A 144179-nucleotide genomic window follows, 5' to 3' on the forward strand; every position below is an offset into this window, starting at 1 on the left:
CCTCAAAATGTTCTAAATCCTCCTCTGGTGCCTGTGACTGGCTGGGGCCAGTCGTGCTACCTTAGAGAGGTACCTCAAGCCTGGCCTGAAACCTGCATGGACCCGGATCCCCATTTCTCTTTTGGGGGCACTCCCTGAATCCCTACCATGCAGTGGGATTGACCAGAGTCCAAAAAGAACTCTAAGGCTTGCAATTATGGAGGCACCCTGGATCCTGCGGCCAGACCCCGGTTCCAGAGGAACAGCCTGTTAAATTGTTAAAATCAGTTTGGGATTTGAAGGAGGAGAATGGAGAAGGAAATAAATCACATCCTCTTCTTAGAAGATTCATTCTGACATCCCAGGGGGTACTGCAATAGTTCTAGGAACACTGAATAGAACCATGTCAGGAGGTCTCTACCAGCCAGGCTTCAACAATAGCCATGAAGAAACTCCTCCATTACCTTTCTAGTCGCAAGTGTGTCCCTTGCTAGGTAGATTATACATATACGCAACGTTATTATTTTTTCTCCTTCTATTAGGTACATCATTCTGGGGACCTGGGGACCTGTAGTTGGGGTCAGAGCCTTCCTGTCTCCTCTCCTGAAGGACCTCCTCCACCCCAAACTTCAATGTCTGCTCAAGGATTGTCTTTCTTAAAAAAAGCTTTTCTTGGTTTTCTCTGTAAAAAAAAAAAAAAAAATCCATCCTGACTTTTTCTTCTCTAATTCCTTTTGCATGTGTTGTCCATCCTACATAGTTAACATGTTACTATATAGCCCTCCTTTTTGTTTTCATCAAGTAGAAGCATTAGCAATAACAGAGAGCACAGACTTGGGTTCCAGACTTCCAAGATTAAAATTCCAGCTGTGCCACTCCCTAGCTGTGTTGCTTTGGCCAATTCACTCAATCTATGTCCCTTTGTTTCATCATCTGGAAAATGGGGATATAATAGTACTTTCCTCAAGGGGTTATTGTGAAGATTAAATGAATTCATACATTGTTCACATCACTAGCCAAAGACCACAAGAAACTCACCTGCAGTCAGATTTGGGTTTATTACTTGGCTCAGCAGTAATAAAGAAGGCAATAAATAAATAATGACAAACAAAGGGAGACACTCACCATGTGAAGCTCTGTGGCACCACACAGCATCTCCAGAAGAGGCTCTCAGGAGAGGCTTGTTAAAGGACCTGAGCTTGTGTTAAGTCATTTTGGAGAGGGTTTAAGAAAGTGAACAATTGCTCTGGATTGAATCCTGTCAGAAAGCAGGGAAAATTCCATGATTGGGTAGCTTGAATTTTTTTATCTAGAAGGTGCAGGAGCAAAGCTAAAGCTGTTAATTGGTGAAGAAGCAGCAGTCATTCCTGTTAGCTGGGAGACAGGAATGTCTGGTTATCTTTGTGATTTGCATTATCCTCTTGTTTTTATGGAGGAGTCTTGGTCTATCTCACCACATCACAGACACAGAGTGACCTCACTTGATGTTATTGCTCTCTGACATTTTTTATAGTTAGCAGATGACACCTTGGTGTCATGGTAGATAATATTTTCCTCGCTTTTGCCATGATGTACCAAGATGAGGTGTGTCTGGCTCAGAGTGCCAGACCAGTTACCAGCTACCAGAGCTACTCTTTTTTTCTTTCTTAAAATATAAGTTTTTAGTACAGAATATGGCACAACATAGCTAATGCTATATATCTCTCCATGTAGTCTGGGATGTATATGCCTGTCTCCCCAGACATGCTATCATGACTGGTAGACAGAGACACACTTCACCCACTCTCCATCTGCCACTGTGGTCACCCCCACGGGTACCACTTCCCAGGAGCCATCATCCCTCCCACAGGATGCAGCATGCCTTCGCTGTGGTCAAGCCACCAACTTTCTCATGGGCGTTTCTACGACTCATCCTTATTAAGTATCAAATCACACAGGGCATTAAGGTAGGCATTGTCTGATGATGATTAGACACACCTCATCTTGGTACATCATGGCAAAAGCGAGGAAAATATTATCTACCATGATAGGATTTTACCTATCTCTGTATTTCCCACACTATTTCCACATTATCTGACAAATCACTGTCTATAGGAGAGAATAAGATAGAATAGAATATGTAAATAAAGATGTTAACCTGCCACAGTCTGCAAAAGTACAGGATTTCCAAACACATCTCTCACATTTCATCTTTATGAAGGGATCAGGAGGTGGTGTGAGCATTACCTTTATAGCCATTTTCCTTTGACGTCGTTACTCTTCTCTCTTAGAAGAAATTCCTTCTTCAGAGGCTCCTATCATGCAGCTAATTCAATTTAAGATTCAGGTTGAGTGCTAAAGGAATATTTCAGTCACAGCTCTACATAGGACTCTGCTTGGCATCCACTGTTACTAGGGACCAAACACATCTAGTAAGACTCTTGGCTTGGGTTACTTTCCATGCTTGTTCCATAGTACTCATGTCTATTTGTGAAAATGGGTACGTTAATGCTCAGAGGGGAAAAAACCAGAATATAAAATTGTACTTACCTATAATGATAACATGTGAAAACAAGGCAACCACATAGATAAAATCCATTAAAGAACATGGAGAAATGGAAAATGTTCACTACTATTAGGTGTATCTGTCTATCTATGCAAAAAATAAGGAGAAAACTGAGTGATTATAAATCTGTAGGAATGGGCATGAATCTAAATATTCTGTTAACAGTGGAGTTTTCCCTGAGGCCCACTCCTCTCAAATCCAGTGCCCTATGTTCCCACAACTCCTTATGCACACGACTGTAGAAATACTGTATTCTATTTAAACTGATTTGCACAAGTTGAACTTAGTTCCATTTTTAGAGGAAAAAAATATTGTATTACAATTTTGTATTATAATGTATTATTTGCATGCCAACCTATGAACTCTTTGGGAGCAGGTCCCATCTCTTATTTATACTGAAACCTGTAGGGTGCGCACATACAGCTGAATGGGTGCTTAAGAGGCATTTGTTACTTAATGATTTAACTAGCTTCTCACATCACTCCACCTGCTGGCCTTAGCCTTGAAGTTCAGGAGCTGCTTTTAAGAGTTCCATAGCTTGATTTATGAGATACACTTGAAAACCTAGTCATACAGTGACAGCTTTGTGACAATAGATTTAAGAAAGGAACGGTGTCAATGACACTGGTAGTTGTCCTTTCCTATAATCTTTAAACATTTTTGCCCACGTGTCTCCTAACATTTTTTGGAAAAACAATGTATTTTTAAGTTGACATCAGAAAAATTTTATTTTAAATTTAAATAGTTGCAAAGTATATTAGAGTTTTAAATATAATTTTAAAATATTTATAGAAATTATAATAAATTATTATTATATTAGATAGTGTTGTACTGGATATATATAAATTTAAAATACTAAAAAATAATTCTTTTAATTATTTCTGAAGGAGTATAAATACCATATATCCACTGAATTCTAATAAATACCAGAACAATTTGATATCCTCCAACATACATAAGTATGTATATGTGTATTTTTTTAAAAAAATTGGTGACCCCAAGATCTGATAAAAATAATTTCTTCTGACTTCAATTATGTTCATAAATATTAATAGGATAATATCAATCAAAATAAAACAATTATATGTTTTGATAACTACTAAGTGGAAAATACAAGTTTTTATTAGAAATGCCTTTTTAATAAGTCGGGTAAAGTTATTTTTAGATTAGTTTATGTTTCCAAAAAAAAAAAAAGATTAGTTTATATTTCCATGGGTGAATATTATAAATTGCTATTGTAAGACAGTGTTCCTCATCAGGTTTATTCCTATTTTCATGTTTTATAGACAAAAATTAAGAAACACATATGCAAGTAGATGGGAATAGAAGGAGTTTCGTTATAACAATATCACTTTTTAAAATGTTCTTCTTCTGTTTTGAATACCTAACGTAACAGTGATCAATCTTTTTATTTCTTTTTTGATGATTAGCTGACAAAGCGATTCGTTGCACCTTTAATATTCTTGAAAACAAAGTATTGGAGACCATCTGACTTGCAAAAGCATTTATTTCTAGTCTTTGGTGTCATTTCCTTTCTTAGTCTCTGGAACTATACCAAAAAGGATTAACCTTAAGTTATTCAATACCTACTAATTACACCTGCCATTCTTTCCCTTGGAGACATTTATTTAACCCAGTCTAGTGGAGAGGTTAAGAAAATTAAAATTTTGTTCATTTCAAAACATCATTGTCATTTTTTAAAAAAGAAATACTCATTATGTGTTTCTAAAAGATTTTCTTCAGAACACTGTTTAAGATTTACCTTATGGAAACTATGGAAAATTTTCACTGTATAACCTAAATGCCAAATCCAATCCCTATTATCAAACAAATCAGCCAAACCAGAATAACATGTGCCAGAAAAATTGTCCTTGATTTTCCAGTTCAAATAAACTTTACTTATATGCATTTCTATGTCCCCCCCTCTTACTTCTGAATTCTAATTCTAAGAGAGAGATAGACAGACAGATAAAAGAGATAAAGACACAGACCTCTGTTGCTGTGAGAGTACAATACCTCTCCCTGCCTTCTTTATTCCTTAGGATGTTCTCTTTGCTTTGCTCTCAAAGACTCTTCTTCAAAAGCAATAAATTCTTCCACAAAGACCACAGGATGGAAGAGATAAAGGCATGCAGATAAAAATAGTCAAATATGTATATGTATAGCTGATTCACTTTGTTAAAAAGCAGAAACTAACACACCATTGTAAAGCAATTATACTCCAATAAAGATGTTAAAAATAAATAAATAAAAATAAAGGGGGAAAAAACCCAAAAAAAACTCTGTGGCTCCACTCAACAACATAGCTGTATTCAAAATATTTATGACATTGGCCCAAATCAATCATTTCTAGTACCATGCTTTGCTCTTAAGGTAAATATGCATAATATGTGAAAAGACTAGAATCCCCACCAGGATAGTTCTGCTTTAATAAAAGAGGCTGTGTGATACCATTATTTTGACTTGTCCCTTTGATTATATCCTAGAGGGTTTTTATTTTTATTTATTGTTTTAAATTTTATGTGGGATCCTAGTTCCCTGACCAGGGATCAAACCTGCATCCCCTGAACTGGAAGTGCAGAGTCTTAACCACTGGACCACCAGGGAAGTCCCTATCCTAGAGGTTTTTACATCCCCCGGGCAATGCACCATAGTAAATTTCAGGGTTGGTTATGGGCGTGTGGTTCTATATTGCAAAGTGGGCAGAGGGCAGTTTTAAAAGCAGGGGTGGTTAAAGAAGACTGGTACTATGCTTTTTAAAGCAGATCACTTTTAGATGGACTACATAAATGGAAGTCACACTGGAAGATGATTTCCAAGACTCCCCCTGGAAAGTCTCCATGAGCCCCTGCAATCACACCTCACCGTGGTGAGAAAGTACTGACCCTCTTAATATCCATTCTTCTCTTCGTTATTACTAACAGAATCCCAATTTCCCTTGGGGTGGCATTGTACACAGCTAAAATATTCACCTGGCTAAAGCACTTTGCATTATGACCCATTTTTGCTGATGAAATCTAAGCTGGGGTGGCTGGGGGTTGGCCCTGTCTTTGGAGCAATTGTTTTTCCGATAAAATGGGACCAACTCAGCTGGCATACCCCCTGGTCTTTCACTTTCCCCTCCTTTATCTTTTTGGAAAGCAGACACACCTTCTGGAGGTGTAGCAGCCATCTTATAACCAGCAGAACAAAGCCACGTGTCCATAAAGGGGAACAGATTAATGGAAGGAGCCTGGATCTGGGTTGACAACCTTGGGAGCTGCTCCAGACCCATGCTGCCTACATCTAGATTTCACTGCATGAGAAAAATAAGCCTTACTTGTCATCTTAAAGTAGGAATAATAACATAACGATTTAACTGTTGTGAGAAAGGCCTTCGTTATCATGTAAAGTGCTCTAGGCAGTGCCTGGCACGTCATATTTCTGTGATATGAGCAATGAAGAAGTCTGGAAAAGTTTTAGTTCTCTGTGCTGGGTGGAGGGGTGAAGGTGGGGAGGGAGCTATCTATTTAAAGATGACATTGCACAAGGTCCTGACGCTTGTGTAGAAATGAGACATCCAAAAATCCTGGAGGTGAGAGCTCTGGGGAGAGGGGCCGGCAGGAACGGGTCTTGAGGTGGGAAAAGTGGCCTCAGGTCCAGGCAACGACAAAAGGCCAGAGTGGCTGCAGCAGAGGAGCAGGGTGGGGTGGGGTGTGTGTCAGGACGTGAGGTCAGAGAGAGTGCCGGGGCCAGTCAGGTAAGGCCGGGAGGGCCTGGGCAAAGAGCTTGGATCTTTTTAAAATATAAGGGAAGCCAACTGAGAGTTGAGAAGAGAAGAGTGACATCATCTGACTTAAGTTTTCAAAAGATCAGTCCGGCTCATAGAGAACAGACTTGTGGTTGCCAAGGGGGAGGGGGCTGGGGGAGGGATGGATCGGGAGTTTGGGGTTAGCAGATGCAAACTATTATATATAGGATGGATAAACAACAAGGTCCTACTGCATAGCACAGGGAACTATATTCAATATCCTGTGATAAACCATAATGGAAACGAATATGAAAAGGAATATATATACATATGTATAACTGAATCACTTTGCTGTACAGCAGAAATTAACACAACATTGTAAATCAACTGTACTTCAACAAAATAAATTTAAAAAAAAGATGAGTCTGGCTGAGGTGTGACATATAGGGGCTGATATATAGGGGGCAAGGGCAGATTCAGGAAATCAGTTAGGGGGCTGCAACAGTAATCCAGGCAAAAATGAGAGTATTTTAGATGAAAGTGGTAGAAATGGAAGTGATAAATTGTGATCGCATTCAGCATGTGTTCTGAAGGCAGGGCCTGGAGGATCTGCAAACGGACTGACTACGTGGTGTGAGGGAAAGGGAGAAATCAAAGAGGACGCCCTAGGCTTTGGCCTGAGCCAATGGGTGGATGATGATCCTTTTAACCAAGATTGGGAACGTTTCAGTCACGATCCAGTTAGGGGAAAGAAATCATACCAGCTATTTTAACACAGGTAATTGAATACAAAAATTTAGTATTAAAAAAAAACAACCCTAAGGGACTTCCCTGGTGGTCCAGTGGTTAAGACTCTGAGCTCCCACTGCAGGGGGCGCAGGTTCGATCCCTGTTCCGGGAACTAAGATCCCCCATGCCGCATGGTGCGGCCAAAAACAAAAAAAAAAAAACCAAAACCAAAACAAACCCAACCCCTAGGCATTAAAGAGCTAAAACAGCAAAATGCACACTAAGGCATCACCGAATTATGCCTGCAGGAAGCAGCTGCCACTCCCGAGGCTGGGAGAACAAGAGAATAGGTTGGAATCGTTATCACTGAGAAGCCTGGAAAAGGGATCCCACGGAGCTGAAAGTAGGATGCGCGGAGTGTGCTGCTTTTTGCTGTTGTCTCTCAGCTTAGATGAAGAGCCCTGAAGAGCTAGGACCCAGGCCCCTGAGAAGGGGGTGCCGGCTGATGGCTGCTGTTGGTTTCTCTAATGAGATCCGGAAAAACCTCAAATTGGAATCACTGCAGGTGTTGCATGAACGGCCCCTGCCAGGTAAAAAAACAAAGCAACCGTGACGGGAACAGGAAGTCCAAAGAAGAGGAAGCAAACCAGAAATAGGAGGCAAACAGGAAGAGTCCCTTCTTCCTCCGGGCTTGACGGCTCCCTCTAGCGCCCCCTACTGGCAGAGCCGCACAAGCGCAGCTAGCGAAGCCGAAATGGGGTTTGTGGAGTCCCAGCCAAACATCACAAAATAAGAGAGAGAAGGGCGGGGTTCAAGCTGAGAGAGAGTTGAACAGCTGACACAGAGAACTTGATTTGGGGGTCCTATTTAGGTAGGAAGAATTCTATTTGATGGATCCATTACGATGCCCCATGGAGGTGTGAGGAGACAATGGTTGTATAATCAGGAGGGCAAGGAGAGGTTGAAGCTGAGATAGAAACTTGAGGGTCAACTACCACCACGCTTGATTTGTATCCATAAACAAAAGGAAGCAATGTAAGGCGTTAAAAAATAGGCCCTCAACATCTAATGCTTTCCGTGCTGAGCTGTACAAAGGCATGCCATATGTCAGTTCAGATAAGTTTTCTTTTTGCTTAAAAATTTGATAGTGTGGGATTTAGCAAAAATAGAACAATCTGGATAAAATATTTCCATCTGGCAAAATAAGTTTAGGGCTTGGTGCAATGGTGGGAACAACTTCTCAATGTCCTCTATTCCAAGATCCTTCTTTTGGTGAGGGTTATATATAAATGATTCCAGAAACATAGCTATCCACTCCATTTGTCTTGATTTAGAGGATGAAAATTTCCTTCCATGGCATTTTTGGGTAAAATATAGCATTACACAAAAATCGAAACATTCATAAATTTCTTGAACTGAACTAAAATGATATGGGATATATTAATGAGATGTTTTCTACTTACATCATCACCATTTGAAAGGACCTTAAAACACTTTGCAAAGGCTCCAAGTAATTAATCATTACAGGAAACCTAGACATTGATAGAAGCAGATATTATAATTCCCCATGATAATTACGGAAGGAGCAAGACATTATGCATCTTCCAGAGGCCCAAGGGTTACCGATTTTAGGATTTAATGATCACACTGGTCTGGTGTTGCAGTGGCCCACCATGAGTTTATAGCATGGAAGATTAAAGAGTGTCCTAGAAAGAACTCATCTACAAAAAGAGAGTTGGCACAAGGACTTCCCTGGTGGTCCAGTGGTTAAGACTCCCCGCTCCCAATGCAGGGGGCCCAGGTTCCATCCCTGGTCGGGGAACTAAGATCCGACATACTGCAACTAAGCCCACGCACCGCAACTACTGAGCCCACGTGCTCTAGAGCCCGTACGCCGCAACTAGAGAAGCCCGCGTGCCTCAACAGAGACCCAGCGCAGACAAAATAAATAAATAAATAAAGTAATTAATTAAAAAAAAAAAAAAGAGAGGGAGAGTTGGCACAGCTCTGCCCAGTATTACAGCCTCGGTCATAGTAGAGGATGGGAGACTGAAAAGTATAGTCTGCCACTAAGCTGTTCTCCACGGATTCATCTCTGAGTTCTAGACAGAGGTGTATGGCAAATAAAACTTAACACTTCCTCACTCCAAACTCTGTAAGACATTTGTCTTATCAACTGAGCATTTATTGCATTTTTTTTCTGCCCAGCGTTCCTTATTCCCCTATTCTGATAGTACTACTTTCTCTTCTTTGTGGAATTGCCTATCTTTCGTGAGAATTGAATGGTGCTCCCAGTCGCAATATCTTATCCTTCAACTGCAGTGATTGACCCAAGGAAAGGTGCCTGACCCAAACTGAACGATATTGTGTCCTTGGTGAGTTTTTATATATGGCTGTTGAAAGAGAGAAGCAGTGTCTTTCCTGCTAAGCTGGAATGATGTAAGCCCGGGTCAGTTGGAGACCATTTCTCATCAAACCCATCACACTTGACCAGGAAGGAAATCTCTTCACAGTAGGAGGGAATGAGGCCGACAGAGAGAGAAATGGAGGGCTTTGAAATGGTCAGAGATGGAGACCAAGGAAGAAGGGAGAGAGTAAGAGTGAGAGGGAGAGAAAGAGGGAGAGAAGCGGGAGTGGATGGGTGGAGAGAGATTGATTCTAATATTGTAAAGCCTGTGAACACTCTGAAACCATATTGTAGATTTTCTGGTTATATACGATCTCATACATTCCCATTTTCTAAAATTCAGAGAGCTGTTTAACAGAGGTTAACATAAAAGTAGAGGAAAGGGATTTTCCTGTAACACCAGAAGTATTTGGCCCTATGGGGCCTCTATAGGATGTGGCCAAGCTCTAGTACCTCAAGTGCTCCGACACATTAACAGCGTCCTCAGAGGGATGCACCCAGAAGAACTCTATGGGGAGAGACCCGTGCTTGAGAATTGGCAACTGTAGAAAGAGTGTTAGCAGCATCAAGAAGCAACACAAGTGGTTCGAAAGGGTGCAGGAAGCTTTGGAGGAAGTGAGCGGTATCGTGCCTTTGGCACACATGGCAGGACTCCTGACATTGACCAGTCACACTCATCCTCACAAGTTTATAATCACTGATGTCCCCAGCTATAGACACGTCACTAAGAGGAGGATGGGCAGGTTTCAAAAGAGAAGAGGACAAAATGATCAGACCCCCTGTGAAAGCTTAAGTGAGAAAACGTCTGAGGCCTCAGAGAAACAGATGGGAGCAGGAGCAGGTCATTTAAGGGCAACAGCGTTTGTGGTGGTCATAGCTGTGAATGTGACCCTGCTTTTACTCTCGGACTGAAAAGTTCTGGGAAGAATGAGTTACACAAAGCTTCACTTTCCCAACTGACAAAAATAATAATAATAATGATGATGATGTCCATGCCAAATTTGAGAGCAATGTGCCCATCTTGAATCATGTGGAGATATAAGACTCACTGAGCTACCGGAATTAACATGAGAACAATAAAGCTAGAAACAGGTGCTAAGCTTGTATCCTTGGGAGGCTTGTCAAACACTGAGCTGGGCCCAAGGTCAGGAGCAGAGTCAACATCTAGAGGGAACAGAACAGTCAGACCATGAGGAATGATCCGAGGACAGAGCTGGCTGGGGCTGGCAGAAGAAGTGAAGTCCCCACTTGTCCAGACAAATTTACTGTAGCAAGGTCACATTAGAGTCCCTCACATGGTGCAAGGGCAAGGGCCTCAACCCAGAATCTGAGTTGAAACAGGTTTACTTCCAAGCCAACTCGTAGAGGAAGAACTCTATAACTCTCTAAGAGTTAGAAGATGATTTCCTAATCTCGTCTTTCTAGTTCTCTAATGAAGCTATAAAGCAAGACTATTTTTCTATTTTTGATAATGAGGATAAAATGAGAGAGGGTGAAAGCACTTTGAAAAGCTGAATGCTTTTAAAAAATAAGAAATCTTTATAAATAAGTCACTAATTAGTGTAGTGGGGCAGCACCCTACTACTTGGGTGAACACTATCTCCCTCCCCTTTCTCCATCTCTTTCCTCTCTCCTCCTGGCCAAGGCACTTTCATTTCTTTGTCACATTATATAAGCAACACATATATAGTTGGCGCATTCACACACACAAGCGTAACACACACACACACACACACACATCATGGCTGACACTCATCTAATCCAGTCTGCACTGGTGTAGGAGTGGCTGCTTGTGGCTGATGTCTGTTCTGATGGACAATGTCCTTGCAGTGCCAGTGGTCAATTTTTAATGTCATCCTCATTTGTATGTATTGTGAGATATAGATATAGATAGATATAGATATAGATATAGATATATGGGGGGTTTTAATTGGAAAAGAGATGGACTATTACTATTAAACTTACTACTACCCCAACATATGCCCCACCCTCAACCTGAGACCTTTTGGTTTGGAGTTGAGGAACAATTTACTGCTCAATTTGTTCTAGAACATCCTAAACAGAAGAAGTATTAAAATAAATAGTGGGGCTGCAAACAGGATTGATATTACTGGTACTCTTTTACAATTTACTAATTGTTGACAGGCATTTAGGCCATTGACAGGAGAACTTTAAGAGAAGCTAGTGATTCGTGGGTAATCTCTCCTCCCCTGGCTGCCCTGATCTTTAAGTGGAAGTTGAAATTTCTTTAGAAATGTATTCTTTCACACTTGCAGAGATGTGTTCTCTTTGTGTTAGAATATGAACTTTTGTAAGATGTAAGGATGAGAATGTTGTATCTTTGCCAACATATAATGCTGATAAAGGATTCGATTTAAGGAGTTTAGTTAATTAAATCATTAACGCATGTGAGAAAACTCGTAATGACTCAAATATTTTGGATCAGGGAATTCAACAGCATTTTACGATGCTTTTAATTAGAGCAGACAATGTGAAAGATGTTTCCGTTTACAACTACCACCATAGTCAGTAAAATAAAATAGATCCTGGTAGTAAGAGCAAGTGTCCCCATGTTGTCATGAAAAAGATAATGGCTCCAAACAGCCAGTTAGTTGTGGAAGTGCTCTTTAAATAACTACCAGTTGTTATTTTCCTTCTGAAACCTTGTTACTCTGAAATGTAAACGAGTAATTAATGATCCAATGAAAGAGAGATTCTTGTCATTACAGAAATTCTCGTTGTAAATGAATTGGGCTTCAGCTAGTGACAGGGAAGATGTTAAGTTTTTAACAAAAATGTAGGGAACTTGATTTTACTTAGAAGAGAAACTGAGTTAATTCTGAATATACGCTGGCTTTGAAAAAAATGATAATAATAGAAGGAAAGATTTAATACCTTAAAACAGTCTGTCAGGGACTTCCCTGGTGGTACAGTGGTTAAGAATCCACCTGCCAATGCAGGGGACACGGGTTCGAGCCCTGGTCCGGGAAGATCCCACATGCCGCAGAGCAACTAAGTCTGTGTACCACAACTACTGAGCCTTCGCTCTAGAGCCCATGAGCCACAACTACTGAGCCCGCGTGCCACAACTACCGAAGCCCGTGCGCCTAGAGCCCATGCTCCACAAGAGAAGCCACCACAATGAGAAACCCGTGCACCACAATGAAGAGTAGCCCCCACTCGCCATAACTAGAGAAAGCCCGCGTGCAGCAATGAAGACCCAACACAGTGAAAAATAAATAAAAAACAAAACAAACAAACAAAAAAAACAGTCTGTCAGCCTGAAAGAAGGAAAAGGAGCCGATCACAGAAATTACATAAATTGACTTAAGAAAAAATAAAAAACCTCACAGACCTAAAATGAGAGATGGAATCAGTAATTGAAAACCTCCCAACAAAGAACAAACCAGGATGAGATGGCTTCATTGGTGAATTCTACCAAACATTTTGAAAAGAATTAATCGCAATCCCTCCAAACTCCTCCAAAAAATGGAAGAGGAGAGTTCTTTCCTAACTGATTCTATGAGGCCAGTATTACCCTAATACCAAAACCAGAAAGAGGTATCACAAGAAAAGAAATTATAGACCAATATCCCTTATGAATACAGATGAAAAATTTCTCAAGAAAATACTAGCAAACTGAACCCAATATCACATTAAAAGGATTATACACGGGGACCAAGTTGGATTCACTGCACCATGAATACAACGGTGGTTCAAAATAGAAAATCAATCAATGTCATAGGCCACATTAATAGAATAGAGTAATAAAACATGTGATCTTCTCAATTAACACAGAAAAAGCATTTGACAAAATCAAACACATTTTCATGATAAAAACATTCAGAAAGCTAGAAGTAGAAGGGGACCTCCTCAAGATGATAAAGAGTGTTTATGAAAAACTCACACCTAACATCATAGTAAATGGTGAAAAACGGAAAGCTTTTCCCCTAAGATCAGGAAGAAGACAAGGATGCCTGCACTCATCACTGCTGTTCAACATTGTAGCGGAAGTTCTAGCTAGAGCAATTAGACAAGAAAAAGAAATAATAGGAAAGGAAGAAAGAAACTATCTCTATTCACATATGATATGATCCTATATTAAAAGATCCCAAATAATCCACAAGGAAGCTACTAGAACAGTAACAATAAACAAATTTAGCATAGTTGCAACTTACAAAATTAACACATCAAAATCAGTTTTGTTTATATACACCTGCAACTAACAAACTGAAAAGAGAATTTAAAAAGCAATTTCATTCATAATAGCATCTAAAAGAATAATATACTCAGGAATAAATTTAACTGAAATTTATTTCATTTAAATTATTTTATTTAAATTTATTTCATTTAAATTTATTTCAGTTTTCACTTATAACCTGAAAACTCCAAAACACTGCTGAATGTAATTAAAGAAAATCTAAATAAATGGAAAGACATCCCATGTTCATGGGTAGGAGGACTTAATATTGTTAAGACGTCAATACTACCCAAAGCAATCTGCCGTTTCAGCTTAATCCCTATCAAAATTCCAACAGAGAAAATAACAAACAAACAAATAAATGTACCTAGTAATTTCTGTTAGTGATAAATGCCATCAAGATAACAGAACCAGGCAATGTGATGGGACTGACTGGAGAAAAGGGTAATTTAAAGTGAATGGTCAGGAAGGGCCTCTGGAGGGTGGTATGGAAGTCAGAGTGATGGGAAGGGGTAAGCCCCACAAATATAAGTGCAGATTCTCAAAGCTGATTTCATTACAACTCTTAGGAAAAACATGGCTTCCATATTGATACAACGTACATAACTGAAAATCACAGTGGATAACAGAAATAAAGATCTAAGACTTTAATTATTAATTCTCTGAGCTTCTTACATTTTCAGTTAATGGGAAGGAGATTGTGTAACTAATTCAAAATAGTAGATAATCTAACAGGCTTTGGAGAGCAGTTAAAATATACACACATGCTCATGTATAAAAAGCACCTGCCATGTTCACATACAAGCACCTTCCCTTTGGCTTGGACTCCATGGTGAGCTGCCAAAGCACCAGATGAACGATGGCAATGATTCAATGGTTATGAATATTCTCCAAAATAAAATTCATATAATGGCCACCAGAGTGGTCTAAAATCTGGAAAGCCTGAGGGTCATGCTTAGTCACAGGGCAGCTAGTCTTTAATTAATTAATTTATTTATTTATGGCTGCATTGGATCTTTGTTGCCGCAGGCGGGCTTTCTTTAGTTGCGGCGAGCAGGGGCTACTCTTCGTTGCGGTGCGCGGGCTTCTCACTGTGGTGGCTTCTCTTGTTGCAGAGTGCAGGCTCTAGGCGCACAGCCTTCAGTAGTTGTGGCATGTGGGCTCAGTAGTTGTAGCTCAAAGGCTCTAGAGTGCAGGCTCAGTAGTTGTGGCGCACGGGCTTAGCTGCTCTGCGGCATGTGGGATCTTCCCACACCAGGGCTCGAAACCGTGTCTCCTGCATTGGCAGGCGGATTCTTAACCACTGCGCCACCAGGGAAGCCCCAGCTGTGCCAGTTTTGAGAATATGGTACTGACAGGCAAAAGTGATGGACATGCCAAGGGGATGAAATTCATTTATACATGCTTGGTCAAAATATTAGAGAGAATTGATCCATTTTAGCAAACACTGCTTCCAAACTGGACGTGCCCCGCTTGGAACCTTGGCACTATGTGTTGTTGAAACAGGCTTTGACCTGAAGTGGCACTGAGTGTAGATAGCTCCGGAATGCAGAAGTCATGCAAACCAGAGCTCTGGGAAGCCCCACCTGCACACAGAAAGCCAGGTATTGTGTACCTACTTCATACTTCATCTCCCAGCGCTGGTTTCATGGCCCAGGACACAATGCTGTCAGGGACAGAGAAATGCTTTGTGCTTCCTTTGGGGCTCAAGTTACCTAGGAAATGGGCAAAATAATTTACTCACGGACATTCTCTCCAGAAATTAAAAAGGAATAATTTCCAAACAGGATTTAAAAGATGGGAGATGTGTTAGGACAGAGAACAGTGGGATTTTACGACAAGCTCTGCAGGTTTCTTTGAAGAAAGATGTTTAATGTGCTATGTATGGTTCATCACCTTCAAATTACCCCTTGTCACAGGCAGGGAAAACAGTTCACATGCATACCCTACTCCAGTCACGGAGACGAAGTGCTGTTCAGAGAAAGTTTCAGATGAGAATCTATGTGCGCTGCTTACATTGAGCTAAATGCTGCTTCCAGAAAGATCTCATATAACAATCTAAGTTTTCAAAATATGTATATTGATGATGATGATTTCTGTAGGACAGGAGTGTGCCTGAGACCAGGAGTAGAAATGAAGATCTGAATATAAGATGCCTAAATACTTGAAAGTTAGAAGTGCTACCTTGATCTACATACCTTCATTAGACCCAGGAGGCCAGGCTCAAATTTAGAATTCTCGGACTCGTGGAATTTTGCTCTAGAAAGTGATGGCACAGGAGAGCTGGCCCCTGGCCCTACTCACCTCCCTTCTCTTCCATCACCAGTTCTGTCCAGAACCAGAGGTGCCTTTCATCCTTGTGTCACTGCCCAGCTTGCTTATTTTCAGCTCCACTTGTATATCAATTTCTCTGCCTAGAAGAGAAGCCAAGGATACTTCATATTTACCACCCAGGAACCTCAAGGAAGAGCAAGGCATCCAAGTAATTGAGTTGAAACAGATTTCCAATAAGGCTAACATTTGACTCTGTTTGATCTAGAGGAAATTTTCCTGTGTTCTGTTTTCTTGCCTTCAATGCAAAAAAAGGATCAGATCACTGTTACTGTCAAATTGTTTTATTATTCATCCCAAATGTGAAAAGGCTTAGATTATTGTGAGAGGTAATAAAATATGGCAGGGACAGAAGATAACGATAGTTCTTAGTGTTAATTATCTTCTGTGTAACTGAACTTTAAATAAACTTATTGGGATTAAAAACAGTTACTTCGGGACTTCCCTGGTGGCGCAGTGGTTAAAAATCCGCCTGCCAGTGCAGGGGACACAGGTTCGAACCCTGGTCCGGGAAGATCCCACATGCCACAGAGCAACTAAGCCCGTGCGCCACAACTACTGAGCCTGTGCTCTAGAGTCTGTGAGCCACAACTACTGAGCCCGTGTGCCACAACTACTGAATCCCGTGTGCCTAGAGCCCGTGCTCTGCAACAAGAGAAGCCACCGCAGTGAGAAGCCTGCGCACTGCAGCGAAGAGTAGCCCCCACTCGCCACAACTAGAGAAAGCCCGTGTGCAGCAACGAAGACCCAACACAGCCAAAAATAAATAAATAAATAAATAAAATTTTAAAAACCCAATTACTTCCCACCCACTTCTTGCTTCATTTACCCCAGCACTATAAAAACCTCAGTGTGATTTTTAATATTCAATGCAGTAGCTTGATATTGTCTCCCTATAGCAAAAATTAAAAGCAAGCTTAAATGAAATATTTTTCTGACATATTTAGAACCAAAACATAATGCATAATTTTGTTTATACAAAGTTTGTGGCAAATCACACATAAGATAATGAAAAGAAAAGAACTAGAATGAAGATTGTACAAATAAAGAGAAAAGATAAATATGAGAGACAGAATCTGACAGACAAATGTAATTCTGGCTTTCCAAATGTGGAGAATTTGGAAAAGATTTCATGCAAGACTTTTAAGGTTGACATTAATCTCTGGGGAAATTTTAGAAAAAATTATTAAATTAACATATTGTGACTCACTAGAAAAAGAAATGTTGTTTCCTGGACTCTTATATGAATCCACTAAACAAGGTGCTCTAAAATAACTGTTTTTGTTGTTGTTGTTGTTTTTGCCATTAGAGTCAGGATAGATTAAAGATGTATCAAGGCGGGCTTCCCTGGTGGCGCAGCGGTTGAGAATCTGACTGCTAATGCAGGGGACACGGGTTCGAGCCCTGGTCTGGGAAGATCCCACATGCCGCGGAGCAACTGGGCCCGTGAGCCACAACTGCTGAGCCTGCGCGTCTGGAGCCTGTGCCCCGCAACGGGAGGGGCCGCGATAGTGAGAGGCCCGCGCACCACGATGAAGAGTGGCCCCCGCTTGCCGCAACTAGAGAAAGCCCTCGCACGAAACGAAGACCCAACACAGCTAAAGATAAATAAATAAATAAATAAATAAAGTAGCTATTAAAAAAAAAAAAAAAGATGTATCAAGGCTATCGTGTGACTTGATATCAAGAAACCATTTGTTAAAAAGTCTTGTGTTTTCCCTGAGGGTAAGAAATTGATAGGTAAGTGGAAGGAAGGATACACCCAGAGTATATCACTTAGATATACCCAGAGTTACAGAAACCTACCAGCAGAGACTTGGTTTAATGGCTCCTTATCAACCTGTAAGAAGTCTCTAGCAAAGCTTCTCCAGACACCTGTCTTGGTCTTATGCCTTTTACCATTTTTATTTTAGACGAAAGACACAGCAAAGTCAAGACATTTGCACATGCGTTCCTGTTTGAATGAATATCTGCTGGGGTAAGTGCTATATTCCATTCAGAATCATCTTAACAAAGAGATCAAAACCAATAAAAGCATATTCAATAGGAATAAAGATTTAGTCCTGCATTTAATATATAAAATCAAGGATACAAATACAAAATGAAGGAGATTTGTCTTGGCAGCGATACATTTTAAGACATCTGGGGACTTCCCTGGTGGCACAGTGGTTAAGAATCCACCTGCCAATTCACGGGACATGAGTTCGAGCCCTGGTCCGGGAAGATCCCACATGCCATGGGGCAACTAAGCCCTCGAGCCACAACTACTGAGCCTGTGAGCCACAACTACTGAAGCCCACGCGCCTAGAGCCCATGCTCCACAACAAGAGAAGCCACCACAATGAGAAGCCCGCGCACCGCAACGAAGAGTAGCCCCCGCTTGCTGCAACTAGAGAAAGCCCCCGTGCAGCAACGAAGACCCAATGCAGCCAAAAGTAAATAATAAATTTATTTTAAAAAATTAAAAGAAATCTGACACTTGTTGACCACAATTTTAAAATGAGTTTAAATTTTATGAGGCAGTTTTTCTCCCTCTCTCCCCACAAAAAGGTAACATTATTTTGGTCTGTGTCCAAGGGACAGAAAGTAAGATTACAGATCAGTATAATCTTAAGCACAATATAAACTGCAAACTCCCTGAATGCTCCCTGTAAGCACCGGAGCTTACAGTTCAACAGGCGTGAGGATGGGGTGGAATCCTTTATCCTAAATACAGCTGTGCTTTTTATTGTATAATTTTCGAATTAAAGTCATCGTGACCAGGTAGGACTTCATCAGTGGTTCTCTTAAGAACTCAATTTCAAGGTCTCTTTATTATTTTTTTTTTCGTTTTTACTGTCACTGTGTCTTTGTGATTTCCACAATTTTACAATGAACTGCTCTAATGTAGTTTACTGAGCATTATGTATAACATCTATAGTCTTAGTCGATATGTTTTGGTAAATTCACAATAAAATGCACTTAAAAGCTTGATTGCTATATAATATAAATATATGATATATAAAAATATAATTTAAATATAAAATAATATTAAAAATTCTAGAATTATGTAAGAGGGAGTGAAAAAGGATAATCTGTATCAGAAACCAAGATTAAGCATACTTCACTCTATTCGTTTTCTCTGGGTTTCCTAACAACCATGGCAAAAGGAAAATCCATAGATTGTATAGATGCTATTATCATTTTAATGAGCACATTAATTTTTCAGGATAGACTGACATTTTAATTTTTGGCACTGAACTCAAAAGAGGAATAAATCACATTAATTTTATTTTAAAGTTTTAAACAATATAAAGGATCATGTGTTTTTATTAGCATGTAATTGACATATATATATATATTAGTTTCAGGTGTACAGCATAATGATTTGATATCAGTAACTATTGTGGAATGATCATCACAGTAAGTCTTGTTAACATCCACCACCATCCATAGTTGCGAAATATTTTTCTTATGTTGAGAACTTTTAAGACCTATTGTCTCAGCAACTTTCAAATACATGATACAGTGTTATTAACTACAGTTACCCTGCTGTACGTTACGTCCCCAGGACTGACTGACTTTGTAGTTGGAAGTGTGTACATTTTGACTCCCTTTACCCATTTCAGCCCACTGGCTACCTCTACCTCTGCAACCCCCAATCTGTTCTTTGTATCTATGAGTTTGTTGTTCTTCGTTTTCTTGGATTCCACATAAAAGTGAGATCATACGGTGTTTGTCTCTCTGTCTAACTTATTTCACTTGCCATAATGCCTTCAAGGTCTATCCATGTTTTCCCAAATGGTAGGATTTTTTACAAATGGCGATGTCTTTTTGAAATGAACTTCACTCACTGTAATCAGCCTGGGCCACTTTATTAGCTGTTGGTGCATGAGGAAGCTCTCTACATTTAGCAGTGCTAAATTCTGGATACAATTCCCTTTGCTGCTTTATATTCTGTCCCCGAAGAGCATTTATCCTCTTTACCATTATTTTTGGTCTAACGATCCATTTTAATTTGGGGATCTTCTTGGAAATTTTATTTTAGAAGGCTGAAGAGGTATTCCATTTAAAAGTTTTATTGTTTTTGTGGTGTGCCTAAAGAATAAGAAACTTATATCAGGGAAAATAAACCTCTCTTTTTTGCTCCCTTACTTCTGGGCACTTTGGGATTTAAAGGCCGCTTTGATCTTCCTGCCATGACCATCACCATCATTTTTATGTTAGCTCTGTGTTTCCCTCTCTGTTTAGGAAGGCATGTTGCCTGGGTATAAGAACTTAATCTTTTTGGTTTTATCCTGAAACCTTCCCTTTTTCGTCCAGATTCATTTTCCTAACTGGCTGGGGAAAGCCACAGGCTCTGTCCTTGAGAAACACAGGGCCATATGCTGTTCATCCGCTCACAGGAAGGGGGAGTGAGCGCCACCCTCGGGGGCTGGGATTCTGGCACCAAGCAGTAGCCAAGAGAAGGCCACCTGCTATGCGAGGAAAAGCTCTGTCTCCATAAAGACTTCAGGGGAAGATCCTGGTAACTGCCTAGTTGGGAGTTGTCCTTGGAGTGAGGGTCATCGGAAATTCTCACTTGCATCTGAAACTGATCAGTATTCTTTCTGCAGTGTCACCTCCCACCATCAAATGAGGCCACAAGTTCACGCATGACCCTGTTTCCTGAAATGTAATCGCTACTGATCTGTTAAGTGATGCTTTTGCAACCATGAAAGAGAGCGATGAAATACACAAATGATTGCTTATTCATTTCACATGCTCTTCGCGCCCTAAATATTGAAACCTTGTTTATTGAATGCCTAGCATAGACTAGTTTCCTGCTACATGGTTGTTTCCTTGGTCACTTTATCCCCGCAGCTGTTGCAATATATCAAGAAAGGCCAACCTGACATGGTTTGAGCAACTTTTCTCATTTCTCTCTCTGGAATATCAGAGCCCTGGCAGTTGGAAGCAACAGAAAGAAGCTAAGCAATCTCGAGTACAAAATACCTCCCAAGGATGGCTTCATTTAAATTTTCCCCTAAGAAAGTCCATTTTGATTGCTGATAATGTTATAATATGTTACAGTTGAAAGAATCAACGAAGTGTCCTTTTCCTTCTGGAGTCTAAAGTATATTGAGATTTTTCAAGTCAGAGCACACTGTGGGATCTTAAAAGTAAGTCATTGCCCTTGCACTGGCTTACTTAATCAGACTGCCTACTCCTAGACTGTAGTCTTCAATTGAGTGGGAAATGAAACTTGGCACCTTCGACAAAAAGAACACCATCAATATACTCATTTGTGTGCCAGGCACTGAAATCAATATTTGCTTGCTAGATTCAGTCCACTGAAAATTATACCTATTTATCCTCTGTTTTCTTATTTCTCCTTCAATTTGATATAAGCTTTTGGAAGAATTAAAATAGCTAGTTTTCTTGCAGTTTCTACTATGTCATCACTAAGAGAGGCTGAACCCCGTGCACAGAGCAGAACCACAGCGTGGTAGGTCAATCCAAACAGCGTGTCAGTCCTTAATCTCCGAGAAAGTCATATGTACTTGCTTTGGTTACAATGTCATCTTCTTGACCCTTCTGGGAAAATTTTAGTTAAGCAATGAACGGTTTATCTAGGATACCTACCATACTATCCAATCTCTAAGAGGATTGCTCAAAAGGAAGGACAAAAGTAAGTCTTCATCTGTTTAATCCCCCAGTTCCAAGCATATAGTGACTTGAAAAGAAACATTTGTGCTTATGCACGCATGTGCACACACACACACACACACACATTCTTCAAGGCTTTGTGGCTGGCTGATTGGAGGCTTAGCTCTGCTGCTACAAACAACCTCCTTGCTAATCACTGTCTCCGTGGTATCCATGTGCAAAAGGTTTTGTTTGCAACTGGGAAGAAGGAAGAGTTTAGTGAACAGCAAATCTCAGGGAGGGGGAGAGGAAAGAGGACGATGCAGGAGCCAAGATCCATGGCACCTGCTGGCCTCTCCCTTTGCACTGAGCTTCAGAAACTATAATCAGGAAGGATGAGCCACAAAGGGAAGCCAACTGTTTTTATGGGAGATTTTTGGAAATTTTCAGAAAACAGTTACAGAGATTGAGGGAGCTGTTTTTTATATAGTTTATTGAAGACTGTGGGCATACACAGAGATGCTTGGGGGTCTATGTAACATAAAGTATGGCACTGAGATGGCATTTCTCCCTACACAGAAGCCAGAAGAGGTCTGGCACCCCAAGGACTGGCCATTTGGCAAGCACCGTGAGATCATTTTCTTGGCCTCTTATAATTGAAACCATGCAGAGGGGCTGTGGTGAGTGGAGAGAGAAAGAGAGAGAGAAGCGATTGATTTTGTATAAGGAACTGGCTCACACAATTATGGAGGCTGACAAGTCCCGAGACCTGCAGTTGGCAAGCTGGAGGCCCAGGAGAGCCGATGGTGTAAGTTCCATTCTGAACGTTGGCAGGCTTGAGACCCAGGAAAGGCCAGCGTTTCAGTTCTAGTTGGAAGGCAGGAAAAAAAACCCTGATGTTCAGATGTCCCAGCTTGAAGGCAGTCAGGCAGGAGAACTTCACTCTTACTCGTGGAGGGTCAGCCCTTTTGTTCTCTTCAGGCCTTCAACTGATTGGATGAGGCCCACCCACATTAGGGAGGGCAGTCTGCTTTACTGTCTACCCATTCAAATGTTAATCTTATCAAAAAACAGGATCACAGACACACCCAGAATAATGTTTGAGCAAATGTCTGAATGCCTTGTGGCCCAGTCACGTTGACACATAAAATTAACCATCACACTGCATATAGAAAGTTGGGGGTCAAGAGGTCTTTTTATGTCTTTAACAGTGTCAGTCTCTTTTCCTCTAGGCTGGCAGGGTTTTTGCCAATACAGATCTCTCAAAATGTGGGTTCTCTATGAAAGTAATTTCAGTAAACTTGCATGTGGCAAAAGGCACAGCCATATACCTTTCAAGATATGCCTCTTTCTAGCCTTAATTATGGGTACGTTTGAGAAATCAGGCTTCTGTGGAACCATGCCCATAATCTTTCTAACAGCCCTTCTGTCCAGCTGAAGGGACCTATAGATGCCATCTTAATCCTTTCAGATGTCTTAACCAAGAGTGTTTCAGGCAGACCCTTGATGTCTTTTTACTCCAAGGCTGTGCCATATTAGTAGGAAGAACTAGTAGACTTTGTCTTTGCCCTGAGGCTCTGTTATAATGACCCCAAGCCTTGACTTTGTGAGAAATTTCTCATTTTGTAACTCTGCCCCACAATTTCTAGACTCCCTAAAATTCTTCTCCGTTCTATTTGCAACTAACCAGTTCTTCCCTGAACATTTTCCTCTTACCTATGGTACTTTACCATGTGCGCCTAGGAGCAACCAAGTCCTGTTCCGATATTCTTCCTTCAAACTTCCTCACCCAAGACTAAAAGTTCCATAGGTACGTTTTCTTTTTTCCAAATTTCCACCAAGTACAGTTGTATCAAATGCTTTCCCACAATGTAATGGGCATTACCATTTATTCAGCCTCCTGGAACCGTTTCCTCGATTTCTGCCACTCACTACCAAAACTCATTCCACAAAATTTTAGGTTCATGTTATGGCAACACCCCAATTTTGGTATGAGTTGGCAATTACCACAATAAGGATGCATTAAAAAAAAATCTCAAAACTCACTGGCTGAAAAAACAATAATTTGTTTTTATAGTTCCAGGTCTGCGGGTTGGCTGCAACTCTGCTGATCTTGGCGGGACTCCAGGCTCCAGGTTCCAAGGGTTCATGTCGGCTCCATGCAGCTCTCATCAGTCTCAGACTAACAGCTACCCAGGGCGTGTGGTCTGTTTTATTGTCTCATTCTCAGACCCAGGCTGAGGGCAGGAGGGTACTTGGGGCATATTCTGCTCATGGCGGGTCAACCAGAGTGCAGGAATGCCAGCCCAAAGACACAACCATATTTTAACCCTCTGTTTGAGCCATGTTCACTAACATCTCATTGAGCAAAGCAAGTCATATGGCAAAACTCAAAGTTAAGGAACAGAGAAGTGCACTCTGCCAACCTGGAAGCCAGGGTGAGTTTGCCAATGGATAATATTACTACAGGTAACTGGAAAGTTGGGACTAATAATTCAATCTACCTCAGTGCTAAAGAGATTTTCTCTGTGTGTGTGAGTCTCTCTCTTTGTGTCTGCCTGTCTTTCTCTGTCTCTCTCTGTCTTTGGAAATATTATGAACTTACAGGTCCTAGACTACTGAATTTCAGTTTCCAGGGTTCCTGAGACATCCCTGTCATTTTGCTTTGTTTAAAGTGTGATTATTCTAGACCAACTTAACTTTCATCAATGCATCACCTGTGGTTTCTCTTCTGCCATATATGTACCTTTTGCAATATATGCGAACCAAAGCCAACACGTTTAATTCTATAACATTAGAAAATAACTTGTCTTCCTTTTTTAATGATTTTTTTTTTTTTTTTTGGCCACACCGTGCAGCATGTGGAATCTTAGTTCCCTGACCAGGGTTTGAACCCGTGCCCCCTGCATTGGGAGCGTGTAGTCTTAACCACTGGACCACCAGGGAAGTCCCAATTTTTCTTTTTTATTGAAGTATACTTGATTTACAATGTTGTGCTAGTTTCTGGTGGACAGCAAAGTGATTCAGTTATATATATATTCTTTTCCATTATGGTTCCAATATAGTTCTCAGTGCTATACAGTAGGACCTTGTTGTTTACCTATTTTATATACAATACTTTGTATCTGTTAATCCCAAACTCCTAATTTATCCTTTCCCACCTTCCCCCATTGGTAACCATAAGTTTGTCTTCTGTGTTTGTGAGTCTATTTCTGTTTTGTTCATTTGTATCTTATTTAGATTCCACATATAAGTGATATCATATGATATTTGTCTTTCTCTTTCTGACTTACTTCATTTAATATGATAATCTCTAGGTTCATCCATGTTGCTGCAAATGGCATTATTCTTTTTTTATGGCTAATATTCCATGGTATATATGTACCACATCTCCTTTATCCATTCATGTGTCAGTGGACATTTAGGTTGCTTTCATGACTTGGCTATTGTAAATAGTGCCACAATGAACACTGGGGTGCATGTATCTTTTCAAATTATAGTTTTCTCCTGATATATGCCCAGGAGTGGGATTGATGGATCATACAGTAATTCTATTTTTAGTTTTTTAAGGAACCTCCATACTGTTCTCCATAGTGGCTGCACCAATATACATTCCCACCAACAGAGTAGGAGGGTTCCCTTTTTTCCACACCCTCTCTAGCATTCATTATTTGTAGACTTTTTGTTGCTGGCCATTCTGACCGGTGTGAGGTGATACCTCATTGTAGTTTTGATTTGCATTTCTCTAATAATTAGCGATATTGAGCACTTTTCATGTGCCTATTTTAGCCACCAAAATTCTAAACAAGTTACAAGTCGCCTTTTTCACCCTGCCAGCACCCATGTTCGTTCCCCAGCCATCGTGTTCCACAGCCTTTCCCAGATGGATCCACAAGTTTCTCTCCAAGAGTCTCAGACCATCCTAACTTCTGAGTCATCTGGGTCCATCCCGTGGGATTTGGAATGATGTCACTCTCACAGACTGGGAACACTGTGGCTCCATTCCACCTGTTAGGATCCTGAGAACCAGGCTTCTGTGTCCCCAGCAATTGATTCCTCTTAGTCACAGCTGTGCCTGCCTCTGCTTCTCTCCATCCAAGATGGCGTAGACTGGGGGGACCGGGACAGAGGGTACTAACTGAAAGGGACACAAGGGAACCTTCTAGGGTGACAGATATGTCCTGGCGTCACAGGCATATCCTATGTAAAAGTCATTAAGCTGGACACTTAAGATACGTTTTACTACATGTAATTTATTCCTTAATAAAGCACTGGAAAAAAAAAAAGGAAAATGAAACAAACCGAAAATCTGCATTATTAATTTCATGAAAAGTAAAAACTTGTATTAAAAAAGAAAATGTAATCATAGGACACTCCCTGTAATCTGGACCTAGCTTGGCTGTGAACAATAATTACACAGTTTTAATAATGGATAAATACATGATATATGGATTCAACCAAAAATCTATATTGGCAGGATGGGCAGAAGGGCAGTGTTTGTGTGTAGCAGAGGATTGGGGGTGAGCAAAGAGAGCTAAATCCTATTATTTTGTAGTAGGAAGTCAATAGATAATGTCTAAAATCAAATAAACAAATAAACAAGAAAAAACAAAACAGAACACAATGGCCTGGACTTGGAGGCTCCCTTACCCACCTGCTCACATTCTACTTGGTTCTATGCAGGTGCCCTTCTAGGCATCCTTTTCCTCCTTGGCTGGCTTAGTACCTCATCTTGATATATGAATTTTTTGACTGGGGCCCCGCTGGCCAGGCTCATTTCCCACCACTTTTCCTCACCAGAGCGGAGGTCCCCTAACCAGCTGCCAGGGATATTTTGCCACAAGCAGACGGACCTAAAAGGATCAAAACTGATATGTATCTGTATCTCAAATATTGGACCCAACAGATTTCCTGACTGTTCTTGAAATTCCCCACACCCACTTCACCCCTGCCCTCTGGGTGGCCAGCCTTCCAGCTCTGCCAGTTTCTCTTTGACAGATCTTGTTTTTCAAGTCCAGTAGGTCCCAAATGGTTGACTCACTGCTTAACAAAGTCATTATTTACCCCGTGAAGGCCATAGTTCTGCTTTCAGCACTTCCTGTCATTTTTTAGAAATGTATTGAATGTCTTAGGCTGTTCTAGCAAAGGATTTTGGATTTTCTAAACATAAGGGGTTTGAAGTCCCTTCTCCCTGGAAAATAGCTAACTGTGGCCCTAGAGCATTCAGGAATAATTTTATAAATGTAGCCTGTGTTATTGGGGTGAATAGTGCTAACTAACATCACTATGGGAATGAAGACAGGCACAGTGGTAAGTGTGGACCCCCGTGGAGGGGAATGATGACAGGAAGGGGAGGAAAACACAGTATTCCTTGGGTGCGATTCAAATGTTATTTTGTGTCCAGAGGGCAAGTGTAGCAGGTGGAATGTTAATAAACCTCAGAACTCCTGTGGTTTCCATTCTTTGATGAGTGGGATGAGAACAAAAACATTAGCCAATTATATTTTCCCTACTGAGTTCAGCACAGCAATGAATCTAGGTAGTGTGGGGCCTGCGGTTCGTATCATGTGGGACGTCTCCTTAAGAAAACACTTACAAAATTAATGGGGCTTCCCTGGTGGCGCAGTGGTTAAGAATCCGCCTGCCAATGTAGGGAACACGGGTTTGAGCCCTGGTCCGGGAAGATTCCACATGCTGCAGAGCAAGTAAGCCTGTGCGCCACAACTACTGAGCCCGGGCACCTAGAGCCCATGCTCCGCAGCAAGAGAAGCCGCCGCAATGAGAAGCCCGCGCACCGCAACAAAAAGTAGCCCCTGCTCGCCCCAACTAGAGAAAGCCCAGCAACAAAGACCCAATGCAGCCAAAATAAATAAATTAATTAATTAAATGAATTAAAAAATTTTTAAACAGCAAAATTAGTTTGAAAGCAGACAAATTCACTGAGCTGTCACAAAATCACACAGAGGCCACATGAGTTATCAGTGCTTGAACTAGTGGTTGGAAACATGCATTTTCAACCAATTTATTTTGGGCCCATTTACCTTGCTCCAAAGATAAAATTAAAATTCATAAAAACATGACCAGAGGCACACACCAAGACACATCTGAAACAAGACGATGCCGAAAGAAGCAAAATACTCTGTGATGAATCTCCCCCAAATTAGCAGGAAGCCCCTAGAAAATTCCAAAATTTGAACAAAGCTACTAAAGCATAAATTATTTGAGGAAAACCGCATAAAAGTTATAAAGGAGTAAAAAATGAATGATTGAAAATATTTCTTTTTCCCAATTAATCATTTTGGGTTTTATTATTTATTTTGGTTTTTTTTTTTTTTCTTTGAGTAAATTCTGTTCTCTGTCCAGTGTTCATTGAGGAGAAAGGGAAGAAATGGCAGAAGCAGGATGGAGAGTTCGAGAAAGGGACGGAGATAGGGGCTGGGGGAGAGACAGAGAGAGACGAGGAAACGCAAAAGGCCGAAGAAAGATGTATACAATTTGGAAAGTGAAGCAAAATTTATGAGAAATTCCACACACATACCAACGTGCACACACAAACTTATTTGATAATAGAAGCCAGGTCTCATGGGGCTACAGATGCATTTTATTTTTTTTAATAAATGTATTTATTTATTTATTTTTGGCTGCTTTGGGTCTTCGTTGCTGCACACAGGCTTCAGTAGTTGTGGCGCACGGGCTTAGTTGCTCTGAGGCATGTATGATCTTCCCAGACCAGGGATCGAACCAGTGTCCCCTGCATTGACAGGCAGATTCTTAACCACTGTGCCACCAGGGAAGTCCCACAGATGGATTTTTCTTTCCATTTTTCACCTGGAATTTAATGGAAACAGCTGTCTGGCCTGTTGGCAGATGCCCTCCTGGCACCTGTCCCACGAAGTTCCTGGGCATGAATTGTTCTCACACAACACAGGCCCAGGGCAGTCGGGGGGCAGCTGCTGACCCCAGTGTGTCCGGCCGTGAAATTGAACAACCAGGAAACTGAACAACCAGAAGCTCGCTGCTGCCCCAGGAGAGCTAGGATTTACTCCTGAAGGTGTCTTCTTGCCCTGCTTTATACACAGCAACTTCCACTGTTAGAAGGATGCTTGCAGAGCACAAATGACAGTGGCAGGACCACGTTTCTATCTCCTAGCGTTTTACAAATAGACTCAGAACTGGCAAAGGGGACTCTGTAAAACATGTGGGGTGGCTGTCCGGATCCCTCTTATCACTGCTGGCCTGGAGGGGGTTCTGCCCTGCAATTTGGAGCTGGAAGGCCTGTTGTGAGTCTGTTGCAGTGATGCAGGTGGGAGACCAGGAGAGCCTCAGCTGCAGCAGTGGCTCTGGGGATATTTCAAGCACATGAAGCGTGAAAAACTAGCAGAGCTTGTGGCAGCAACCAGGTGACAAATTGAAAAAGCTGTTTAAATATTTAGCTTCTCAGATACCTATTGCTGGATGACAAGCCACAGAGAATGGTTTGAAGATGAAGGAACTTGCTGACTTGATACAGATGCTATAAAGAAAGCCCATTTTACAGAAACAGACTCACAGACATAGAAAACAAACTTATGGTTACCAAAGGGGGAAGGCGGGGAGGGATACATTAGGAGTTTGGGATTAGCAGGTACAAACCACTATATATAAAATAGATAAACAGCAAGGTCCTATTGTATAGTACAGGGACTATATTCAATATCCTGTAATAAACCATAATGGAGAAGAATATGAAAGAGAATACATATACATTATATGTATAACTGAATCACTTTTTCTATGCCAGAAATGAACACAACATTGTAAATTGAGTATACTTCAAAAAAAAAAAAAAGAGAAAAGAAAGCCTGTTTTTTGTTTTTGTTCTTTTAATAAATTTATTTATTTATTTATTTATGGCTGTGTTGGGTCTTTGTTGCTGCGCGCGGGCTTTCTCTAGTTGCCGCGAGCGGGGGCTACTCTTCGTTGCGGTGCCTTCTCGTTGCGGAGCCTTCTCGTTGCGGAGCACCGGCTCTAGGCACATGGGCTTCAGTAGTTGTGGCACACGGGCTCTAGAGCGCAGGCTCAGTAGTTGTGGTGCAGGGGCTTAGTTGCTCCACAGCATGTGGGATCTTAGTTCTCTGACCAGGGCTCGAACCCATGTCCCCTAGCATTGGAAGGTGGATTCTTAACCACTGCGCCACAAGGGAAGTCCAAGAAAGCCTGTTTTAAAACACCCACTAAATAATGAGCCATTCCATAGATCAAGAGTCCTTATAGTCTTTAAGATTTTGTTGTTACAATTTTTTAAAAAATGACGCCACCCTTTTCTGAGGATGAAGTTGAAAGGGACGTAGGGAGATTTTGAAAGTTTCATACAGTTAAAAAAGAGAAGACCAAAAAATTCAACGTATGATGAGTTCAAAGCAAAGGCATTTAGATTAGAGTCAAGAAATAAGGGAATTCTCCCCTGCATTTATTTAGCAACACAGGAAATAAGCTGGTTAACTGAAATTTGCAGTTATTGAAACATTTATTAACTTATTATAAAACTTATTAAAACATTTCTCATCACTTCAGGCAAAATATTTTTAAAACCCAGCCTTTGAATAGTTAGATGAGGTATAGTAATCATAATTAATTATTATTTATTATAATATTTAATTAATGCTATTAATTAATTAATTAATTTTGATTACTACTGAGCCAGGACCATGGGGGTGGCAATCAGCTGGTCCTGTGGCCGTGACACTGGGGTGCCCCAGGGCCAGCAAAGAGCGGGCAGTGGTTTACTGCTTAGGTATATGTGCCTAATTGTGAAGTTTTATTTACCTTTTCTTATGTGGTCTTGTAGAAACCACAATAGCAAAAACTAAGTATTATCTTCGCTTTGAGTCAAATAACATGATCATGAAATAGTCTCTGTGCCAGCACACTAGCTAATTAAATTGAAGGAAACTTGTGTATTAGGTAAACGGGCAAAGAGGGACTCACTTCAATCAAAACATGGCGGTCTCTTCTGTTGAGGGAAATGCATGGGCCTTTCAAAAAAATTCTTGGGGGTGATTATTTTATTGCTCAGATGTCTCCCCCGCCTCCTTCCCTTTATTTATAATAAATAAATAATATTTATTTATTTCATTGTTTTCTTTTGGGCTTCAGAGAGAGAACAGGTCTCCTGAAGACTGAGGCCTAGACCCTACGTGGTGCTCCTCTATCCTCTCTCTGAAATTAAGCCACTTCTCTTTCTATCCCGCTCACTTGAGCCACAAGAAGGAGGCCAATATTGCGTGAGTCTCATCCCGAGATGGAGGAAGTAAGGCATCACCACCTGAGGGGCTTCGCCATGGATGTGGTATTAACTGGCAAAATTGGGAACAGAATTCAGTCAGACATTTGAAAGAACATTTGCAAAAGAAGGTTATAAAAACAATTTCTCTGTATATCTTGTGGAAATGATTTCTTTAAAAATTGCATTGGCCATCTGTATTTAGATGAATTGGTCTGAATGTAACAGTTATATTATAAATGGCAATACTTAGTATGCTAATATTATATGGATCATGGAAAAAAATTTTCTCTGAGATAATAAATAAATATAAAAACAGTTTCTCTTTTTCCACCAAGAGCTCTATCCCCTGGGTCTATATTCCTCTGGGACACCAACAGGAGCAGGACCCAATTCACTAGCTCCACTAGGTATGAGTTCCTCGTCCTCCCGTTGGCCAGACCTTGCCTTCCCCAGCAGGAGGTGGATTCTCGGCCTGTCTCACTGGCCTGTCTCGCTCTCTCGCTGTTCTGACTTCACCCACATCATCAGCCTTTTCATCCCCAGCAGGCTTCCCACTGCCGTCCCTCGACAGTCGGAACATCCACTGGTCACACGAATGTGAGTGTTCTGGTTCCTTCATAATCACTTCTCAGATGAATTAATAAATTGGCTTTCTGCCTTTCCGATCAATCTTTTGAGCTTAGTTAATATATACCTGCTTCTAAGAGACAAGTGGCGAAATTAAATATCCAAGCCTGCGGGCGGAAGGCAGGGCCCGGCAGAGCTGCCGAGGTGTGGAGGGCCTCCGTGTGAGGTCTATGGGGAAACACCAGGCGGTCCTCGAGACAATGCTTCAAGGACAGATGCAGGAGGGCAGTTTAAATTTTTCTGCATGCTTATGCTTTCTGTTTACAAGTGCACGCCGTTCCATCTGCAGTGCAAATTCCCCACAGGCAGTAATCAGCCCTAATGGATCTTGTAGATCTTTGCACAATGCTGAGTGCAAAATATGAGCTTAAATTCTCACTGAGGGGGAATCAGTGTTCACTGGAGACCAAATTTTGTGTTTCTAGTTGTTCTGACCCAAGAAATGCAATGTGCATGTGGCCTGGTAGATGCAGACAACAACAAAGAGGGGCTTCGGTCTGTGGCTTTGGTGGCTTTGGTCCTCCATCAATGCCAGCCTTTATGGAGCACTTCCTGGGTGCTCAGCTCAGAGTTCATCTCAGCTAAGTGGCAGAAGATAGAGCAGGCAGAGCTGGGAGGCTGGTGATGGGCTGATAAGGGGAGCTGAGCTTAGAAGGCAGTAACCACTGCCCAGTTCTGTAGCATCCAGACAAAAGCATCACACGGTCAAGTGTAATACAGGAAGAAAGATACCCACGGCTTTTTTTTGTTGTTGTTCTCTCAGTTTGGGAATTCCACTTACGTGTGTATTTTTAAAAAGTTGAATAACATGTGATTACCACGCACACATTAAACAATAGGAAACGTCTAACCACAATCGCTGCGCTCACCTGTCTCCTGTGAATATCCTCCCTCGTCAGGACAAAGATACCTGGTCGTTCTTCTAATGGCAGCGCGGCATTCAGGGGGGTTGGGGTCCTTGGCTGTAGGCACAGTGGACTCTCCTGTCCGGAGCTCTGCTTCCCCTTCCTTTATCATTGATCATGCTGCCTGAATGTAGGAATATCACAGGGTTAGAGGCCCACGTGTGCTGATAGGCATCCAAGGCTTTGGCTGTAGGTTTTGTTACCCCCAAACCTGGGTTCGCCTCTTGGTGGGTGTCAAGCCAAAACACACATCCAAGCCAAAGATCGGGAGAATGAAGGATTGATTACTTGCAGCAAGGAAAGAGAACACGGGGGATCTTATCTAAGGCAGTGTCTCCCCCCAACAGCCAAATTGGGGAAGTTTTAAGCTAAGGGTCCATGCATATTCATGAAGGGGCTGAGGCCTAGACAGAGTCCAAGCTTTAGCTGATTGAAGTCACCAGGGTCAGAAAAGGTCAAGATCATCACCCCTTAGGTTCCAGTTGATCCAGTGGTTGAGCTTCAGGCTAATCTTTACCATTGAAACAGGACTGCGTGTCTTTACACCTGCTATATTATCTTTGCTACTGTTACTGCTCTTGTCTGGTAATAGTCTTTTGTTCCGACATTCTTTTGTTTCCTTAAGGTCATTAATTACCAAGACCTGTTCAAGGGCAAGCATTGTGGCCAGGCTTAGATCACAAAATGGCTTAGGCCCAAAATGGCTTCTCTTATGTCAAGAAAGCCATGTCGGGTTCCTTTTCTCCAGGGACCCCCTACCCTGTCTGCTCAGAGTTATGAGTTCAAGGGTGGCCTGCCGGCCCAGAAGCCTGGGTCATGGTGTGCTGTTTCCAGCTGACAGGGGCAACCGTATGCCCTCGGTGACTGCAGATCAATGAATTCATGGTTCACGGACCTTGTTATCCTCACTTTTTACTTGTTTCCTACTTCCAGTTGTTCCTCTTAGTTTGGCCCCTGCTCCCCACAGGCCCTGCGAACTCCTTCCCAAATCCTAAGGCTCAATGGCCAACAGAGGAGAGTTTTATTTTTTGAGTGGGCAGCTGGTCTAGCCTCCGCCTAAAACTGATTTTGAAATCTTCCCAGGGTTGTAATCTAAACACAAAGTGAGACAGAAGGTTTTATCTTAATCCATTTTCAGTAAGTGCATTATTAAATAGTCAGCTTTTCAGACACAAATCGGCAGAGCCCAGGCAAGCACAATGATAAGAAATTTTCGGATGTTAATTATGTTTCCTTTTCACTGAAACTCTCACAAGCAAATTCTGTGAGGTCAGATGGAATTTTCAGTAGACTTTGCCAGCCAATTTTTTCATGTTGAAAAGCATAATGTTTCTCAGCTTGCAGTAAAGCTCCAGTGAGATAATTACCTCTCACTGACAAGGTCAATGGACAGCTCAGGATCTGTTCATTTATTTCTAAGACAATTTCAGCTGCTAATACTGAGCTCCAAAGGAAATGATAACAAAGGGATATCGCTTGTAAATGAAAGTACAGGTTTCTTTCAGTGTGATGAAGTCTCCATGGCCACAACCCTCATCCTTACCCAAACCCTTCAACTCAACTTTTACCCTGGAGGCAAAGGACTGTTGGAAGAAACTGATTGTCACATTTCATTCCCTTGCACGTTGGAGGGAAAGGAAGGACACAGATAGGACTGCCATGGACTTGGCCTTACCTACTCCATGTTTTCAGACTGATGCCGAAAACTCGGCCTCTGTGCACTGGTGCTGAATCAAATCTCGGAGACAGAGTTTTGGGTGAAGTAGAAAAGAACAGCCTTACTGCTTTGCTAGGCAAAGCGGGATACAGTGGGCTCGTGCCCCTCAATACCTCTGTGTCCCAAACTGGGAGGATTTGGTGAGGAGTTTTATAGCAATGCTTCAAAGGCGGAGTTGCTAATAAGGATCCCGGTGTGTGCAGGGCCTGCGTTTTTTAAATCTGGCCTCGGGTGGTCTCCCGCTGAGCTTCTCGAGGAATAAAGAATGCTTCATCAAGTAGTTAACATCTTCCATTTGTTGGGGGTTTTAGTTCTGCAGAAGAGTGCAAAGATATTCTTATGTGCATCCCTTGAGGCAGAACCGGGACCCTGCCCCAAGGCTGCGCTATTGTTTCTTGACTACTCCTCCCTTGTCTCTGCATCCCCTCCCTTCCCTGATTAGCAACTGTTTGAATCTGCCCTTTGGGACTCAGGGAAGGTCACGGAGGCTGGAGGCTGTTCCCTACAAACAAGAAACGGGGGACACAGAAAGGCTTCCATGTCCAGGAGCCTCACAGGGTCCTGCTCAGTTTCAAGACCTACACCCAGAGAGCTGATTAGGCCCTGGGAGGAGCAGGCATGTTGAAGGCCAGCAGGCATCCACTGGCCCCACCCCCCCCCAGCACCGCCCCAATGTGATGTAACAGCAGCTGCCCTTGCAGAGTTTCTCTCAATCCAACCCGACTGACTGGGGAAAAACAAAAAGAGTGGTGATAATGTCATGAATATGTAGTTGCTACTCCTCAGCCCACAGAAGGCATGGAGGAAGATGCCAGAACAGGGGTCAGAATATGGGGCATGGAGTCCAGGTTTGCCATTTACTCTCTGTGTGATTTGGGGCAAAATACCTAAAATCTCTGAGTCTCAAACACTTCATCCTTTTTTTTTTTTGGCCGCTTTGTGTCTTTGTTGCTGCGCAAGGGCTTTGTCTAGTTGCGGCGAGTGGGGGCTACTCTTTGTTGCGGTGCACGGGCTTCTCATTGCGGTGGCTTCTCTTGTTGCGGAGCACGGGCTCTAGGCACGTGGGCTTCGGTAGTTGTGGCGCACGGGCTCAGTAGTTGTGGCTCGCGGGATCTAGAGCGCAGGCTCAGTAGTTGTGGTGCACGGGCTTCGTTGCTCTGCAGCATGTGGGATCTTCCTGGACCAGGGCATGAACCTGTGTCCCCTGCATTGGCAGGCAGATTCTTAACCACTGCGCCACCAGGGAAGTCCCCAAACGCTTCACCCTTAAAACGACTAAAGTGTGTACAGTTGTGAAGGATCCAAAGAGATAATGAAAATGAAAGTACTTTATACATTTTAAAAACACTCTGTGCATGTCAGATTTGTATAATTGTTGCTAAGGAAAACATCCTTTGCCAACAGTTCAAAGGCTGCCAACAGCCAAGTAATATCTTCTGGCTCGAAGGCCGATTCCAAAGGAAAGCTAGTTTCCTCCCTGAAACGGGTTGTAGAAATTTAAGTTGATCGAATTAGTCTTATAATATGGAGTCAAATACCCCCCGGGCAGCCCCTGTCTCATTAGGGTGCTCAGCTCAAGATTTCTTCTGGGTGTTTTAGTCTCAAATGCGTGATGTCAGTCAGGGTTAGGGGTTGGGGGGAGTTAAGTTAAAAAAAAAGTCTATAAATGCACCTGGAATATTTACTTAAAACACACGCACGCGCACACACACCCCATACACTGGGACGAATGGGCACCGCGTGGAGAAAGACATGAGCAAATAGATTTGTGTTGAAAGGCAGAGGCTCAGGAATTTGGTTAACTAGCTCTTCCTCATATCCATTTTATTTTTCTCTTGGGGAGTTTTCTATTTCTGTCAACCACTGTATTTTTGGTGGAGAGGCACCGTGGGTAGAGTGTATGTCATTCTCAAACTTAGGGGTCTAGGTGACCTATTGTTTATCAGAGGGAAGGCTTTTCATGAGCAAAGGAAGCAAAGCATGAGACAAAACAAACACACTATTTAAATGGCGGCTTCAGCCAAGTTGCAGCTGTGTCTCACAGCGCCCAAAGCTCCAGATGTTTGTTTAAGGAAACCGAGGCTTCAGCAGGAAACAAGGAGTGTCCTGGGAGCACTAAGACAGGATAAATCTTTGCGTCACTGTCGCTCCTCTACGGCCTGAGCAAGGAACCACTAAGTGGAGAGAAGGCATAACCAAGACGCCAAGCAGATTCCAGAGTGGAGACGGGCAGAGACAGAGCCAGGAACCTGGGTGTGAGAGCTAAACGTCCTGCCTTCCATGCTACCATATTTACAACTTAAGCTGATGGTAATCAAAGGGGGTTCAAGTGAACATAATTTAACCCATTTCTGGTTCCTGTGTGATATTTGTGGAAAGGGTAATTTATCTGAAAGGCTAAATCTATTCTGTCTTTGAAATCCTAGTTAAGGGTTAAAATATTAAGAAGACAGAAAGTACAATACCCCAAACTGCATAAAAAGTTAATTAAAAATTCTCACCAAGGAATTCCCTGGTGGTCCAGTGGTTAGGACTCTGCATTTTCACTGCTGAGGGCCCGGGTTCGATCCCTGGTCAGGGAACTAAAATCCCACAAGCCACGTGGTGTGTCCAAAAAAAAAAAATTCTCATCCAGGTTGTTAACTGTACAAAAGGAATGCTCAGTATTGAAAACACTGAAAAGTCATTTATTGACTCATTCAACAGATATTTCCTAAGCATCCATTAGGTGTCAAGTCCCAGATATTTTTAAAATGCTTATAAACAACTTGGGGAAAATAGATGATTACAATAGAGTTTGCTAGGTGTTTTGACACTGGTGGGGTGAGGTGGGGTGTCAGGAAGGAAGAAATTTTCTTCTGCCCTTCTAGGTTCTTCTGGTTGGCCTAAGAATTAACTGGCATGAGACAGATGAACAGGAGAAAATCAAGCAGAAGTTTAATAAGATGTATGCATGGCAGAGACCCAGGAGAACTGAGTAACTCACCAAAATGCTCCAAGCCCTCACCTTAAACACCACCTTCAGCTAAAGACAAGAGAGCAGGGATTTGGGACTTGAAAGGGGAGGAAGGCGATTGACATGGAGATGGAAAAGCAAATGTTTGGCAAACAAATGTTTGCTGGGCCAGACAGAGACAATGGGACACGGAGTGGACTCTGGTATCTAAGCCCTGCTGCGTTTCCCCACCACACCCAGGCCATGTTCTTTGCAGATACCTCTGGAGATAGCTCTATTCTGGGAACTGACCCTTTATCCAAATTCTTTAGTCAGCTAAGAGGGAGGGAAAAAGAGAGACTTCCTGAGTCTTCTGTCTCTTAAAAATAATCAGCCTAGGGACTTCCCTGGTGGCGCAGTGGTTAAGAATCCGCCTGCCAATACAGGGGACACGGGTTCGAGCCCTGGCCCGGGAAGATCCCACATGCGGTGGAGCAACTAAGCCCGTGCGCCACAACTACTGAGCCCACACGCCACAACTACTGAAGCCCGTGTGCCGCAACTACTGAAGCCCATGCGCCTAGAGCCCATGCTCCACAACAAGAGAAGCCACCACAATGAGAAGCCCACGCACTGCAACAAAGACCCAGTGCAGCCAAAAATAAATAAATAAATAAATAAATAATTAAAAAAATAATCAGCCTAAATTAATCCTTATGCCAAGAGACACATTTTGGGGTGGCAAATTCTGCTCCCCTATAAGGGAGAGATGAGGTGGACATGGAGGGGCTGCTGGGGGTTTCCCAGAGGAGAACAGATCAATCCTGGACTCAGGCAGCCCAGCCTGTGACCAGAAAGGGAGCTTGTGTCAGAAGGTAAATCCTCACACTGCTTCCTTCATCGAGAAAGAGAAAGAACTGAACTAAATAGTGTGCTCAGTGAGTCAGTCATTTAACATTCTTATCCCGTCACAAACCACTAACATTGTCCTAGACCAGCAGCTGGTGTGTGGCACTTTTTTTTTTATTGGGGTGCGTGGGCTCTGTAGTTTGTGGCACGCAGGCTCTAGGTGAGGCACGTGCGCTCAGTAGTTGTGGAATGCGGGCTCAGTTGCCCCGCGGCATGTGGGATCTTAGTTCCCTGATCAGGGATCGAACTCGTGTCCCCTACATTGGAAGGCAGATTCTTTACCACTGGACCAACAGGGAAGTCCCTGTGTGGCACATATTTTGAGCACTGTAGCAAAGGACAATTAGGAGTTATTCAGGGGAGAGGGAGGAGGGCATCCCACAGAGAGAAGTCTGGGCAGAGTCAGAAGGGCCTCCACAGTAGAACAACTGCACAGGATTCGGGGCATGTGAGGGTGAGAGGCCAGAAAGTCCAGCAGTTCAGGGGCCTAGCTTGTTTTAAATGAAGGGAGCAGAGACAGAGAGAAATCTCAGTCCTACCTTCAACACCGGCTCACACCAGACTCCTGTGAAGTCTTCCTGGAGAAAACATTCTGCAGAAACTCTGAGAAAAAGGAAGTGTCCACAGGAAAAAAATGCACAGCCTAAAAGTTGAGAATTATGTTTTATTTGGTGGACTTTCTGAGAACTTAGGCCTGGGAGACACCCTCCGGGATAGCTCGAGGGACAGCTCCAAAGAGGTCAGGGAGGGGCCAAGATACATAGGGGTTTTTGCAACAAAGACCGGGGAGTCAGAACGTCTGTTAATTACAGTTAATTAAAGAAAACCAGACCTCTCAAGTTAATGAATGTAGTGATTTTCTCTGTATGGGCAGATGCAAGAGTCTGGGCTCACTGAAATCATTTCTTTAATATGTACCTCAGCTGCCTAGGACGGGTATCCTGTTCTTTCCCATCCTGAGGGCCCTCCGGGTGCACCGTTGGGGCTGGCTGCAGTGGCTGAGGGCTTGATAGCAGCATCCTTTGTTTGCTGAAGATTTCTTCCTTAGCGTAGCCTTGGAGGCCAAAGGCCCCCTTCCTTCAAGGGAAATCTTGCATTTAAGAAGAGAAACAAGATCAAACCCAACAGGGACACCTATGGGCCAGGTTTTGGTCTTCAAAACATGCAGTTTCTATCTCCTTTGTCTGTTGAGTAATCAGAGTACTGAGGAAGTTTAGCTACTTTACAAAGAAAGAGAGGAGGAGAGAGGGGGAGAGCTGCCTTTGTCCACAGCCCTGGTCTCTGAGACTGGACATCCAGCAACCGAGTGTGCGGAAAGGAGGGGGTTCCTGGGGTGCGCTGCCACACACCTTCCTCACTGTGGCTGGAAGTGCCACCTTTATGAGTCCTTCCCTTTGAATTATGCATGTTCTCGCTAATAACTACTTTTTTTATTTTTAATAAATTTTTTTTTTTTTTTTTGGCTGCGTTGGGTCTTCGTTGCTGCGCGCGGGCTTTCTCTAGTTGCGGCGAGTGGGGTTTACTCTTCGTTGCGGTGCGCGGGCTTCTCATTGCAGTGGCTTCTCTTGTTGTGGAGCACGGGCTCTAGGTGCACGAGCTTCAGTAGTTGTGGCATGAGGGCTCAGTAGTTGTGGCTCGCGGGCTCTAGAGCGCAGGCTCAGTAGTTGTGGCTCGCGGGCTCTAGAGTACAGGCTCAATAGTTGTGGCGCACGGGCTTAGTTGCTCCGCGGCAGGTGGGATCTTCCCGGACCAGGGCTCGAACCCGTGTCCCCTGCCTTGGCAGGAGGATTCTTATCCACTGTGACACCAGGGAAATCCCCTAAAAATTACTTTTTAAAATCCAGAATCTCCCTGGAAAATGACAAAGCTAAGCTTGATTTCATTTTAAATGAAAAGACTGAGTTAAGACTCATTTATTAACTGCTTTCCTCCAGGAATGAAGAGGTTTGCTGGGTGGTTTCAGAGGCTGTCTGGGACAGAGGTGGAAAGTTAGTAAGTAAAACACACACACAGCAAACTTCACATACTCTGCTCTGTGCGCAGAGCCAATGTTGAGAGTCTCCCTGTGACACACCCCTATGACGACTTTGATATTTGTTTCCCCCCGCCCTCTGAAGCACCTGTGCCTTCTTGGGGTTCATGGAAGTGTTCTTCTCCAGATGCTACAAATACGACTCAGGTAGGCCTTTTCCAAGAATATTTAGCTCTCAGCTGGTTTCACAGGAAATCTTTCTATTGTTCAGACTTCTAAGAAATAGGACACCAAGTGACTTCCCTTTTTACTCCCGTGTCTCTGGGGAACCTGCGCTCAGGAGGGAGAGGCAGGGCTCTGTGATATTCTGGGGGCACGAGGACAGGTGAATGGGCTTGTCTCCTTCGGGGAGGCCGTTGGCTTCCCACCAGGCCTGACATGCAAGAGAGAGAATACAGGCATTTAAAAAAGAGATGTTATCTATTATGAAATGGACCGTGCTTCAAAGACAGCCCTGCTTTCCAGCCTGGAGGGCACGTGGAAAATGCAGATCCAGAAACGCTGGGATTCCAGGAAGGAATGATACCTTCTTATTTCTTGTTGGGTGAAGGAGGACTCCAGGGAGATTGGGTGTTTGCCCATTAAGCTCTCCCAGGGCATTAGAGACCAGCCAGGATGGCAAACCAAGGAGCTGAGCTTTGCCCTCCAGGTGGGGGAGATGAATGGCAGTGTTTTGTTGAAGGCAAAGAAGAGGCAAGTGTGGCATTAGTAACTGTCCCCGAGTTACCTGCTGAGCCATCCAATCATAGGAAGTCAGAGTTTCCAGGCCCTTTCCTCTCCAGTGGGTCAGGCACAACCCTGACAAATTAGTTCCTGCTGAGTGGAACTTGGCTTTACTGACTAGATCTTTTTCCAGAAATGTCTATGCACATGAAGTATTTTGCAACTAAAAGTTTTCAATAATTTATCCTAAGTGCCAGGCACTGTGATAAATTACTCCCCAAACATTATTATTGTTATTATCACACTCATGTTACAAGTTAGTGTTGGGGCCCCAGGTAGAACACCCTAAAATGTGCCTCATGGCATATTGATTATTTTGAATTAAAGTGACTTAAGAAATGGCCAGTGCAAGAGGGACACTCTGACCCTCCTTTCTGTCTCCCTGAAAGCAGGAAATAAATGTCTCAGGTGAAAGGTGTACTCCCTGCATCTGGAGATAGAAGGACACCCTTATCACCAGAGATGGCCGAGAAGCCTCTATAAACAAAACTTGTGACTTCTTCAATTGACCCCAAGCCCAAACTCTGTTTAGATTCTTCACTCATTGGGCACCCAAAACCTAAGTTTTTTTGTCCCATCAATTCCTCACAAATTTATTGTTTCTTTGTCTAAAAAGTATAAAAGCTGCCCTCTTTGGCCACTTCTTAGGTCCCATTTCTCTGAGACCTCCATGTGCCTGAATTAAAATTCCTTTCTTTTTCTCCTGTTAATCTGTCTTGTGTCAATTTTATTATTAGTCCAGCCACAAGAACTCAAGAGGGGTAGAGGGGGAAATGTCCCCTTCCCCGACATTAGGAAATCAAAGCTTTGGAAATTTTAAAGTTGCCCAAGATAACTGAGTGCGTGGTACAACTGGAATTCAGACTCCAGGCTTTTGTTCCAGAAACCACCTGTTTAACCTCTCTGCTCTGCCCCTCAACAAGCAGAACTTCAGACATCCTTTGTCTGCCTTTGGGGCCAGCCCTCCACTGCCAGGGGGATCAGGAGAGCCTTTGTGGATCGTTTCCCTTCCTACACCAAACGAGGCGCTCTGCTCTCAAATAGTTCTCACACCTCAGATCCTCTTGTGGATGGTCAAGGAAAGGTACCAATTCTGGAATCCCATCAGACACCCAGCACCTCGGAATTTCCTGGACTTAGGGCTTCAGTATCTTTAACTGGTAATCGCTCCACTTTTAGTTCATGGTAAAATCTGTAAACACATGAGGAATTATAAAATTCAATGTATGTTGTTGATCCCACAGCTATGTTCTTCTCCAGCCTTCCCCAAACCAAAGAACATTCTTTTAAAAATTTAGAAGTAATGGCTTTTTCTCTCTCTCTTTTTTAAAAAAGGCCTAATATCTTCCTTCTAACTGATACAAATTATTGTTACAACAACCTGGTAGAATGGAAAGAGCTCCAGATTAGGAGACAAGAGGCCTGAGTTTTGTCCCCTGCTCGGCACCAACACACCTTTGGACTCACGGCCAGTTGCTTAGATGCTCATGAGGCCCCGTTTTGTCACTTGTATAATCTGAGGGATGGATTAGGTGAATTTGCAACATCTTTTCAGCTGGACCATTCTACCATCATAAACATCAGTTATCAAATGGCATTTTAAGGGTCTGATAAGCATACGTCTATCAGGCGATAAATGTCCTGTTGGCTTGATGGTAGCCATATTCCCTCTGAGGATCCGGTGTATGCTAACTAGGAGGGTTTTTTCCTCTCCCAGAACACCTCAGGTTGCTTCTCAAAGCTGACAAGAAGAAAAAGCACACACAATGAGTAGCTCATGCATACCAGGCACTGTATTAGGCTCATGACATGCAGTATGTCCTCACATCAAAGGTGAGGGCTAGAGACGATCAGCTCTACTATATTCACTTGTTTAAGAAATATTTCCCGTTGGGAATGTAAATTGATACATTTACATTTTTTCCTTAAAAAACTAAAAATAGAACTACCATATGACCTAGCAATCCCACTACTGGGCATATACCCTGAGAAAACCATAATTCAAAAAGAGTCATGTACCACAATGTTCACTGCAGCTCTATTTACAATAGCCAGGACATGGAAACAACCTAAGTGTCCATTGACAGATGAATGGATAAAGAAGAAGTGGCACATATATACAATGGAATATTACTCAGCCATAAAAAGAAATGAAATTGAGTTATTTGTAGTGAGGTGGATGGACGTAGAGTCTGTCATACAGAGTGAAGTATGTCGGAAAGAGAAAAACAAATACCCTATGCTAACACATATATATGGAATCTAAAGAAAAAAAAAAAGGTTCTGAAGAACCTAGGGGCAGGACAGGAATAAAGACACAGACGTAGAGAATGGACTTGAGGACATGGGGAGGGGGAAGGGTAAGCTGGGACGAAGTGAGAGTGTCATGTACATATATACACTACCAAATGTAAAATAGCTAGCTAGTGGGAAGCAGCCGCATAACACAGGGAGATCAGCTCGGTGCTTTGTGACCTAGAGTGGTGAGATAGGCAGGGTGGGAGGGAGAGGCAAGAGGGAGGAGATATGGGGATATATGTATACGTATAGCTGATTCACTTTGTTATAAAACAGAAACTAACACACCATTGTAAAGCAATTATACTCTAATAAAGGTGTTAAAAAAAAAAGAAAAAAAAAATAAAGCGAAAAAAAAAAGAAATATTTCCTGAGAGCATCCAACATGCTGATGTTGTTTTAGGTTCTAGAGACACAACGGGAAATGAGAGGAACCAAACTATGACATTATATACACATCAATTTATTCCACAAATACTTATCAAATACCTACCATATGTCAAAAACTCTGCTAGTCACCGGAGACACCAGAGTGAGCAAAACTCTGACCTCATCACGTTGACAGCCCAGCAGACTAAAACAATGAAAGGACAACAATGATAGTGTAAGAGTGCTCTGGAAACACCAAAGAGATAGATAATAGAGAGAAATGTACCTCTACCATCATCTGGTTAAAACATGAGTTAATCAATATGCTTTGAAGTTACAAATATGAAACGATCTCTTTGCTTGTTTAGTCAAGTACAGGATTCCGCCACTTATCTGGCTACTTTTAGAACATAAACTTAGGTAAATAGTAATATCTATAGCATCTCCACCTGTATATCTTCATTTTTCTCCCTCTTCTGTTATAAATGAAATCATTTTTGTTCTCAATACTATTCATCTCCTTTTGTGAGAGAGCCCTGATACACTCATTGTTCAAGCCCCATTCTTCAAGATATTGGATTCCAAACAGCCTTGGGTCCTCATCAACACAGCTTACCATGAATTCTCCATAGGCAGCAAGGTCATGAACAGAGCAACATTCTTCTTGATTCAGCTCAGTTTGAAACTATTGGAAAGTCATCCCACTTTACACTCTCTTCAGGGACCCTCAGTCCCTGGCTACAATGATGGACCAGATCTGGGAAGTGAGTGAAAGCTTTGCAGAAAAGTGAATCCTTAAGCTGGCTCTTAAGGGATGTGTAGGAGTTTATCAGGCAGACAAGGTGTACTTTGGCAGCAGGAGAGGGAGGAGACTGAGGCCGGGGTTGGAGGGAAAGTAGGAAAGACAGTCCAGGCAGAGCTAAGAGGCTGCATGATGGCCAGAGCCAGGTAACCACACAGCAGGTTGAGGGAGACACATGTCCCTGAGTTCTGGGAGTGAGAGAGACGTGGAGACATGCTCAAAGCATCAGCTGCTGCTGGTACCGAAGGAGCCCCTGCTGCTAAGGGAACTTTTACCAAATTCTGGACCTGAGGGGAGTCACTGAGATTTTAAACCAAAGGGCTACAGGATAACATTATGTTTTAGGAAGGTTCATTGTATTACTATAGCAGTATTAACATTTCGTTGCACGTGTATATGGCAGTTCATTGTTCTAGCAGTCCAGACCTGCTCTGTCTTCCCGTTGATTAATTTCCCTTTGGCAGTAACTTCTCCAACTCCCAACCCCGCTAAGCTGCAGTGGTCTGTGTTTTCCTCTCAAGTGGTAAACACCTTTAAGGGAAGCCAGAACAAAAGAGCAAATTTCACTATTGAAAATAACTCTGAGGCTTAATGTTTTTGTAAGGCAAAGAGCCACCCACTTGATTTTTATCCATCTTATGAATTTTGATTTTTTGGGGGATGTGAATTAAAAAACAGTGAAGGCATGTTTTCTGGTTTCAAAAGGAAATTATACATGTAAAATCAGTGCTTCTGCCCTAAACCACTGAGCCGACTTACTGTATTGCATGCTTTTAGTGAATAGACCTGATCTTTATCTTAAGTGGTATAACTTGAAGGATCTCTTTCGGATAAAGGTATTAGTCCAGACTGATAAATGAAATTGTTCAGTCTGTCTCACTCTTGTGGGTTTAGTTTCTAAGATACTGAAACTTAGGCTGGGTCATGCCTATTTACTACATTTGTTTTTCTTTCAAAAGCCCAGTGATTCCCAAATAAGTGGATCTTGGCAACTAATAATACGTGCCTTACTTATCCAGATTTCAGGCAATTTTAAATGATCTGATAAAAGTTTTTGCAGACATCTGGGGAGATTGTGCTCAGCATTGACAAACAAGGGCCATTCTCATTTCAGAAGGAGCCCTCATGAGCCCGTGCCTCGTAGATGCTCATTGGTGCTCGCTGAGTGAGCACAGATTGCCAGGAATCAGTATTTGGGTTCTGAGAGTCTTTTGCTAATGGTGAAAGAACGTACTATAATTAGGTAATTAAAGAAAGGAAATACTGCAAAACAAGTCAAGGAAATACCATACTGCCTCAGTTCTCAGCTAAAATTTGTCTTGATACACTATCGAGCATGAGAAAACTCCTATCCCAAAGTATTCCTAGGCAATGAAATTCCATAGATAACCCTGGTATACAAAGCACACTCTAAACATTTGGAATTTACCAACAGATTAACAAGAGCACCGACTGCCCTTCCCCTTTCCCTCCCTCTGTGCTTTCTTGGTCAATTCCATCCTTCTTTCAAGTTCTTCCTCTGCATTCCTTTGAGGAGAGTGTTTCTCACTTGGCTTTCTTCTACTTCATCTTTTTCATCTTCTCTAACAGTGGCATCATTTGTGACAGCACCATGGTGGGTGTTATGGAATTCTAAGTGCCTCATTAAATAGTGCTTCTGGTATAAGAAAATCAAGTTTGAGACAAAGCCAGGCTTTTTCGTATTTTATTTTGATAAATATTCTGTATTAAGCAAGCACTTGAGAAGCCAACATGATGCCAACTTTTATACTCAACTCCTAGGGTGACTGAGGTAGTACCTTTAATATCACAGTGATAAAAATAAATTAAATTAAAATTATTGGAATAAATATAATACCCCAATAACTGAGTTTTTTCTAATACAAGAGGACTTTTTTTTAAAAAAGAGGGAAAGTTATGTCACAAACCCATCTTTTACATGTAGCTGTTCAGTTTTCCTTGCACCATTTATTGAAGAGACTGTCTTTTCTCCATTATATATTCTTTCCTCCTTTGTCATACATTAATTGACCATAAGTGTGTGGGCTTATTTCTGGGCTTTCTACTCTGTTCTGTTGATCTATGTTTTTGTGCCAGTAACATGCTGTTTTGATTACTGTAGCTTTGTAGCATAGTCTGAAATCAGGGAGTGTAATACATCCAGCTCTGTTCCTTTTTCTCAAGATTGCTTTGGCAATTCAGGGTCTTTTGTGGGTCCATATAAATTTTAGGATTACCTGTTCTAGTTCTCTGAAAAATGTCATAGATATTTTTATAGGGATTGCATTAAATCTGTAGATTACTTTGGGCAGTATGAACATTTAAACAATATTAATTCTTCTAATCCATGAATATGGGATATCATTCCATTTCTTTGTATCATCTTCAATTTCCTTCATCAATGTTTTATAGTTTTCAGAATATAGGTCTTTCACTTCCTTGGTAAGTTTATTCATAGGGTTTTGTTTTGTTTTTGGTGTGATTTTAAACAGGATTGTTTTCTAGGTTTTGGATAGTTCATTATTAGTGTATAGAAAAGCAACAGATTTCTGTATATTAATCTTGTATCCTGAAACTTTGTTGAATTCATTTATTAGTTGTAATAGTTTTTTGGTGGGGACTTTAGGGTTTTATATATACATTGTCATGCCATCTGCAAATAGTGATGGTTTTACTTCTCTTCCAATTTGGATGCCTTTTATTTCTTTTTCTTGCCTGATTTCTGTGGCTAGGACTTCCAAAACTATGTTGGATAAAAGTGGTGAGAGTGGGCATGCTTGTCTTGTTTGTGATTTTAGAGGAAAGGCTTTCAGCTTTTCACCATTGAGTATGATGTCAGCAGTGGGTTTATCATAAATGGGCTTTATTATGTTGAGATATACCAACATATACCCTCTCTACCAACTTTGATGAGAGTTTTTACCATGAATGGATATTGAATTTTGTCAAATACATTTTTCTGCATCTACTGAGACGATCATGTGACTTTTATTCTTTCTTTTGTTAATGTGGTGTATCACATTGAGTGATTTGTGAATACTGAACTATCCTTGCATCCCTGGAATAAATCCCAGTTGATCATGGTGTATGATACTTTTTATATTTTGTTGAACTCAGTTTGCTAATATTTTGTTGAGAATTTTTGCATCTATATTCATCAGAGATATTGGCTTTTAATTTTCCTTTTCTGTATTGTCCTTGTCTTGTTTTGATATCAGGTGGCCTCACAGAATGAATTTGAGAGTGTTCCCAGCTCTTCAATTTTGGGGAATAGTTTGAGAAGGATAGCTATTAGCTTTTCTTCATATGTTTGGTAGAATTCTCCTATGAAACCATCAGGTTCTGGACTTTTGCTTGCTGGGATTTTTTTTTTTTATTACAAATTCAATTTCACTACTCGTGATAGGTCCATTCAGATTGTCTATTTCTTCCTGACTCAGTCTTGGAAGGTTGTAATGTTTCTAGAAATTTGTCCATTTCTTCTAGGTTGTCCAATTTGTTGGCATATAACTGTTTGTAGTAGTCTCCTATGACTTTTTGCTTTTATGTGATATCAGTTGTTATTTCTCTTATTTCTTATTTTGTTTATTTGGGTCCTCTCTCTTTTTTTCTTGATGAGCCTGGCTAGATGTTTATCAGTCTTGTTTGCCTTTTCAAAAAAGTCAGCTCTTGGTTTCACTGGTCTTTTCTATTATATTTTTTGGTCTCTATTTTATTTATTTCCTCTCTGATATTTATTATTTCCTTCCTTCTGTTGAGGTTGGGCTTTATTTATTTATTTATTTTTTCAAATTCCTTTGTTAGAAAGGAATTACGTTGTTTTTTGAAATTTTTCTTGTTTCTTGAGGTAGGTCTCTATTGCTATAAAGTTCTCTTTTAGAACTGCTTTTGCTGCATCTTATAGATTTTGGAAAGTTGTGTTTCCATTTTCATCTGTCTTGAGCTATTTTCTGATTTCCTCTTTGATTTCTTCATTGACCCATTGTTTTTTCAGCAGCATATTGTTTAGTGTCCATGTGTTTGTTTCCTATTTTTCTTTCTATAATTGATTTCTAGTTTCATACCATTGTGGTTGAGAAAAAATGCTTGATATATTTTCTATCCTCTTAAATTTGTCAAGAGTTATTTTGTGGCCCAGCAGGTGATCTACCCTGGAGAATGTTCCATGTGCACTTGAAAAAATGTGTATTCTGCTGTTGCTTTTGGATGGAATGTCTCTCTCTCTATATATATATACACACACACATTTGGTCTAATGTGTTACTTAAGACCAAATTTTCCTTCTGGATTTTCTGTCTGGATGATCTGTCCATTGTAAATGGAATTTTCTAAGTACCTAGAGGTACCCAGTAATATAGAAATTTGTTTTAGTAGCAACAGTTTTGTGGATTATTGCTCTTATTAGCCTCTGCTAACTCTTTAAATTGCCTATGTTAAAGACCATAGGCAATACAGACAAGAGTATAGAGACAGGGGTTATACTAATCAAGGACTCTGCACACTTGAAGTCTTTCAGGAGTTCTTACATCTTCTTTGAGGAAAAGAAGTCTTTTCCCATTTAAAAATATTATGTTCTCTCTCTCTCTTCCTTTCTGTATTTAAATTGGAATAAATCTTCATTCTGAAACTATTTTGTGAATTTTATCCCATCACTTGAGCTAATTGGAGCCTAGGGAATGATAAATCCCAACTTGGCATTTCTTTGTGTGAGGGCTCTTCTTGTATCTCTCAACCTTGCATATGATTATCTTCCCCAGCCTCCTCAATAGGCTCTTCATTGCCAGCAAAGACACAACCAGATTCTCTAACATTATGGGTAATAGCCTGATAAACACCCAGAGATGGTTCTTCCACAAATGACAGCACCTAATGAGGCTCTGGCAAGAGATTATTTTTGGTGATGCTGTTTTTAGGAAATGCTAGGAAAATGCCTCCTGTGGTAACTTATTAGCATGAAGAAAATCAACAGAAAGCTTTCATACGTCATGGCAATTTTCAGATGACTAATTAGATTTTGAAATTTAAAGAAAAATAACCACTTCTGTTCATGCCTTTAACTACATGCTTAAAGCAATTTCAAAACGCCTTCAACTAAAGATCTAATTGTAGTTGTGCACAATTAGTCATCACTAGAGAACTTTTCCATTATTATTCTTTTCTCCAGGTAATTGATTTGAACTACTTGAGTTCATATGCTTGAATAGTGTCGTGAATGGATAGAAGCTTGGGAAAATTTTTGGCCCAAGAGTCAAGGAGCAGGAAAGACTGGGAAATATACTGTTTGAGCAATTCAGTAAACAAAACAGTTGAGAAAGAATTCTGTGTTGGATATTATCTGTTGCAGCCAGCAGCATTCCCACTCCTTCCTATAATCTCTCCTGTCTTATAGCAGCTGGATGCCTGGGAATTGTATTCTCTAGGCTTCTTGATAGGAAGGTTTTAAATATGATTTTACCAATGAGATTGACTCACGCTAGATTTAGGAATTAGCAGGGAGTTAGAACCCATTCCACTTAGTCCATCAGAAGCTGTGGAAATACGGGTTCTGCATAGATCAGTGTCTTTGAGATACCTGATCAACTCTGTCTCCTGGACATGGGCAGAGGCTTTCTGCAGATTTCTGACCAAAAGGTGACAGAAGCTATGCCCTGGCTGTAACCAAGCCTGCAATGGTGGACCTGAAAGATTGTGTAGATGCCCAACTTTTACTTCTCCTGTCCTTCCAACAGTTTTGTAAGCACCTAATTCCCTATATTAAATCCCTTTCTACTTGAAACACAGTCGTTTATGTTCCTCCCTCATCCTGACAGAGATCTTATTTAAATTATTTTCAAGGGTCAAATGTTAGCACCTCTTTTTAAGATTATTTATCATACATTATTGGGACCTCCCTGGTGGTGCAGTGGTTAAGAATCTGCCTGCCAATGCAGGGGACACAGGTTCAAGCCCTGATCTGGGAAGATCCCACATGCTGTGGAGCAATTAAGGCCGTGTGCCAAAACTATTGAGCCTGTGCTCTAGAGCCTGCGTGCCACAACTACTGAGCCCACATGCCACAACTACTGAAGCCCACATGCCTAGAGTCCGTGCTCCACAACAAGAGAAGCCACCGCAATGAGAAGCCCATGCACCACAATGAAGAGTAGCCCCCGCTCGCCACAACTAGAGAAAGCCCACGCGCTGCAATGAAGACCCAGTGCAGCCAATAATAAATAAATAAATATATTTAAAAAATTTTTTTAAAAAGAATATTTGTCATACATTATTAAAAGACAATCTAAATTGTTTGGAAATAATTTCATGCTGTTTGCTCTTATAAACCAGACGTTTTACTTACAAAAATTAAGCCCTTTTCTATCATTTTACTTTAACTAGGTGGTTCATTACAGAATTAAATTCTCCGAGAATTCCTTCCTGACTGGTTGGATCCCTACTTACTTGCTAAGGATAATTAAGTTTAAAGCAGTGATTCCCAAAAGGGAAAGGGAGATTTTGCCACTCCCTGCCCCGCCCCACCAGGAGATATCTGGAGACATTTTTGGTTGTCAAATTGTGGGAGCGTGTGCTATTGGCGTTTAATGGTACTGCTAAACATCCTACAATGCACAGGACGACCCCCAGCAAAGACTTATCAGACCCAGAATGTCAACTGTACTGAAGCTGAAAAATCCTAGTTTAAACAAAGGATAACTTCCTGCAATTATACGTCTATTGATTCTAAGCTAGGACTCTTCCATTGATTTTTTACTATACCCTCCAAATGATTCATTTCCTTCTTGCTTTGCGTCTGATAAAACTCAGCACTTTGGCTCCCTCTGATTCCCACAAAGTCTGTTCCTTATCCATTTAGCCTTTCCTCTTGTGGAGACCTAGTTCCCACCAGGTATTCCATGGCCCATGACTGCATGTTTCCTTGAGACGTGCTAATTGGGCGTGGGCAGCTGTCGTGGTAATCCACATGGACAAGACAGAAGGAGATCTTCATTCATTTCTGTGTACAGGATCATGGAATTACAGGAGGGAATCTTAGAGAATGTCTAAACATACATTCCCCCTAGGTATGAGGAAACTGAAGCCCAGAGAGGGAAATGTACTCCCCCAGAGCTATCTATTTCAAGATTGCTAAAATTCTATCTGATAGCATTCACAGGACTTATAAAAGCTCTCATCTTATTCCAAGATAGAATGTTCCTCAATAGAAGACTTAACCAAAGATGGAAAAAATATTCTACTCAATGCCAAGTCCACTTGGGACCTCCCAAGATCATTTATGCTCCCAACACATCTTAACTCAGAATTAATCCAGCTTTGAGAGGGAGGTTTTCCATACTCTTTGGGTTAAATACACCTCTCACCTCAGGACAGAATGACAGAGAACGTGTGTTAGCTCTGAGAGCTCACCATGCCCAATTCAGACCTTGCTGTTCCTTCTCCAAGGAAATCTGTAAGAACTCATTAGTTAACATTGCTCCTGCTTGAGTTTCAGTCTTGTTGACTATGTACATATATATATATATATATTTAATGGAAACAACTTAAACACCTAAGAGTGGGAAAGAGATAAAAATAAGTTTTAATATATCAATATGATGATCAGATTCGCTGGCATGAAAAAAATTATTGCAGAAGAATATTTATTGGCATGGAAAAATATCCATAATATATTCAATGTAAAAGGAAAACAGGTGTTCAAAAGACATGTAGTATGATCCCAATTTTGATCTAAAACAGTATGTATACTATGGGAAAAAAATATAGGAAGAAGATGAACCAAAAACACCAACAAGTAGTTATCTCTGAGTATTGTGATTACAGGTGAGGTTTTTCCTCCTCTGCACTTTTCAGAACTTTTCAAATTTCCTGAAAGGAAACTTTTGTAATTTTAAAGGAACCTTTTATTGGCCATGTTAGCACAGAAGAGGCCAAAAGAATAAGGACTGAAAAGGGATACAGACCTTTGCAATCCAGAGGTCATTGATTTCCTTCAAGGCTACAGTTTCTGTGGAGAGGGGAGAAGCCAGATTTGTAAGGGATCTAAAAGCCAGCAATTAAGAAGTGGGAGAGTGACCACAGACCACAGATACCTAAGAGAGAAGTTGAAATGGGGAAAAGGAAGATGACTGCCAGAGATGGCGTTGGGGTCCAATAAGATGACAAATTTTATTTTATTTTATTTTATGTTATTTTATCTTTCTAAGAGGCAACAAGATTCACTCAAACATTTTTCTTTTCTTTTTCTTTCTTTTTTTTGTTTTTTAAGATAGAGAAGGATCCTGTATTAGTCAAGATTCTTCAGAGAAACAGAGCCAGTAGAATATATATGTATATATTCTATCTATCTATCTATCATCTATCTATTGAGAGAAACACCCAGGATAATGTTTGACCAAATATCTGGGCACTTCGTGACCCAATCAGGCTGATGCATATAACATTAACCATTGCAGACTCAATAGATAGAAAGAAACTGAATGTGAAAAGGAAGGACCTGACTGATGGAGCAAAGTCCTGAGAGGGAAGGGGAATCACAGGGTGAGAAGTGAGGGTGAGACTGTCCAGAGGAGGTCTTCACAGAGATAAACAGAGCACAGAGAGGCAAGCTAGGGCACCTTCAAGGAAAATAAGGAGTTTTCAAGCTTCAGAATGAAAAATGTCCTTATTATTATTTTTTAAAATAAATTTATTTATTTATTTTTGGCCGCGTTGGGTCTTCGTTGCTGGGCGTGGGCTTTCTCTAGTTGCGGCGAGTGGGGCTACTTTTCGTTGCGGCGCCCGGGCTTCTCATTGCGGTGGCTTCTCTTGTGGAGCACAGGCTCTAGGCACGCGGGCTTCAGTAGTTGTGGTGCGCAGGCTCAGTAGTTGTGGTGCACAGGCTTAGTTGCTCTGCGGCATGTGGGATCTTCCCGGACCAGGGCTTGAACCCGTGTCCCCTGCATTGGCAGGCGGATTCTTAACCACTGCACCACCAGGGCAGTCCCAAAAAGTGTCCTTATTTTTAGGGATGTGAACTCACTAAATTCATTTCTATTAAGTATGAAAGAAATGATTTTTTTAATGATTCATTTGCAAATCGGCTATCACAACCACAAATTAACTGTTACATTTCTTAACTGTATTCAGTCTCTGAAAATGCTAAAGAAGAAGAAATGAATTATCCGTTTCCTCGAGGCTGTCTTAGATTGTCATTTTCATTCAATTTTATTTTAATTCAATGTATTTATTTAATTAGATATCATTTAAAAGAGAAGCCTGAGTGTCCTGTTGAAATTCATCCCTAGAGCAGACCCAGAGTTCACAAATTATGACTCCAGCTTCATGACTATTGCTACCACGGGGAAAGTTAATACGTACAAAGAATCTGCAAAGATGAGAAAATCCTTTATTTGGGCAGAGCAACGCTGAAGCATTCCTATGCAAGAGAGAAAGTTCATCAGCAAGACGATCTTATAGAATCCTATCAAATTGTCCACATAGAATATAGCTGAGTATTTTGTGCCAAACCTGCAGAATCTCTTTAGCAATTCATCTTACCATCTACTAGCCTATAAATATCTAGAATCACTTTAAGACTCCTGCTGCAGCTAATGGGATATCCTGAGCATCTATTTTTCTGAAGAGAATACTTTTGTCACATTTGAACACTTGACCCAAGTTATAAACATAAGCATACCTCACTCCTGCATGGGTATGTTGACTGTTTACTCTGTCCAGTTTGTCCTGTGCTCATCCCACTTCATCAGATATAGCCTTGCAAATGTGCTTGCAGTTGCCAGAGTAAAACACACTCAAGCTGGCTTAAGTGAAAAGGGAATATATTGGATCACACAACTGAAAATTCTTGCTGTAGGGCTAACTTCGGACGTGGTTAGATTCAGACCTCCAACGACATAGTCAGGACTGTGTTATGTTTATACCTTGGCTCTGCTTACACTAAGTGCAGAATTCTGTTTTCAGTGTCTAATGATGGTGGGACACCTAGTACTCAAGACATTTGATTCAATCCTGCCGATGCTCGAGATACACATTTGGAGATTTGACCTAGTTTACAGCTCTGAAGCTCCTTGCTTGTCTCCCTCTTTGGAACAGATATATTAAAAAAGATCACTTTATAAAGATCATCCTTGTATAGCACAGGGAGCTATAGTCAATGTCCTGTGACAAACCATAATGGAAAAGAATATGAAAAATATATATAATATATATAGAATAATATATATGTATAACTGAGTCACTTTGCTCTACAGAAGAAATTAACATAACATTGTAAATCAACTGCACTTCAACAAAATTTAAAAAAATGAAGATCATCTTCTTGTTCCTCTGTAACTGTTGCTGGAAAATCATTTTCCTTCCCTCTCCTCATCTTTCTAATACTTTCTCAAATCACATCCATTATTTTTCCTTTTTCTCCTAAGGGTATAAATTTGGCTGCAATTCTTCAAATAACCAAGCTAGGTTGGTGGTCCTTGTCTTGAGAAATAATATGTATATAGTACCATCTAGTGTCCAGAAAGCAGAAAATTCAAAGCAAGCAAGACAAACAGGATGCTTCAATTTTTGAAACAGCTGAGTTTGGGCAATATACAGATTGGAGGAAAAATTATGACCAACTCCATTGATTTGACTCATGTTTACACCTCTAGAAATAACAACCTGTTCCAGAGAAAAAGACCTGGTTTATTGAAAAATTCAATACTTATTAAACCAGAAAATGTAGAAAATTTTCTAGTTTTAGAGCTGTCCCACAACCAAGTCACATGATCAAACTTACTTTAAAAAAAAATGTATTCTTGTAGGGGGATCTGTTTTTCTTTTTTCTTTTCTTTTCTTTTATTTATTTTTGGCTGCATTGGGTCTTCGTTGCTGTGCGCGGGCTTTCTCTAGTTGCAGTGAGCAGGGGCTACTCTTCTTTGCGGTGCCCGGGCTTCTCATTGCGGTGGCTTCTCTTGTTGCAGAGCACAGGCTCCAGGTGTGCGGGCTTCCGTAGTTGTGGCATGCGGGCTCAGTAGTTGTGGCTCACGGGCTTAGTTGCTCCGCGGCATGTGGGATCCTCCTGGACCAGGGCTCGAACCCACATCCCTTGCATTGGCAGGTGGATTCTTAACCACTGCGCCACCAGGGAAGCCCTCTTTTTCAAATAACATGTTTTCCTACAGACTTATGTAATAACATTGGGTATGTATTTCCTGTGGAAAACATTCCTTAATAGACTAAGTTAAAACTTCCTGGAGAGACAGTGCTCCAGAAGGAGAAAACTACCTCCTAGGTACATGTCCTCGTCAGCGGTCTGTTTCTGGCTATCTCTACAGATGTGCTCTGGGGCTTTCTCCTGCTACTAAACAAACAGTGCCAGGATGCATTGACACCAGGAGGGAAATGACATCGCAGACACAGGTCCACATGCCACTGGTAAGGGAGTGGCAAGAGGCTAGATGGCCATTGAGGTTAGAAAATTAACCAGTATGTCTAAGATCAGATAATGGCAAAATATAATATTAGTTCCCTGTCCTCTGGTTTTAGGCATGCAGAACCATATCTGGTTTGTGCCTTTATGCTGTATCTTCCTTCACACTGTAGCAAAGCACAGAAAGGAGGAAGAGTAATGAGTAGGGGCGTGCTCTAGGTCATGGTCATGCTCATTCCTTTGACCCCTTTGGCCCCCTTGGGATTTCCTAGGGAGGCGGAACTCAATAGGGCTGCTCCTTTGAATAAAATTGATGAGCATCCACTTCCACTTAGGAGGGAAATAAGTGCTGATAGCTCTAGGGAATGGAGTAATTCTGAGACAATATTAGCCTAAAAAGTTTAGCTTTATGTTCTTAAAAAAGTTTTTAGTATTTAGTTCTTTAAAAGTTGTTATTGGGCTTCCCTGGTGGTGCAGTGGTTAAGAATCCGCTTGCCAATGCAGGGGACACAGGTTCGAGCCCTGGTCCGGGGAAGATCCCACATGCCATGGAGCAACTAAGCCCATGCGCCACAACTACTGAGCCCACGAGCCACAACTACTGAAGCCCGCTCGCCTAGAGTCCGTGCTCCGCAACGAGAAGCCACCACAATGAGAAGCCCGCACACCACAAAGAAGAGTAGCCTCCGCTCGCTGCAACTAGAGAAAGCCCGCGCGCAGCAACGAAGACCCAACATAGCCAAAAATAAATAAATTAAATAAATTAATTAAAAAAAATTCTTATGGATTAAGGGAAGATATTTGGGGAGTTGATGTGATCTTCCACTGCCTTGCACTCTTCTGGGTGTTTCTTACCTAGGTGAGCCATCCGTCCTCTTTCCATCACCTTCTGCATTTCTCACTCTTTCCCAGAGAGCCTTCTTCAGGTTTCTTCTCCTTGCATTCCTCATCTGACCCATCCAGCATCTTTAACTATCACCAAAATCCGAATGACCACAGAATCTCTGTCCAACTCCAACCTCTGCCTCAAATTTCACCTCCACCCGACCGCTGAATATCTCTAGAATTTTCCATCACTCAGAACTGCAAAATTTGCCTCCCCCCGCCACCAAACCCTCATTTTACCTAAGCACCAATTTTCCTCTCAGTGTTTTATTTCTGATTGACCCACAGCTTCCCAATCGGCTAACTCTTCTGTCCTGACCTCTAGCTCTTTTCTGCCAGTTGTCCCTGATTTGGAGATTGGCATCTTCATTTCTTGGGCTTCCTTTCCTCATTATTCTTGCTGTAAGATCTGAATAACAAAGGTGCCTCTAGTCCCCTCTCTATCTTACACATCACCGTCATATTCAGTATTTGGGAGCATTTTCCAGTCTGTTATGGAACACACTGTGTTGCCTCCATCCCCCGCCTAGCTTTGTATGTTGGAGGCTGTATGATCAGGCCCCCAAGATGGCTGTACTCTTGCCCTCTGTCCATCTCCTGCGCGACCAGCCCCTGCCTCACCCACACCTGCTCACCGGACTGACCTTCCCTCTTCATCATAGAGCCTAATCGGTGAATGCCTACACACCTGCCCGCAGCTGCAGCTAGTGATCGTTCTGATCATTAGATAATGATAGTTTATCAAAGGGAAGTCATCTGCCCCGTGAAGGTTGTTAGCCCGAGGGGCGGTGAGGGACGTGCCCTCTGCTGGTTTCCCTGGTAACCGATGAGCCAAGCTGACGTCAATTCCCCCTGTAACTGGCAATCTCCCCCTCCCCCACCCTGGGGGGCAAGACTGCTGCAGTGTCCTGCCCGCCAGCTGCTGCACATGGTGTGGCATCGCTCCGGGGCCTTCCTTCAGACGTGTTAAGATGCCCCACGTTCATTAAGCCATGGATGTCTCTGTCTCTGACTTCTGGGCTCTTTCTTCAGTCTTGAGGCTGGGCAAGTACAGGCTTGCAGGCCAACGGGTTCAGAAGCCTAATACCCAGTATCTCAGAATGTGACTGTGTTTGGAGATAGTCTTTCCAGAGGTAACCCAGTTAACATGAGTCATTGGAGTGGGCTCTAATCCAATATGACTGTGTCCTTACTAGAAGAGGAAATTGGGAAAACAGACACGTACACAGGGAAGGCTACAGCAAGACACAGGAAGAAGATCTACAAGCCAAGGGGCGAGGCCTCGGAAGAGACCGACCCTGCCAACACCTGGGTCTCAGGATTCTGTCTCTAGACGGCCTTCAGCTGCAGCATCAACTCTTCCCTGGGTCCCCAGCCTGCCAGCCCACGCTGCAGAATTAGAACTTGCCAGCCCCTATGATCGTGTGAAACAATTCCTTAAAATCAACCCCCCTCTCTCTGAATACATGTATGCACATCCTATATAGTTTTGGTCCTGTGGAGAACACTGACGAGTATACACTACAAATTAAAACCTGTAATTGTTTTTTTTAATGCCAGTTTCAGTGCCAGATCTTTAGACTAGTAATCAAAGTTCTTCACAATAATATCCCCAAAGTCCCATTCCAACTACAGTTTATATTACTTTCTTTCAATTATCCTTTGATCAACATGCTAACAATAACATTTATTGAAAAACCAACTATTTAACATTTAAGAAACATTTTTTCCTGTGGTCTAAATGCATAGACTGGGCTCAGACTGGATTCAAATCCAGCAATTTACTTGATTTCTCTAAGTTTCAGTTTCTTCATCTGTAAAACGGGAATAATTCATCCGATTATTCTATAACTAGTTATTGAACAACTACGGGTGACACAAATGCATTCATGATGTTGCTATTTTCTTTTTTTAAAGCTTTCTATTTTTAAAAATTATTTATTTTTAAAAAAAATTTTATTTATTTTTGGCTGCGTTTGGTCTTTGTTGCTGTGTGCGGGCTTTTCTCTAGTTGTGACGAGCAGGGGCTACTCTTTGTTGCAGCGCACAGGCTTCTCATTGTGGTGGCTTCTCTCGTTGTACAGCACGGGCTCTAGGCGCATGGGCTTCAGTAATTGTGGCACGCAGGCTCAGTAGTTGTGGCTTGCAGGCTCTGTAGTTGTGGCGCACGGGCTCAGTTGCTCTGTGGCATGTGGGATCTTCCCGGACCAGGGCTCGAACCCGTGTCCCCTGCACTGGCAGGTGGATTCTTAACCACTGCACCACCAGGGAATCCCCCATGATGTTGCTACTTTAAAGACTAGTCAGCAGAGGCCTCCACCTCCCAGGTGCTGGTGCTGTTTACTAGGAAGAGGACTAGAGAAGAGCAAATTCAGGGAAGGAGGTGAATCACGAGTTTTGTTTGGACCGTGTTCAGGATGAAATCCCTCTTAGATATCCAAGAGGAGATGATAAGTAAGCAGCAGAATATGTACAAATGGAGCTCTAAGATTAGAACGGGGCTAGAGGTAGAAAATTGAGAGTGATTTGCCTTGAAATGCATTTAGAGCCATGAGATAAACAACATGAATTTAGATGTGTGGTGTTACATGAGCCAAGAGGAGAAAATGCTTCAGGAGTTAGTAAGCAGCTTTGCAAAATATTAAAGAGGTTCCATTATGGGATGGCTGCATTAGGAGCTCTGAGGACCCACTCCGCAAGGAAACGAGCACAACTGCTGAAAGCTACCTTAAAATTTTTTTTCTTTTTAAGTCTCTGGAAATTGTCTTAAGGGCATACAGCAAATAACAAAATAGTTATTCAAAAAGAATATACTAAATCTTGCTAAGAACAGCTGAACCTGGCATTTGAGCTATGACCTGCTCCCTCCCGCCTACTCTTCCACCCTGACGGAGTTCAGCTTGACAGAAGCTCCATTCCAATCAGGTTTGGCCAAAAACATAGGACTCCCCCCCCCGCCCCCCACCCCTGATCAACTCCCAATCAAGGGAAACGCTATTTCACTGGCAGGCACAGGACAGCAGCGTTTCTCATCCCCTCCAACTGTATATTTAAGAGGCTAAATTCCTGGGAATGTGCCTGAGAGGTCAAGGGCTCCTTTCTCCATCCAGCCACCCCACACAGGGTGGAAGCTCTCCACCAGTGAGAACGCTGGCTTCTTACACGCCCTCACACCAGTGCACTTGGAGGGCAGAGGTTCTATCTACTCTGCGAGAAGCAAGCCAAGGAGACTCCAAGTTACCACTCCACCCAGGGCCCAGAGTATGGCCCAGATATACTGCCCAGAGCAAGAGGCATTACACAAGAACAGAACTACAAAGCTTTCGTCAAAGGAACTGACTTTATCTGAAACAGAGTGTGGGGAAGTTCAAGCCTAAGGGAACGCTCAAAAAACCCCACACCTCTTAATTAAGAGCAACAAGCTAAACCATAGTCCAGCTAGTTTACCAGATAGAATCAGGCAAAGAGCCAGCTAAAAAAGAGCCCACCTGGGGTCAGAACAAGCCTTAAAGACCGGCCCCCAAACTGCCCCTGCTTGAAATTAATTGGAATAGGCTGTGGAGGAATTTGTGTCCCAGGGAATAATAAAAAAATAGAGTAATCAGCCAGCAATTATGGAAGCCTAACAGCTTGCTGTAATACCAAGTGAAGCAGACAGCTTAACAGAGAGATCACAGGAAGAGACAGTCCAAGAGAGCTGTGCTAAAATTGTGTCATCCCAAGGTAGCTGTATGCACGTCAAGGCTGAATCTTCTGAGGAGTGACACCAAAGACTTCATGCTGTGGGGGAAGAGATTTCACTGAAATAGTCTAGCCAAATCACTAAACAAACAAGCAAACAACAACAACAAAAACAAGACCTGGCGAGAAGGTGAGGTGAATCATTATCCACAGTTGCCACAATGTATTACCTAAAATGTCCACTTTTCAACAAAAAGTGAGACATACAAAGAAACAGGAAAGTGTGACCCATACACTGGGAAAAAGAGAGGCAACAGAGATGGCATGTGAAAGGGTACGGATCTCAGATTTAATAACTTGAAAGCTGCCATTGTACCTTAGTTCAATGAACTAGAGAAAAACATGCTTGAAGAAGGAAGGTATGATGACAATGTTTTGTCAAAAAGAAAATATCAATAAAGAGATAAAAATTTTAAAAAGAATGAAATGGAAATTATGGAGTTGAAAATACAATAACTAAAATGAAAAACGTCACTGGGGGGCTTGACAGTAGATTGGAACTGAAGAAAGATAAGGGAACTTGAAGAGAAATCAAAATAATCTGAAAAAAAAAAAAGAGAAAAGAATGAATAAAAATGAACAGAGCCTCAGAGAAATGCGGGGCACTACTGAATACACCAATATATACGTGTAATGAGAGTCCCAGGAGAGAGGAAAAGAAGCAGAAAAAATACTTGAAGAAATAATGGCTGAAAAACCTACCTTTGCTGGAAAAAATCTACACATCCAAGAAATAAAACAAACTCCAAGTACGGTATATGCAAAGAGATCCACACCAACACAGACCGTGGTAAAAATGCTGAAAGGCAAAGATGAAATCTGGTAAGTTCCAAGAGAAACAGGACTCGAGTCACAGGCTAGTGACTCTGCAGGGAGCACTTCTCACCCAGCAGAGGTCCTGACTTCCTCAGCTGCCTCCTCTGAACCCCCCAGGTTAGATCTGTTCTGCCAGTGAGTGCTGCCAGAACAGCAACTACTTCACCTTTTATAACCCTCATTTCACTTGTAGTCAAGCTTGGCCACATAATTTGTAGGGCCCAGTGCAAAATAAAAATGAGGGGTCCCGGTCCAAAATTTCGTAAGGATTTCAAGACAGTGTTAGCAAAGCATTAAAATCAAGCTCAGGGACATCCTGAGTGTGAAGCCCAAGCAGAACCCATGAAGCTGGCCCCGCTCAGCTTCTCAATGTCTTTACGAGATCTTAAGAACCATGCAGCAAAGTACCCAGGTGGTGTCTCTCTTGCTCATCACTGAATTCCTTTAGTCTTTCCCAGTGGCTATCACAGTAGGCACTTAATGAGTTTGCAGCGTATTCAACTTACTTATTTCTTGCTAAACAACAAGAACAACTAGTTTTTGCTCCACTGTATGGTACTTATTACATTGTTTCCTTCATAAAAGCCTCATCTTTCACTGTGTTTTAGCATGTTGACCTTTTCAGAAGTAAAGAGTACATACAGCTCAAGCCCAATTATTTTATATTTATATTGCAGTTCTTAAATAATTTCATCATATTTATAAACCCATTGAACAGAACACTGCTTTTTTCTGAGTTGATTTGTTGGATATGCAGGTTTTAGTACCTTCTATTTCATTTACAATTACTTAGGAAGTATCCCACTGTATTAACCACTGTTAGCTTTGTTTTTAAGTAAGTACTCAGCCATTCTAGAATTTTGAACTTTTTGATGTGTGAAACACTACCTTAGCTTTGGATTCCACTAGAAGCCTCCATCTTCTATACTATATGTATGGTTACAACAGGTGTGAACAGGTAAATGGTGGTGAGTCTCTGGAACTTTATCAAACTTCTCTGTGCCCGTTTCACATCTAATGAAATAGGGATACTACTACCTACCTCACAAACTTCACTAAAGAGAATTATAGGAAGTGTCTTATATGGGCACCTAGGAGAGTCCTTAACACTTAGCAGATATACAACAGACATTAAATTTTTCTCCCTCTTATACGATAGGGTGTTGCCTGGATCTGCACGAAATGCTACCATCTACTTTTCTAATTCACCCAAGTTTTTATTGCTTACCAAGAATCACCAGATGTTAGGTGGGTTTTGAAATTCTTCTGATTTAAACATGCTAATAATCAACATGTCTCATTAATCACAGTGCTCTAGCATCAACTGAGATTTACTTCATACAGTAATTCACTCTGCCAAAATGTGCATTCTGAAAAGCTGGAGTTGCAAAATTCTCACAGTGAAATACAACGTTTCAATGCACATGTAAACCAAACGACATTTTAAATAAAGTATTTCATTTAATCCCATGATTCATATCATGATCCTTCAGTTTAATGAATTTAGCAGGTTAATACCTGACTTATTAATAATCTTTATTAACATATTTTCCTTATTGAATACAAAATGAACCATTACAAACTATAGTCACAATCATCAGGAGATCAAAGCCACTGAGCAAGTAGACAAGCTATGAAAAAAACTTTATTAAAAAAAATAGACAACATATGTAAACATCTTTTTCAGTCACAAAGCTTCATAATACAGCATTATCAGGCCCAGGCCTCAAATCTCTGCAGTGGGAGCACCTTAACTGTTGACTAAGAGTAATCAGCTTAATTTATCTTTCAGTGAGCTATTAAGTCTATGTGAAAATAAATAACCAGATTCCGCTAAGTATACCTATACACGTAGAAAATCGCAAATGTACAACAGATCTCAGCAGAAAATAACTATCTGCAGTAAGATGTGAGACTGAGTCCTTATATGACAATTATCTTTTCAATATAACTTCATTTCTAAATTCATCATAATGTAGAGTTGACTAAAATAAAGCTAAACAGGAACAGAGTAGAGGGACCAGACAGACGGACACCCATCACTCCCCTACCCTCACACAAAGTGCCATACACATACACACACACACACACACACGATGTTTTGGTAGAAGCAAAACTGAAAACACAGTTTCTATATTTCGTGTTTCATGTATTACTGTAGGCATGTATTTCGTTTACTTTTAGCTGGAAGTTACATGCCCTCAAATGACTGAGTATGAAGTAGCCAACCATAGTTTCAAATGTGATACAATTTTGAGGAAACCAGATCTCTGTTATGTAATTCAACAACCACCCAAAAGTGAAGCCAAATCATAGAATGGACCATAACACCACAAAATGTAATTAACGACCTGAGATTGTGCTTTAAGAATTTCCTTAAGGCAAAATGCGCTTATATTAAAATAATCCTTTCATGCCCCGTTCATCATTTGCAGTGGCATACTTGTTAGATGACTAAGAGGTTCTAAAATGGCCAAATAATATAATTTTCCTCTTTTTTTTTTTCTACTATAGGTGGATATTTTATCACACCTGATTAAATCACTGACCTTCCAGTTATTCAGTAAACCTTAACCAAGGTAAAATTTTAAATGAAATAACAAGTAATGTTTGCAATTAAAGTTTTTCACTGTAGGGAAAATTTTAAATACTTATTGTGTGTCATCTGAATAACCATATTCTAGCGAGAGAAGCATAATAGATTTAACAACAGAACCCAGGCAAGTTTACCAAGTTCCTGGATAGCCATTTCAGTAGCTTAATAACTCAGTAGTTTATTTGTATCATAACTCTATGATTTATAAAAGTGACTCATAAAATAATTTAAAATCACTTAAAAACCTGATCTGCTATCCAAAGATTCGTTTTATAAACCCACATCTGAAAATAACTTATATTTCTCCATTCTATCACATCAGCTTGTCCCACCCAACAGATATCTAACATGTATCTACAATTAAGTGAATAACTACTATTTTAAAACACTTAAATTCTAACACTTAAATTCTAACCGTACTGCTGTTTCTTGACTTTGCAGTGTTTCTGACTGTATTTGAGATTATTAGGATGATTATGCATTTAAATAGAGAAAAATAATATTAAATGACATGAATTTTCTTCGGCACATAATGCATGCATTGATTAATTTTTAAAGACTCTACGACAAAAGGAAAAGCTTTACACTTTTGGATACCAAATCAATGGCTACTGATGAAGAAAGAAGGAAGATCCTTTCTACAGGGAGAACACACAGGTTAGCACCTCTCAACTGTATACAGTATGGTCTGAGTCAAAAGTCAATGACTGGCTTTTTGAAAAATCTGCTTTGGAGTTCTAATGGATAAAATTTTTAGAAGTTACATTCATTAAAACTTTTACAAGTTACATTCAGTAAAATTTTCTCAAAGAGAGAAATAGTGCATATTTTAGGTGAGATTTGGACATACTTATGCATTATAAGCCTACTGCTGAGTTTAGGTAGTTCAAATAGGACTCTCCATCTATTCTAGTCATCAAATTTTTTTTACATAGACATCTTTACTTGCTAACATCACATTACTCTTGGCTTCTTGTTGCACAAATAACAGAAAAAAAGGAAAGAAATGGAAAAAGGTAAAGGAAAATAGAAAACAAAAGGAAGGAAACAGGAAGGAAGGAAACAAAAATGGTGCACTCATTACAATTTCTGTGTGTACTAACAGACAAGGATATAAATGGGAACAAACAAAGCATTTAAAATTGTGCTTAAACATAGATTTACACTGTTGCACATTTGTTTTACACGTGTGTAGTATTTCAAGTTGCTAGGTAAGAATCCAGTGGAATAACAATACAGTCAGCCAACAGCAATCACATATATTTTTGGAGAAGTTAGACATCCATTACTATTTTAGTAACATGGCCACAGCTTTGAAAACACAGCAGCATAAAACAATTCAAAGGTAGACACATTGTTTTCATTTGTTCACCTTAAAAAAACAAAAAAAAAAGAAATGCTTGAACAATATAAGGCACTTAAGACAGAAATTCTTTCTCCAGTTCGTACAGAGATGGTCGGCTCGTTCTCCTCATCCTGCACAGAGGCACCGTGCAGTCCCTGCTCTGGCCTTCCACGTCGGCATCCAGTAAGGAAGGCACGTGGGGCTTAGTTCTCTCCTGGGCACCGAGGGGACAGTCAGGGGCTGGTCCTGGACTGCCCACCACAGGGCAGGCCTGTGCGGGCTGAGACTCTGTTCTCTGCGGGAAGGCCTTCGGGGCACCTACCTGGCTTCTTAGGTGGGGAGGGCAAGGCAGAGGCATCACATGGACAGCTCTCTGTTTTTCGGGTGGGACCTCACTGGGCAGGTCACTATGAGGTCCAGACGGCGAGGGGGGCGTCCCCCAAACCCACTCAGGGGGCAGCTCAGAGGCTCCGGGGGCTGAGATGAGAGCTGCACCAGCTGGTTGAGGAGGCAAAGACAGTGTGTGATTAGAAAGACAGTGACGTCGAAATCAATGGATAGCAAGGAAAATAACCAGGATGACTTCACTTAGGTGACCACCTTAAAGTGAGCTTTCACAAAAGAACCTGAACACAAAACTTACCTTTAAAATTGTTAGGATAAGAATGTTTGTTTTTATGGAAAAGTACTACAAGGTTGGAAAGACCGCTTGAACCTATGGAAACGACACCTGTAAAGAGCTAAGTCATCATCATACGCTTAGGACAATGATCATTAGAACCGTTTTATTAACAGGATAGGTTTCACAATGGGTTAGACTGGACTAAAGTTAAGACTTAAAAATGATGGTGAATGTGACTGAATTCACTCTCAGATAATGATTTGAAAAAATTAATGAAAATAAGAAAGCAGATACGTTTTTACATGTTACACCCTCCCTTTTTTGTTCTGAAGAACTGACTTACTACCACTGTAGCAAATAATCATTGGCTTCAAACTAAGAAAAAAAGAATGGTTTTTTATGGGATTCTTGTGCTAGGATTTCACCATGTGCAATTATAAATTACTAATACTTTATTGCATCATAAAAGAGCAATAAACCAATTTATCTAAAGACAATGAACAATAATATGAAAAAAAAATCTTGTCTAGGCGTAGCGCTTAAAGAGATAAAATGAAAAGATAAAGCAAATGAAAGCAGTTTCAGCTTTAATATACTTTATAAGCGATCCTAGCATAACATTTTACAATCTAAAAAGCATTTTTCATATACATGATCTCACTTAACCCTCATGATCTATATATGAGGTAGTTGTAATTATCTTTATATACAAAAGGAATAATAGTCATTCCCTACACAGCACCTACTGTCCATTTGATTTTTACACCCCCTAAACTCAATCTCAACATAAACCTGGGCAGCAAAGCCAGGTGACACTGTGTCAAACGACCAGTTTTACTGCCAACTCTCCCACTAATTATTTGGTTCAGATTTTGGCAAATGACTCTCCTTCCTACCACGAGGGGCTTGGGGCAGTTACTCTCCATGTGCTCTTTCTGTTTTAACATGCTATTATGCATTTAAGTTACTGAAATTTAATTATACTCTTCCAAGAATCCAAATGATAAAGTCAAACAAAAGAGTAGGGTAAAATTCAAAGATTTATGTGCACAGTGAAAACAAATTTGTAAATGTAATCGCTTGGAAAAGATAAAATCAGAGAGCCATACAACTTTACAGTCTATCCTCTACAGCGGTGTTTGGTACTTTCACCCACGAATGCAGCCTACCTGGGGGCTGAGAAGCACTTCCATCAGACACGGTCCGTCGGTGATGTGCTGCTCTTTCTTTTGAAGAAGCAGCGTAAGATGCGTCCGCACGTGCTGGAACTGTGAAGGAAGGAGACAGGTTTCCCCACACACCACGATGGGTCTCCAGTCCTGGCACAGGGGTTGGCTCCTGACCCCTCCTTCCAAAGGCAGGGCAAGGATCTGGAATGGGCACCTTGGGGTCACAAGGGACGTGTGTGCTGCTCCCGAAGGAATCTTCACCGTCAGTCTGCAGCAGGCACTTGGTGGAGAGAGAAGGCATGGACAGGAGGTTCGCGGCGCTGGACGGAGGGAGCGGGGATGGGCTGCTGGCCCCCTCGCCCGCGGCTGGCAGCCTAGTGGCGGAGTTGGCACTGCTTCGGGACTTAGGCACCCGCTGGAAGATGCCCTCGCGTTTCTTCCTTTCTTCCTTGGGCAACGGGTCTTCAGCAGCCTGTGCTTTCGTGAGCTCTCTGATGTCCAGGCCCAGAGCCACCGACGCCAGCAGCACGGTACAGCCGTACAGAGCAGACTCCGTCTTCTTCCTCTGGGGGGATCTACTCAGACTGTTCGGAGGGGTCCCCTGAGGAATGCTGGTGGCAGGGCTCACCGGGGTTCTCTCCTCCCAGCTTTCGGGTTCCACCGGATTCTCTCTCTGGCCATCTTTCCAAAGAGGTAGATCAATGTAGGCTTGACTCGGTGATTTTATCTGCTTTGGCTTTCTGTGTTCCAATCCGTCTGGGGCAAGTTGTGGCTCTTCACATGCACCTACACAGAAGTATAAATACACACAGGCTAGGACCATTTTACCGTAAAAACCATGCAAGCTATACTGTAAAACAAGGCTGAAATCTAACAAATACATATTCTAAATCAAAACACATGGAGTCCTTTGCAGTTCAGCAAATGGTTCGTCCAGGAAGACCCTAAGGAAGGGGCGTCCAGGGTGCAATGACTCAGCTCCCTGCACAGGAACAGGCGAGCAAGTCCTCTGCCGTTTCCTGTCCTTCAGGAAGTGGCTCTTCACTGGCATAGAAAACAGAAACTTCTATAGAAACAAAGTCATCAAGATACAGAAATGCACATGCACAGACAGCGGCAGGAGGACACGTCAGACAAAAGGTGCCCTTGCGCGTGACCTAGATAACTGGGCCATGCCCTGTTGCTACAGGAACCATCCTGCGTAGAGCAGTGAAGCACACTTCAGACTATGGTGGTGCCCAGCAGCCTGTTTCAACAAGCTGCCATTAAAGCGTAGGAGCCCCGTATCAGGAGAAGATTCTCCAGAGGTCAGAGCCCCAAAGGGTAACATATTCTGCTACTGGAGAGGAAGCTATAATTCTTATCACTTAGGGCTTAACCATGAACGACTGAAATGACGAACTCCCTCATCTGGCGTCCAGAGCATCCCCGACAGAGCCACCCATGATTTCTGCAGCCTTGTGTCCACTGCACCTAAAATGTGCTTGGTTTGCTAGACCAGCCAGATGCCAGCTTTTCTCCCAACAAGCCCGTGCTCTTCCCCGCTTTTCTCCCTTCAAGCCCAGTAACTTCCTCTGCTATCCTTCTCCCCGTGTCCTCCTCCCACTGTCCCATTTCCCTCAGACAATTCTATCTCAAAATCCTGCCTGGCCCTAAGATGGCCTGACACTGCCCTTCTTCCCACATGTGATCTCGGCTTCCGTTGAAGCCTCTCTGGTGTCGTTCGGTTTCCTCCTTTTTCTACTTTCAGGTCACAGCCATCTGTGAGCATCCCTGCAGGTTTCATCTTGTGAGGGGTCTTCCCTGAAGAGTGCCTTCATCAAGTAGGCACGAATTGCGCTTTGATGGGTTGAATGCACGGTATATGCAACGAATTACAAATTATTAAGCCATCATTTTTTAAAAAAAGAGGGTAAATGCCGTTGACAAGTAAAAGCCATAGGTTTCGAAGCACACTGAGCACTTCCTTTCCCACACTTTCCTCCTGAGCTGTCATGAACCTACACGGATCCATCACAATCTTTCCCAGTCTTCCTATGACTGACGGCATGCATTCGCAGCCCCCAAACCAAGGTGAATATAATCAATATCTACATAAGGTCAAACTGTCCTTTTAGGATTCACTTAGGCATTCAGGAGATACTGAAGACTTGCTATGCACCAGGCCCTGGGAGTAGAGTGGTGAACAAACCAGATAAAATCTTTGCCTTCGAGGAGTTGACATTCTAATTTGGGGTGACAAAGAACACACACATTACGGTGTCCATGCAGACCAATAAGAATTTCAGGGAAGAGCGATGCATAAATAAAATTGGATACTGAGACACAGGGATGGGGTGAGACACCACTGCAGCTAAGGCGGTCAGGGGAGGTTTTCAGGAAACGCTTGGGCTGAGACAGAAACACTTAGAAGGATGAGGCCCCACAGATGGAAGGTGGGAGGGGGACCTTCAGGCAGGACAGACTGTGTAAACCTTTTGCTCAGTGATCCTTCCAATGAACTGCAGGGTTAACTTAATGGAGACCCAGCTGAGTCAGCCAAATACATCCTTTTATTTCCTCCAACTGTCCTGTGGAGGAGTTATTCATAAGATCAAAATATTCTAAGAAAGAATAAAAAAGTTCAGGGAAAAAAAGCAAGAGGACTTCTCTGATTAATCCCTCTATCTGGATAAACAGTCACAAATAATGAAACTTGTGCTATAGAATTAACAGTTTTTTACTATTGTTCTTCATTAGTCCTCAAATGCCATCTGATGATGAATCGTAGTGTATAATGAGAGACCCTCTTGCCTTTACAGGCGAGAAAGAGTCAGAATACAGTAATGAATCTGACATCAGAAAGCATCTACCCAGGGATCACACAGCACCTGCCTTGTGTTTACGTGAAAGTATTTATGGAGATATTTATGCTGAAACCACACACCTGTGACGAACACAGAAGAAGAAAACTAAACATGGGCAGTAGGTGATAAGGTGCTTGTAAAACTGAGCATAGCACCGATCATAAATTCAAGAAGTTTATACCGTGTTTTGCTAAAACATCTCTAATTTGACCACAGTACCAAAGGGCTGTCTTAAATTGTCAAGGATAAAGACCAATTTGCTTTTCTTCAGTTACCCATCATTGAAAATTTCCAACAACTTCCAAATCTCTTCAACCTTTTAATATCTGAATATTGAATAGGAATACCGAACATTGAAAACAATGATGATTCATTTAAAACTAGAGATTCCAATGTAATACTCTCCAGCAGTAGTTTTCCACAACTAACCCGCTTGACAATATTTCATCAGGTCGCGGGGCGGGAATATAATCTCAGCAGAATTTCAGGGTGCCTACATTTTCATATTTACTATTTCCTATACTACAGTAATTTGGTTCTATATAATAAATATACTAATTTTTCTGGTGAAGAATAAGAGTTACAAATTCCTAATAAACAATGGGGAGCCTAATTACTTTCCGCCACGAAGACTGACAGGACAGAAGATAACTTTTGAGCTTAGCGTAGCCACTGCTACTACTCATCAGTATATGCGATGCTGCTAACCTTTCCCACGTCACTTCTAGAACTCTCAGAGGCTCAGTCTAACTCAAACAAATTCTATTTCCTGAAGCACATTTACCTGACTGGTCCACAAATAATGAAGCCAACGGCATGGTTTTCTGATTTTTTATTAAGATGGTTGACCAAGGACTGTTGCCATCTGAGAGAGGTCTTATTCTACAAGAGAAAAATGTTTATTTTGATATAATAGAACCATATGACACACAAATTAGGTTTTGGTGGATACATGCTAACAATATTTTTAGGTAGTAAAGAGAACATATTTGGCCTCTATGTTTTTAAGAGCTAACAAAGTACAGATAAAACCTTAACATGAGACAGAGAATCTTTTTAATTGCTTAACTAAATAATAATTGATTTAGTAGGATAAACCCAACCTAGAAATTAAATTATATTCAGGTATCTCTGTATTACTCTAATTGCTTTTTAAAAGTTAGGTCTGGCCAGTGCAATATTTAAAAGGCACTGCTATTTATCACAGTACACACTGGAATGCCACCAGATGTCACACAAGTACCTTTCTTTGCAGTCAGTTCTTTCTTTCATTTGAATGGAATTTGGACCCCAGGTACAACCCTTTTTCTTGAAACTCCTTTTTACATCTTCAAATTCTTCTTGTCGACAGACCGTGTTCCTGCCCCAAGTTTTATTGCTTTCATCTGAGGTCACTAAACAGAGAGCATCAGTCATTAACCAATTAAAAAATTGTTAAGTTAAAATGAATCAAATCAGTTGTAAAACTATCTTAGTCAAAACGTGTAAACAATTGAGAAACATGAAAACAACAAAGAAATTATTTCCTTCACCCTACCATTGGCAAACTTCTATCTCTAATCATAACAGCAAGAAAAGTGAACGAAATTAAAAGATACAAATTTGAGGTAAATTAGCCATAAAGAATTGATTATTTATTTATCTATGTATTTAACATTATGCAACAGTTAGGATTTCATTTTATTTGGGGGAAAAAAGGTCAAATTGAACAGTTAACTGAAAACAAACTTAGTACTTAATTTTTTAACCAAATCAACGTTTTGAACCTAAGGAACAAAGGTATATTTTAAAATTGTAATTTAAGCCAATTTTTCATTAGTCATCACAACTGTTTGGCTTCAATTACCTTTAAAAAATCTGAACGTATGTAAGTTTCCCCACGTCTTGCCTTATTTCATCCCCTCTCGGGAGGTTTACACTCACGTCTAACACCCCCATGTTGCTGACACACGTATATGCCACCCCCCAGCCTCGCTGTGCACCAACAGTTGGCTTGGGAATCAGTGGGAGAGTGGCTGTCATTACTACACACTTAGAAAACAACCCCATCACACACCAGAGGTTCTAAAAACACAACTGAAAACATTATGACATACCCACACAGGGGGTAAAAATATCTGCTTTGGGTCTAATTGAAACTCTCACAGTGCGAGGATGCCAGATGAATTAGTATATTTATTTTTTCCACTAGGCTGAACACTCTAAAACCAAAATACTAAGTGGTATTCTGAAGGACAGATCTTCCCCGACTTATGATGGGGTTACATCCAATAACCCATCGTAAGTTAAAAATATCATAAGCTGAAAACTTGTTTGATACACCTCACCTACGAAACATCATGGCTTAGCCTTGCCCACCTTGAATGTGCTCAGAACACTTACACTAGTCTACAGTTGGGCAAAATCACCTAATGCAAAGCCTATTTTATAATAAAGTCAAATGTCTCATGTGACTTACTGAATGCTGTACTGAAAGTGAAACACAGAGTGCTTATGTGGGTACGGAGTGGTTGTGAGTGTACGGGTCGTTCACCCTTGTGATGGCGGGCTGACCGGGAGCCGTGGCGCACTGCCCAGCGTCACGAGGGAGGATGGTACCCAGTATCACTGCCCAGGAAAAGATCAAAATTCAAAATTCGAAGTATGGTTTCCACTGAATGTGAATCACTTTGCACCATCATACAGTCAAAAAACCCTAAGTTGAACCACCCTAAGTGGAGGGCTGTGTGCATTAGGTTGGTCAACACAGACCAAATTCAAGCTAAATTTCAAAAAGCAAAATATTTTTTTCCTTACAAAACAATGAAACGAATGGAAGTAACCTTGAATTCCTGATTTCGGCTTTCAAAATATCCATAAAGAGGCTACTGATATGATTAGGTCATGCAAATGTTGCAGGCAGGCGTTTCACGAAATGTCTCACGATACTATTTCACTTTCTACTCTGTGGCCTGGTCACATCACAGATTGCGTGGCATCTAAAAATCATTTATTGTGAGAACAAGAAAATGAGACTAAGGAAGATAAGACCAAATCTTGCTTTCCAAATAGTTCTGACACCTCCTAAATATCACAGGGTTAGAACCGGCTATGAATGTCTGCGTAAGTCGGATCCAAGTCCGTTAGTGACAGAAAGCCGCCCAGAAGCCCCCCGTGGGGGAGAATGCTCACGCTGTATTGCCCGGAGCCGGGGGATCACCGTGGGGCTGCTTGGTGTACTGAAGCTGCTGCTATTCAGGCTCCTCCGTTTGTCCAAGTTGGGGGAGGCCTGCACGGTTATTTTGTGCTGGAAATCTGTCAGATAGGGGAAAAAAAAAAATGAGAACTGAGAATCCATGGTTTTAGGTTATTTCTGTAGCCCCAGCTTTTGCACATGGCAATCAAAGCAGGAACTGCCAGACAGTAAGAATATGGTGTATCTCAGAGTCTGTTCCTAGTTTCTTACTTATCTTCCATTCAGGGCTCATGTCCGTAAACAATGACTCAGAGTCATGACACATTAGGCACGGGGAGAGACACATGCTCACAAGGAAATGAACTATTACTGCATATTGCAGAACTCACGGTCTTCCGGGAAGAAAGAGTTACCTTCATTCAGTCTGATAGAGTTGAAAACAAAATCGAGATGGGAGACACCCTGGGTTTACATGAATCCTGGTTCTGTCACTAACAGACTACAGACCCCAAACTAGTCACGAGCCTCTCGGCGCCGGTCCCTGCGGTTGTTGGCTAGAATAGCAGACACCTCCCAGGGTTGCCGTGGTGATTAGAACGGAAAGTGGACGTTGTGCGGGGCTCCGGACACGCTACCCCAACGTTTACTACTTAGCCTGTCACATTTCCACATGACCATCCACTCTTCATCAGCCTTCCTCAACATTCAGGTCTGTTTCTTTGGGTCTTCCTTTCCTGTTGCAGGCTCCCATGTCACAGAAACTTACATTAAGTACATTTTTATGCTTTTCCCCTGTGGACGTGGCTTTGTCGGTTTAATTTTCAGACCCAGCCAGGGTCAAGAGAAACTCCCCCTTGCCTGCAGTTGAAAGCGTTTTGTGGTCAAGGTACGTACAAATGATGGTTACTATTACCTAAGTGTAATATAGGGTAGCTGTCGTGCCAGAGATATGCCAAGAACTATGGGAATATACGGAAGAAAAGTCATATTACCAGAGGAAAGAGGAGGGTGTCTGGGAAAACCCTGTAAACTGCCAGAAAAATTATCAGAAACTTAGAAGCAGGTAAAAGAAATGACTGGATGTTCTTTCAGTGCAGTGCCGAGCTTAACCTCTGACTGATTTTCTATTGACTGGGTTATTTTTACAACTCACTAGGAGCAGAGGTTAACTTGTAGATCTTGTCTGGTGATGATGCAAACAACTGCTGTCTGGTGTAAAAGAAAATCCCGAAGGTGATGATTTATTGCCGTACTGGGTTTGTATTTAGCCTAGCAATCTAATCCTAGCATTTCTTTACTAAATTGACCATGAACACTTAGCTCCTCAAATTCTCATGTGAACCAATTTTAACGGGTTCCCTCATTAATTAATAAGTTGAATAAAATCATTGACACATGTTCATTTCACATATGCAAGACAGCTATAATTTGCCTTTTTGAAAATTAAAGAACTTTAAAGAACCACCTGGTATTTGAAATGAGGAGTCTGAATTTGGTAGGCAAGACATCTATCCAACTACTCATGCTAGAAATTTGAAACTTTTCTTGATATTGTGTTCTCCCTGACCCTCCATATCCAGTCAAACACAAAATATCTTGTAAAACTCTGTTATATAGTCTTCTTAGAGTTATAGTTGAGAAATTTATATTCTAGGTTCTGGAACCAGCAAACTCCAGATGTGAATGAATCCCAGCTTATCACTTACTAGCCATATGAATTTTGGGAAAGTAACTTAATCTCTTTTAAGTCACAGCACCTTCATTGACAAAAATGGAAAAAATAATTATTCCTATTTCATAGGACAGTTAGGAAAAATCAAATATAAATAAGTACAGAAAAGGGCTTCCCTGGTGGCGCAGTGGTTGAGAATCTGCCTGCCAATGCAGGGGACACGGGTTCGAGCCCTGGTCTGGGAGGATCCCACATGCCGCGGAGCAACTGGGCCCGTGAGCCACAATTACTGAGCCTGCGCGTCTGGAGCCTGTGCTCCGCAACAGGAGAGGCCACGATAGTGAGAGGCCCGCGCACCGCGATGAAGAGTGGCCCCCGCTCGCCGCAACTAGAGAAAGCCCTCGCACAGAAACGAAGACCCAACACAGCCATAAATAAATAAATAAATAAATTTAAAAAACTAAATAAGTAAGTACAGAAAATACTTAAGTACAGGGCTCAGGACATAATAAATGCTCAACACACACTGGTGACGCTTTCTGTTCTATTTCCGCTGCCACCATCATTTCACGCCGAGGCTGCTACAATCCCTTGATCGATCTTTCAGCATCTCTGTTTGGCCCCTCTGGTCTACCTCACAGCAGGCAGATGTCTTTTTAAAAATGCATGGCTGACTATCACTCCCCTGCTTAAAATCCCTCAAAGGCTTTTCATCATTCTTAAAGTTACAGGTCAAAATCATAACATCCTCTCCAGTCCCCTGCAAATCAGAGTCTGGGCTCCTTGTGCCACCCTAGCCTCATCGTGCCCTGCTTTCCCATCATTCGCCGTGGTCTACACCAGGGGTCAGCAAACTTTTCCTAAGAAGTGCCACACAGTAAATATTTTAGTTTCTATGAGCCATACGTTCTGATGGAGCGAGAAAGCATTCCCACAAACACATAAATGTGTGTGTTCCAATGCGACTCTATTATGGACGCTGCAGTTTACCTTTCCTGCAATGTTCATGTGTCAGAAAATCTTTTTTTCTAGTATTTAAATGTTCTTAGCTTGTGAGCTATACAAAACAGGCGGGAGGCTGGATTTGGCCCAGGAGGCAGAGTCAAGCCACACTGGTCTTTTTTCAATTCCTGGAAGAAACCAAGTTTCTTCGCAGGTGTTCCCTGCCTGTTCCCCTCGTGTTTGGTAAATTCCTACTTCGAGTCTCCATTTAAATGTTTCTTTGTGAGGAAGCTGTCTGTGATCTCCTTAGACCAGGAGACCTCTCTCTACTAATCACTGTCATATGACTTTTCCTTCCCAGTAGTTAATAATTATAGCAAAAAAATAAGCATTTGTTTAATTATTAGCTTAAGGCTGCCCCCAATACAATGTCAGCTCTCTATGTTGGGGGGAAGGAGTCAGCTGCCATCACTGTGACAACCCCCAAATGTGCACAGGGCCTTGCACAGGAAAGGTGCTTAGCAAATCTTTGCTGAATGAATGTCTTCCCTGTTTAAGATTACAAGTAACATATATGCGTTAGTATACAATATTTGTTTTTCTCTTTCTGACTTACTTCACTCTGTACGACAGACTCTAGGTCCATCCACATCTCTACAAATCTCTGCAAATGACCCAATTTCGTTCCTTTTTATGGCTGAGTAATATTCCACTGTATATACATGTGCCACATCTTCTTTATCCATTCCTCTGTTGAGAGACGCTTAGGTTGTTTCCATGTCCTAGCTATTGTAGATAGTGCTGCTATGAACATTGGGGTGCATGTGTCTTTTTGAATTACGGTTTTCTCTGGGTATATGCCCATATATGTGGAATCTAAAAAAATGGTATAGATGATCTTATTTGCAAAGCAGAAATAGAGACACAGGCATAGTAAACAAATGTATGGATACCAAGGGAGGGGTGGTGGGATGAATTGAGAGATGGGGATTGACATATATACACTATTGATACTATGTATAAAATAGATAACTAATGAGAACCTACTGTATAGCACAGGGAACTCTATTCAATGCTCTGTGGTGACCTAAATGGAAGGAAATCCAAAAGAGGAGATATATGTATACGTATAGCTGATTCACTTTGCTGTACAGTAGAAACTAACACAACATTGTAAAGCAACTATACTCCAATTAAAAAAAAAGATTACAAGTAACACAGGGGCAGAGATCATGTTGTGAAGACAAAGCAAATGGAAATGACGTGCCAGATGGGAGGCTTTGTCCATCTACCATCTACGTGAGCAAGAAAGACTTGACCGGGCAGAGCGGTTAAGGAAAGGAAGGAATGGATGCAAGAAAGCAGTTCATCAGGGCAGACGACTAACTGAACTGGGGGGAGGGGACGTAGGTAGGAAAAGAAAGAAATATTCTTATCCAAAGATATGAAACAATTTAGACTGAAGTGCGTTATAAAGGTTCAACTGGCCCTGTGGCTTGTCCGCACACTGTGGATGAGCCTCCAGCCCAGAGAAGAAGGCAGGCTGCTCTTGCAGGCCTCAGGACCCGAACACAGAATCAGGCCGCGGCATCTGAATGGCAAACCATGGGGAACAAATGATGGGAGAAGAGATGCCAGGCACAGGTCAGGGAAACAGCACGGAAGGTTTTAAGGCCAAGGGCGAGTTACAAAGGCACAAGACTGGACTTCAACAATCCCTAAGATTTGGAGTGTTTCTGGTCTTCTGAAAAAATCTAAATACTTTCACTCAGGGGGAAAAAAGGCGCTCTGTGCTTTAAACATAAATAAAATATTCTTTATGATAAACATCCTTGTCCCTGTGAAAGGGGGAAAGGTTGATTCTGTCCCAGTTACACATTTAGGAAAACTTAGGCTGAACTGTTAAGGGGCCCTGGTCAATGTCCAGTTTTTCTCTGGACTGCTTGCTAGATGTGTTCTCAAGGTATCTGCTCATGGCAGGTTATCATGTGGGCCACAGGCTTTTGAGTGAACCTGTACTTGTAGTTCCCCTGGCAATATTTATGTTTCATTAAGGCCACTGACGCGGCTCAGTGGGAATCATCATTTTTACAGTAGAAGTTGCAGTATTCTTTGAAGAGTCCTGGTGGAGCTTTTGCCTTCTCTCCCTATGGGTGTACACACACTCACTCACACTCACGCATGCCAGGCAGACTCTGGCACTTCTGAAATGGCTGAAGTGAGAATACCACGGCTTTAGAGACACGCCGACTTCTGAAAGCTTCAAAACCTCTTTGACCTGTTTTATATGTTCTAAAAACACAACTTTTGTTCACAATAAACATAATACAGTGGGAGTGATACAAAGTGGTAACAATATAAAAATATCTGCCATGATCGTTCTTGTTCGTTCTACAAATTCCAAGAATGCACAAATATAATTTACAAACTCTTAGATTATTCTGTCTCATTTTATAAGCATTTATCTTCCTTATTTGGTAGCTATGCAGGATTGCCAGCAGGAATAATTACATTTGAGTTTTCTGGCAGTAAGTCACCATAGTTATAAATAGCCATACGATTCAAAGCTACCATCAGAGATTCTGAACATTACAATAACTAGATAATTATTAGATAATTATTATTATCTAGTTATTGTAATGTTATATAGTTATATATTATCTAGTTATATAGTTATATATTATATATATAATGTTATATAGTTATATATTATCTAGTTATATATTATTATATTATATATTATTATTTTCAGAATCAGTGATTCTGAAAATTACAATAACTAGATAATTATTCACATTTAATAACAAATTTTTGAAAGATCCACAGGCATAAATATTAAGAACCAGTTTGTAGGAGTCTCAAATATGTTTCTGAGAAATTCTTTAAGCTAGTTACACATGGAAAAAATCCTGCAAAAGGGGTTCAAGTAATTTGGTGTGCTGAAAGGAAAGTATCACCACCCTTCAATCTATCACCTATCAGCCGTTTCTTCCTTAAAAATGTACCATTAAATAGTACTAAAATCTGGTACCTCAAAGAATTTTCTAACAGATGATAATATCAGAATCAGCTAACTCCCATGAACTTAAGGTACAAATAATTGCTTTCTCTACTGAGCAAGATTCCTGAAGGAGAAAAATAATAATTTTTACAGTTATCATTCTTTTCTTTGGATCTTTGGATGTGTGTCCTACTTTGGGATGTTGGGCAAGTAAGCCCTGGGTGTGTATGTGTGTGTATGTGTGTGTGTGGAGAGGGGCGTGTAGAGCTGGGGGATTCGAATGAGAAAAATAGTTTCCCTGATGGTACCAGTGCCACAACAATGCAGTACCATCTTGTGGGCAGAAGAGGTAACTGCCACCCTAAATTACAGAAGCTGCAGTTCATTCCTTCAAAATGGGTAAGGACTAGTAGATTTTATGGGTTATGTTTTAACTGGAATCTTTTATTAAGCGGCACAAGGTAAAGTAATGTGTAACTAAAAGGACCCCTCTATTCTCAGAAATAGCAAAGGCAAATAGTACAATCCAGGAATAATATAAATCTAGCAAAAATAGTCAAATATATTCAATTTGCGCTGAATAAATGCAAGGTATTAGCCAAGCAACATTTGAGAAGAACCTCGGGAATCCTGAGATATTTTATTTAATCACTCTCCCATGAAGATTAAAGAATCACTGGAATGATTTCATTGTTTCCCCCAAGTTTATTTTGCATCAGTTTCTAATTAGCTCCCCCATCTAAAGTTTTACAAGGAAATCAATAAATATTAATTATGGTAACACAGTCACAATGCAGATAGAAGAATGCTGATACAGCTCAGGACTGGAGAAAAAAACTCACACTGAGTGCCTCTCTGAATTTTTCTATCGTCTATATTGAAAGCAGAAGCCTCGTCATAAAGAAAATATTTTAAATTATGTCTGACATATCAGAGAGCCCAGTGAATGGTCCTTCAAGCTACACTTTGGCTAAAAGCAAATATTAGAAAAGAACCTGGAAAAGTACCTTTTTCGTTCCCAGAGAGGGCGAAGGTAAAATGAATTAAGGACCCATTGCCTCTCCTCACTTCATCAAAACACATAATCAATAATGTATACTGTGTACTCCTGACTACCCCATTCCAGCAATCTTCTGATCAATTGAGGACTTCTGCCATAACCTAAAAGATCACGGTATGCTGCAAGGCTTCTAGGATTTTGCAGTAAGTATTTTTACAAGACAATTTATACATACTTTATATAAAACAAAACTGTTGTTACTGTTATTTAAATCAAATTTCCACACCATTACCAAACATCTCAGGAAAACACTAGAATCCATGAGGAACACTCTAAGATGTAATACCTATAGAGAGAGACACAGAGAGAGGTAGAAACAGATATATAGACCTTACTGCACATTCTATACAGGTGCAGCCAGCTCTTAGTTCTGTCACCGTCCTTCCCTGTTAGAAAGAACTGCAAAACACAGGCGGACATCTGGTGTCCCCTTAAGCAAAGTATAACACATAACATCAAAGAACCTAATTTCGTGAACTAACATATGTTTGCTCTTTTGTAGTCTGTTTAGTTTCTCCTAACACGTATTCCTTCTATGTTATTGTCACAATGGTTTAAAAATATTTTTAAAAGCTTCCCTAGAATTACTGGTTTGTTCTCATACCTCAACGATTTTGAACCCTCAGATGAAAGTGGGCGTGTAACCGAGGCACTAGATACACTTTGCTGAGGGTGTGAATAGCAACCTTAGTGCCCCAGATCACAGCCCCCCGATCCTCGTGGAAGCAATAACTTAGTGACAAAAGCTAAGTATGTTCAAATTTTAAAAGGTAATTGTAGCCAAACAGTTGTGATGACTAATGTAAAGTTGGCTTAAATTACAATTTTAAAATATACCTCTGTTCTTTAGGTTTAAAACTTTGATCTGGTTAAAAAATTAGGTACTAAGATTGTTTTAAGTTAAATGTTCAATTTGACTTTTTTTCCCCCAAATAAAATGAAATCCTAACTGTTGTATAATGTTAAATACATAGATAAATAATCAGCTCTTTGCTGCTAATTGACCTTGCATTTGTACCTTTTAATTTATTCCACTTTTCTTGCTATTACGATTAGAGACAAGAAGTTTGCCATGGGTAGGGTGAAAGAAATCACTTCTTCATTGTTTTCCTGTTTCTTAACGGTTTACACGTTTTGCGTAAGATAGTTCTGTGCTGGATTTTCACCATGCCGAGTGATGCTGGTTCAGTGCAATCAGCTAAAGAGGAATTAATTCTGCTTTGATTTCCAAAGGAGTACATCAGTGTCTCCACTAACAGGAGAGGATGCTTGGGGTGGGATTCGCAGCACCCAGTGGCCTGCGGTGCACCCCCTCCCTAGGCCGTTTCACCCGTGAAGACTCATTAGGTCATTACTACGACCACGAACTGAAGCAAGAGATGAAGACCTCATTCGTTCGATGCTTTAAAATCTCACTCGCCCAGTTCTGATGAAACAAAGGAGCGGGCGGGAGGCATGACCACCCGAGTCTTAGGGAACGTGGGGACAAGGTCGTACCTGAAGGTAAGCTGATCCGACGCCCGTCTTTGAGCTTCAGGCGGCTCCTCTTAAACTTGCCCTTCCTCTTCTTGACGTTGGGCCGCTCCTGGCTCAGCTGGAAGATGAGGATGTTGAGCTCGCGCTCCAGCACGTCGATCTCCCGCGCCGCCAGCTGCTGTTCCCGCCGCCTGAGCAGCTCCTCCTGCGACTTCTGCTGCAGGGCGGCCCGCGTCAGCTCCTCCTCCCGGGACCGCAGCTCCTGCCGCAGGGGACAGCGCCACCGTCACCTGGGGCTGCCGCGTCCCGCGCGCGCCGCTGCCCCGCCCGCCCGCTGCAGGTCCCCCGGACAGCGCCCCCTGCAGCCAGGACGCGCCCGCCGGAACCCGGCACATCCGGGACTCTCACACTCACACAAGGCTCCCTCCGGCCCCTCTAGGGTTTTTTTTGTTTCATGGTTTGGGTTTTTTTTTTTTAGGGGGGCGGGGGGGGGCAGATTGTCTCATTTAATTGATGGCTCCTGTTTTATTAGGGGCCATGAGCATCATGAAGTGGCAGGTTTTGGGCCTTACCATGTGGTTTCTCAGATTTGCCCTTCTTCAGGGAAGGTTCTTTATGAAACTTTTATCCACCTTTTTCCAAGCCCAACTCCAAACAAGGCAGATAAGCATCCCCCGAGGCTGAGGCACAGCGGGCTCATGCTGTGACACGGGCAGGCTGCACCTCATCCACAGGGACGCACACAGGACACCTGGCCACAGCGTCAGGTGTGAAGAGCGTCAAGCAGTGGGCCCCAGGTCCCATATGTCTGTGGCCCTTCTGGTTTTATGGCCCGAAAAGAGTCATCACACTTTGTTATCGTCTCTGGCCTGTACAATCACCTGACACATAAGATGTACATCAACACACAGCGACCAAGTACCGATGTGAAAGTCCCATTTAAAATGAAAGCCAAGGGCTTCCCTGGTGGCGCAGTGGTTGATAATCTGCCTGCCAATGCAGGGGACACGGGTTCGAGCCCTGGTCTGGGAAGATCCCACATGCCGCAGAGCAACTGGGCCCGTGAGCCACAATTACTGAGCCTGCGCATCTGGAGCCTGTGCTCCGCAGCAAGAGAGGCCGCGACAGTGAGAGGCCCGCGCACCGCGATGAAGAGTGGCCCCCGCTCGCCGCAACTAGAGAAAGCCCTCGCACAGAAACGAAGACCCAACACAGCCAAAAATAAATTTAAAAAAATAAATTAACAAAAAAATAAAAATGAAATAAAATGAAAGCCAAAAGGGAAAGCTTGACTAATTAAAGGATAGTTCTTCTTGTCACCAAAGACTGTGGCGGTTCCGATGTCTTTCCTTAGGGTATTTAAGAATTTGCTTAGGGAATTAACACACCGTGGTGGAGAGGTTAAGGGGAAAAACAAAGCGAATGTGGCAGGGGTCAGGTGAAGGCCCATCAGAAATGAACACGCAACATCGCTAAAATGATAAGCCGCTGGAAAATACAGTCAGTACACAGAGAACTTATCAGGATCCCACGGATGGATGGAAACTGTCACTTTATACACACATATCATGAATTAGCTAACAAAAGTCCCTCTGTCGTGATACTGACTGATTAAAATGTAACTTCCTCTCGGTTTTGGTTTTAGAATGATTGAACTTGTAAGAAATAGAAAATCTATGAAGAATACTTTTATTCCTATTAGAGAAAATTTATTCAGTAGTAAAACTGAGAACTCTATTGTTCTTAATCTACATCCGCATTCTTATTCCATTTCTGTAAAGTGTTCCGTCCTTTACCGGAGACATAAATATTCCTTTCTGTGCTGAACTGCTTTCTCTTCCAGACTAGCCTGCCATAAATCAAGCACTCCCATAGAAAGCAAGGCATCTGCAAACTTTTGGTTTCACTGCTCCAGACAAACTTGATCTTAGGATATCCTAATGCCAAAAACTTTGTGAGAAACTCCGCCCTCGCAGGTGGAGATTTGGGCTGTGAGCTTTGAGAGCTATGAGTATGGTGTGAACATGTCACACTTCATACAAGCAGGCCGCTTTCCAGAGGCCACCTCAGAAGTACTGATGTGTGAAGAAACAGTGCAAGACAGAGGCTCATGGAAGGAACGAGAGCTGGGCCATGGGACTGGAGTCATAAAGGAAAATAAACACGGAGGGCCATCCTCCCACAGACAAATATGATAATATCAGGAAGAAAAGGAGAGCCCTAAAAATAAAGGTTCTTTATTCAGATCAAACCAATTCTGAACTTACGGTAATTCTACCAAAGTGGACCGAAATTCACCTCTGAAACATTCTTTATTTTTTCTAAACAAACTTCATAAACAAAATGGCAGGAGAAATGATTTTCTTAAGACCAACTGATATTCAAATTACTTCTGCTAATAAATATCAGCTGACTTTTATAGAGGAGAACAGTATTTCTTCATTACATTGTGCCAGATATAAATGACTATTTATTACTTGAAAAGAAAAAAAAGGAAAATGTTACCTGTTAAAAAAAATTCTGGAATCCAATATTTAACTGGTGGCTTTCTTCAACCAGTTTGTCCAAATTGGAGATTTTACTGTAGTGTATTTGGGGACAGAGGCTCATTTCCAGTCAGCTTCTAATTTCTAACTCATTACCGTCTGCCCTTTTGTTAAGATATTACTTTTCAGTCGTGTAGATAACAATCCAATTAGCTATTGTGAAATGAAATGGCATGAGGAAGAGATAAAGGTAGTAAATTCACTTAGGTTTTTTGTGTTACTGCTACAGCAATTGCATAAGAAACCATTTTAAATTCCAGGTCCCAAACCAAAATGTGAATCCCCTTGCAATGACTTTATAAATTAAAAAAAAAAAAAAAAAAAAAAAAATCACTTGCCTAAGACTTCATAAGAGAAAAAAATACCATCAGAGAGAAAGCAGCCAAAGTACTCTTCCTTCTGAATGAATTTTAAAACATTCAAAAGTGTGTAAAAAAAAAAAAAAAAAAAAGTCTGGGGTATCAGAAGCCCTTCGGATACTTTGAAATTATGAAGCACACAAAAACATTCTTTTGGTCGCTGAGATCACTCCTCAAGTACTACGTGTTTAATTGCTCGGCACAGGATATTTAATAATGGAAAATCCAAATTCCTGGCAGTAGGTGTTAATCATTAACAGTGACAGGCCTTCATACAGTGGTTCAAAGACAGGTGCACGCGCCCAATGCACAGAGACAGACACACAGAGATAAGAAGCCAGGAATCTGGGGAGGAACCGGTATCTATGGCGGCTACAGTTTACTGAATAACATAGAGCACGGCCAAGTCACTGACCATTAATTCCAAGTCTGACGCCTCCTACCTTAAGCAATCAGTGAACAAGAAAGGGAGATAGAGCACGTCTACTGTGCTTTTGACTCCATCAAAAAAGATGCAATTAGAAACCTTGGGGGGGGAAAAAAAGGACTATATATTCTTTCATTGTAAATCAAAGGCTCACAGGATACCATAAATGCTGTACTTCAAAAAGCACTGCACAGAAATCACGTAAAAAGAAAAGATACCACTAGAGCGAAAGTGAATCCAAAGAACAACAAAGAAACTACTTCTAAGACTTCAAAATGGAGAAAGAGGAGACATCCATTCTTGAAGCATGCTTTTTTTGATTTTTACACCACATATGATAAGAATTAACTCACTGAATGTGCCTCTATCCTACAGTTTCATAAATAATTATCAAGAATTAAAAATAAGAGTTTAAAATAATAATAGTTATTAATAACATTGCTTCCACACTTAAAATTCTGTGATTTCAAGTTTTATCCTTCCTCCAAGTCCTCTCCCACTCCCAAATGTTTTTACTTCTGTTATTAAACATCTAATTTTAGAATTCCTGAAAACCATTTGGGGAGGTGTATCAAAACAAAACAAAACAAAAACCAGACTCTTTCCTCTGTCATTTTAAGTCAACGAAATGTATTAAAGTATCTAAAAAACATATGAATAATATCACTGATAGTAATCCTTCAAAGAACTTCAGGATTTAAAAAGTAACGGGCTCAGTCCTTTTCCAGTATGACTACGGCTCAGAGCCCCGTTTCCCAAACGCCCGGGGCCGGGGATGGGGAGGGCGGTGCTGCCGGGAGGCTGCCCGGCTTCCAGCAAAGCCACCGCTTCCTCTGCTGTCAGGCTAGGACTGTTAGTGCCTGTGAAGCGGCACGCAGGCTCTGAGCCCCGGGGGGGCCTCACTCGTGCAAGCCCACACCACCCCGAGGCACCGAGACAGCATCTCTGTGACACGTCACGGTGGGAGGCGCTGGCAGAACGGTCTTGGTCAGCAAGTGGCAGAGCCCCAAGCCCAACGAGACGGCCTGGCTGGAGCCCTCGGTCTGAACCACTTCTCTAGACTGCTGGAGAGTCCGGCATTCCGCTGAAGACGTGATATAACGGGGGGGCAGGGCCGGCCACAGGTTTGTAGACGCCCATACAGTCACCCCTGCGGTCTGCCTGAATTCCTGGAGGGCAGGGAGCAGAACAGCCGAAGCAGAGTCCACTGCGCTGTGGACCACCGGCTCAGCTCCGAGTGCTGGCAAGTTGTTGACTCAGAGACCAGATAGATCTTCATCCCTGGAGCATTCAGCCGGGAGGTCCTCCTACTTCTGGTTGTTCTGAAAACCACCTGAAACGCAGTTCCTCCCTCCCCTGCCGGAAGGTCCTGCCAGCACCGAGGACAGCCCTGCGCTCCCCGCCCCTTTCTGTGTTCACTTCTCTTCTCTGTCGGCTCAGATGTGCAGTCTCCTCCCCTGCCTTCCTGGCCGGCCGTCCACCTGGGGAAGCTCTTTAAAACATGGTGCCTATAATCAAACGGGATGCTCAGGATATGACCTGAACAGACTCAAACGGGACTGACTATTGCTTATTATCTGAGCTCTATGTACTTATCAATGGGGTCAGGGTCTAAGGTTGCATTTGCCAGTTTTGAATTTTTAAACCCACAAAATACTGAAAAAACTAAGGAAGAGAGTGAATTACCTATAAGTCTGCTATTTGAAAAATATGGCTTACCAAAAAGAAAAGAAAGAAAAAAAGGATTTTAGCAGCTCACAGATTTCTCTCTAACCTTTATTTTTAATTAGTTAAAATTATGAAATATTTAAAATATACTACGATTAGAGAGAATAGCAAATACCCATGCACTTACTAGCAATATCTAACAGATGCGAAATTTTTACCATATCTGCTTCGGGTCTGTTAAAGTCCTAGGCGCATCATATCTAATCCTATCCCCTCCCTCTTCAGAGCCGCTGTCCTTAAGTTGGTTTGTATGCTTCCCCTGTCTATACTTTCAGTCTTTTTGTACATTTGAATAGTATTGGTTTTCTTTTAAGTACTTGATCCATCACTACCATTTTCTTTTTTTTTAAATTAATTAACTTATTTATTTATTTATTTTGGCTGCGTTGGGTCTTCGTTGCTGCACGCGGACTTTCTCTAGATGCGGCGAGCGGGGGCTACTCTTCGTTGTGGTGCGCGGGCTTCTCATTGCCGTGGCTTCTCTTGTTGCGGAGCACGGGCTCTGGGCGCACAGGCTTCAGTAGTTGCGGCACGTGGGCTTCAGCAGTTGTGGCTCGCGGGCTCTAGAGCGCAGGCTCAGCAGTCGTGGAGCACAGGCTTAGTTGCTCCGCGGAATGTGGGATCTTCCCAGACCAGGGCTCGGACCCGTGTCCCCTGCGTTGGCAGGCGGATTCTTAACCACTGCGCCACCAGGGAAGTCCCTGAATAGTACTGTTTTATGTGGTTTTATAAATTTACACAATGTGATTATCCTTCTGCAACTGCTTTTTCTGCCCAGTATTATGCCTGAGACTTACTCATGTTGAAACATACAGCTGGAGTTTATTCATCTTAAGTACTGTACAGATTTCCACTATATGAATATACAATAGTTTAGGCACCTATTCCCCTATTAATGGATATTGGGGTTGTTTCCAGTTTTTCACTATTACAAACAATACTTAAGAGTGAATAACCTTAATTTCCTTGTGCATACGTGTGGGAGTTTCTCAAGATATATAACCAGAAGTTAAACAGCTGAGTCGTCTGCCTCTTTTATAGCGTAAGATTCAAAGAAGGATTCATGGCATTTATCCACTTTTAAATTCCCTTTTCACTTAAAAATGTTCACAATAAAATAATAATTGCTAATATCTCTTACCTATTAAAATACATATTAGGAACATGTTAAGAAACTTTACTTAGGTATGTATTGGATTTACTGAATGTTTACCATGGGCCAAGTACTTTGCTCAGTGCTGTGGATGAACACGACCAAGAATGAAACAGTATAGTTCCTGAACTTAAGTAGCAGAAAAGGCAGATCAAGGAGACATAAAGACGCAGATAATAATAAAGTATGACTCAGTGTGGGCGTGATAAGGGAGGTGCAGGACACTGTGACACACTTTACGTGGTACAAGAGGATAAGGGAAGGGAGCTCTGGGAGCCTGAGAATGAAGAAGCAGCAACTGTGAGGAGGGGATAAAAGCCAGGGCGGGGACGGAGGAAAGAATATACACAAAGGCCAAAAGTCAGGAGCGTGGCGTTAAGGGAACTTGAAGGAATTCAGTCTGGCTGGAGAAAAAGTGAGGTTAAATATGGAGGGGCAAGGAAGTTAATGAGGAAAAGGAATTGGCCACTGAAGTGAGGCGGGTCTGATTTGCGTTTTAGAAGGCTCACTGGTGGCGGTGAGGGGCTCAGTTAGGGGAGCGAGGCTGGATGCAAGGCACCCGGGTAGGATGCTGCTGCAGTATTGCAGGTGATGAGTGGGGACAACAGGGGTCAGGGGAGTGAATTACCACTGAAGGTCTCTGTCACAGAGAAGACCACATCTTCAAGACCTTTGAGACTGGGTACCTAAGAGAACAGTAATCTCATTACTACACAAAGGAAGCAGAAGGAGGGAAGGCAGAGGGGGAGTGAGGAGGAGGCCCTGACTTCAGTGGCTGGTTGGAAAGTGTTGCCAAGATAAGTACATCAAGCCCCTTTTTAAAACTTGTCAACAAGATCCAAATCCCTAGCCTGGCAGTCAAGGACCACGCAAGGATACACAGACTGCCATATCCATCTGCGTATCCCAGCGCTCTAACACTCTTCCCAGCACACAGCAGACATTTAATATGTTTGCTGGAAGGAAATTCTAACATTGAAACTCAGAAAAATTTCCCCCAAGACAAGCTCTTAAACTGTATTTTTTTTCCAGTGAACAATTTGCCTTTGGGGAACACCTATGACATACCTTTTATTCATTCCCAATTCAGCCTGATAACAGTAGAAGTAAGCTGCTCACGGATAGAATTTGGGCATATGGTATCTTGGCTTCATGCAGAGAAGTATATACACTAGCTCAAGAAATGTTTATGCATATGTATTCAAACCACATCTTTTCATTCCCTCTTTTGCCCTTTCCTCTGCCCTTAGGTTGGCTATAGGCCTTCAGTATTACAGTCAATGTGAAAGTCTAGTGACATAAAGGAGAGCCATACTACATAAGTCAAGGTAATTTTACATGGGAGAAGGACTCAGCTATGTCATAATCCCATGTTTCCATGACGTACACTGGAATAAGCAAATGGACTCTTTATTTAGCAAAGCACTACTGCCTACTGAAAAAGAATTCTATTTTAGAATCACAAATATATGAGGTATAAAAATTCCTTCCTGGACAATTACATGGCTTTGTAAAGGTTATCAATAACCTGCAATGTTGTATTTTAGCCCAGACATTTGTTGCCAAGTACAAGAGAAGAATTTAACCTATTATACACCTCAGACAACCGGAATAAACCTTGAGTCATCAAAATGCTCAAGCATTACAAAACTATCTTTTAAGAAGTAAGTACTGCCTAATACTTACTTACTATGCGTGAAGCATAGTCCCATGCCCTGAACTTGGGGTCTTCAGTGACTGCTGACAGTCAGCTGTCACCAGGAACTCACTTTACAACTATCTGCCTTCCAGTTAGGTGTTTCTGCTTCTCCTACTTCACACTTTGTATGTGGTTAATATATATGCAGCTTCAGCACATTTAACATTCAGGTTTATTGTTCTTCTTCTTCTTAAAATACATAAACCAACCAGAGCTTCACTCATCATATTAAGAAATTCAAAAATTACACAATTTCCCAGCTTCTCCAACAAAGCAATGCCTTGGAGATAAAAGAGCAGGGGGAAAGGAGGAGGGACCTGCATTAAAGCAGCTTTAAAAGACCTAACTAAAAACATGTAGCCCTCATTTAAATTCTGATTGGCACCAACCAACTGGAAGAAGACATCTTTGAGGCAAACTGTGACATTTGGGTATGGAGTATCACACGGTATCAAGGAATTACTTATTTTTTTAAGATAATGATGGCAAGAAAGATATTTTAAAAATTCCTACCAGTTAGAGATGCATATTGAAGCATTTAAAGGTAAAATGACGGGAGTCTAGGTTTTAAGTTAAAACACTGTAGTTTAAAAAAATGATAATGGGAAAAAGAAATGAACAAAATGACAAAATACTGACAATTATTGAAGCTGGTTAATGCATACTAAGGGTTTAGTATGCCACTCTCTCTCCTTTTTAAAAAATTTTTTTACGTTTGAAAATTCCTCTAATTAAAGCTTGTTTGTTTTCCAATTATATGTTTTGAGTACAGTTCTGTTTCGTTTTGTTTTGCCTGGAAGGAAAGAATCAACAAGTCTGAAAATATTTTAACATAATGCTGACAGTGGTTGTTGACTCAAGATTTCCCACAATCTCCATAAGTGTGAGCACATTATGCAATTAATATATATCACTCACCTTTTCCTTTGTCCTCAACTCATCAAACATTTGTTGAATTTCCAGCTTCCAGTCATCTTGCATGGAATGAAAAGATTCTTGAGGCATTTCAGTCATAACTGCCTTTTCAATTGCAGTCAGCTGTTCAAGAATTAAGGCAAATGACGGACGAATATGAGGGTCCTGTTGCCAGCATTCTAAAATAAACAAGAATCACAGCAAGTCCATTTCTCAGTGTAGTTCAGATTATCAGCCCATGTTGACTGTGTCTGCTGAAGATTTTAAACATCAATTGATAATGATTTTGCAAATTTTATTTTATACAGTGTCCGTGTCAGCAGCCTGTGTAATAATTACTATTAGACGACGCTCTTGTATTCTGCATTATTTGACATTAGTATGTGGATGTGTGTTTTCTCTGCCTTACCATGTACCATGAACTCTGTCCGCCTAAGCTGCCCTGGCCACATGACTTACAGAGTTCTATAACTCAACTCAAGAAAACCAAAGTCTCTAAAATGTCACAGTCACAAGAGAGGTTCTAAGAAATAGTCTAATAAGTAAGGTAACTTGCTGCTTACAAAAAGAGTTACTTAACAATTTTTAAAAGATAAGATCAAAATAGATAAGGTCATAACTGGCAAAACCATGCCAGTTAAGACTGTAAAACATTTTTGATCATTAGGTAGAATTAAAAATAGCACATATGGAGCCAATTCAATATTGTCGTTGAACTCTGCTAGTGTATTTGATGAAAAGTTTATTACCATTCAACTAAGTTTTGTATAAATGAGTCACTATTAAAGGGGATTGTTTTTAAGTTACTTAGTTCATCAAAACTTTACCTGACATCTTAGATCAAAGACATGGTTTCTAATTCTTAAAATAGTATAATCTAAAATCGACTGAAAATTAGAATCACAGAAAATACCTTTTTGGTTAAAAAAATATACAGATATTCTAATGAGCAATTCCCCTCACCCCCACAGACACACAAAAACAGAGATGCCCAAATACCTTTCATGAGCTTGGCAAACGGCTCAGGGCAGGTGGAAGGAATGGGCAAAGTGAGCTTATTGACTGCCACCCCGTAGGCCACAGCAAGACCGTCAATGCCACGATAGGGGACCTCTCCCGTGAGCAGTTCCCACAGCACCACTCCGTAGCTGGAAAGCAGAGTTTTCATAAAGTTAAACGGGGTCTTTTCCTCATGACACAATTGGTGGGAGAAACGTATCAGTGCCTTCATCCAGCTCCTAATGAGAATCTTCTCTTCCAACAAAGCCCATATGGACTCTTATCCCAACATGAGGGGCGGGTTCTTCCAGTTAACATTCCAAACACATGCAAATACACTCCTTCCCGAAATCGGTTATGCCTTCATTATAGGACCTGAAACTACTTAACGGATAGGAAAGCTTAGGAGCAGTGCACGACTGAATTAAACAGGGTCCAGAAGCAGGACACACTTGAAGAGCAATGCGGTTGTTCTGACGTTTGTCTTTCCGTCTCATTTTATCCACACCTATTGAGGATCTTCAGGACACTGAAGATTCCAGCCCCACATGACTCACCACAGGACTGAAGTCGAATCATGCTACTTTTTTTTTTTAAGATTTTTTGATGTGGACCATTTTTAAAGTCTTTATTGAGTTTGTTACAGTATTGCTTCTGTTTTATGTTTCGGTTTTTTGGCCTCGAGGCATGTGGGAATCTTAGCTCCGCGACCAGGGATCGAACCTGCACCCCCTGCATTGGAAGGCCAAGTCTTAACCACCGGACCTAACCACCGGACCGCCAGGGAAGTCCCATGCTAACTGTTTTAAAATAGGTTTTTGAAATTGTTTCTTTCTGCCTCTCCCTTTATATTTAGGAGATGTGTTACTAATGTTTCCACCTAATGCCTAATAGTAAGGGACAAAGAAATCCTGTGGGTTTTCCTGAGCCTGCTGGGAGGACATAACAGGTCTTCTTTGTAATGGAGGAAGGTGAAGTGAAAGGAGAATAAACAAAGAACAACTGCAGCTGCCATGCTCTCCAAAGCATCAGCAGATGTGATGCAGGTTCACTGCTGCTTCAGTTTAAGGGCAAATGCAATTACACACAAGAACGAGAAAACACACAGTAGAAGGATCTCTAAGTGAACTTTTAAAATGAAGCTAAAGGACCAAATTTCAGTATACACCTATACTAGAGCCTCTCAGACACCCCAGTTCAAGGTAGTACAGAGGAGCACAGAAATAAGCCTTGTACATCATATACATTTATTCTCTTCTACAAAACCAGTCAGAACCTTAGGTTTCCTTTATCTTCTTCAAAACACAAAGTGCACTCAAATTATCTTTTGACGTAAAGCATCAGTCACTCCTGACACTCACTTGACTTTAAATTAAAACACATAAGCATATAAGGAACAGTCATATTTGCTTTATTTTTAAGTTCTATTAACATAACTAGTATGGTCCTATTTACTTTTCTGATCTTTTAAAACTTCATTCGCTTTAAGTTAAAAAAAGAGTTTGAAATTTAAAGAAGTAACTTAATTCTCATTTTTTCTGTTTGCTGCTTATACATAATATCTGAGCATAGTTTTAAAGACAGCAGACAGAAGGCAGTAAAATACGCCTAAGGAAAGGCAAAACAGCTCAGAATAACACCAAAAAAACAAAAAAACCCACATCATTTAAATTTGTTTTGGAACTGATTTGAGTCTCATTTGATTATCTCCCGATCTTAAGAGATGTGGGGATTCACAGCATCACAAATACAATAAGCCCTCCATGAAGAAGACCCGGCCTGCAACGAGCGCCTCTGGAGCCCAGGTGGTCATCCTGGCCATGATCACTTCATTTTCAGACCTCTCCATTAGTGCCTAATGGACTCTACAGTATATACTGAAAACATTCAGAAAAGGAAGGCAGAAACAAGAGAACGTGCCCTGCATTCAAAGGGGCCTCAGGGATCCTTCCCACTGATGTTCCACGGCCCTAAGCAGGGGCGTTTCCATCCTGAGGTCCCTGAGCCCGGGGCTCCCTCTCCAGCAGGGGGCGTAGCAGGGCATCACTGAAAGACAACTGGACCTAGAAGCAGCACACCTGAGGCAGCACACCTGAGGCTGAGCTGTGGGACCACTACTACCTGTTGCCTATGTCTCCACTCACACGGCCTTGAAGCTGATCTTGAATCATTGATAAAGTATCAGTGACATTTCCTCTGCCATCTCAAAGCACTGTTTTATGTTTTGTTAAAAAAGGAATACATAATGCAGTACCTGTAAATTATATAATGCTGTAACTATTAGCAATTAAGGTGCAACCAGGATTTTTCAAAGACTATCTGCTTAGTTTCTTGAAAATTATCTATGTTATGGTGCATTAGCGAGACACATTCTTAATTTCAAGAGTAAGTAAACTGAACTCATAGATCAATCAACAAAAATCATCTCAGTGCAGTGGACCAAAAAATTATTAGAATAACTGAAAATTGAATAAATTCAAAGAAGCTTCCTTGCTATTCTCATTAGCAAATAACAAAATTAAAACCAACAATAATAACATAACTTTGCTTCTTGGAAGTTTCAGAGAATGGATAATTCAGGATAGGTCATTTTTCCAGAGAGAGGTATTCTGGTAAAAACCAATGTGAAAAAAAAGGGAGCTATTCCGATGGGACAATTTTTAAAGTGTAATGCATATTTTTCTGCTCTCTGAAACTGGGTGGGATATAATATAAAAAGCCCTCTCCTGGGGACTTTCCTGGTGGTGCAGTGTTTAAGAATCCGCCTGCCAATGCAGGGGACACGGGTTTGAGCCCTGGTCCGGGAAGATCCCACATGCCACGGAGCGAATAAGCCCGTGCTCCACGACTACTGAGCCTGTGCTCTAGAGCCCGCAAGCCACAGCTACTGAAGCCTGTGTGCCTAGGGCCCGTGCTCCGCAACTGCAATGAGAAGCCCGCACACTGCAACGAAGAGTAGCCCCCGCTCACCGCAACTAGAGAAAGCCCGTGCACAGCAACGAAGACCCAACGCAGCCAAAAATAAATAAATAAATAAATAAATTTATTTAAAAAAAAAAAAGCCCTCTTCTGAGAATACAAGTAGCCTAATGATTAAGGGCTGTGGTAGCAGGAAAACGGCTCTTAGGCCAGGGACCAGAGTCTGCTACTCACTAGTTTTACAACCCTGAGGAAATTTCTAAACCTCTCAGTGCCTTGGGTACGTACTCTGTGAAACTGGGGTAATCACGGGAGACACTGTAAACGTTCAATGACAGCATCTGTCAAAGTTACCTCGTAGGGTAGTAACTGGTATGGAGGAAGTGGGGCAAGAGAGGATGATCACCAAATACACCAGTATATATAGCAGCCCACAACACCACAGACCAGGGCCATGCTTCTTGAATGCAATTATTTCTATGGGAATATTACGAAGGAGGTTCTAAAGCAAAGGCATGTGCAGTTCAGAGGGACAGCCTTCCCTGCCTTCTGCATCCTGACATCTAGGACTCTGCTGTGCTTTAATATATCCATGCGTTCTGGAGATGTGTGTGGACATCTGGCTCCACAAACCAGGTGGTTCTGGAGGCCAGTAGATTCCAGTCCTTTTCATAGCGTTTCAGGCTTTCATTTGCTCCTGCCGCCCACTCTGTTCTCAGCTGCCTTTTTTTTTTTTTTACCAGCTTAGCACCCCTCTCCCCTCTTCTGCTTAGATGCTTCTACTGAAAATCAGATAACCGAGCTCATATAATCGAGAAATAGGAATGAACAGACTTTGAGGGAAGACCTCTCCATGAGTGTTTGGACGTCAAGACCCATATTTTGGCTGATTTTAGAAATCTTTTTTTTCTTACTTTTGATTCTACGTTTACAGTAGGTGAGGTCGCTCTAAAGCATTGATATAGATTGTACAGCGTTTGTATAGCTTATAATTACATAGTTTATTTTAAAAGGCACACATAGTAAGATGGTTACAGTCTTAAGTAATTATTCAGAATGTAAAATTGATTTATATTCTATTAGTCTTCAGAGTCCTGAGGTATATAATTTCTTAAAATAATTACCTGTTTCGCTTAAGTATTTTGGCATTACATGGTTAGAAAATTATTGTGATTAAGTCAAGGAAAACACATCTAATATTTTATAAAGACACATGTGCTCAGTCTCCACCAGCAGAGTATAAGTCATTAAGTAAGGGGTGAGGCTCAAGCTTCTGTGTTTTTCAAAACAGCCCTAAGACACTATAGAACCCCTGGCACAGGTGATAAATTTCTTAACAGTCATAAGTAGAACAATTAAATTAGAAGCCTGTATTTATACACTGCTGGTGGGAATGAGAACTGGTGGAAAACAGTCTGGCAGTTCCTCAAATGATTAACCATATAATTACCATGCGGCCCAGCAATTTCACTCCCAGGTAGAAACCCAACAGAAATGAAAACTCATGTCCTCACAAAAACTTCTTCATAAATGTTCAGAGCAGCATTATTCAGAATTAGCCAAAAAGTGGAAACAACCCACATGCCATCGACTGATAAACGAATAAGCAAAATGTGGTATTATCCACCCAATGGAATATTATTCCACAATACATAAGAATGAAATTCTGATACATTCTATGACATGAACCTTGAAAATATGCTAATTGAAAAGCCAGTCGCAGAGGACCGCATATTATTTGATTCCATTTATATGAAATGTCCAGAAAAAGCAAATCTAAAGATACAAAATGTAGATTAGTGATTGCCTTGGCTGGGAGGGATGGAGTGTTGGGGTGATGGCTGAGGGGTATAGGGTTTCTTCTTTGGATTATGAAAATGTTTTAAACTGACTGTGCTGATGAAGGTAAAAGCCATGGAACTGTAGAGTTTAATGGGTGAATTGTACGATGTGTGAATTGTATCTCAATAAAGCCGTTAAAAAAAACAACAAAAGAAAAATCCTGGAATTTTAATACTAGTCACACAGCATTTTATGAGCATTAAATGAAGGCAAGTAAGCTCCTGGTGCATTGTAACTATAAACAGAGTGACTTTTCTCTGTTGTTCTGGTATGGATGGTGTCTTTACCCCCTAATGAGACACTGCCGAATGGAAAATCCAGCTAACCTGGGATTCCATTTTAGTTCAGCTCTCCATCCTCAAACCAGAAGCTTTAATCTTTAGACAATGCAATCCATAAAATGAAGGAGGTGATCTAAATTTTTTTCTCAAACTCCTTCCATGCTAATATTCTGTCTGTGAGTCATGAGGAATCAAAACTTTTGCTTAAAGTGAAATTTGTGTTTATTTACCAACAGGCCTTACAAAACGGCATTACTGTTTACTCAAGTTATAACCAGTTTTAATCAAACCTCAGATTTAACAAGTTTCTCTTATCAAATGGAAGTCATAGGACAATCAAAATCTCAAGTTACCCATTCTGTTGTGATTACAACAATCTTGATCAAAACCACAAAACCTTCTTCAAAAAGGCCCATACAGATCTTCCTCAACTTACAATGGGGTTATGTCTGGATAAATCCTTCGTAAGTTGAAAATATCGTAAGCTGAAAATGCATTTGATGCACCTAAACTACTGAAGCTTAGCCTGGTCTTTCTTAAAAGTGCTCAGAACACTTACATTAGCCTACAGTTGGGCAAAATCATCTAACACAAAGCCTATTTTATAATAAAGTGTTGAATATCTCATGGAATTGATTGCATACGATACCAAAAGTGAAAAACAGAATGGCTGTCTGGGTCCAAAATGGTTGTAAGCGTATCAGTTGTTTCCCCTCGTGATGGCGGGGCTCACCGGGAGCTGCAGCTCACTGCCTCTGCCCAGCCTCACAAGACAGGACTGGTCCACGTATCACTAGCCTGGGAAAGATCCCAATGCCAAATCCCAAGTACGGTTTCTAGAGAATGCATATTGCTTTTGTGCCATTGTAACGTCAAAAAAAACCTGTTAAGTTAAACCACTGCAAACTGGGGACCATCTGTACTACTGGTTATGCTCAGAATTACTGAATACTTGGGGACTCACATTTAAAGGACGTGTAGCAACCAGTTTCTGCAGACACCTGCAAAAACAAAATGCGTGGTGCTTACTCACCTCCAGATGTCGCTTCCCTTGGAGAACAAAGAGGACTTGATGACTTCTGGGGCCATCCAGGCATAGGTGCCTGCTGCGCTCATCCTGGTGGTCCTGTGCCACTCTCTCGCTAACCCAAAGTCTGTAATCTTCAACGTCTTATTGCAGACGTCATCATGCTCTATCTTCTCCAGTAGCAATACTAGAGAAGAAAATCAAAGGTGGAATACTTTCATATTTTTATAATTTTTCAGTTACAATTTTTCTTTGGCTTTTAAAACACAATCTTCACTGCAGTTGGCAGAGTACTGAGAATGAACTTGCATTTTACCATTTTATCTTACTTACATCTTGTTTTTCATAACCTTTAGTGGGTCGTTTGTGCCTAAAGTTACAAGTTTAAAAAAAATCCACAGACACAGTACAGCTTTAGCACTCTTTATGAGAAAGTAAATGATTTCTAGGGGCAAGAAACATTTACTGAGATATCACAGGTAGAATCAGAAGTCTGTGAAAGTTTACCTGATAGGAAGAAAATATTTACATTGTTTTTCTTCCAAGAAATTAGGTCCTGATCTAAATGCAGTCTTTTCTACTGAATGTTTCGGAGAATACTGCAAATAGACGGCATGTTACCATAAATCATTATTATTGAAGATTATCTTATGTTAAATTTGCAAGTTGCTTATAGATATGTTAACTCATGAAGATATTTTATGAGATATGATTGCTTTACCAAAGACTGAAATACAGCAAAAAGTAAAAACTTCAGAGAAACATTATCCAGTTGCTGGTTTCCCCAGCCCCCAGCCTCCTGACAAAATACAGAATGCACAAGAGCAGCTTTCAGGAACCGAGCTGATGCCGGGACTGCCCTGAACTCTCTGTGCAGCAGGAGCTAAAACAACGGAGCTTCCCATCACTGCCCACCTGCCCCTCCCTTGCCGGTGCCTTGGGTTCCGCTCTCCCCTGGTTGACTTCTCTGCCTATAACCAAGCAGAAATGTCTCCCCGGTTTTCCACGAGGCTCTAATGCAGCTCCATATCCACGCTACTCCTTCCCATTTGCTACAAAAGGAATGGTTTAAACCTACTGTTTTTTCTAACTTATCTCCTCACTCCTTCCTTGAAACTCAGCCTTCCAACCTGCAGCCCAGTTGTTCTAGTTCAACCGAATGCCCCGCAGATGGCCCGTCTCCACTTCCCTGCCACCACGTGACTTCTGGCTTCACTGTCCCAAACCTGAATTACAATCGTTCTCACTGGAGTGGGTGCTGCCCCTCTCTCCTCTCTCACCCACACGCCACCCCGAGCAGATTCATCTTCCTATAGTGTCGTGGCATCCTTTTATTTTTTTAAACCTCTCATGAATAAACTACCGATACATGTCACAACAGGGATGAATCTGAAAACCATTCCACTAAGAGAAAGAAGCCACACATGAGAGGTTATGTACTATGATCCCGTATGACATCCTGGAAGAGGGACAGAAATCAGACCAGCGGTTTCTGGAGGCTAAGGCGAAAGGTCTGACGGCAGCGCTACATGGGAGAGCTTTTCCGGGTGATGCAAATTCCCTCTTGGTGGTGGTGGTTACAGGATTATATACATTTGTCAAAGCTCATCAAACTGAACGCCCTCAGGGGGTGAATTTTTATATAAATTATACCTCAATAAACCTGCATTAAAAAAAAAAATTCTGGGCTTCCTTGGTGGCGCAGTGGTTGAGAATCTGCCTGCCAATGCAGGGGACATGGGTTCGAGCCCTGGTCTGGGAAGATCCCACGTGCCACGGAGCAATTAAGCCCGTGAGCCACAACTACTGAGCCTGCGTGTCTGGAGCCTGTGCTCCGCAACAAGAGAGGCCGCGACAGTGAGAGGCCCGCGCACTGCGATTAAGAGTGGCCCCCGCTCGCCGCAACTAGAGAAAGCCCTCGCACAGAAACGAAGACCCAACACAGCCAAAAATAAATAAATAAATAAATAAATTTATTAAAAAAAAAAAAATTCCATGGTTCCCCATAACTCAGGGAGAACGTCCACACTCCAAAACCTGGGCAATCACAGCCCCTAGATTCGCACAGCAACCTACACTTCAAACCACGCCCCGTGCCTCTATGGACGAGCTTGCTCTGCTCAAGGCAGGCCGGCTGCTCATCCAGCCCAGATGATACCTGCTCAGCGACACCTTCCAAATACCCCCAAGCCAGGGACCATCACCTCCTCCACACTCCCGTGAGCTCTGTGTTTCTGTGACAGTCCTACGAGGCACCAGGTACCAGACTGTGTGCTTTCATCAGACTCCTCCACTGCTGTTAGCTCTGAGACAGTGAGTACATAAGTGTGAAACAGGGAGCGTACAAGTGAGGGAGAGAGAGTGTGTGTGTGTGGGCAGTGAGATGGCAGGGAGAGGAAGACAATGGTGAGAACCTCGTGCAATTCACGCTCACCCGCGCGCACCCACTCTGTGTCGTGTCTGATTCGGCGCAGGTGCTTAGTGTTTGCAGGTGAAATTAACAAAAGGGGCCCATTCTTATGTTTGTCCTTTGCCCGTGCCACTTCCCATCTAATAGAAATAAGAACCAAGTCCTAAGAGTCACTAGCCATCGTCAGTATTCACTATATTCCTTATACTTTACAAGTGCTATTTCATTCAATCCTCACAAAAATCCCGAGAGATAGGTCTTCATTATCAGAGGATAATCAGTACTGAAAAAAATTCAGCAACACTGAATCCAATAGAACAGTAATCCAAACTTCAGAGTTCATAGAATATATGTCTGTGGGGGGGGGGAGTTGTTATTCAGGTTTCACCTTGAAAAATAACAGAAAAATCAGTTTATTTTATTCTTTATTTAACAGCATTTTTGTCATCGTTGTAACTATGCACTAACTCTTAGAAGGACAAAAACGAACAAGTGTGGGAGGTTTCTTAAACTAAATTATCCAGAAAAAATTGGAGACTAGCATAAGACACTCTTCATGTTTGATCTGCAGAATGTGATCTTATGGGGGACCACTTGCCCAAATGTTATAGGAATAATGAGCATTGACTGAGCACATTCTGTCTGTCAGGTACACTTACAGGTATCTTAATCAGATAATCCCCACCACAATGCTATAGGTGGATATCATTAATCATCTGTACTTGACAGATAAGGAAACTGGGACACAGAGATGTTGAGTAATCCATCCAAGGTCACGCAGCTGAGGAGCAGTGCCACTCAAGCAGTCTGACCCCTGGGCCCATGGTCCTAACTACTGCCTGCACTGCTCAGTTGACAGCTTTTATCAATTTTTCACAAGCGATTTCTTTATCCTTCGGAAATCTCTCTGTATGCAGGTGCCCATTCTCCTCCTTTCTGATTTCCTGCCATTGGATAGTTATCATCTGATCTAAGTAGAGGCGCTGTGGCATAGTGATGGAAGCATGCACTCCAGGGCCAGACTGCTCGGTTTGGACTCTGTGCTTCTGCTTCCTTGCCTGTCATGGGAATTATGACAGTACATACATCATAATGTTGTAGAGAGGAGGAAATGAATACATGTAAAGTGCTCAGAACAAGGGCTGAGACACAGTAAGCATTTCGAAAGGATGACACATACATATACCTACACACACCTTTTATTGATGGGTTTGAAAGTGTGTTTAGCAAACCTTCAAAATCACTTTCACGGATGTCAGGAAACCCTATCACTTTGCAAGGCCTGAAATTTCACTTTGCAATAGATTCACATTCGTATCATCAATTTAGACAGTCACAGAAGTCACAGAGTTAATGCAACTGGAGAGAACCAACATGAGACAGCTGAGTGGGGACTTATTATATAAGTCGCCAATACTGAATAAATACTGTTGTGTTGTGATATTCCTTTCCCCAAGCGATCTTCTAACTGTAAGATTTGGAGAGGAAGCACCACCTTCTATCCCCCAATCACCTAACGCAGTACCTTCTACATCAAATGGCCAATGGAATAGTTTCTATTAACGATAATTATCACCAGTTCTAATAAGATTATTGCCTACCATTTATTAATCCTCTTCTATGTAGAGTTGTTTCCACTGACATAATATCTCATTGGATCCTCATGCCATTGTATGAAATGGAAATTACAGTCTCCAGTTCACAGTTCAGAAATGTTATCCCAGATAATACGGCTACAATACAGGGCCACGCTTCAGATCCCATCTGCATGACTATCTTTCCAGTCTTCTGTGCTACATATAAAGCTATCAGTTATAAAAAGGGGGCAGAACAACCAGAAATTTCATTTTGTTAATTTTTGAATTTTCCTTCCTTCCATTCAGTTTAAGGAATATTTATTTCTCAGTCCCGATTCCTCATGAATATCAAGAAAAATAAATATCTAATCCTTTAAAACCCTATATACTTAAGCCACAGAAACAAAAAATAACAGATAGATTAATTATCAGATTTATTATAGATTAATTATAGATTAATCATCAGCTGTATTACATTTTTCCGCCTTATAATACATTCTAATTTCACTTTTAAACAATGATATCCTTACCACCAAAAAAGACTCCAAATTAATGATCAAGATGGCTTGCAGTTCTATAAAACTTTGTTTTCCAAGACACTTTCCCATACATTATCTCCTCCTTCTGAAAAACATCCAAATTAGGAAGGCATGAGGAAGCACTGATTAAAATGGGCATTAAAACCATGCTATGTCCCCAGGCCCCAAGTAAGGCCTGGCAGCCCTTAAGGAGCAAAAAGCTCAGAAAGGCAACTCTAAAATAAATACAAATGGAACTCCAAGTGAGAACTAAAAGCTAAATATTTTAAATTGATCGCACTTCTCAAGCAATGCCATGGCAGAATGCAGTATTAGCAGCCTTTGCATCGCGGGCTTTAAAACACCTGCCCTCACCCCGGAGTCCAAAGTTTCCACGGGAGCTTTCAACTAACAGAAAACAAGTTAAAATAACACTCTGAACGTCAAAAGTTTAGAGTTCCATGAAAGGCCCATTGTTCTGGATTCTATTTCAGAGGTGTTCAGCAGAATTCCTCAAATTCCTTATCTTTGGGGCAAAGTGACCGAAACCAGAAATAGCCAGTGTCCCGACAGGTCACGTGACCGGGCACCTGGCCAGGTTTCAGCCGAGCAGGCTGGCGGTGCTTCCGCCTCCTGACCTCACCAGGAAGAGGACCCCCGGGAAGGACCATGCACAGAGGGGCACATCCACCCTCTGGGCCACAGAAATGGTCAATTCTCGTTAGCGATCTAGTGACCAGCGCTTCAGCCTCCGGCTTGTACCAAGTCCGTAAAGATTTTTGACCCCCGTTAGCCCCATTCTTTAACAATCAGCCTCTACAACTTGGGTTCTGTCTACTTATTCAACCATGAGGCACTCGATTTTTCCGGCTCCTTTGAAGTTTCACTTTGGAATTTTCCGAATTATAGTATATAATGTATATTTTTAAAAGCAATTACAATGTGTCCATTCTATTTCCTCAACATTTATGGGAGTGCTGGTCCAAATTCCATTTGAGACAAATAGGTTCATTTTAATTAACCTTTAACTAGGAATATGTTATCCAAAAAAAAAAAAAAAAAAAGGTCGTAAGAAAGAAATCAGTTGAGAAAAGCAGCAATGTGAAAGAATATACTAACAAAACACCGAGTCTCAGTCTAAGACAGGAAGGTTACTCCGTGAATTTCAACTCTGAAAACAATCAACCATTCATTTACAGGGAAAAAAATGGTAACTGTCTGAGTTTACCAAATAGCACCGATTTTCCTCCCATTTCTTCCGTCTATTCCCGCACCTACACCACTCATTCGCTCACCAGTCTCTGGAGGCCTTCGTCCTGATCTTCAAGTCCCTTCTCAACCTCGGTCTCCATGATCTTTTCAGCTCTTCCCGGACTCTCCGAAAGAAACCCTACACTCTACGATTCTGTGCATTAAAAGCCACTTCTAAGAAACACGGCATTGCATCAGTGTCTCTGAGCTCCTGGAGCCTGTTGCGTGGACTGCCTTCCCCTTGCATCCTCCGCAAAGCCATACCTGGCCTCCATTTCCCACGGAAGCCACCGGGCACCAGCCCTGGATTCGCTGCACTGCAGCACTAACTGTGAGACGGCCTTCAAGTCCATTGGCCTTTGGAATCTCATTTTCTCCTTCTAGTAAAAACAAAACAAAACAAACAACAGAAAACAAAATGTGCAGCTTTGTCACTGTCTCCCTGTTCCAATATTATATGAACCTGTAAATATCAACACCGTGTCCCCCTGGGTGCCTTCCTCATAACCTCACTAGAAGTTCTCTGCATTTCTAACACACTTAAAGCTGTGCCACTCCCATTACTACACTTAAACACTGCCTTATCTCACTTGTGGGTCTCACTTCTCTAACTAAATTGTAAGCAACTGGAGGAAAGAATTTGCACCCAATTAACATTTGTTTAATATTGGTTTATTTCTACTGTACAGCATCTACAGTTTTTATATACTCTATAAATAGCTGTTACATGACTGAGTGACTACTGTAAGGGGAAGAATGAGAAGGAAGAAGATGAATTAGTGTCAGCCTTTTCATGTCAAGTCAGCTGCCGATTATAGAAAACCAACTCACCTGTGCCCTCCTAAAACAGTACAGACTGTTTTAGAAATAATGATAACAAAGCAGTTATTTGGATATTGAAAAATCAGCAGCGACTGACACAGTTGATCATTCTTCCCTGGATCACGTTCTTCTCTGGCTCCCAAGCATCACAACACTCCCTCGTTTTCACTCCTCTTCTAGCTGCCCCTTCTTCTGGTTCCCCCCTGTCTCCGGGGCCTCTAATCGATGGTGACCCTCCAGGACTCAGTCCCTGACCTCTGGTCTTTCCTATGAGCACTCAGTCCCCAGATAATCTCAGCCAATCTCAGGGCTTTCATGCCACAGACAAGCTGCCAACTCCCAAGCGATCGCCTCCACCCTGGTTCTCCGTCTGTTCTCAAAACTGCAGCCGTGTGATCTGCTACAATGGCGCTCAGAGCCCGGGCCTCAGCCCAAACCTCTCCAGTGGCTGACGAGACCCTGCGTGGTCTGACTCCCTTCTCCCTGGTGCCCCGTGATTCCCTTTCATGATTCTCCTGTCACACCGGCCTCCTGCTCTGGGGAGCAATTTCCCTTCCCTCTACGAGGGTTTGTCTCCCCAGATGACCCACTTTCCCACTTCTTGAGGTTTTGCTTCCTTTTCTGGAAGGCCTTCCTTAGCCATACACTCTAAGCCTTCAACTGCTCACCCCAACATTTTCACCCTCCTTTTCAACTTTTAGTTTTTCTACTGAGCACTTACCACCCTCCACCATACTACATCTTTCACCATTTACCCTTTAATGTCCATGTTGCCCACTGGCATGTAAATTCCACGAGGGGAGGAATTTGCTTCTGCTTTGCTCACCACTGACCACCCAGAGCCTGGAGTGCCCCTGGCACGTAGTACACAGTCACCAAATAACTGTGATATGAATGAATGAGTCAGCTCGCTAAACACAAGGAGAGAGACTTCTGCAAAGTCCAGAGAGATGTGGTCAGCTAAAACACAGCTTCACATCGCTCTTAACACCAAAAGCAAACGCCGCGGTACAGACCTTTTCATGGACACACACAACACACAGTTTTAATGAGAAAACTTCTTACATTTCATTGCGTTAAAATCTAGCTCTCTACTTCTGTCAGCGGAGTATTTTCAATATTTTGTCAAGGTATGGAACAAAGTAAACTGATGGGGGAGGAATCTTCCACAATATGCTACATTAACATATTAGTAAACAGAAAGTAATATAGTTGATATTATGAGTCAATATTTGCAGAAAACCTGAAACAAAATAACTCCTGAAAGTCAATTAAGCCAACAATCACTCAAACATCCTATATGCAATCAAGATACTTCCCCCAAATGGCAAGTGATTTGCTCTTTTTCAAAGAGTGTAAAAAATGTCCTAGTAATGAACTCTGGTAGTGAAACAGTTACAACGGTAACTTAGTACCTCCTGCCTTCTCCCTGACCCTCAACTTATCAACCCAAGTTACAAGTAGACCTGCCAAAGCATGCAGATGGCAGTACTCCCTAAAGGAACAAAGCTCAGGACTGTTTCCTTGTACCACTGTCTGGCCTGGATCAAGTGAGTCAGCTGAACTAAGAAGACCCTCACACCCAACCAAGATGAATAAATGTATGACAACATGGCACTATGTTTTGCAGAATGAATAATAATAAAGTCCTTGGGTTACAAAGAACTGTAGAAAACTTTTAGGTATCAAGGAGTTCACACACACACAAATTAGGAAACATTTAAAGCCCTCAGAGAGCTTCCAAACCATATGTAAAAATGAGTATAGTCACCAGCTTACATTTAGGTTGCATCTTACAGTTTATTAAATACTTTGACAAATACCAGGGGTCAGCAAACTATATCTTATGGGCCAAACGGGAGACTTGAAGAGTTGCAAAAGAGACTAGATGGTCTGCAAAGCAATCATATTTATCATCTGGACCTGCAGGGGAAAGTGTGCTGATGCCAGGCGTGTACTATCTCACTGATCCTCACATCACCCTATTCAGAAAGTCGGGGCCCATGAGCCCATGGCTGGAGAGTAGTAGAGTCAGAGCCCAAATCTCAGACGCCACAATAGCACCATTTGTCCCCCAGGTCAGTGGGACAAATGCTTGGATAATCCTTTCCCCAGAGACACAAGCCCCGAATAAGCCACCCATACCCTCACTTAGTGCCTACTGTGACCCAGCCATCCAATGTCACCAGACAGTTCACTGGATTTGGGATACAGTCTGCGGCCATGGTGGAATTTCTATACCAACCCAGAGAACCATGAGAAGGGACCCACACATCTGGTCCCTTGGACAGCAGCTTCCAAACTTGGCTCTGCACCTGAATCACCCAAAAGCTTTTAAAAAAAATATCCTGCTGCATCCCAAGCTCAGGATGGATTGATGGATGGATAGGGTGAGGTTTGTATTAAAGCAACTTAGTAAAACATTAATGGTAGAATCTAGGTGGTGAGTACGCAAGTGTTTACTTAAAAGTTCCTTCAACTCTGTATAGTCCAAGATTTTGAAAATAAAATGTTAGAAAAAAATTCATTGCTTGTTCCCAACTAAGGCAACCAAATCAGAATATCCAAAAGTGAGACAGAGAATTTTATTTTTAGAAGTTTATGGGGAGCTTTTGATGCTACATTAGGTGTGGGAGCAACTACTCTGGAGTGCCATTCTCCATCAGCAGAACTGGCCATCTAGCCTAGGGGTTCTCAAGGTATGGTCCAGGGACCCTGAGCAGCCCTAAGGTGGCGACAGATTAAATGCAGAAGCAGATGTGAATGTTCATCTGTCTTCCTTTATGTCATCAAAGTGAGCTTCAAAAGAGTAAAGCAATGCCACTCTCCTCACTAAATTTGTTTTGGAAAATAAGGGTTTCCCCCTACATTAACATGTAACAGATCTATTGTTACTTTTATATTAAATATCTTTAGATTTATCATTTTAAATTTCTAATATGGTAAATATCAATAGCTAGAACCCACATCAACAAAAGCTCTTTGGGGTTCTGATAACAAACATCTGAGAACTGGTAACCAAGGCACTCTATGAAGAAGATAAAAGCTCAAGTTCTGGGATTAGAGGCCCTGGATTCAATTCTCTGACAAGTGGAGTGACCCTGATCAAGTCAATTAATCCCTGGCTTCAGTTTCTTCATCTGCAAAATGGGGATACTTAAAGTACCTACCTCGAAAGGTCGCACTGAGGAATAAATGAGGATAAAGTTTGGACAATACCCAGCATCTAGTAAGCATTAAATAAATGTCAGCTATTGTTTCTGTAACTACTATTATTTACTTAAAGACAAAGCAATATTTGAAGAAGATGAATTTTTAAAGATAACTAAATTCATACTGATTCAGAGTCAGTTGTACAAATTTGTTTCAGGCTCCAAAATAAAACCAGCATAGTTCACCCAGCCTCACCAGGAACCCTTCTTCTGCCCCCTAAAATTCCTTCATTCCACCTTTTGGGAGCCCTTCAAGTACCACAGAGGGTTTGGAGACAGTCACACTGAAATTTCGAGTTAAAATCATCAGCCTGCCATGGTAGATCTGGTCATTATTTTCTAACTCTGGTGAATCAGAGGAAGAAAGTACCCTAAATTCGCTCATTAAACAAATAGTGATTATAAGAACTAGGCTCTGGTCATAAATGAGAAATAATTTATGCCAAACCAATGTCCAAGTATTTTATTTTCTATTTCTGCCCTGATAGCCTATGACAGATACAGTCAAAAAGCAAATTATCCCAAGCTTATATGTTTTTCTTTGTAGATGTTTGTCTTACAGCAGATCAGAGCACTTTCCTCCTCAGAACTGTCAATGGCTCGCTTTTGCTGTTAGACAGTCCACACCTCTCAGCGTGGCATTCAAGGCCATGCTGTCTGGCCACTTGTTAAACGCCTGTCTCCTTCCCAACAAAAGCCCGTCTTCCTTTCATTCTAGCCACACCTGACTCCTAACTGTTCCCTAAAAAAGCCACCTACTTTCATGTGGAATTTACCCAACTGCCTAGGAAGGGATAAAAAAATATTAAACAGATTTTCCCTGCAGGACTCCTGACAGTATCAGAAGTCAAGACTTTCCGGCTCAAGGAGGTTATAATGCTTGCCCAAGGTCACACAGCTTGCAGAGGACGACACCAGTATTCAAACCCAGGTCTGACTTCAAAGCTTCAAAGCTTCAAAGCTTCAAAGCCTCCTTCTGGTTCTGCACTATTCTGGAAAAGTTCAACCCTCACAGGCTAGTGTGGGAAAGCAGGAATTACAGACGGCCTTCTGAAACGATGGAGACTTCCCCTCTCCTCTTTCCATTCGCAAACTTTAATACACTTGACAATGACTACAAAATGATCAGAGATGTACAGTGAAAAGTGAGCATAATCCAGCACTAAATTACTGCCCCTCCTTTCAACTATAAAAAATGAAAAGTGGACTATTTATTTTTTAATATGCAAGCATAAAAATGGTAGGGGAAGATGTGGTGACCTGTTCTGATTGCTCTTCTTCCAAAAATACATCTTTAGCCAATTCTGTTTCACAAGCTGATGAGCTCTCTGTCACCTCGGGGCTCTCTGGACTGATCTCCTTGGACCCTTGAAATAGGAAGAGGCTGTGGTACGAAGCTGCACAGACAGGAGAAGGGAGAAGACGCATTTCTCTTAACTGATAATAGTGTAATTAATAGCTCCCCCAGATCACTCTTATGAGATTTTTAAGCACCTTATTTGGAGATCACATTGGCTATAATTTTCTCAAATAGTTCCTTTATTAATACTGCACTAATGAGAGAAGCTAAAACAGAATTTAGATTCCTTTTGTAGTTTGTTCTAGCAAAAGCTCTAAACTGCATTTCATAAGAAATATAACTATGTCTATTTATAGACTGCAGATGTCCTTGCAGATAATTATATAGATAATAATTATTCCCAGAGGGCTAAAAAAACCCAAAAAATTGGGATAAAAAGATGCTTAATCACTGAAATAAAAAGTACACAAATAAGCAGCTACCAAAGTCTCTGGCTCATTTTGTCATGGAACGTTTATTTTCTGCTTTAAAAAAAAAAAAGGTAGAACACAGTAAGCAACATTAGTAAGAAAGGAACAATAAATCATGCCATGCAATTTTCTTTCAGTCCTGAACTATACCAGAATAAACAAAACACTTAAGACTAAATTCTAATAATTCAAACCCTCCTTAGCAATTCACATACTGTACCATTTTCTTTTCACTCCGTCCTGGTAACTTCCCTGAAAACCATTTCCATTGCTACCGCCCTCAGTCAAGTCAGTGTCTTCTCTGGCCTGGAGAACCTCCACAGCCTTCACTCAGGCCAATTACCAGTCCATTCTCCAGAGCGTCCAGGGTAATCTTGGAGACACAGACATCCGTCACGCCCCTCCTCTGCACAAAACGCTCCAAGGCTTTGGACGGCGCTCAGAGAGGAGTGTCCACATGGAACACGGCCGGCAAGCCACCCCTACCAACCGCTACTGCACTCTCTGCCCCAGCTGTCCCACCTTCTCCCCAGTCCTCCAACAAGTGAGGCTCACTTCTGCATCATCTGCTCTTTCCCTGGATCTTTGCTCGACTCATTCCTCCTCCTCCAGCTCTCTGTGTCACTTCCCCGGAGTGGCTTCCCTTGATCACCCCATCTGACCAGCACCCTCAACCGCCACTCCTTCGCTCTCCACCCCTCACCATGCTTTCTTTGCTCGACAGCACTTCCTGATATTTGCATGACTGCCATCTATCTTCCCTATCTGACTAAGCCCTGTGCCGGCGGGGACACTGTTTGCCACCTGCTTTGCCACTGCGTCCCGGGGCCCAGAAATGCCTGGGACAGGGTGGGCCCTCAAAATCTGTTGAATAAATGAGTTCCAGCTCATGATGAGTTTTCTCTGCTCTGAGTGCATATAAAACTGGCCCTTTTCACAGTAACTCAAGGTTGCCTTGTCTTGCTCTCTAGTTGTGGTATACAGATTTAGCAAAGCGTTTTCTATTTACTTTGCATCTGGGAGTGACAGGGCCTAGCATATTTAAACAACATAAATGATGCTTAAAGCTTGCTAATGTGGCTCAACTTTCAATCTTTTGCTATCTGTTAGAGAAGGGACAAAGTTGTTTGTACCATCACAAGATCAGCTTTTATTTCAACATAAACATTGTCTCAGACTATATGACAGAAAAAAAAAGACCAATGAGAAAAGAGAAAACATACTGAGAGCCATATCTTACTTTGATAAATGTAAACATTTGCTTTAAACAATAATTTCTACTAGCTCGGGTCCAAGTAGTCGTATACTGGCTCTTTGTTACATGAGTAGACTAAAGAATAAAACTAAAATTCAATATTGATTTTTAAAACCTTGTTTACATTATCATTAACTCACTACCACCATTAGCAAATAACCAATGAAGTCAAACAAAATACACTGTAATAGAGTCTCTGCTGTACTCAAACAGTCTGAAAAAGAAGTTATGGCTTCAGGTCTTCCCTGGTGGCACAGTGGTTAATAATCCACCTGCCAATGCAGGGGACACGGGTTCGAGCCCTGGTCCGGGAAGATCCCACATGCTGCAGAGCAGCTAAGCCCGTGCGCCACAACTACTGAGCCTGTGTTCTAGAGCCCACGAGCCACAACTACTGAGCCCGCTGTGCCACAACTACTGAAGCCCGCACGCCTAGAGCCTGTGCGCCAAAACAAAGAAAAGCCACCGCAATGAGAAGCCTGCGCACCGCAACGAAGAGTGGCCCCCGCTCGCTGTAACTAGAGAAAGCCCGCGCGCACCAACGAAGACCCAACGCAGCCATAAATAAATAAATAAATAAATTCTAAAAAATTTAAAAAAAAAGAAGTTACGGCTTCATATATAAGAGGGTCCCAAAGTATCTGCATTTATTCATTGAATAAATAACACCAGAGCCAAGATAAGGCAATGTGCTAGATGCTGTGATCTGTACCTTTTAGGCCCCATTCAAAATGCTATGTTGTAGAAATTAAAAAACTATAAAAGTGGTCATATCGTAACAAACATTTGGCTAGGTGAGTGACCTAGCCAATTAAGTCTTTTTAAAAGTACGATACTTCAAGTGCAAAGATAACCCTGCCTGACAATTACAGAAATTAAAATGCTCCAGGAAGTTTGGCAACTTATTCTGAGGGTGAAAAGTCTTTCGAAAACTAAGTTGCAGCATATAATCACCTTCAGATTACATAATATCTCCCAGAGACATAGTCTACTTGTTCCACCCTACAAGTTTTTCTGGTGTCAATGAAAACTATTTAACCACGTTATTATTCCAGGGTCATATTATTTCTTTTCACTATTTAACAGTATTAGTTCTTTTAAAGTTTTTCATTTATACATTGGAACATGGGTTAATCTAGCCTCCTATGCTTTTACAAACACTAGCAAACTTGCTCTTCTTTGTGAACAGGTCATATGGACCTCAAGCATTATTACGAAACAGCCTAAGCATAATGCAAAAGTAATAGTTACAGACCCTTTAATTTTTCCATCTAAGGACAAGTCCAACCCAAATAGTTTGCCTGTGTTGGTGATTTTTTTTGTTTTTTGTTTTGGCTGCGCCCCACGTCATGTGGGATCTTAGTTCCTGGACCAGGACCAGGGATTGAACCCGTGCCCCCCTGCAGTGGAAGCTTGGAGCCTTAACCACTACACCAGAGAAGTCCCTGTGTTGGTGATTCGATGTCCTGAAACAGAGTAGGTTTGTAAAAGGCCAGGTTCCATGTCTATCACAGAACTGTGGCAACTGCGAAGAACCAGAGCAAGCAGGATGCTCCTGCTGTCCTTAAAATACCCGGTTCTGCAGGAAGCTTCTGGCAGACAAAGGCTCGCAGGACTTCACTGGGGAGAGGGCTTATGGGATCCATGGACAGGACGCTCAGAATGTGAAGTGATCTGCAATACTGAAGAACAAACTTTAAGCACCTAATGCTATTATATCTTTTATATGATGAAATTTAATAGGATTTGTGTTTAGTTCATTTGTCAGTTCCTTACTGACATCTGGAAAATGCACCCTGATTTATAAACAAAGTGAATGATATAGGCCAGGTCTTCAGGATTTCAAATACCCGCACAAGGACAATGAACTTGCTCTGAAATCCACCCCAAAGGGCACGATGGCACAAAATGGTGTTTCTGGGTCTGGAGACTATCCACCAACACTCAAGCCACCGAACCAATAATGAAAACCTACTTCATGAGCAGAGACATCTGAATGAAAACTCTTTGGAAACGTCGAAGGACACGAAGCCATATTTAAAGTGGGAAAGGAGAGACCTCAACACCGTGCTTGTAAAGCTGAAGGAAAGGGCAGTTTGATGTAGGCCACTAGGCAAGACGGGGGACCATGGGTTCCCGAGGAAGGCCTCGGTTTGCAAAGTTCTATCCAAATGAACCACTTATTTTACCCAAAGGCCAAACAGCACCGTGAGGTTTCCAGAAAGCCCCGATATTTTACAACTGTGTCTTCGGCAAGCAAGTCTGATCTGCCTTTCTAAAAAAGGCACCTGAAAGAAACTCGGCAAGGTAAGTGTACCACCTGCCCCAAAGCAAGTAACCAGGGTCCAGATGGCCTTCTGAGCCCCGGAAGGCCGGCGCAGGAGGGGCTGCCGGCGTCGGGAGGCCGACCCCCGCCTCCTTCCCCCGGGCACCTGGCTCCGCGGAGCCCGCCCAGCGCCCGCACCGAGGTGGGCTGCGCGGGGCGCGGTTGCGTCCTCCCCTGGCCCTCCCCTCCCCCACTCTGCCCTCACTTACTGTTGCTGGACTTGAGGTCCCGGTGCAGGATGGGCACGACGGCCTCCTCGTGCAGGTAGAGCATGCCCCGCGCGATCTGCACCGCCCAGTTGACCAGCACGTGCGGGGGTATGCGGCGCGCGCGGCGCGGCCCGGGCGCGCGGGGGTCCGGGGCGGCGTTGGCGGCGGCCAGCGCGCGGTTGAGCGCGCCGCCGCGGGCGAACTCGAGCACCAGGCAGAGGTGCGGCTGCCGCAGGCACACGCCGCGCAGCTCGATGATATTGGGGTGCCGCAGCATGGCGAAGAGCCGGGCCTCGCGCCGCACGCTCTCGGCCGCCGCCGCCGCGTCCTGGTCCGGGTCCCGGCGCGCCGCCTTCACCGCCACCTCCTGGCCCTGCCAGGTGGCGCGGTACACCTGCCCGAAGCCGCCGGCGCCGATGAGCTCCTGGAGCTCCAGCCTCTCGAAGTCGACGTGCACCGGCGAGCCGGGCCGCGGCGGCGGCGGCCGGGCGGGCGGCGGCGCGGGGCGGGCGGCCGGGCGGCACGGCGCCACGTAGTTGGCGGGGAAGATGCCGAGGCGCCGCTGCACCTGGCCGGCCCACCAGCCCTCGTCGCCCGACACGGCGGCGTCCTGGGACAGCACCTCCACCAGCTGGCCGCGTCGCAGGCTCAGCTCGTCCTCGCCGCGCGCCTCGTAGTCGTACAGCGCGGCCCACAGCCCCGCTCCCGCCGAGGCCGAGGCCGAGGCCGAGCCGCCGGAGGAGGCGGACGACGACGACGCGGAGCCGGCGGGGACGCCCGGCGCCGGCGACCCCGGCCTGTCAGCCGCGACCTCGGCGCCCGGCAAGGCCATGGGGGGCGACGGCGAGGGCGAGGGCCGAGCGCGGGGCGGCGGGCTCAGCCTCGGGGGCGGCCGGGGGCGCGCATCGTCCGGCAGGGTCACCGCCTGCGCCCGGGAAGGCAGGGAGGAGGAGTCGGGGCTCGGGGACGGCGGGTGTTCACGGGCCCACTACCCGGAGGCCGCGGCTTCAGCCCCCGTTCCTCCTCGGATGCCTCTGCTGCTGCAGCGGTCCCAGCGACCGCCTGGGCTGTCGCTCCATGGTGGCGCGCTGGGCCTGCGGACGGCCTGCAGCACGCTCGGCCTAGCCGCCGCCTGAGCCCGCCCACAGGGTCCGCCCCGGCCCCGCCCCCGCCCCGGCCCCGCCCCCTGGGCCAGACACCGCCTGTGCCCGCCCCCTCCGGGCCCGCCCCGCCTCGCCCCTCCCCCAGGGGCCGCCCCGCCTCCAGGGACAGCCCACCTCACCTGGGCCCACTCCGCCCCCAGGGCCCGCCCACCGCACCCGGCTCGCCCCGCCCCCAGGGCCCCAGGTCGACCCCGAGGCTCGCGCTCCGCGGCTTTGGGTGTGCCGCGCGCTTGTGTCCCGGGAGGCGGAGCCAGCCCAGGGCTGCAAGAGGTTTCGGGGAAATTGAAATTAAGCCCAAGGTCAGGCTCGGAGACTACTATTCTCCACTCTTCTCTGGAAGCCGGTGGCAGCGGGTGAAGAGGATCTGGTGTCTTAGGCGGGACGGAGAGCGGGCTGAGCGTCGCGGTGCGCCCCGGGACAGGTCCAGAACAGATGGAGAGCGGCTGCGGACCGCTCACTGGGCGGCGTGCAGCCCAGGACTGAGGGGTGACGGAGCACCGGGCAGTGAGCCGCGGGCCAGCGGGGAGCTCATCCTTGGTGGCAGATAATCCCGCGTCTGTCTTTATTGTCTGCTCAAAAGGGAAAGGACCTGTGAACCCATAGATTCGGGTGTAGAAGGCATTGGCAACCACGGAGTGCTCGAGCCCCTGGCCTTACATATTCCCTAGGGAAGGCGAATAAAGCAAGAGGGTCTGTTCACAGAAAAGTTAAGTCCTCGCCGATGTGCTGACTCTTCGTTTACCGGGTGTACGTCAACATCCTGGGAAGCAGGGCCTCCACCCTCCTCCATTTGCTCTGGGTAGCGAACGATCGCCTTTTGACAGCGTCAGAAAGTGAAGCTTTTATGTTTGGAGGCTAGGACAGTTTCAGGTCTAGGGATAGGAAGGAACTTTGGGATTTTCTTGTATGAACATGTTTTCTTCTCTGTAATTTTTGCATTCATTAATTTAGAAAAACCTTCATCTTTGAGGGTTTACTGGTGATGAGGGCTGTGGAAGGGAGTACCATAATTAGTTCTCCTGAAACAGACTGCCACTGTGAGATGTAGCCAGCCTCTCTTCCTCTGCGGCCGAAAGCAGCAGTGCCCAGCCCAGTGTCACAGGGCCTTTCCCTCTCCACCCTGTTATCCCTCCATGCTACCCCTATTTACAGTTCCTGCTACAATCGCGACAGGCCACGATATCCACACACCCGTGGATCTCTTCTCTATATTGATGGAGATGTTGGACAAAACCCTCCAGGTGTGAATACATCTAATTTAATTAATATTTATTTAGCACTTACTCTAGCCTAGTCTCTAGGTGTAAGAGACTAGGCTAAGGATTGGAGGTTACAAAGCCCCAGATCTAGAGAGTAAGAGAGAATAAGTAAGTGCCAGGACAAAAGAATAAGCCAAGTGTCCTGGGCTCAAGGCAAAGGAACAATCCATTATGCCTGGGTTCTCTGGGGAATGCAATAATACCATTTGCAGCAACATGGATGGACCTAGGAATCATCATATTAAGTGAAGTAAGCCAGAGAGAGAAAGACAAATACCACATATCACTTGTAAGTGGAATCTTAAAAAAAAAAAAAGATACAAATGAATTAATATATAAAACAGAAATAGGCACATAGACATAGAAGACAAACTTGTGGTTGCCCGGGGTGGTGGTGGGGAGGAGGCATAGACTGGGAGCTTGGGATTGGCATATACACATTGCTATATGTGAAGTAGATAACCAGCAGGGGCCTCCTGTGTAGCACAGGGAACTGTACATAGCACAGGGAACTGTACTCAGTATCTTGTGATTGCCTGTAAGAGAAAGGAGTCTGAAAAGGAATGTGTATATATATATATATATGTATATGTAAACATATATATATATAGCTCACTTGGCTGCACACCTGAAACTAACACATCATTGTAAATCATACTTCAATTAAAAAAAAAAAAAAAGCTGCCAGGATGAGCTTGGTCACCCTGTGTGTAATGATCTAACAGGATCACCGCATCAGGCTGTCAGTGACAGGCCATTAAGGCAGTAAACTAGGCATTATTTATCAGGGTATCTTTGGTGCAGATGCTGTGCATTTAACTTTTTAAGCCCCCCTCAAATCATTTGAGGAATGAGGCTGGGAATGGATAATTATACTGAGAAAAAAATATTAGCTCTTATTATTAATACCCTTTTCAATGAAGAGAGCAAGCAGTTCCTCTGATCAGCCCCTTTAGCAAACCTAGTTTCTAATTATTTTGTTTTTCTAGTATTTACATGTATGGTTGGCCACAGATAGCCCCAGGTTGCAAGTTTTGTTACCACATGAGTTTTGGTTTTCAGAGCTTTTTGGGTTCTAGAATTGTGGGTAAGGGTTTGTGGGAAATGTTCAAGATAACCCCACCCAGGTTTCTAGCTTAAGCAATTAGGTGGATGGTAATGATGTTAAATGACCTAGGGAATAGTTTAGGGAGAAGGCTTTTTTTTGGTCATGTTGTATTTGGGATGAATTGGGGACAACTAGTTATAGAGTAGGAATGTCAGAGAATCAGGAGATCAGAAAGGAGAGCATTTATGGTGGGAACGGAGTTTTGGAAGTAATTCTCTAAGCCAATGTCGAACACTTGACATGAACCATTCGGGCCACATAGAGAGCAGGGGTACCCAGTGTGTGCTTCTGCGTTAGAAGCCCTGTCCACAGCTGGCAGACATCCACCCTGGCAGACTCTTCCTGCCCTTCAAGGACTCTCTGCTGCCTTCCAGGACCTCAAGCCTCTCAAGTTCCAGAGGGATCCATCCTCAGGGCCTTCTAAATTAGTTAAACTTGACCCCTTGCTTGACTCACACACCTGATACAAAGAGGGGTACCAAGTGGTTATCACTCTCCACACCACGATTCAGAGACTCATCCTGTGGACCCCACCTGAACCTCCAGCAGTGTGATCCCCTGGGACCTTTTCCCCATTTGGGACCTCTGAGCAGGAAACTGTCCTGGCAGGGAGTCTATCTGTGCTTGATTATTCCTAAAATTCATCATTTGTTACTTTCACATCTGTTTTTTTTAACCCTCTGAATCTTACAGCTGGGGAAGTAGCATAGTTGTCCTGTGCTACTCAGAGGTGAGTGCTGTAGCCACGCCCACTCTGTCTGGCCCTGCTCATTCCACCAGGAAGACAGTAACAAAAGAAGAACAGAGTGTGAAGACAGAACTGGAGTGACAAATATATTTAAATAGAAGTTGATAAAAAAAAGAACCAAGGGGGAAGACTTTAAAAAATCAGACAAAGAGGGTAACAGGTTGGTGTTAGTGAAAACAGAGGGAATGGCCATATGGATTTGTTCTCTTAAAAAAGTTGTGGGGACTTCCCTGGTGACACAGTGGTTAAGAATCCGCCTGCCAATGTAGGGAACACGGGTTTGAGCCCTGGTCCGGGAAGATCCCACACGCTGCGGAGCAACTAAGCCCGTGCACCACAACTACTGAGCCTGCATGCCACAACTAATGAAGCCCATGCGCCTAGAGCCCATGCTCCGCAACAAGAGAAGCCACCGCAATGAGAAGCCCACGCACCGCAACGAAGAGTAGCCCCCGCTCGCCGCAACTAAAGAAAAAAGCCCATGTGCAGCAACGAAGACCCAACCCAGCCAAAAAAAATGCTGGTTCTAGAAGGAGAACCAACCCTTAAGAATCACCTTCTTGACATACAGATGGCCCATAGACACATGAAAAGATGTTCAACATCACTAATTTTTAGAGAAATGCAAATCAAAACTATAATGAGGTATCACCTCACACTGGTCAGAATGACCATCATCAAAAAGTCTACAAATAATAAATGCTGGAGAAGGTGTGGAGAAAAGGAAGCCCTCCTACATTGCTGGTGGGAATGTAAATTGGTGGGGCCCTTATGGAGAACAGTGGCCTTAAAAGACTAAAAATAGAGCTACCATATGATCCAGCAATCCCACTCCCGGGCATATATCTGGAAAAGACAAAAACTCTAATTGAAAAAGATACATGCACCCTAGTGTTCAGAGCATCACTATTTACAATAGCCAAGACATGGAAGCAACCTAAATGTCCATCAACAGATGAATGGTTAAAGAAGGTGTGGTACCTATATACAATGGAGTATTACTCAGCCATAAAAAAGAATGAAATAATGCCACTTGCAGCAACATGGATGGACCTAGAGATGATCATACTAAGTGAAGTAAGTCAGACAGAGAAAGACAAATATCACATGATATCACTTACATGTGGAATCTTAAAAAAATGATACAAATGAACTTATTTACAAAACAGAAATAAACTCACAGAGATAGAAAACAAATTTATGGTTACCAAACAGAAAAGGGGGATAAATTAGGAGTATGGGATTAACAGATACATACTACTATATATAAAAGAGATAAAGGACAAGGACCTACTGTATAGCACAGGGAACTATATTCAATATCTTGTAATAACCTACAATGGAAAAGAATCTAAAAAAAGAATATATAATGTATATATATATTTATATATGTATATATAACTGAATCACTTTGCTGTACACATGAAACATTGTAAATCAACTGTTCTTCAATAAAAGATAAATTAAAAAAAAGAATCACCTCTTTGGGAATCTTACTGTAACTAATTACCACTGCCTCTATTATCTTAGCTCAGCAGTTCTCAAAGCATGGTCTGTGGGCCCCTGAGAGATCCCTGAGACCATTTCAGGAGGTCTACAAGGTCAAAATTATTTTCATAATTACACTAAAATTATTTTCATAATTACACTAAAGTATTATTTGCTTTTTTCACTGTGTTGACATTTGCACTGATGGTGTGAAAGCAATGGTGTGAAATCAAGGCAGTGGTACTGAATTGCATGAGTAATGATTGTATTCTTCAATGTTTCACACTTGCAGTTAAAAAAAAAAATGCTGTGTTCATTTTGAAATGTCCTTGACAAAGCAGTAAAAATGGTATTAAGGGACTTCCCTGATGGCACAGTGGTTAAGAATCCGCTTGCCAATGCAGGGGACATAGGTTCAAGCCCTGGTCGGGGAAGATTCCCACATGTCTCAGAGCAACTAAGCCCGTGAGCCACAACTACTGAGCCAGCACTCTAGAGCCCACGGGCCACAACTACTGAGCCCACGAGCCACAACTACTGAAGCCCAAGCGCCTAGAGCCCATGCTCAGCAACAAGAGAAGCCACCGCAATGAGCCCAGGCACCGCAACGAAGAGTAGCCCCCGCTCGCCACAACTAGAGAAAGCCCGTGCGCAGCAATGAAGACCCAATGCAGCCAAAAATAAATAAATAAAAATAAAGTTTTTTTAAAAATCAGCTTTAGTTGTGCGCAGGGAGACAATTTATAGTGAAAAAAAAAAAGAGTAAGAAAGTGGAGACGGGGAAAATTAATCTAGAGCTGCCATTGCCATCCAGGATCTTACAGAGTCAAGATTAACAAATAGGAAATAGCAATACGAGAGGGACATACTGCTTGGGGTGTGTGGAGTAGTACAGCAGTTGAAAGGCAGTGGGGATCTGTGAGAGAGAGGGTGACATACAAGGTGACCAACTGTCCCAGGTTCCCGACGCAGGCCACTCAGGGCTAAAATCCCAGCATGGTCACCCTCACGGTGAGATGGTGTAACAGAGGAGAGAGGACTTTCAGGGTTGGTGGGGTAAACAAGTGGATGGTAAAGACAGGATCGTAAGAGGATGAAGAAGAAAGCATAAGGAAGAAAGGACAAGGATTTTGGTGTTCACAGGCCATTGTCATGACTCAACGACAGGAAAGAATATTTTCTGGAGAAAAGCTAGAAAGGAAGCCAGATTAGAAAGGACTTAAAAAATGAGCAGGGTGTCTGGACATGAGGAGAGATGAGAAACCCTGGAAGGGTGAGGAAAAATATTCCCTCAAGAACTATGTGTAAATTCTTTAAGACATGGAACAATCTTCCGGATAAAAAAATGGTTCTTAGAATTTTTAGTTACTTTTATCAGACCTTCATACTTCTAGGTGTAAAACAGTATATTAGGAAGATTAAGAGTTCAATGGAATTGCTCGAACTATTTAAGACGAAAAGCATTTTGATTGATGCCCTGGAACTTTGGAAATGCCAGCTGTCATGAATTATTTACCTTGGATTACATTTGGGAAATGGTGTGTGTATGTGTGTGTGCGTGTGTGTGTGTGTGTGGTGTTTCACCAATGTGGTATAATTTGGTATAACAGCAAGAGTCTGCAGACAGTCCTGGGTTCCAATCTTGACTTTGTCATTACTTGTTACATGACTCTAAATGTTTTTCCACTGTCTCTGCAAAATGGTAGAACAACAGTATCTGTCCCGTGGTGTTGTTCTGAAGATTCAATGAGCTAGTATATTAAAGCATAGCACTTAATTAGTGCTAATAAATGTTAGCTTGTATTATTTTAATATTCATTACTATTCATAGAGGAGCCGTTAGAATAGAAAATTCAACAGAAAGCATATTTATCCTTTTTTTTTTGGCTTCCATTTGGTATATTTTCCCATACAAGATCAATTTCACCTGCCAGAAAAATTCTAAAATTTTCACAGGGTGTTCAGAATTAAAAGTTGGGATGGTAATTTCCAAGGGTCTTGGGCATATGACATCACAAACATAATGCTTTTTTAGTAAACCAAATTATACACATTTGCAAGTAATTATTATTATTTATTAACTTTTATTTATTTACTAACTTTATTTATTAACCAGTATTCTTGATATTCATTCATCATGGACCATGCCACAATAAAGCCAAGTAATAATACAGATAGTTTGTAATAGTGATAGAACAGAATATACAGAAAAACTAGGTTCATCTTTCAACATCTTTTTTTTTTTTTGAGTGTCAGGCAGTAATCTAGGTACTTGGGATATTAAGGTGAACAAAACAAAGAAAGTTCTCTTTTATCATGGAACTTATATTTTAAAGGCAGTAGGTGGGAAATAGAATAAATATGCAAATTACATTGCATATTAGAATTTGATAAATACTGTGTAAAAATAAAAAGGAAAGCAAGAAAAGATGCATCAGGAATGGGGGCGAAGGTGGAGTGAACTGGGGCAATTTGTGGTGGTCAACAGGGTAGACAGGATGGCCTCGTTGAGAAGGAGAGATTTGAGCAAAGACTTGAAGGAGAGAAAGGATTGGACGAGCAATTATCTGGAGAAAGATTAAGTGAGCAAATACCACAAAAGAGTTCACAATGAACTTTGACTTTCCCGTTGTCAGGGGAAGGCCTAGCTCATTACCTCAGTGTTGTAGCCGCGGAGGTATAAGTGAGTGTGGTGAGCAAAAGGCAGCATGGAGTACTTTTTGTTGTTGTTTTGTTTTTCACTTAGACTACTTTATCTTTTATTGAAGTACAGTTGATTTACAATGTTGTGTTAATTTCTGCTGTACAGCAAAGTGATTCAGTTATACATATATATATTCTTTTTCATTATGGTTTATCACAGGATATTGCATATGGTTCCCTGTGCTATAATCTGGTTCTCTGGCTTCCTTTTCATGAGTTAAAGATGTAGGGTTAAATGAATAATAATAACAATGATGACAATGACGATGATGATTCATCAATTATAATAAGTTAACACTTATTGGCATGTTCTCTAAGTGTTGAAGCTTTGAATTCAGTCTGTGTGTCAGGTTGCTGTTTATTCCCAAAGTTGCACCTGGCTTTCAGCTTTGGACAGAATCATCATGATTTTTAGAATTTCTGTAACTTTAATCACTGGACAGGACTGGCCCCTTGCCTGTCCACGCTTAAAGTTACAGATTCCAGTCAGGGCTACTCAGATGCACAATGAACTACTTCATTGAATAATACAACAATGTAAAAACCTGAGTGGTTTCAGAAAGCCAAGGTCTTTTTTAAAACTCTTTACGATATCCCTTCTAAAGGAAAGCTACAAAGCTCATGACCTTGGACCTGAGATAGGAAGGTCGCCATTCCGCTCTGAGTTGCCATTTTTGTACATTCTGTCCTATCAGAATTAGTTTTCTTTTATTTGTAATTTACAAGACTCTTCAAATATAATGACTAATTCTTCATAAACTACTAGAAATATTAAACAGAGGACACAGAGGACAAAGATGATTAAAAAAAAAAAAGAGCAACTTATCCTAAGATTGTAGTGAATAAACCATATGCTAATGGGTTTATACTTGCTATGTTTCATTTTTATTTAGTGCCATCAGCTTGCTAGTTACATTACAAAACATACAGTAAGTTCATGTTCTTGATCAGAATGTCTATTTCTTGGACTCATGGCTCACAGACTCATGGGTCTGTTTTTGTGAGCTGACTTTTCTACTCTGAACAAATTTACTCTGTTGTGCTCTTTTATTCATTCTATGGAAATGATGGTTTCCTGCACATCAGATCTATCTTGGGGGTCTAACCTTCCTAAAATAGACTGAGACACACAACAAATTTACACCACTGACCTTTTTAGAGACCTTGAGCTTTGGTTTCAACAGCCCAATTTTTTAATCTACATATAAAATTAGAGGAATATTAACATACTCGCTTAAGAATATGATGAGTACCATGAGAATTAATGATAACAAAATTAAACAGCTCTTTTGAAATTCTTAGAAGAAAAACACTAAATAAATCCAAGAATTTTTTTTCTTAATTACTGCTTTCAGCATATGCTAATTCAGCACTCATCTACATGGTTCAAGGTTCTTTCATGAAGTAATCTCTTTCTCTAAGTCTTTTTAAATCTCTGTTGAAATTTCTTCAGAACTCTTAAATCAACCCAGCTGACCTTTTCTTCCTCTAAACACAAAGGTGGAACGTACCAGTTATAAGTACCCTGCTTCCATCCATTCCTGCTGCCACCATTTCTCCTGCCTCAGTGTTAGTTTTAATCTCTGTAAGAATTTCCAGGGCCCAAAGCCACAGCATCTGCGTCATCATGTGAACTTCCTGATTTTCTGGGTGTTATTGTTACCTTTTAGGTTGGTTTTATTATCCTGAAGGAGCTGATGAATGTGAAGTACTTTGAAAACTGAAATGTGTCCTGTAAATGTCAAGTATTGTTTTGTGGTTGCTACATACAGGATTATTTGAAGTCTTCCTAATCTTTTCTCAAGTCACTTGATAGAGTTGAGGGTTCAGTGAGGGAAATCCTCTAGGGAGTATCTATTTCAGGGAGGATTTTCTTATCTAATAACGCTCTTGGGCAAACTGGTTTTCTATAATAACAGTAAGAATACCATTAAAAAAAAACACAAATGCAGCCTCTCAAAGATTAGAAATTTAACATCTTAAAAAAATATAAACAAATTATGGTATATTCAACAGGTAGAATCTGAGCCCCAGCTTCCAGTTATACTGGATATTGATTTTCCTTAATTTTAAGTTTGGTACTGGAAACCTTATTTTTCCTACTTTGATGGATTCTAAGTCTGCTTTTTCAAGTGAAACTAATATTCTTTTAGCGGTTTATTATTCCCTTGACTAGTTGTCTCCATCTTTTAATATTTTCCATGTTTAGAATCCATCTAGAAAGAGGCTAGAAAATCTGCTCTGTGTGTGTGTTCTAATTATTTTTGCAGCCATATTTTAAAAAATATTTTCTTACTGTGACTGAGACTGACATCTTTTCAGACATTTGAGTCATTTGAATTAACCCTTCTGTGAACTATCTGTTCTTTCCCTTTGTCCATTTTTGGTTGGTCTTGTCTTATTTCTTGTTGATTTTTAGGAGGTCTGTGTGTATTAAATGACTTATCTATATGACTTAAATATGAGGTGCGCATATTTTTACTGGTGTGTCTAGATTTTTTCTCTTTGTGTGATTTTTTTTTTGCTGTTGTTGAACACTTTATTTTTATTTACTTATTTAATTGAAGGATAGTTGATTTACAATGCTGTGTTAATTTCTGTTGTACAGAAAAGTGATTCAGTTATACATATACATATAATTTTTTAATAATCTTTTCCATTATGGTTTATCTGTGATTTTTTTTTTTAACGAAGATGTTTTCTTTTCTTTTTCTTTTCACTTCTATGTAGTTGAATCTTTTCCTTTATGGATTCCACGTCATAGTAGAAAAGACTTCCTTAATTCTTGAAAATGATTTTCCATAAGTTTTTGTTTAGTGTTCCCCCCTGCCCCCGACCCCCCTCCATCCTTCTAGCTCACTGACATTTCTGTCTACTTGTGCCCTAGGACCACAATATTATAGTATCGGCTAGGACTAATCCTCCTCACTAATATTCGTTTCCAGAATTTTCCTGGCAATTCTTCTTATTTATCTATACGGAACACAAACTAACATCATATGTGTAAGCAGCACCCAGATCAGGAAACAGAGCACCAGTAGAAACCCAGGAACTCCTTGCTCTTCCTTCCATCACTGTCTCAACATCATAAATTAGGTTTCCCTCTCTTCAAATTTTATAGAAATGGAATCAGATTGTGTGTACTCTTCTGAGCTTATGGTACTCAGTAAGCTTGTATTCGTTAAGATTCATCCCTGTTGTGGCGTGTATTTTTAGTTTGTTCCTTTGGGTTTCCTAAATTGGGATCATGATAGGGGTTGCAAACTAATTCACCAAGACTTTGTAACATTGAATCTTCCAGGCTCACAACTTTCTATGCCCTTCCATTTGTTTAGTATTTTTGTTTGCTTGTGTCCTTTGATAGCTCTTTAAGGTTTTCGTCATGTGGATATCTTCTCTAATACTTTGACCAGTGTTCCCAGACCACATGAAATAATGATTTTGATAACGGACATCCTAAATTTACCTCCTTTAATGGGTACCCTTTAGGTGATGAATCATCTTTGTATCCCTGGAATGAATCTCCCTTTGGTTTTTATGTGTTGCTGCATTCACTTTGCTAATATTTAATTTGGATTTTTGCATGCATATGCATCCTCGTGATTGGGTACAGTTATGACATTTTATTTGATTTTTGGAATGTATGTTATGTTACCTTCATGTAAAGGATTTGGAAATGTCTTTCTTCTTTTTCAGTGTTCTGAAACAGTTTAAATTACACTGGAATTACCTGTCTCATAAAAGTTTATGTACAAATCTGCTTTGCAAGAGTTTGGGTCTAGTGCTTCTTGAATGTGTACCATTTTTATAATATTCTCTATTTCTTCCGTAAGGTCATTGTTTGCTTTAGATTTTCTCTCTTCTGGGGTGAGATTTGGTAATTTAAATTTTCCTCGATAATTACCCATTTCACCTAGGTTCCCACATTTATTTACATACTCTGTAGCAAAGTATTCTCTTATGATTATTTAAATTTCTTTCTTTTCTCCTTTTTATCTCTTTTTGTCTATTTATGCTTTCTATCTTTGCTTCTGTTCAGATGAGCTACTGATTTATCTATTTTATTGCCCTTCCCCTAACAAAACTTTTGTGCTTTTGTATTTATTTATTAGTTCTATTGTTTTTCTTTTTTCTAATGATTAATCTCTGCATTTATACTCATCACTATTTTCCATCTGCTTTCCTTGGGTTTGTTGTTGTTATTCTTTTCCTTGAGTTCAATGCTTAATTTATTTTCATTGTTTCTTGTGTTAATTAGGGTAGGCTAAGCTGCAGTAGCAAATGGATCCCCCATTTTGGTAACAACGCAATAGAAATTAATTTATTTCTATTGTAATTTATTTCCAAGTAAGAAGCAGGCATTTAGGCTGGTGAATCAGCTACACCGTGCTGAGGCCATTCAGGGCCCTGGTGTTCTGCTTTGAAATCATTCAATTATTTTTTGCTAAATGGAACCAGGAACAGTCAATATGCACACACATTCTTTCTTTTTTTCTTTCCCAATTTTTTTCTCCAGAGTCATAGGCTCAGTAGCTGTTGGTAGGTCATCTGAGTCCCTGAAGAGGACACTTTTACCAAATAATTTAATGCTGCATAACTTGGGTCTCCATCTTTCCAGCCTGCAAGATGTTTCCTTGCTCAACAGCTGCTAAGCCAATGCCGACTATTTTAGGTTTTATTACATTTGTACACTATTTCAAGGTAATAATTTCTGTGTTAGGGTAGGCTGTGCTGCAGTAACAAGTAAACTCCCAAAATCTAGTCACTTCACAGAATAAAAATGTATATCTTGCTTATTAAAAGAATAACTGGACAGGAATTCTTGCTTTATGCAGTTGTGTTTACAAGCAGATGTAAGAATAGAGGGGTTATAAACAAAAATATATTTGTACTTTTTTTATATGTACTTGCATAGTTACCTTTACGGGTGCTCGTTATTGCTTTGTGTGGATTGGAGTTATTGTCTAGTGTCGTTTAATTTCAGCCTAAAGACACCCTTTTATCTTTCCATAGGGTTCTGTAGGGTGGGTCACTGAGCTTGGGATGGAGGAGGGGTGAGAAGAGCCCCTGTTAAAATGTCACAGACCCTACTGTCTTACCTAAGTTCAATAGTTCCTCTTGGATGGATGATTTGCAGTTCAATCTATGGCTTTGGTTAATTTTTAGGGTTCTGAAATGATTGTTCTTAGTTGCTCTGCCTGTATTTTCATTGCTTTTGTGGGAGAGTGAGTTCACCAAGGTCCTGCTCTGATTGGAGATGTCAGTTGCCCTAGGATCTATCTTAATGTTAATTTTTTTTTTTGTCATTTTGGGGGTAGGGGCATGAGGCACCCTTTTAATGTTTAGGTAAAGTCCTCTTTTATTTCTGAAAAGTTTTAAAATTAGATTTTAGAATACACTTTGGGTCCTATTTCTATTCTGTTCTTCAGGGACACTAATTTGTATATAAGGTTAAAAAATTGTTTTAGATAAATAAAGGCCACAGTGGCCTTCAGAAGACATGAACAAACTAATCAGGTGAAAGAAGAAGTGTCATTTTGGAGGCAAGCTTTCCAGAGTATTGAATTCACCCTTGTTTAACGTCTTTTCTTGCTTTGCTGTGTCAGCAACGGGCTGTATTTTACTGCATCTGATGCAGCGCTCTGGTGCCACCTAGTGCTACAAATGAGTAAAGGCCACTCTGCTTTTTTTCTTCACTTTTTTCAACAATAACAACAATAACAATAATAATAACTGGTGTCTTCTACTTCAAACTTGACTGTTTGAGTTATAATATGCAGTTAAAAGAACCAAAAATGTGTTTTACATTATATGTTTACTCTTAGGCAGAATGAGGCATATTTGGGAAAATCTCAAATGATCTTGGAGTGAAGGGTTAGTATTCTATTCATTAGGAATTTTTCCTAAATGCAGTCTTGTTGTCCTTATTTCCATACTTCTTCATGCCTACTGACTGAGGATTAGCCTATCTTTTCTCTGCTCTCTCCAAATTCTTTATGGATGCTCTATGAAATCCCTGCATCATTATAAATAATCTCTGCTTCACCTCCGACTCCTACACAAAGGACCTACCCTACGCCTGCACTCCTCTGTGCTCCTTCTCCACGTGTGTCCTCCATGTCCTGACGTTATCCTCTCTACTGTATAATTCTACCTCTGTTAGAAATACCTTACTTTAGGATTTCCCTGGTGGCACAGTGGTTAAGAATCCGCCTGCCAATGCAGGGGACACGGGTTTGAGCCCTGGTCTGGGAAGATCCCACATACCGTGGAGCAACTAAGCCCGTGCACCACAACTACTGAGCCCACACGCCGCAACTACTGAAGCCCGTGCACCTAGAGCCCATACTCCACAACAAGAGAAGCCATTGCAATGAGAAGCCCGCGCACCGCAACGAAGAGAAGCCTCCGCTCATCGCAACTAGAGAAAGCCCGCGCGCAGCAACGAAGACCCAACGCAGCCAAAAATAAATAAATAAAATAAATAAATTAAAAAAAAAGAAATACCTTACTTTATATTTCTGACCTCTTTAAAAAAAAGGTTTACAGGTTTATGACTTTCAAGGTAATATAAAAAGTTTCAATAATAAAACATAATCCATCCAAAAGAAGCCAAGAAAGAGATGAAGAAAGAGGCAGCCACTCCTGATTGGTAGGTGGCAGGTTTCAGAAGCAAGAGAACTTACATATGAGGCTTGTCTTGGGTGGCCACAAGACAGGTAGATCTCCACGTCTGCCCGCCAGAAACTTAAACAGTTTATATAGAGGCCTTAATGGGGTTCAGTCAGGTATACAGTCCATATGGTCTCAACCACACATTACTCTCTCAAGGCTGCATCCTTGAAGTGGCTCCTAGCATAGGGATGGTGGGCAGGACGTACCTTCCAGCAGTATGCCTTCCATATGGGCATCTCCAAGAGGAGACATATATTCAATTCCATTGTAGCATACAGCACATTTAATTGCAAGTCTTTGTTGGTTTGCCTGTCTCCCCTTGTAGTCTGTGAACTCCTTCATGGTAGCGACTATATATTTTTTATATTCGCTTTCTCTCCTTCAACAAAATGCCTGGCACACAGAAGGTGCTCAATAAATATCCTGATGAATCAGGCACGAATGAATAAAGGCATTCCTTCAGTGGAATGAAGAATGGACCTATTTCCTCTGGACCCAAGCACATGAGAGTAATCCTTTAATGTGGGTCTTTTCTGTGGAGTTGATTGATTGACTGATTGATTCATTCATTAAACATGTATAGAGTGCCTGGTAGGTTTCAAGCGATGAGCCCATATAAAAAGAAGCATCCTCTGTACCTTTGAGAAAATGATTCTTTCAGTACAGAAAGCAGTGTTATTATATGTTGGTTAGTCATTCCTGCACATGAATATGCTGAGTAGGTTAAAGAGTGGTTAAAGCTGAAGGCTTACACACCAGTGTGACACTGGACTTCCACGTCCCAGACCTGCTCCTCAGGATGGCCCTCCCCTGGTTTCATTTCCGCATAAGGAGGCTTATGCCTTTACTGGGCCTGCCTAAGGCGGCCAAGAGCAAAAGCTGCTGCAGACCAGAGCATGGCCGGGGCATATACAGGTGCACATATCAGGTGAGGTAAGCATGATGCAGAAAAGGCATGGTTGGCGATCATGGCGTCTTTCTAATCCCTGTTCTTCCCCAAAGGCCCTAACTCACACAAGGCTTTCGCTGCTCATACCTAAGGGAGACACGTTCCCTTTTATCTCCATGCGTCCCAAAGCCTGCTCTCTTCAACAACATGAAGCTCATTTACTTTAGGTTATCAGTTACTAATAATGAGAGCTTCCTTTCCTCATTCTAAGAAAGTAAGTTCCTCTTTACTTCTTCCCTGTCGAAAACCTGCTTTCAGAAGAGAATCTGAAATTTCTCTACTATAAAAGCTTAAAAATTATTAGTTCAATGATACCTTCTAGTGGGTCTTCCTATCTAAACAGTATACCCGATTGATGCCTGGGATTATGTTCTAGGAAACATATACAAAGGCAGGTAGCCTAACTGAGGCTCCTGAAATTATTCCCGAAAGGTGGTTATTTTCGTTATCTGCCAGGCTGGACAACAGCAGGGCAGAGGAGAAAAGGTCAGGGAGGAAAGAGATCAGGGTCAAGGGCGCAGGTAGAGCTTAGCCAGTAGAACGTCTGGGCTCAGCAGTCAGTTAAGGAGAATGAAGCTGTGCAGGCAGTGCTCAGGGCAAGAAATTACATTGAGTGATGTGTGACAGGAGCTGGAGTTACATAACTATTTTGGTGCAGGCTGCAAAAAAAGGAAAAGGCAAAGGACCATGTCCTGGTTTGTCTCTTCTGCCTGAGAACATCTTTGATTTTTAAGCTTTCCACGCTCCCTAATAGGAGGATGAGGTGAAAAGGTTGGGGCGGGGGGAGCTGTCAGAGGTAAAAGAAGAGGCTGGAGGGACTCGGAAATTCTTCTCGCCCTCGCTACCCTCTCGCCGCCCTCCACCAAGGAAGGCCGGTGGAGTGAGTCTAGGCGGGCGCTGGGAGGGGCCTCTGGAGCATCCGCCCAGCAGCCGCCTCTGAGCACCATGGGAAAATCCTTCCTCCCTCGGACATGGCGTCCACCTGCCCGGTGGCAGCAGCCGGCTGCGGCGCCGCGGTGCGCGGGTGCGGGCAGAAGCGCAGTTGGAGCTTCGGTGGTGGGGCGGAAGGAGCCGGAGGGGGCGGCAGCGGCGGCGGCGGCGGCGTCGGTGACGCCGCGCGAGGCCCCGCGTGTTAAAGCTGAAGGCGTCCGGGCGGCGGACGGCTGGCAGCGGGCCGCGCGGCGCGCGCCGGCCCCGGGGCGCAGGCATGGGGTCCCGGGTGCTGCAGCTGCTTCGGCAGGGCGTGTGGGCCGCGCTCACCGGCGGCTGGTACCACGACCCGGATCAGAGCAAGTTCACTAACAGCTTCCACCTCTACCTGTGGCTGTTCCTGCTGCTGCTGCCGCTGGCCCTGCACCTGGTGAGTGGCGGCGTTCAAGCCCTGGGGGAACCTCCGAGTCTGCCTCGGGATGGAAAGGATGGGCAGTGATTCCCTAAGATGCGGGATGGGGAGGGTCTTCAGGAATTTGGGACAGAGAAAGTAAAGGGAAAGGAGAAGGGGCTCTCCGGCAGGAAAAAGAAGTAGGAAGGACTTTGGAGGCCCTGGGACTCATTAAGAATTGATGCCAGCTGTGCCGATGAGTCAGGCTCTGCGTGTCGCTGTGGAAGGTTGAACCTGTTTTGTACGTGCACAGTCCCAGGCCCCTCGGCTGGGTACCTTGTGATAATGTTTGGTAGAGGCTGCTGTGCATGATAGGCAAAAGGCAAAATGAAATGTTAAAAGCAAACCTGTTTCCGTTGTTGATCTTTTACCCCCTTTCCTCCTTTCTTGTTTTGCTTTGGGAAGGCAGGTTCAATGATCAGTTGCTCAATTTGCAATTTCCAGATCACTGTGTAAAGAGATCTGTAGAAAAATGTAATGATGGATCAATCTAATGTAATTTATTTGACCCTTTAGTGAGGTTACACCGTTGAGTGCTCGCTGAGTAACTACACTTTCTTAGGTAAACAAACCTTATTGAAACAGTGTTTAACCTTATTTGAAAAGCTCTACAAGCAGGGTGCTCCGTGTCATAGTAAATGTTAAGAATCTAATTTTGATATGTCTGTTGAAGGTCTTTATTCCTAAAACATAACTTGATCATGTTCTCCACAGCAAAAATCTTCAGTGAGTTTGCATGGCTGACAGAGTCCCAGTTTGACATCAGAGGTTGTCTGTGATTTGGCTCCCATTTAGTGTCTTTCTGGTAGTTTATACACAGGATCAGAATTCTGGCTCTGAAGTCAGGCTGCCTACATTAAATTTTGGGTTCACCTCTTGCCAGTTCTTTGACCTTGGGCGAGTTACTTTTACCTTATCTGAGTTTTTAAATTTTCTTACCTGTGAAATGAGAAAAACACTAGGACCAGATGTGAAGTGTTGTTTTGGGGATTAAATAAGCACATAAAGCTACCCATCTTTCTGGCTTGACCTGGGATTGGACTCAGACCTGGTGTAAATTTCCGTTTTTGCTACTTATTAGCTGTTTGACCTGATAGTTGACCTATCTAAATCTTAGTTTTGTCATCCTTAAAATAGATGTGATAATGACCATTTCATGGGAAAAATAAGTAAATTTCATGTAAAAAGCACTTCATACAGGCTAATCCATGGAGACCCTTTAATAACTGGTTTCTTTTTAATAAATGTAAGTTTCCTCTCTTCTGTGACCCTGTTCCTCCTGTTTCCTTAGCCTATGGGGCCCAATGTTTTCTCTTTGTCTAGAGGGGCAGCCAGCAGAGAGAAGAGGAACACAAGCTTGGGTTCAGTCTTGGTTCTTCTGCTAACTGGTTGTGTGAGCTCAAGCAAGCTTGAGCTTTCTGGTGTGTAAAGCAGGACTAAGAGTACCTGCCTTATAGGGTGCATAGGAGGATCGAATGAATGAATTAATGAATAGAGAACTGAATGAATTAATGAACAGTTGATTGAATGAATGAATGAAAGTACTTCTCAGTACTGACTTTATTTTTTCCCCATCATTCACTTGCCAAAATCGAAAGCCCACTGGAAAGGCCATCTCTGTCTAGACTTCCCTGATCCCACTTACCTAGAATTAATTTCTCTTCTCTCTTGCCCTAATACCATTCTGTATTTCATGTCAGTACTATGGCACATTTTGAATTCTGTACTTCGTTGTTGGAACATGTATTTACCTCTACTCCTGGGTCGTGAGCTTTTTGATTTTTTCAGGACGTGGTTTTCGATTTTGTTGATTCATCTTGGTTTTCCTTGTTGTACCTAGCAAAGTGCCCTGCATTTGTCTCACAATGATCTCACACACAATAAACTGGTAGAAATAAAATCAACGTGCCTCTCTTTCTCTTCCAACCAGCATTAGGTTGTCTACCTCACAACATATTTTGAGTATTTCCTGATAATGATCTAATCGCACTCCTCAGCAACAACCAGAGTAACATTTAATGTCTATCCCTGCAGATGTTTTTTTATGAGTACGGGCTCATTTTTACATAACTCCTTTTAAGATTTGATGTATGCATATGCTCGGAACCCTTAATTTCTACCTAATTATGCTTCATTGAGTAGCTTGATTTCTACTTTATATTTGTAAATAGGAAATTGTCCTTAGTTAAGCTCCTCTTTAATGCTATTTCAAAATAATTTTTGGCTAAATCTCAAGAGTTTAGAAAGCCAAAAACTGATACCTTAAATACTTTAATTCTTACATCAAACCAGTTATACTAAAATTTCTATATTTTTATGCCAGTGTGCTTTTAACGATTACAGAGTCATTTTATGTGAGTGCATTTATTACATGGCTGCTTTTTAACATATAGCCTATCTTATTGAAAAAAATGCAGGTAGTCCTTTTCTTGCTCTGGTCTTCCGGTCTCTGAAAATAACCTTAGAAATAAAAGACCCTTCTTCCCCAATGCAGGGTTCTGTTCTCTGGGTTTTGATGCCTAAATATATTTTTCTGCACTTCAATGCTGCCTGTGATTTTTAACACCTTTCTCAGTTTGTTCCGCTTTTGAGAACTTGGTCCAAAAAGATCCCTGGCTGCTTGCTGAAGTTCTGTTATTTAAGGGGCCCTGAACTTGTCTGGGTTTTGCACAATTTGATTAAACATGTTTAATCAAGACAGTTCCACTGCCGGGAGAATCCACCCTTTTATTTAATGGGGACCTTGAATACGTAAATTAAAATTTTATTGTTAATTATTGAGGCAAACTGATCTCTAAGCCCCAGCATTTACTTAGGTCTGGTTGGAAAATAGGAAAATAGGTTATTTATTAGCATTTATAAGCTATATATTTTCGAGAAATGCTCAAAAGTACGTACCTAAAAACATTAGGTCTATATAGATAATTTGGAAAGAGTTTTACTTTGTTTTATTATCGGCCTACTTGTTTAAAAAAAAATTATTTATTTACTTGGTTGCGCTGGGTCTTAGTTGCGGCAGGTGGGCTGCTTAGTTGTGGCAGGTGGGCTCCTTAGTTGCGGCTCACTGGCTTCTTAGTTGTGGCATGTGAACTCTTTTTTTTTTTTTTAATTAATTAATTAATTAATTAATTAATTTTTGACTGTGTTGGGTCTTGGTTTCTGTGCGAGGGCTTTCTCTAGTTGTGGCGAGCGGGGGCCACTCTTCATCACGGTGCGCGGGCCTCTCACTATCGCGGCCTCTCTTGTTGCGGAGCACAGCCTCCAGACGCGCAGGCTCAGTAATTGTGGCTCATGGGCCTAGTTGCTCCGCGGCATGTGGGATCTTCCCAGACTAGGGCTCGAACCTGTGTCCCCTGCATTGGCAGGTGGATTCTCAACCACTGCGCCACCAGGGAAGCCCCATGTGAACTCTTAGTTGCAGCAGGCATGTGGGATCTAGTTCCCGGACCAGGGATCGAACCTGGGCCCCCTGCATTGGGAACGCAGAGTCTTAACCACTGTGCCACCAGGGAAGTCCCATATCAGCGTACTTTTAATTTGGACCAACTGAAAGATGCATTTGTCATCAGAGATGTTTAACCTTTCATTTATTACACATGGTCTTGTACTTATTATTTTGAGATAACCAACAGAGATTCATGTAGAGCTTTAGGACAGGAGCATCCCGGGCATGATTCTGACCCTTAAGAAGTTCTGACAGCACCAGGCTAGTGTCAAAAGACGCCCCTGCTCTACTACCTATCAGTTGTGTGATCTTGTGCAAGTCTCTTCACTTCTCCGGGCCTCAGTTTTCTCATCTGCAAAATGGGGATAGCGAGTTTTGCTTTATAGATTTAAGCAACTGAGATCCAGAGGGAGTGGGTTACTTGCTCAAGACCATCTAAGTAAGGGTAGTGAAATTCGGAATTTTAACTGAGATCCTGTTGTTGACAAGTCTGTGGCCTTGTCAGAGCACTGCGCTGCTGACCTGCTGTGCATGAGGGCATCTGAACTCCCTGAAACAGTGACCCCTCATCAAGGGAAGTTCTGATCATACTGGTGGTAGTAAGGTCAACCTGAGTAGTGGAAAAAATGGGGTGGAGCCTTCACATTCTTCAAGACCCTGTGCGGGGCAACGTTATATATGATTTTCACACAGAAAACCTGTCCTTTATTTTATGGCTGTAGCTTTATGTTTCCTCTGATTTTCTTGTCTGTTAGCCAGACTTGCTGTGTTTCCAGTTCTGCTTTTTAATTTAGCCTTGGAGACTTTTTTGATAAGAACCACATCATTTCTAATTGCTATAATTATAATAAAATGGGATTACCTGTCACAGGGCCACGTAGCGCCAGATATACAGTGGGTGCTCTGCACGCACTAGCTGTCATTGTCACGCCTAGTTGGTGACTCTTTATCACGGTCTGTGGCCACTCACCATTGGGGTACATAACTATTTTTCTTTAGGTCTTGTATGTCTTTGGCCACCCCTTTTTTCACTCCTACTTCTAACGTAGAAGATGAGTTTATGTGAATTATGGAAAGGTGGTCTGTCCAAAAAGACACCCTTTCCTGGCTCAGGACCTGGGGACTGGAGTTCAGCCACCATTTGACCCTGTCAGCTGGAGGCCTTTGGGCAGGATGCAGCCTGCACAGCCTGACACAGCAGGCCTGGCTGGTCCGTTTGATTGCTGTTACTTTGTTGGACTGCTCGGTACATCGCTGGTCCCAAAAGCGTAGCTCTCACCCTGGTCAATCCTAGCACTCATATTCAACTTCTTCCTGAGAAAGGCTGTTTCTGCCGTTGAATCACATGGTCTATACTTTGTCTCCTTTGATTCCGAGAAGCTTGTTGTCTGGTCCTTCTACTTGTGGGGACCTTATTTATTCTCACACTGAGATACATGATGCGCCCCACTTTCCCATAATCCACTTGAATGTCTGAATTTCCTTCCTCCTTCCCTCGCCTGTCTGAAACAGAGTGGGTTCGAAGTGCAAGGGCTGCAGCTTAGGGATGCTTGAAGGCATTCTTCCCCGGGCCCTGGGCTTCCAGCCTCGGGCTGAATGCCGTCCCACGCGGTTGTCTTAAAAATTTTGCTGCTCCAGATGGTTCTTTGGGCTGTGTGTATGAAGGGCTTGGCTCCGTGGGGACTTTGCTTTCCTGGTGCAAGCGCTTCTCCCAGGGATGTCCCCCTCCCTAGGGCATCCTAGGGCAGTGGTCTTCAATCTCTTCAATATGGCCTTTCTTGAGTGACGTTGCCCCCCTCCTGCAAAATTCCTTTTGCTTCCCCTCATCTTCTGCCATTTAGACACATGGTCGTCTGCCGGCCAGTTGTGTTTTGTGTCTGTGACAAAAGAACCGGTACCTGCCTTGTTCTAGGATGTCGGCCTCCGCAGCACTCTCCAAAAAGAGTACTCTTTCCCCCTTTCCTTTCCGTTCTAGTATTGCAAGTTCATGACTGATTTTCTGGTGGTTAAATTTATGTCTCTGACCTCACTGGCACTTCCCTTAATTTCTCCCAGTTAGTGACTAGTTTTATTTGGATGCTGCTCTCCTTAGATATACTGTTATTTTTGCAATTGTAATGTCTAATACTTTGTTTAATAGGCTTGGTATGATTTATTTATTTACTTAAATTTTTTTAAAAAATTGAAATATTGTTGTTTCATGTTTTGGCTGTTGTGAATGGTGCTGCCGTGAACGTAGGGGTGCATGTGTCTTTTTGAATTGTAGTTTTGTCTGGGTATATGCCCAGGAGTGGGATTGCAGGATGGTGTGATTTATTTTATATGGAAGGTGATACTTATCAGGTGATTATCGTTTTCTGATTTTAACCATTTGGTCTCTCAGATGATTCCTTTTACAAGCCACCCAACTTTATTCCCATTTTATCTACTCTAAATCTCTTTTCTACATCCCATGACAGTAAAAAATGGACTAGTTCTTAATGGTATTCAGATTTTTTCCTTTTCTTCTGATGGATTGTCCCCTTTAACATCATCATCATTATTATTATTATTACAGGTAATAATAACAGCCAACACTCACTGAGCACAGATAGACTGGCACTGTTAAAAGAGCTTGGCATGAGCTAAAGCATATCTTTCTCACAGTAACCCAGAGAGGCACTGTCGAGCTAAAGCATATCTTTCTCACAGTAACCCAGAGAGGCACTGTCGAGCTAAAGCATATCTTTCTCACAGTAACCCAGAGAGGCACTGTCATTATTCCCAATTTACAGTTGATGAAACTGGCATGGCGAGGTTGGTTAACAAGCTTCAGGATCCATGGCTAGTCGTGACCGAACCAGAATTAGAGGCCAAGCAGTTGGCGCTGGTAGCCCCTCGGCCACACCACGTTGAATACAGGTAATTTCACAACAGGACCGTCTATTTTCTGCACATTGGCATGAAGAGATCCAGAAACTGAACAGGTGCAAAGAAGTATGTAGGAAAAGTTAACTTTCCTCCCACACTTGTCTCTAGTACCTCATTCAAGAGGCAGCCACCACACACAGTCTCTTGTGTGTTCTTCCAGTGACATTTTATACACGCGTGAGTGGAAGTGTGATGTGGGGCTGCTAGGTTTAATCCCAAAGCAGCCTTCTTTGTCGTCCACCGTCCCTTTCAATTTGCTCTGTAGAGGAGTTCTTTCTCTACTCTTAGATAAAAACGTGCAAGCCCCAGGACTTCAGGTCACAGGTAATACAAAGTCTTCTAGTTGCTTTAAGTAACAAAGCACAGACTTGATTGGGATTTCAGAATGTCTGTTTCCATATGGTGGTCCAAGCAGGAAGGGGTATGAGGATGGCATGGTCCTTTTTCACTCTTTTCCCTCACACACTGGCTAATGTTCCGATGCCTTTGGCATTGAAGAGCAGGAAAGTGCTTTGTTGACGGGCATGGTGGTAAGCTGGCTCCCGGCTCTTGAAGCATGGCTCACGTTCCCAGCTGACTGCTTCTGGCGAGGTCCTTCCACATGTCCTGCAGAGACCCTGTTCTCCTTTCCACGGCTCTCCCACCCACAGTTTCTTGGAGGAGGGCTGCTGCCTCTCTATCCCACCTGGTTGCTTATTCCTTCCATAGTTCCTTGGCATGTGGTGGTCCACCCCAGCTTTCCTCTGCTCCAGCGCCCTTTTGGACCTCTAAAGCGAACTCCTGGGATGTTTGCACACACGGTCCATGCAAACACTCACGTATTCTGTCCCCGAACAGACTCTGGAAGAGCAGGTCAACCCCAGCCTAGCAACTTCTCCTGCATCCCTCCATCCGAGCAGCTAGCCAGCCAGTCTCTCATCTTTTAGCTCTTCTGGGAAGAACCAGGCATCAGACTCCCTGCCCAAATTGTTGGGGACACATAGTAAGTCTTTGAGCGGCCCCACTGAAGCCTTCCTCTTGACTCTGGGGGAGAGAGACACAGGGCTCACTGAACACCATGGTCCCCTCCAACGGTCTTCACAGGTCCTCTCATTCTGGACTCTATTACGTCCTCGCTTTTGGTGAGGGATGTTAGGGTCGTCTCGCTCATTGTCATGACCCATGTAGAAGCCTCTGGATGTGGTTTGTCCCAGAAGTTGCACTGAAATCTAATATCTATCCCACATTGGCTCTTTGGTCAACACTTTCAGTTGACTATTTTTATTTATTTATTTATTTATTTATTTATTTTTGGCTGTCTTGGGTCTTCGTTTCTGTGCGAGGGCTTTCTCTAGTTGCGGAAGTGGGGGCCACTCTTCATCGCGGTGCACGGGCCTCTCACTATCGCGGCCTCTCTTGTTGCGGAGCACAGGCTCCAGACGCGCAGGCTCAGTAGTTGTGGCTCACGGGCCTAGTTGCTCCGCGGCATGTGGGATCTTCCCAGACCAGGGCTCGAACCCGTGTCCCCCGCATTGGCAGGCAGATTCTCAACCACTGCGCCACCAGGGAAGCCCTCAGTTGACTATTTTGTTGTATACGTATGCAACCATGTATCTGTACATATCCTTGTTTTTTCCACTTTACCTTTTCTACTTTTTCTCAGAGAGCATTACATAAAGGTCTTCTTCATTATTTTTAAGGTCAGCATGGTATTCCACTTTGTGAGTAAAGGGTGATTTATTTGACCTGTCTCCTTGAAGAATATTTAAGTTTTTCAGATGATTTTAAACCTAGTGCTAACATTTGGCTATTTGAATTGTTTCATTCAGTATTTGAACACATATATATCAGTCAGGAGATGCTGATTTGTGCTGATATAACAAATAGCCTCAGAATCTCATTGGTTTTACCAAGTTTATTTATTTTTTATTCATATTATGTGTCCAACATGGTTAGTGGGGGAAGGGGAGCATGGTTAGCAGGGGGTCCTGCTCATCACAGGCATGTAGGTGTCTAGGCTGATAGAACCCCCAATTTGGGTAGTTAGGGGCTCTGCTCCCCACCATCCTCACCCCATTACCCTGACCATTGCCAGTCACCATGGTGGATGGAGAGAGAGGGTGAGAAGCATGGACTAACTCTTGAAGCTCCCACCTGGAAACGGCAGATACCTCTTGCACTCAGACATCTTTGTTAGGGCAAGTTGCATGGTCACATCTACCCAAGGGGAGGGAAAAGTACAGTCCCTACTGTGTGTCCAGGGAAGAACTGGACCTATTTGTTGGACAACACTTATGTCTACAACAACAGACTGAGTGCCAGGTGTTTGGCTGGATATTGGGGAAACAACAGGCAAAAGATAGATTGGTATCTCTCCTTATTAAGTTAACAGGTAAAGGTAAACAGACATGAATAACACAATGATTACTGTTATTACAAGGGAAGTACAAGGTGCTATACAGTAAAGACCTTATCCTGGCTTTGGTGTTTAGGAAGGCTTTCCAAAGGAAATAACTTCTAATCTGGAACCTGATGAATGATTAGTAGCTCGTCAAGCAAAGATGGTAGACCAAGAGATGGAGTTTGAGTTTCAGTCTCAGTATGGTAAGACACATTGATGAGTTCCTTTTTGGTCAAGTTTGAAGTAGGATATTATTTTTTATACCCCAATTTTTATTTTTGAAAAATTTCTAGTCTACAGAGAAGTTGTAAATATAACACAATGAATACCATATACCCTTCACTTCGATTCACCAGTTCTTAATGTTTTGCCACATTTGCTTCATCACTCTCTTATATGTTTATACATTTAAAATTTTGCTGAATCATTTGAGAATAAATTGCAAACATCAATACACTTTCCCCCTAGAAACTTCATCAGGTGTCTCTTAAGGAAAAGGACATTCTCCCACATAATCATCACACTCAAAAATGAACATTGATGTAATGCTATTGTCTAACACATAGTTCTCATGCAGATTTCCCCAGTTATGCTAATGATGTCCAGCGTAGCTGAGCTTTTTGTTTTGTTTTTCTGGATCTAAGATTCAATCGAGGATCATGCATTGCTTTTAGTTGTCATGTCTCTGAATTGTCCTTTATTCTAGAACACGTTCTTCAAGTTTTTTTTTTCTTTTGTGGCAATAAAAGTTGTTTTGCAGAATGTCCCACAATTTGGATTTTTTTATTGTATCCTTGAGATTAGGTGTCTGATATGCATTTTTTGGCATGAATACTACCTAAGTGATGTGTTCTTGTCCTGTATCACATCAGAGGCACCCAATGTCATTCCCCCATTGGTGGTGCCAATAAGTTTGGTCATTGGTCAAGATGGTGTTGGCCAGATTTCTCTGTGGTAAAGGTACCCAATTTCCTCTTGTATTTAACAAATAATCTGGGAGGGGAAACCTGGAGACTGTACATGCTATTGTATTCCCCCCAAATTTTTACTCATGGTTGTACCAAAAATTGATGATGACTTACCTAAAATAATTACCAAAATGATGGCTGCAAAATGGTGATTTTCTATTTATTCATAGGTATTCTTCTGTGAAGAAAAGCTGTCCTTTTCCCCCTGCCTTGTAGTTTTGTTGTGTTTGTTAGTGTGGTCTCATAGATTCTTTTTTTTTTATTCAATGGATATTATTCATTCCTATCATCATTTTTTTTTAATTTAAATATTTTATTTATCTCCAAACCAGATTTTTTTAAATAGAAGTATAGTTGATTTACAATTTTATTTTCGTTTCAGGTGTACAGCGTAGTGATTCAGTGTTTTTACAGATTATATTCCATTAAAAGTTACTACAAAATAATGGCTGTAATTCCCTGTGCTGTACAATATATCCTTGTTGCTTAACTATTTTACACGTAGTTGTTTATATCTCTTAATCCCCTACCCTTAACTTGCCCCTCCCCTTCCCTCTCCCCACTGGTAACCACTAGTTTGTTCTCTATGTCTGTGAGTTTGTTTCTGCTTTGCTATATACATTCATTTGTTTTATTTTTCAGATTCCACATAAAATTATATACAGTATTTATCTTTCTCTGTCTGACTTATTTCACTAAGCGTAATACACTCTAGGTCCATCTACCTTATTGCAAATGGCAGAATTTCATTCTTTTTATGGCTGAGTAATATTCCATTATACACACACACACACCCACACACACACCCACATCTTCTTTATTCATTTATCCGTCGATGGACATTTAGATTGCTTCTGTATCTTGGCTATTGTAAGCAGTGCTGCTATGAACATTGGACTGCATATATCTTTTCAAGTTGTTTTTTTCAGATATGTACCCAGGAATTGAATTGCTGGATCATATGGTAGTTCTATTTTTAGGTTTTTGAGGAACCTCCATACTGTTTTCCATAGTGGATGCATGAATTTACATTTTCACCAACAGTGTACAACAGTTCCCTTTTCTCCACATCCTCTCCAGCATTTGTTATTTGTGGACTTTTTGATGATGGTCATTCTGACAGGTGTGAGGTGATAATCTCTTTATGGTTTTAATTTGTGTTTCTCTAATAAGTAGCAATGACGAGCATCTTTTCATGTGCCTGTTGGCCATCTGTATATCTTCTTTGGAAAAGTGTCTATTTAGGTCTTCTGCCCATTTTTTGATTGGATTTTTTGTGTGTTTGTTTTTTGATATTGAGTTGTATGAGCTGTTTGTATATTTTAGATATTAACCCCTTGTCGGTCACATTGTTTGCAAATATTTTCTCCTATCCTGTAGGTTGTCTTTTTGTTTTGACAGTGGTTTCTTTTGCTGTGCAAAAGCCTTCAAGTTTAATTTGGTCCCATTTGTTTATTTTTGCTTTTATTTCTTTTGCCTTAGGAGACAGATCCAAAAACTATTGCCACTATTTATGTCAAAGAGTGTTCTGCATATGTTTTCTTCCAGGAATTTTATGGTTTCAGGTCTTACACTTAGGTTTTTAATCCACTTTGAGTTTTTTGTTTGTTTGTTTGTTTTGTTTTTTTGTTTTTGTTTCGTTATTTTTTGGCTGCACCATGTGGCTTGTGGGATCTCAGTTCACCTGCCAGGGATTGAACTGGGCCACATCAGTGAAAGCCCGGAATCCTAACCACTAGCCCACCAGGGAACTCCCCATTAGGGGTTTATTTTCACATATCGTGTGAGGAAATGTTCTAATCTCATTCTTAGAACATTTGGCTGTCCAGTTTTCTCAGCAGAAGAGACTGTCTTTTCTCCATTGTGTATTCTTTCCTCTTTTGTCATAGTTCAAGTGTGTAGGTTTACTTCTGGGCTGTCTATTCTGTTCCATTGATCTGTGTGTCTGTTTTTGTGCCAGTACCATGCTGTTTTAATTACTGCAGCTTTGTAGTATAGTCTAAAGTCAGGGAGTGTGATACCTCCAGCTTTGCTCTTTTTTCTGCAAAGATTGCTTTGGCAATTTGGGGTTTTCATGGTTCCATATGAATTTTAGGATTGTCTGTTCTAGTTCTGTGAAAAATGTCATGGGTATTTTGATAGGAATTGCATGAAATCTGTTGATTGTTTTGGGTAGTATGGACATTTTCATAATATGAATTCTTTCAATCCAAGAACACACAATATCTTTCCATGTCTTTTGATCATTTTCAAATTCCTTCATCAATATTTTATAGTTTCTAGGGTCTAGGTCTTTCACCTCCTTGGTTAAGTTTATTCTTAGGTATTTTATTCTTTTTGATGTGATTGTAAAGGGGATTGTTTCCTTAATTTCTCTTTGTGATAGTTCATTATTAGTGTATAGAAAAGCAACAGATTTCTGTACATTCATCTTGTATCCTGCAACTCTCCCCAGTCTTTCTGATATTAAGTTTACCCAAAATTTGGCAAGTGGTACCTTTTTCCAGCAGTTTTTGAGTCCTTTGGATATGTCCTCATCAGCTTTTGAGCACTTTCTTGCTTTCTAGCCCAACAAGTTAGTCCACACTTAGCTTATACATTTTCTACCCCAGCCCTGGAAAAACCAGTCATTACTCTAAGGAGCCCTGATCCTTTTGGTGGGAAATGGCATTTGGAATCCAAGATTTGGTGAAACCATAGTTATATTTATTGCTTTGGGGTTGTCTTTGCTTCTAGGCCCTTTCAGTAGACAGAACTAGGGGAGCATATCTACCTATCTATCTAGCGGTCATCTACTGAGAGTTGTTCTGAAACCTTTATAATCTGATCCAAGTTAAAGGATTCTTCTTCTCCTTCACCTGCTCCACATTTGTATCTCCTTTTTTCCCACAGTGAGAACTCTGGTTCCCAACAATATCATTTTTTCAATCCTAAAATATGCACAGGAATTACTACTCCCATACCTCCACCAAAAGAAAATCTTTTGGTTAAGTTCAAGATTGTTTTGTGTTTTTGTTGTTATTATTATTATTATTTTAAGAATACAGCAATAATGTGCTGTGAGAGTGTTGTTTTCTAAAGTTACTTGGATTAATTATTTAAAAAATTTATTATTGAGATATAATTGACATATAACATCACATTAGATTATGGTTTATGATGTAATGATTCAATATTTGTATAGGATTAATTCCTTTTTTAAAAATACTTATTTTATTTATTTATTATTTATTTAATTTATTTATTTTGGCTGTGCTGGGTCTTAGTTGCAGGATCTTCGTTGCGGCATGTGGACTTCTTAGTTGTGGCATGCAAACTCTTAGTTGTGGCATGCATGTGAGATCCAGTTCCCCAACCAGGGATCCAACCCGGGTCCTCTGCACTGGGAGCGCAGAGTCTTACCCACTGGACCGCCAGGGAAGTCCCTAGGAATAATTCTTTATATTTGATTTTTGAAATTGGATTAAAATGTTGTCTTTAGAGACGTTGACAAGAACATTTTCAGTGGAGTGTTGGGGAGTAGCAGCCAGATTGCTGTGGGTTTAAGAGGCAATGGGAGGTGAAGGAATGAAGACAGGTTGTAAAGACAGTTCTTTAACGCAGGGAGTGAGAAATAGTACAAATCCAGTATCTGGAGAGAGATGTGGAGTCAAGGGAGGCTTATCCTTCCATGAAGTTTGGAAGAATCTTGAGGTTGGGGATGTGATTTGAATTCCCCCTTGGTCCCTGGTGTGATGCTTCGTACACAGTGGATAATCAACTCACTCTTCCCATTAATGAAATCTAACTCATACGGGGATACACAATTTTGGTAGAGCATATAACAGTCTGTGGTCAGGCCCATTTCAATATACTCACCACAGTGTGGTGGCCTGGATCCAGATAATTAAAAATGGAGCTTGAAAACCAAGGTGTTACTCTTAGTATTGAATTGCCTTAAAGTTCAAATTTTGCTGTCATTTCCAAGATAACCTTTGTTTTATTACTTAGATGGCAATTATCTTTTTCTTTGTGGTATTTATTTAATAAATACAACTTTTTTCCCTACCATGGGAAACTTGGATTTAAAATGAAAAGACCATTGGCTCAAATAAAAATGACTTTACCTCATTCATTGATATTGGCTGATCTTAAATATAGAAAACAAATGTAGAAGTTTTGGGGCTCTGAGGGACCTTAGGAATTTTCTATATTGGATTATGTGTATGTTTTAGTTCCTTTCTCCAAATCTTTACCATCTCAAAAGAAAATCAAGAGAGCTAATACTTATTTCCCATTGGTTTTCCTTATCTTTTGATAATTTATTCTTCCTTTCAAGACTACAACTCGATACCTAATAATCGGGGAAGAATAAAAATCCCAGAAAATAAGAAACATCCCTGGGAATCCCTGAAACAAATATTTTACCAAGAAAACAATTGTCTGGCTTATTTCATAATAATATTTTCTTATTATGTATTAACATTTCTGACTGTCTAGGTAAGCAATAAAAACATTTGCTCTGTAGCTCTTTACCCACCTCAAAACACCACATCTGAATTTATTGTTCCATGGTATTGATGAATGATACGTAGATAATGATGATGATGATGATGATGTTGATGGTGATGGTGATAAATGACACTAGCATTTGGGTGCTTATTAGGTACCAGAAAATGCATTAGTACAATAATTAATTAATCCTGTTAGGAGCTATATTCCTATTTCACGGAAGAAATGGACATTTATGAAGCCTAAATAACTTCCCTGAGGTTGCAAAATTGTTAAATTGAGAAAAATTTACAACATATAGACACACATTACTATCATAAATGTTTATTTATTCACCAAGATTTTTGAGCATCTATTTGCTGGATACCAGGCTAGGTATTGAGAGTAAAATGGAGAACAAGACAG

General features: G+C 41.9%; 2 protein-coding genes across 7 annotated transcripts in view; one reads left to right on the plus strand and one right to left on the minus strand.

Annotated features, from left to right (window-relative positions):
• Window positions 1-43491: 43491 nt before the first annotated feature.
• Window positions 43492-113235, minus strand: MAP3K21 (mitogen-activated protein kinase kinase kinase 21). 6 transcript variants are annotated; one of them, XM_061182419.1, is made up of 12 exons: window positions 112107-113235; window positions 96763-96943; window positions 90688-90836; window positions 89692-89867; window positions 80883-81123; window positions 72707-72829; window positions 70779-70929; window positions 70320-70417; window positions 66690-67475; window positions 65221-65396; window positions 60844-60940; window positions 43492-43514 (listed from the first exon to the last, which is right to left on the minus strand). In XM_061182419.1, the coding sequence occupies exons 1-11, from the start codon at window positions 112936-112938 to the stop codon at window positions 60860-60862; spliced, it is 2994 nt and encodes a 997-aa protein (XP_061038402.1). In that variant the 5' UTR covers window positions 112939-113235; the 3' UTR covers window positions 43492-43514; window positions 60844-60859. The 6 variants fall into 6 exon arrangements, with proteins under 6 accessions (XP_061038402.1, XP_061038398.1, XP_061038389.1 ...); XM_061182415.1 differs by lacking the exon at window positions 43492-43514 and adding an exon at window positions 60053-60180; XM_061182406.1 differs by lacking the exon at window positions 43492-43514 and adding an exon at window positions 60622-60682.
• A 16165-nt stretch (window positions 113236-129400) lies between these two features.
• Window positions 129401-144179, plus strand: part of PCNX2 (pecanex 2) — a 303741-nt gene continuing 288962 nt past the window's right edge. The window contains exon 1 of the mRNA XM_061182433.1: window positions 129401-129559. Within this exon, the coding sequence (XP_061038416.1) occupies window positions 129407-129559 (153 nt within the window). The 5' untranslated portion in view covers window positions 129401-129406. The remainder of the gene's footprint in view (window positions 129560-144179) is intronic.

The sequence above is a fragment of the Eubalaena glacialis genome, chromosome 1 (assembly GCF_028564815.1).
Source record: "Eubalaena glacialis isolate mEubGla1 chromosome 1, mEubGla1.1.hap2.+ XY, whole genome shotgun sequence".
NCBI lineage: Eukaryota > Metazoa > Chordata > Mammalia > Artiodactyla > Balaenidae > Eubalaena > Eubalaena glacialis.

Excerpts from the sequence above, each read along its gene's own strand:
- MAP3K21 (XM_061182387.1), bottom strand. The coding sequence starts at position 112,938 with ATGGCCTTGCCGGGCGCCGAGGTCGCGGCTGACAGGCCGGGGTCGCCG. Across the intron at positions 70,418-70,778 it reads AGAACTGACTGCAAAGAAAG|AATAAGACCTCTCTCAGATG; the intron begins GTACTTGTGTGA and ends TTTCTCTTGTAG. Across the intron at positions 65,397-66,689 it reads AAGTGCTTCTCAGCCCCCAG|CTGGTGCAGCTCTCATCTCA; the intron begins GTAGGCTGCATT and ends CTCCTCAACCAG.